The sequence below is a fragment of the Paroedura picta genome, chromosome 8 (assembly GCF_049243985.1).
Source record: "Paroedura picta isolate Pp20150507F chromosome 8, Ppicta_v3.0, whole genome shotgun sequence".
Taxonomy (NCBI): domain Eukaryota; kingdom Metazoa; phylum Chordata; class Lepidosauria; order Squamata; family Gekkonidae; genus Paroedura; species Paroedura picta.
The window spans coordinates 34,588,263-34,701,841 of NC_135376.1; the positions used below are offsets into that span (position 1 = coordinate 34,588,263).

At 42.7% G+C, this 113,579-nt stretch overlaps 3 protein-coding genes and 1 long non-coding RNA gene across 5 annotated transcripts; 2 read left to right on the plus strand and 2 right to left on the minus strand.

Moving 5' to 3' along the window:
- The first annotated feature begins 1,731 nt into the window (after window positions 1-1,731).
- On the plus strand, window positions 1,732-56,583 carry CAB39 (calcium binding protein 39). The gene is made up of 9 exons (XM_077348975.1): window positions 1,732-1,955; window positions 33,410-33,562; window positions 43,344-43,508; window positions 45,547-45,665; window positions 49,059-49,227; window positions 50,117-50,176; window positions 50,693-50,758; window positions 52,322-52,465; window positions 54,257-56,583. Exons 2-9 carry the CDS (start codon window positions 33,449-33,451, stop codon window positions 54,443-54,445), a joined length of 1,026 nt encoding a protein of 341 aa, XP_077205090.1. The 5' UTR covers window positions 1,732-1,955; window positions 33,410-33,448; the 3' UTR covers window positions 54,446-56,583.
- Window positions 56,584-66,153: 9,570 nt separating this feature from the next.
- On the minus strand, window positions 66,154-72,024 carry LOC143843230 (uncharacterized). Its single transcript, XR_013233502.1, has 3 exons — window positions 71,694-72,024; window positions 71,414-71,463; window positions 66,154-68,448 (listed from the first exon to the last, which is right to left on the minus strand). It is a non-coding gene; the product is annotated as an uncharacterized LOC143843230 (long non-coding RNA).
- ITM2C (integral membrane protein 2C) lies at window positions 69,127-94,463 on the plus strand. Its single transcript, XM_077348976.1, has 6 exons — window positions 69,127-69,452; window positions 83,491-83,634; window positions 84,908-85,096; window positions 86,236-86,346; window positions 89,393-89,543; window positions 91,322-94,463. Exons 1-6 carry the CDS (start codon window positions 69,348-69,350, stop codon window positions 91,411-91,413), a joined length of 792 nt encoding a protein of 263 aa, XP_077205091.1. The 5' UTR covers window positions 69,127-69,347; the 3' UTR covers window positions 91,414-94,463.
- Window positions 94,464-108,277: 13,814 nt separating this feature from the next.
- Window positions 108,278-113,269, minus strand: LOC143843231 (tubulin alpha-3 chain). 2 transcript variants are annotated; one of them, XM_077348977.1, is made up of 5 exons: window positions 113,129-113,269; window positions 111,929-112,151; window positions 111,169-111,317; window positions 109,628-110,308; window positions 108,278-109,016 (listed from the first exon to the last, which is right to left on the minus strand). In XM_077348977.1, exons 1-5 carry the CDS (start codon window positions 113,129-113,131, stop codon window positions 108,720-108,722), a joined length of 1,353 nt encoding a protein of 450 aa, XP_077205092.1. In that variant the 5' UTR covers window positions 113,132-113,269; the 3' UTR covers window positions 108,278-108,719. The 2 variants fall into 2 exon arrangements, with proteins under 2 accessions (XP_077205092.1, XP_077205093.1); XM_077348978.1 differs by lacking the exon at window positions 113,129-113,269 and adding an exon at window positions 112,755-112,903.
- Window positions 113,270-113,579: the final 310 nt, after the last annotated feature.

Here is a 113,579-nt window from a genome sequence, read left to right on the forward strand (position 1 = left end):
ACCACTGGAAAACATTCACCTAGTGATTCCTAACCATTTTGAGCTCTGTCAGCTTTTCATTTATGGACTACTGATGATTTTGAAACATCTTTCATAGCACTTTTTATAAGGAGCGACACAATGTCTTGCAAGGAATTTCTTCTAGACTGGAATGGGTTAAAAAAGGAACTGTTTACCTTCCATCTCCATGGAAATTGCTTTTGGACATGGATCAGGTTCAGCTGTTCAAGGGGAAAATAGAAGTCATATATCCCACCAGACTAGCAAAGGCCTTTGCTTGAGCTTTATATAATCCAGTACTCATTCCACAGTACTATCCTAGCCTTTTGTCTATGTACACAGAAACGTTTTTTCAGTATGATGAGAAACAGAGTTGCCCAGGAGAAACTTGGGCTGGATGTGATAATGGTTTGTAGGGTCTGTGGCGATTACTTGAGCATATATTAGAAAAAGTGGAATATAAACAGAAACACGTAAATTATTTATGCTGGGGGGTAAACGGTAATGACTGGGGAAGGCGCTGGCAAACCACCCCGTATTGAGTCTGCCATGAAAACGCTGGAAGGCGTCACCCCAAGGGTCAGACATGACTCGGTGCTTGCACAGGGGATACCTTTACCTTTACCTATTTGTATACTGCCCTTTCCTAAGGCTTAATGCGGCTCACATAGAACATAACAAGAACAATACATCAAACGTGGTGATTATAACAAATAAAGATAACAATAACAATAATAAACAGAGGTGATAACATTTTAACTCGGTAAACAATCTAACAGGCCCATGGTTGGTCAGATCCATTGCATGGGTTCGAAAGACAGACATCATAAGACTTGTAAAATTATATGAACATGGACTGTGACAGGTCACACTTACAAGTTTGAAGCCTACCAGCTGCTTCTATGGCCCTTTCCCTTTCTGGCTACTGGGAAGCTGACTGGGTCCAGGCAGTAATAACTGCCTCCTTGACAGAGGGGGGTGATTACCCAAGTCTTAAAACAGGCTGTGTCCTTAAGAAGAAACCTACCCTTCACCCGGGAGATCTCAGTAACCATTCACCAGCCTCAGATGTTCCATTCTTAAGTAAGGCGAGTAACTGTTTGCTAATAACCTGATCTATGCAGTAACTCCGAGCTTCTCCAGAGGAGAGATCCTTTCCAATCTGTCTATAGGCCTGGTTATGGGACCGAAACTGCATGTGTTCCGCTTAGTCTGTGTACTCTCCCTTGGCGATTATGCCCACTGCGCGCCCTACGTCTTCCGCAGAGGATCCAACTGCTTGGGACCCACAAATGTCTACCTCTCCGCTCCCTAGGGCCCTGCGCACAGCAGCACCCAAGCTATTCGTTGTATATTCTCCCCTTCTCCAGCACGTACGCTGCTCTGAGGCTCTCTGTCCGTGTTGCAGGACTGAGGAGGAGGAGGCTGGCCCTTTACGCCAGGCAGGCCCTGTGGCCACAGCCCATCCCCTCTCTTTCCCCAAGAGCCGTGCCAGGAGGGCGACTCTTGGGCCAGCTCCTCCATGTCTCTCGGGGCTCGCTGAGGGGACTGCCTGCTCAGAGGCACCGCTTCCTCGAGCGGCGTCCCCGCGAGGCCCAGGCGCAGCCGGCCGTGAAGGGCGGGGTCGCAGGCCAGCGACGCTGCGAGCGAGCAGATCCCGCCGTGCCGCAGGGGGCGCCAGAGGGCCCGCCGCCACGGCCCTCCTCTTCCTCCGCCGCCGCCCGCCGCCGCCGCTCGTCGGTCTCCAGCATCCGCCGCCGGGCTGGGCAGGGAAGGGAAGGAAGGGAAGCGAAGGGGCCGCTGCGCAGCCAGGACCGCGGGGCGGGGGAGGGGCCAGCCAGGCCGACAGCGAGCCGCAGGCAGCGCCGAACGGAGCCCGGGGAGAGCAGAGCCCGGCCAGGCCCGCCGGAGACGCCGCCCGCCCGGCCTCGCCGCCCGCCCTCAGCGGAGCCAAGGTAGCGACACCTGGGGCCGGGCCTGGCGGGCTGCGCTCGCCACCAGGCCCGGCGAGGGAGGCCTCTCGGCAGCCTTCCTCCGGCGCTGGCTTGGCCGAGGCCTGGCGTGAGGAGCGCCGTTTGGCTGAGGGGAGGGGAGGGGAAGGGAAGGGAAGGGCGCTCGACCCCTCTCCCCCCCACCACCACCACCACACTGGGGAGGTCGTCCCTCCTGAGGGCTGGGAACGGGCTGGTCACCCTCCGGCCGGGGCGATGGAGGTGCGGGATGGGGGAGTCGGGGTGCGCGGCGCCAACCGCTCCTTTTTGTCTCTGCTTCGGGCCGGCTGGCGTCAGGCATTGTCTTCCAGCCCGGGCTCCTCCGGCAAACTTTCTTGCTTAAAGACCGCATTGATCACGAAGCTGCCCATCAGCATTTAGGGAGATAAATAATCTGTCTAAATCAGGAAATGGCTTCTTGTTTTTAACGGTGACCTTTTAAACCGCTCACGAGCACCGCGGGGCTCGCCGAGTGAATGAAGCCGCTGCTGGAATAAAAGCGCATTGGCTTTTCTCTTGCAAAACTGCACTGCGCCCGAGGGAGGCCCCGTTTGGATGAACGTGACGGCATGGCCGAATCTTGGATTCGTAGTAGTAGACGTTGAAATCTGTGCTTTTATTATTGTTGTTGTTGGCTGACTATTGAGATAGTAAATAGTGAGGTTGGAAAGGATTTGCAGGGTCCCTGGTATAAAGGGCTTGCTCCTCTCCTGGGTCTGTAGATCTTGAACAAATTGAGACTTGTCACTGTCTAAAAACATTATGTTCTTAGGAATATGTATACATTGGGCTATTTTTGATTGCATGGAGACTGCACTTGTTATAATGAGGCCAACAAATTTTGTTTTATGCATTTCTGTTTATTTGTCTACAGCCCCTCTCAGACTCACCTTCTCAGGTGGTGAACAACAGTGTGTCAACAATAAACAATAGAATGTATAATAAACAAAATGTATACATTGTCACTAACATTAAAAACATTTTAACAACAGTATATTAGGTAGCTATCAGCAACTAGTAGTAGATACATTAGTTAAAAAGGTGGTACCTTTGTTAGCATAGAATGTCACTAGGAGGGGGGGAGAGGAGACAGGGGGAGTCCCAATGTATTGTTATGGATGACTTCCAATTATTCAGCTGTTCAACTGGCCTTATGCTTGTTCTCATGTAGAATTCCTGCACATGTATTATTACTGAACATTATTACATTATTACTGAACATTGAATAAATATGGCTTGCTGCTGGAGTGAAGCTTGACATACATCTCTAAAAAAGAAGATATATTTGTGATAACGGGGACAGGAATTAGGTTGATAGATTTGTAATCTGGGCTAAAGTACTTGGATTAAAGTGATTTAGTGCTATATGTGTGTTCTGGAATTGGTTATGTGTGTTGAATATAGTAAAGACAGAACTGTTCTAGATTAAAGTGCAAAGCAACATCTGTTGATTCTTTTTTGGCGTATGGGATCGACCACATGTGGATGTGGTTGGTCTCCTGCCCATCCCCCAAACAACAACAACAAAAAGCAAATACATGATGCTGCCTGTCTTGCATTCAGAGGTATACTCCATTTAATTCAGTGTGGCTTGCTTCTGATGTTTAGAGCTTAGAATGGTCTTGTTTAGAATGCTCTGACTCTATTCAGTACCACTTTAAAGACTAACAAAATTTGTGGTAGGATATGAGCTTTTGTGAGTCACTGCTGACTTCAGTGGGATATTACAGCATAGGCATTCAGACCACTTATGTGCTATATTAGCAATTCTTTCACCTGAAAAGGCTGACAAGATTACATTGTGCTACTTCTATTTGGAATCCTATTTTCGGTTAAATGAATTCTTGGTTCTGTTTATTGGAAAGCAAGCAGGAAGTGACTGAGCCACTTGTTACTCAGATGATATTTTTTGGAACATTTGCTCTCTAATTACAGAAGTAACTTTGTATTTGATCATGTTGGAAATCAGACTGTATCAAAAGGCTTTAATGCTTTTCAGATTTTACAGCCCTGTGTCCTGATAGTCTCAATAGTGTGGTCTACCTGGAATGTTCCTCATCAACCTGCAGTTTCCTCTTCACACATACACATTTTCCATGCATATAGAGATTTTTGTTTGTGCATACCAAAACTTTATGTGTATGGAAAATCTACATGCTGCCCTTGGCAATTGGGAACATTGCAAGTAGTGTGTACTCATGTTGATCAGCTCCTGGTACTTGTGTTTCTAATTTCTGAAAAGGGCTTGTATCATTGATAAGCATGAGAGTTTTGTAAAATGTAAAGTCTTATTATATTGTTGGCAAAAATATGCTTTGTTTAAGACTGTCTCCGTGTCAATATGCTGGATATTATTTTGTTTTTAAAAACATTGTTAACAACACTGGTTGGTATATGGAAGAGCGGGCATGCTCACCTTCTAGCACCTCGTAGAATGTTACTGCAATGGTCCCCTGACCTTTGGTGGTGGCTTTTCAGAAGGGGAATAAACAGCTAACTTTGGATTCTGGCCATTATTTTTGCTGTTTCTGTAAACATTCATTGTGCAGCTACAAAGTGTGTGTTGAAAATCAGTTTCAATGGAAGTCTGTTTTGGAGGTTAACCTGAGTCTCTTGACAATTTCAGTGCTGTGTGGTTTCTTTAGTAAATTTTGTTACTATCACTTAGAGATGCAGGGTTACGCCTGCTTCTGTGAAGTTATGTCAAGAATGCCTCACCTCCCTGAAATGTCTAAATTCCTAATATAACATGCTCGTTTGGATAGGGAAGGGCTTTTTATCATTTGAAATGGTTGACATTTTTATTGTAGCCTCATTAAGCTTGAGCTAATCAAACTATTGTTTACCCTTTCAATGCACTGTGTCATGCTGGTCATTATGAAAACTAGTCTTGTCCTCATAGTTTTTCAAACTCCTTGGCTCATGAATATGCTATGGTCTTCAGAAAAAAATTAGGTGACATTCAGTTATCATTGCTTATACATAAGATTCAATTCTGTGTAGTTTAGAGCTCTCTAAACTTGCCCAGGAGGCACAATCCATGACTAACCAGACTCTGATTTCAAGTCACAATGAAGCTAGAACTCATTGATTTCCCTGAGGCTATGTGGGTGTGCATGCTATAGTGAAAACCCTGTAAGATAATTACATTTTGATTTGTAGAATAGGGTGGCAAATGAATTTTTTCATAACAAAAAGTCGAGTGGTGACACACATGTATGACTAAAACTGTAAACCAGAATTTATCCAAAAAGAACCAGCAAACTTTTCTTGATGACAAATTTATTCTGGGGATTCAATGTAATCTACTGTTTTTCTTTATATACTAAAAAAATTAAAAGATAAGATTTAGAAATGCTTATTCTGGCATAAGCATTCATGGACAAGAGTGTTCTTTGTCAGTAAGTGATAGTCCACCAAGTTTATACTGCAACAAATCCATTGCAGTTCTTGGAGGTCTCAGGTAGGATTTGATTTTTCAGCAACAGCTATCATGGTTATCGTGGTGTATTTTTTTTTCCCTAGAAGATAGCTACGTGTTTTTAACATGTACTTGAGGGTGTTGTGCATTGCCTATGTATCCATTTGCAATGTGCCATAAGAATACTAGCAGCAAAATAGCAATAATCTATTGCTCTTCAGTAATTCTAAAAGAAAATTATAGTTGGTTGTTTTGAAAACAACATACTTTTTGTTTAGGTAAGCTACTGCAGAATAAATGAAAAGTTGCAATGAATTTGCCTATTATATTTCGCTGTAGTTGGAATAATAAGTTGTTTCCTAGAAATACGCATCATTTGCTACACCTATATATAAATGCTTTGAATGGAATGTGGCATTAGTTGCACTGTTTCAAGGCTACTAACTGACTATGCAGACAGATGTACCAGTTGAAATCCTTAGCTTCCTTATTTCCTAACCAAGCTTAAATTCTTATTTTAAAACAACCTTAATCAAGCTTTGTGTTTTTTTGGTTTTTGCAAAAGAGGGATTTAAGAATTATAATTTAGCTTTCAAACTTAAAGTTGATTGCATGAAGCTGGCTGATGCAAGTTGTGGCATACCATTATTTCTCTCTAGTTTATAACTGTAAAGCACAGATGTGCATGCAAAGTGTAAAATTACCTCTGAATTCCTTGGGGCATGTACTCCTTGAACCAAACTGTTTTGAACAGTTCCTCTCTAATTAGATTTATAACTTGGTGTATTTTCCTTTATATAATCTTGTTGTTGCACTAGAATTTTAATAGATGTAGGTAAATTCATGCAGCATATGAAACTGGATTAATAGAAATTCATTTTCTTAACATAGAAAAGAGATTGGCATCTCAACCACAGTAGAATGTAGGAAGTGAAACCATGAACTTCAGGGGTAATGGACAATTTCTTCCGTAGAATTTTAATCCTGAACATGTTTATTCAGAAACAAACTACCAATCTCGTAATCAAGTCTGATTATTACCAGAAGTGGTAGTCCAACTTCGACTTGTTTTATCTTGTTAGTTTAGTGGCCTTCTTCTGTTGTATTGGAATAAGAGTGACCCATTGCCAGTGCACCAGCAAAACACCCTGCGCAAATTAGTCATTTGCTGAGATTCAATCAGATTGAACCCATTGCTCTGATATACTTGTAACTTACTAAAATTAGATAGTAAAGGTAAGGGTATCCCCTGTGCAAGCACCGGGTCATGTCTGACCCTTGGGGTGACACCCTCTAGCGTTTTCATAGCAGACTCAATACGGGGTGGTTTGCCAATGCCTTTCCCAGTCATTACCGTTTACCCCCCAGCGGCAAGCTGGGCACTCATTTTACCAAACTTGGAAGGATGGAAGGCTGAGTCAACTTTAAGCCGGCTGCTGGGATTGAACTCCCAGCCTCATGAGCAGAGCTTTCAGACTGCATGTCTGCTACCTTACCACTCTGCATCACAAGATGCTTTTCAATTAGATAGTAAAGTGGTATAATAAAATAGGCTAGATTCTTGCTTGACTTATATAGGCTGCTGTTAGAGCTTTTACTGTAGCTGGATTGGATAAATATATGGAGCAAAGGTCTGTCAATGGCTGTTAGCCACAAGGTACAGATTGAATGTTGTCTGTAGCATTGATACTTTGTATTCTTGGTGCCTGGAGGGGCAACAGTGGGAAGACCTCTGGAGTTCTGACCCCACTGATAGAGCTCCTGATGACAACTGGATTTTGGCCTCTGTGTGATACAGCACATTGGACTGGATGGGGCTGATCCAATACGGCTTCTTTTTTCTGTAGCTGGGACCACTAACAGTTCTTCCAGACGTGAGGAGCAGGCAGCGGATCTTGATAGGCTCTTGGCCATAGCACTACCTACTGGGCAGCAGCTTGAGTGAGAGATTCCTGTGTCTGGGACTTCTTGGGAGTCAGTAGTGGCCGCTAGCATGCCCATTAACCAAATGTGCCAGAGGTTAGACTTGTTCATATTTTAGTAATCAGTAGTGTTTATAGGGGTTAATGAGTTATATGCGATGCTGTATCTTACAGTAGGATGCTGCATTGTGCTGGACCTCTGAACTACAGGTGTTGAGAATAGGTCCTGTTTTCTCCATGGTAAATTCCCCTTGCCTGTGGCTGATGTTAACTTTTGTTTGAAAGAGAGAGTTAAGCTATTCAGCAAACTTCGGTTAAGAGGGCATCTGACTATCATTAAAATATTCACAGTGTGGATATAGATAACTCATAACCATAGTCAAGGATAGGGGGATTCATTCAGAAGTGGACTAGGAGAAATGGCTTGTTTCGTGTCTCTTCACCAGAGAACCACATAGAAGAGCATACAGTACTCAGATACAATATTAGAGTCCTCATATTATAGTGTTTAGTATTTTTACTATGCTAAAATGTCTGTTTACTAAAATAGTGTTAAAATGTATGTGTATAGTGTGCAGTAAAGCTGGATCAAGGTTTGTATTTTTAAATTGAGGTTTATATATTTAAACTAAATCACCTACTTGGTGATTTAAATATTGATTTACGTTGCTGGTCTAAATCTATCCCCTAATGTTGTATAAATGAACAGGTTCAGAATTAAACCCAAAGGGAAACAGCCACAAAGTTCATGCAGAAATAATTATAGAAGTTCCTCAGAAACATGTGTAATCTATTTTGGACACCAAGATTTAGCTTTCTCTCATGTCCAGTTTTACCCACCATACTTCAGCTTTAAAAATTGAAACAGCTGAATGTACTTTCTGATATACTGTATGGTTTTAGCTATAAATATGTACAATTACAAGTAGGCTAAAATAAGGGAATATTTCTGTGGTATTTCTCAATTTTAAGATTTGGTTACAAGCTGTAGTAAATAGACTATATATTTTAGTAGGAAAAGAAGGTACGTAGCATCACTTTCCTATTTCCAAACAAGGGTGTTTTCATTGGAAATTAATCTTTAACACAAAAGTACATACTATGTAAATATACTCTGTAAAACTCAGAAATTGTTACATTTATATCTCTGTACACATTCTGTCCCCCTTCAAGGATCGCTGCCTTGTTGTGGCAAGGGGGCTTGCGTAGTTCAGTGAAGCTATGAGCTATACCGTGCAGGGCCACCCAAGACGGACAGGTCATAGCTGAGAGCTCTGACAAAAGGTGATCCACTGGAGAAGGAAATGGCAAACCACTCCAGTATCTTTGCCATGAAAACTCTATGGACAGTTCCAATAGGCATAACGATATGACGCTGGAAGATGAGCCCCTCAGGTCGGAAGGTGTCCAATATGCTACTGGGGATGAGCAGACGGCTAGTACGAGTAGCGCCAGAATGAATGAAGCGGCTGGGCTAAAGCCGAAAGGACGCTCAGTTGTGGAAGTAACTGGTGGCGAAAAGACAGTCCGATGCTGTAAAGATTTTTATTCCATAGGAACCTGGAACGTCAGATCCATGAATCAAGGCAAGCTGGACGTGGTTAAACAAGAAATGAGAAGACTGAACATCGACATTTTAGGAATCAGTGAACTAAAATGGACAGGAATGGGTGAATTTAATTCAGATGACCATCAGGTATACTACTGTGGACAAGAATCTCGCAGAAGAAATGGAGTAGCCTTCATAATCAATAAGAGAGTAGGAAAAGCAGTCTTGGGATACAATCCCCAAAATGACAGAATGATCTCAGTTCGAATCCAAGGCAAACCATTCAACATCACAGTGATCCAGGTCTACGCCCCAACCACTGCTGCTGAAGAGGATGAAGTTGATCAGTTCTATGAAGCCCTACAACACCTTCTAGAAGCAACGCCCAAAAATGATGTGCTTATCATCATGGGGGATTGGAATGCTAAAGTAGGAAGCCAAAAGATAACCGGGATAACTGGCAAGTTTGGCCTTGGAGTACAAAATGAAGCAGGGCACAGGCTGGTAGAATTTTGTCAAGAGAATACAATGGTCATAGCAAACACTCTTTTCCAGCAACCCAAGAGACGACTCTACACATGGACATCACCAGACGGTCAACACAGAAATCAGATTGACTATGTGCTCTGCAGCCAAAGATGGAAAAGTTCTATCCAGTCAATAAAAACAAGACCAGGAGCTGATTGTGGTTCAGATCATGAGCTTCTTGTTGCAAAATTTAGGCTTAAATTGAAGAAAGTAGGGAAAAGCACTAGGCCACTCAGGTATGAACTAAATCATATCCCCGACGAATACACAGTGGAGGTGACAAATAGATTTAAGGAATTAGATCTGATAGACAGAGTGCCTGAAGAACTATGGACGGAGGTTCGCAACATTGTACAAGAGGTAGCAACTAAAACCATCCCAAAGAAAAAGAAATGCAAGAAATCAAAATGGCTGTCTGAGGAAGCTTTACAAATAGCTAAGGAGAGAAGGGAAGTGAAAGGCAAGGGAGAAAGAGAAAGATACACCCAATTGAATGCAGAATTCCAGAGAAAAGCTAGAAGAGATAAGAATGCCTTCTTAAATGAACAGTGCAAACAAATAGAAGAAAACAATAGAATCGGGAGGACCAGAGATCTTTTCAAGAAAATTGGAGATATGAAGAGAACGTTTCATGCAAAGATGGGTATGATAAGGGACCAAAATGGTAGGGACCTCACAGAAGCAGAAGAGATTAAACAAAGGTGGCAAAATTATACAGAAGAACTATACAAGAGCGAGCTTAACATCCCTGATGACCACAATGGGGTAGTTACTGACCTGGAGCCAGACATCCTGGAATGTGAAGTCAAATGGGCCTTAGGAAGTCTGAGCAACAATAAAGCTAGTGGTAGTGACAGCATTCCAGTTGAACTATTCAAAATCTTAAAGGACGATGCAGTAAAAGTGCTACACTCAATATGCCAGCAAATTTGGAAAACTCAACAATGGCCACAGGATTGGAAAAGGTCAGTTTACATTCCAATCCCAAAGAAGGGCAATGCCAAAGAATGTTCAAACTACCGCACCATTGCACTAATTTCTCATGCTAGCAAAGTTATGCTCAAAATCCTACAAGCTAGGCTCCAGCAATATGTGGACCGAGAACTTCCAGAAGTACAGGCAGGATTTCGAAGAGGCAGAGGAACTAGAGATCAAATTGCCAACATACGCTGGATCATGGAGAAAGCTAGGGAGTACCAGAAGAACGTCTACTTCTGCTTCATTGACTATGCTAAAGCCTTTGATTGTGTGGAGCACAACAAATTGTGGCAAGTTCTTAAAGAGATGGGAATACCAGAGCATCTTATTTGTCTCTTGAGAAATTTATATGCAGGTCAAGAAGCAACAGTGAGAACTGAACATGGAATCACTGACTGGTTCAAAATTGAGAAAGGAGTTCGGCAAGGCTGTATACTGTCGCCTTGCCTATTTAACTTGTATGCAGAGCACATCATGAGAAATGCGGGATTAGAGGAGTCACAAATTGGGATCAAGATTGCAGGGAGAAATATCAACAACCTCAGATATGCAGATGATACCACTCTAATGGCAGAAAGTGAAGAGGAACTAAAGAGCCTGTTGATGCGGGTGAAGGAGGAGAGTGCGAAAGTTGGCTTGAAACTCAACATCAAGAAAACAAAGATCATGGCATCCGGCCCTCTCAATTCCTGGCAAATAGAAGGGGAAGAAATGGAGATAGTGACAGATTTTATTTTCCTGGGCTCCAAGATCACTGCAGATGGGGACTGCAGCAAAGAAATTAAAAGACGCTTGCTCCTGGGGAGGAAAGCTATGGCAAATCTAGACAGCATCCTAAAAAGCAGAGACATCACCCTGCCAACAAAAGTGCGTTTAGTCAAGGCTATGGTCTTCCCAGTTGCAATGTATGGCTGCGAAAGTTGGACCATAAGGAAGGCCGAGCGTCAAAGAATTGAGGCTTTTGAACTCTGGTGCTGGAGAAGACTCTTGCGAGTCCCTTGGACTGCAAGGCGAACAAACCGGTCAGTCCTAGAGGAGATCAGCCCTGACTGCTCTTTAGAAGGCCAGATCCTGAAGATGAAACTCAAATATTTTGGCCACCTCATGAGAAGGAAGGACTCCCTGGAGAAGAGCCTAATGCTGGGAGCGATCGAGGGCAAAAGAAGAAGGGGACGACAGAGAATGAGGTGGCTGGATGGAGTCACTGAAGCAGTAGGTGCAAACTTAAATGGACTCCGGGGAATGGTAGAGGACAGGAAGGCCTGGAGGATCATTGTCCATGGGGTCACGATGGGTCGGACACGACTTCGCACATAACAACATAACAACACATTCTGTGGGGGAAAGTGTTTTTACGTGAAGGATTTAAATTTTTTAGAATTGAAAGAAATGTAATGTAAAGAAAAACTTACCTGTTATACCTGTTCTTAGTCACAATTTACAGAATAGTGTCCTTGTTTATATTGTATCTTTCTAAGAAGAGGTAACAAGTGATGTTCTCATAGAGGAAGCTATCACATTCTTAACAGGGTAAAGAAAATGAGCAGAGGTTAGGTTGCAACGGTCCCTGACTTGGATAGTTGAGACTATCTTGAATTTGGCAGATCTTGGAAGCCAAGCAGGGTCAGGCTAGTATTTGGATGGGAAACTTCCAAAGGATGCCAGGGTTGTGATACAACAGCAGGCAATGGCAAAACGACCTTTGAAGTCTCTTGCTTTGAAAACCCTCCAGGGTTACAATAATTCAGCTGTGACATGAGGGCAAAAACAAGCCAAAGGCCTGTATCATCTCCTGCAGTTTGATGGATATGATACAATATGAATTGTTGTATATGAATGAAAAATGCATTTTCATTATTTTTGTACATGCTCGTGCTGCTTAATGTTTTATTGTGGACTTACATGAGTGGTGGTCAGTCTCCTTGGCATATACCATGTCAGAACGTATTGGACCAGCTCTAGTGTATTATGGTACATACTGAGTTCGAAGTGCTGGGAGTGGTTTTGTCTCTGAGCTGAGCTGTAGAACAGGCAGTAGTGCAGCACTAGAGAGAAAAGGTTGGAACGCTAGCCTGACTGTGACAAAGTCATCTTATTGGCCATGCAGCTATATTCCTTGAGTTTCACAACTATTGCTACCTCTTTATAGCACTCATTATGTAGGATGGGCATCTATATTTTATTCCAGCCTTTTCCAACCTTTTTACTGTTGAGAAACCCCTGAAACATTCTACAGGCTTCAAGAAACCCCAGAAGTGGCACGATAGTGCAGAATCACAAAACCCTGGTTGAGAAAGCCTGTTTTACACCGTGTGGTTTATGTTTGGTATTGTTGCTGTTTAGCTTATCATACCAGTAACAGTTAATAGAAATAGAAATAGAAAATGATTATTTTTAGCAACTGATGGCAGATGTATTCCAAGCAACTTCAGTTTGTCAGTAATGAGAAAGTATCTTTACTCTGACCACAGGTGTAAAAAAGATAAACCACTAAAGTTTTAATTAGGTGGGAGAGGATATGTTGAAATTTTACAAAATAAATTTAGAATTCATTCAATATTTTTCACGGTCCCTGAGGAGTGTGTGTCTAACATAATCCTTGATTTCATTTGCAGTGGTGTTCCTGGTATGGCTCAGATTCAGCCCTCTGACAGTGTAGTGACATCAGTAGGTTTATTCAAGTGGAAGAACTTATTTATTTGGAACAAGTCCTGAAGCGGATCACGGGGGGGGGGGTATTGCCTCTTATGTGAACTGGTTCTGAATTAACTAATGAATTCTTTGTACCATAGGGATCTCTTGAGAGCCAGATTGTTCAGTCAGACAGTGTGAAAAGGTCAGCTTTTATCTAGGTGTGTTCCACTTGTATTTAGTGAAATAGCATAACACAGCCTTCCCCCCCCCCCAATACTGAAAACAAGTGGCTTTGTCATTTCAGTAATGCTTTATAAATTGCTTGGTTGAAACTGCCTGTTGTCCATCTGCTTTGTATGTAACAGTACTTCCCTGCTCACTGCTGTCTACTTTTCACTCCAGTGAGGCTATTTGTGGGGCTTGTCCAGCATTGACAGGCAACAGTGCTATAGTGGTAATAGACCTACCTGTGCAGTGCTTAATTTACCACAGGTGATGATGCAGGCTCCGTCTAGTGCTAGCAGACCTATTGAGAAGACACCTGTTTTTGCCTAAATGCAGTTGTTTGTCAGCCATGAAAGTACTATGCTATAAGGCACTGTTATTAACGTGATGAATTGTTGCAAGGTAATGTGCACCTCTCTGCTTTGAAAGTAGCACTATTTTGGCATGTGGCTCCAGGACGTCTAGGGAAGCTGAGAAATTCTGTCCTCATGTCCTAAACTAGAAAGATGGTGTGTGTAATTCATCTCTAGAGTGCGTTTAAGCTCCCTGTATAATTTTGGCTCATATGTTTAAATATAACAAATATTGGCAACAATGTGGACTTTGTGGTATCCCTTCAGCACCCAAAAGGAATCTTTGTGCTGTGTAAACCCAGTGAGTTCCTCTTGCACATTCACAGCACAAAAGTTTTAAGGTTGTTTTTTTTCTGTGTGTGTTGTGGGGGGGGGGGAGTAGTGGTTACATAATAACCACTTAGGAGAATTCAAATTGTTGTGAAACTACATTTCCTTCTCACAATTTTTTTTGGCATTGGTCATGTCTGTGGGGAACTTGCCTCTCTTTCTCTGCTGTGAATAAGACTTAGAAGAATGTCAGCGTCCTGTACCAAGTTGGAAAAATATTTCTAGGTATCATTTGTTGTTTTTTCCCCCAGCCCCGAGTCATTATAGCTTTAGTTGTGTGGAGATTTTGTAGAATCTTCTAAAAGGCATTTTAGGAATTAGGAAACATACACTTTTGTCCTTTAATGTTTTGAAACTGCATATCCCTTACCTGCGGATGAGCCTCTTGTGGCGCAGAGTGGTAAGGCAGCCGTCTGAAAACTTTGCCCATAAGGCTGGGAGTTCAATCCCAGCAGCCGGCTCAAGGTTGACTCAGCCTTCCATCCTTCCGAGGTCGGTAAAATGAGTACCCAGCTTGCTGGGGGGTAAACGGTCATGACTGGGGAAGGCACTGGCAAACCACCCTGTATTGAGTCTGCCATGAAAACGCTAGAGGGCGTCACCCCAAGGGTCAGACATGACTCGGTGCTTGCACAGGGGATACCTTTACCTTTACCTTTATCCCTTACCTGCTGTGACTTCAGATTACTTCTTGAAAAGTGTACTTTGTTCTTTCACAAGTTTAAGGTGATTTTTTGCTTCAGTTAATTTGTGATATGAATGTTTTTCATAATGCTCATTAACATTATACATATGACTCACATATTCTGTTCTGTGATTTTTTTAACTAAATCAGATGTTGTTGACAACTGAGAACCAGCTTGGTGTAGTGGTTAGGAGCATGGACTTCTTATCTGGCAAGCCGGGTTTGATTCTGTGCTCCCCCACGTGCAGCTAACTGGGTGACCCTGGGTTCACCACAGCACTGATAAAGCTGTTCTGACCGAGCAATAATATCAGGGCTCTCTCAGCCTCACCTACCTCACTGGGTGTCTATTGTGGGGAGAGGAAAGGGAAGGTGAATGTAAGCCACTTTGAGACTCTTTCGGGTAGAGAAAAGCAGCATATAAGAACCAACTTCTTCCCACTTATTCCTCTTACCTTTTACAATAAGCATGATTACATGCTACTTCTTTTTTTGTGTTGTCTTAAATGTTAGAGTCAGTGCTGTAGAGACCTCCGATCTAATAACTCTGTAAAATGCCATTATGCATTGATGGTTGTATATAAATTATTAGCAACATTGCATGAAGACAATTGGAGCCTCACGGAAAACAGCTTAATCTTGCCTGTTCTGAGGTATGTGATGTAGTTAGCACTATACTATTACACATCAACATCTTCATGCACCCTCTCACACAACTGGTACGGAAGTTTAGGCTGGGTTGTCATCAATATGCAGATGACACCCAACTCTTCCTCCTGATGGATGGCCGCCCTGACTACCTCAGAAGCATTAGCCAGCTGCCTGGAAGCAGTGACAAGATGGCTCAAGCAGAGTTGTCTGAAGCTCAATCCTTCACAGACGGAGGTCCTGTGATTGGGTAGGAAGGTCCCATGTGAGGAAGTGTGTCTGCCTAATCTGGATGGTGTGCAGCTCTCTATAGCTCACTCTGCCAGGAATCTGGGCATGATTCTGGATGCTTCCCTCGCAATGGAAGCCCACTCGCAAAGGTAGCGCAGTTGGCATTTTACCACCTCTGCCAAGCCAAGCTACTAGCGCCCTATCTGGCCCCAGAACACCTAGCCACAGTGATACATGCGACAGTCACCTCTAGACTAGACTTCTGTAACTTGCTCTACGCAGGTTTGTCCTTATCATTGACACGGAAACAACACCTGGTCCAAAATGCAGTGGCCAGGATCTTCACAACATCGTGGAGGTCCCACATCTGGCCCATTCTCCAACTGCAGTGGTTGCCAGTTGAATTCCGGATCATACTAAAGGTTCTGGTAATTACCTTCAAGGCCATACGTGGTCAGGGCCCAGTGTACGCCTCTCTGCCTATGCCCCTCTACACTCTGCCACTACCAACTGGCTAATGGTCCCTGACCCTAAAGATGCCCGCCTGGCCTTGACCAAGGCCAGAGCATTCTCTGTCCTGGCCCCCACCTGGTGGAATGAGCTCCCAGAGCAGATCAGGGCCCTGACGGAGTTAAAACAGTTCAGCAGGGCCTGCAAAAAGGAGCTCTTCCACCAGGCATAACCAAGAGCGTCTGAAGGGTCCCTGCTCCCTCCCTCCCTGAACTCCATTTGTACGCAGAGAGCCAGTTTGGTGTAGTGGTTAGGAGTGCGGACTTCTAATCTGACATGCCGGGTTTGATTCTGCACTCCCCCACATGCAACCAGCTGGGTGACCTTGGGCTAGTTACAGCGCTGATAAAACTGTTCTGACCAAGCAGGAATATCAGGGCTCTCTCAGCCTCACCCACCCCACAGGGTGTCTGTTGTGGGGAGAGGAATGGGAAGGCGACTGTAAGCTGCTTTGAGCCTCCTTCGGGTAGGGAAAAGCGGCATATAAGAACCAACTCTTCTTCTCCTCTTCTTCTATGCTCTGAACCTGTTTGCACTGTTACACTTTTTGCATTGTTTGTACTGTTTGCACTGTTACAACTATCAGTTATTAGTATTATTGTTACAATTATTTATATGTTATGGATTGTTTCATGTATTAGAATCATAGAGTTCGAAGGGGCCATACAGGCCATCTAGTCCAACCCCCTGCTCAACGCAGGATCAGCCCAAAGCATCCTAAAGCAAACGTATTGTTTATACATTTTGTGTAAACTGCCCTGAGCCTCCGGGGAGGGCGGTATATAAATATAATAAAATAAATAAATAAATGTTTTGTTTATTTATTTATTTGGATTTCTATACCGCCCATTCCTTGCGGCTCTGAAGCACTTTGAAGTACTGCAATTAATTCTTTGGCGATGTTAAGTTTTATATCTGTTTGAGATCCAGACTTCTTATAGAGCCAGTTTTCTGGAAAGGAAGCAGTCTTGCTTTATGAAGAATGTGATAGTTTCAGAAAAGAGATTATTCCTCTGGTTTGTAGGTTTGCTTATTCAGAAGACTGTAGTAAACAGCTAGACCTGGGCAACAGGTGATGCGAGAAGCTGACCTGAACCCAGCGTTCTGTCTCCCTATTGAAGGGGATACACTCATCATTTGGACTATTGTTCAAACAGGACATCAAAAAGAGTTGATTTGTCTTGTCTTACCAGTTTCCCCCTCTGTAAAGAAACTGATGTCAGAAAGATACTGCCTTGTGAAGATGACAGCATGTAATTTGGCTGCTTGCTCTTTATCCCAGTGACTAGTTGTAGCTGTAAATGATTAAGGGCTCAGGCAGGTTGTTTGAGAAGATTCTGGCGTATAATTTTGTACACACAGGAAGATTGTCTGGAGATCTCTCCTACCAGATCCTGCTCTCCCCCTTACCTGAGTAGGTTGCCAAATTGGGAGGAGGTTGAGCAAGGAGTGGTGACAAGGAAAGAGTCAGTGGTCATATGGGCCCCACAGTCACAAGTGCTACTCCAGGACCCAAAGGAATGCTTGCCTCACCCACCCTGACTCGCTGTAAAAAACTAAAGCTGGGTGGCAAGGGAAGGCAGGAGAGAGTGGAAAATGAGTGGCTGGGAATGAGTCTGCTTCACCCCAAAGCAGGAAAGCAGCTGGGGCAATAGCTGTTGAAGCGGGAGGTCATAGAGCTAAACCAGATGTGGATGGGCATGCAAGGACACATCAGGGTCAAAAAATACGGGCCAAAGCCTCACCTGACCCATATTGATCTGCAAGAGGCCCTGCTGGAGGCAGAGAGCAAAGGGTCCTGGGCCAGAACTAGGAAGAGACCCTGTTGGGTCAAGCATGTTAGGTGTAGAGCTGTCATCCTTCCTCTTAATATTTCCGAAAGGGCCATCTGGGCGGCGCTGTCTGGATAGATTTCTGGGTTGTCTGGGTCGCTGTCCGGGTCTGTCCAGCCCCTGGAATCCATGGCCAGCATTTCCCCCACTGCAGTGAGCCAATACGGATGCACCCAGCGAAGTACCTTTTTCCAGCAAGCATTTAAAGGCCATTGTGGACATGGATTCAGATCATAGCTGATGGCCCTCACACTTCCAAGGATCCTGTCAGCATCCATAGGCTGGATCGATCTGGATCGAAACTATCCACAAGAAAAGGGCAAGCAGGTGCTTCTTAACGCCTCAGGTACCAGATTTAGCTGCCAAGTCAGAATGGTTGACATTTCATCATCAAAGATCACAAAAAGATCACATCTGGGGGCCAAATTTTCATTGTCCACAGGATCAGATTTAGGTGTTATGTCAAAAGCCACTTTGGACAATTGAGCTGGACAAGACTCTGCTGACGCAATGGTGGTAGTGAAGAAAGTCTTCGCTGCCACCCCTATCACCTTGCGGGCTAGCAGGATACATTGGTCCCTGAGGGTGGACCAACTAAATCCGTCCCCTGCAGCATACTTTACAGAAATGTATACAGAAATTGTATGATTGAATATTGGAGCTTCTTCCATATTGGTTGCTGGAATACACGCTGAAGAATTAAAAAGTAGCAAACTTTTTAAAACCTTTCTCATAAAAAGAACTCATTCTAAACAGAAGTTTGTTTTCAGTTTTCCACAATGTTCAGATCTTTTTTTCACTGAGGGGAAAAAATAATTCAGAGGGAAAAAAAACCTAACAAATTGGGTGGATGAGAAAAGTGTATTCCCCTATTCCCCCTCCCATTAAAAACATCATGCCGCTTCAAATATGCACACACTGAATTCTTGCCAGCACTTTTGAATTTAATTATAATTTGATATAAAATGTCTGGCCATAGTAAGGTAAAATCAATGTCATGGCCAATACTGGAGAGTTAAGTAATGAATTGACTCGACACAGTTATGTTGTTAGTCATCAGTTTCTGCATTACTTGCATTCCCAATTGACAGTGCTGCAGCTAACACCCGTTCATAAGTACTTCAGTCCCTTCTGGACAGCCACAGCCACATCTAGTTAGGTTAGGAACATCTTGTGTGCGGGCTGTTTCCATTGGTGCTGAGTGGCCATTGTGGATCATTCCCACCAGGTGGGTTGCAGGCGTATCCCACACCACTAGAAGATAAATCCTGAACAAGTGTTGTTAGTAGGAGTCTCACGTCGAATGTAGCTTTTGTTGTTTGATGCCTAATTGCCTTCTAATAGACATTCTCTAGAATCTCGGCACAGAGCTGTATGAAACATTAGTAACCATAAGGGATTCCTCTGCAGTTGTCATGGCATTTTGTTTGAAAAAAGCTGTTGGTTGCCTGAAAGACATTTAATGTTTTCTTCTTGCTGTGTTTAAAGTTTGCTAAAGTTGTATGATACATAATCGTGATCTAAACCAAAAGGATGTAGGAACACATTGATCCTATTCTGTTTTGCTGTGTTTGTGAGCAGTAGATGCAGCTTGTCATGATGTTTGTTTCAAACTTCAACAGGAAGGCCCGTTGTTTTAGATCTGATGTATTTCTAACAAAGCAAGTAAGTCTGTGTCCTTTTCCGACAATGGCCACATCATGACGACTGTACCCAGCTATCTTTCCAGGGCACTGAATGCTAACATTGTATGCATATCACCATCTGCCTGCTTAACATAAATGCTGGGTGAGTTTCTGAGGTTGCTGTGATATCGTCATGACACTTGCGAAGTTCGTTTCAATCCAAATTACATTCAGGTGGAACATTGATCTCTGAGCAGCTAAAGTGGGTAACAGAAAGCAGCAAAGATTGTCGATATTCAGTGAAGCCACATAACTGGGCAATAGCACCTTATCTATCAAGATCTTCCGGCTAGTCAGTAAGAAGAGTTGAGCCCAAGAGTGTTCTATCTGTGCAGATCAATGGTATTTTGCCTTGAAGTTACACTTCAAAAAATGCTAATAACTCAAATTTCATAGTCCACCTAAACATAACATTGACCTTTATTGAATCTCTCACCAGTATCGTTAGAACTTTGGATAATTTTCTTTCAGTGGTCAGCATTTATGTAGCCTTGTCTTCACTGAGCAATTATTAATTCTTAGTCAAACATTTCCTTCATAGAATCATAGAATCATAGAGTTGGAAGGGGCCATACAGGCCATCAAGTCCAACCCCCTGCTCAACGCAGGATCAGCCCTAAGCATCCTAAAGCATCCAAGAAAAGTGTGTATCCAACCTTTGCTTGAAGACTGCCAGTGAGGGGGAGCTCACCACCTCCTTAGGCAGCCTATTCCACTGCTGAACTACTCTGACTGTGAAAGTTTTTTTCCTGATATCTAGCCTATATCGTTGTACTTGTAGTTTAAACCCATTACTGCGTGTCCTTTCCTCTGCAGCCAACGGAAACAGCATCCTGCCCTCCTCCAAGTGACAACCTTTCAAATACCTAAAGAGGGCTATCATGTCCCCTCTCAACCTCCTTTTCTCCAGGCTGAACATTCCCAAGTCCCTCAACCTATCTTCATAGGGCTTGGTCCCTTGGCCCCAGATCATCTTCGTCGCTCTCCTCTGTACCCTTTCAATTTTATCTACGTCCTTCTTGAAGTGAGGCCTCCAGAACTGCACACAGTACTCTAGGTGTGGTCTGATCAGTGCCGTATACAATGGGACTATGACATCTTGTGATTTTGATGTGATGCCCCTGTTGATACAGCCCAAAATGGCATTCGCCTTTTTTTACTGCTGCATCACACTGCCTGCTCATGTTTAGTTTACAATCCACAAGTACCCCAAGGTCTCGTTCACACACAGTGTTACCTAGAAGCGTATCCCCCATCCAGTAGGCATGCTTTTCATTTTTCTGACCCAGATGCAGAACTTTACACTTACCTTTATTAAATTGCATCTTGTTCTCATTTGCCCATTTTTCCATTGTGTTCAGATCTCGTTGAACTCTGTCTCTGTCTTCCGGAGTATTTGCCAGTCCTCCCAATTTGGTGTAATCTGCAAACTTGATGAGTAGTCCCTCCACCCCCTCATCTAGATCATTAATAAACATGTTAAAAAGTACCGGGCCGAGCCCTGAGGCCCATTCACACCCATACCCTTGCACTTTTGCGTTCATATTTGCATGTGCAGTTATATGGTACCCCAGCAGCAGCTATATCACTCTTGGCATGCATTACTTTCTATATTTAGTGCGGAATATGAGGCTGTTGACACCTTCCAGTTGATGATATAACCTGTCATTCAAAGACTTACTGCAGAGTTTCAAACTGCTTATTAAACTCAAATTCAGTCTTCTAGTCATTTAGAAGTTGACTGCCCAACAAGCATAGTGGCCTATGATAGAGTATACGAGAAGAAATTGCTCATATTTGGCAGGCTTTACATGAATTCACATGCCTAGCAGTGTACTGCAAAACAAAAACAGAAAAAATCTGTTATTGAGGGACATTGCAAGAATACTGTAGAATATATAGACCTTTTTTAGTATAATGATGGTTCTTTATTTGGACTTTATTTTAATAGCATTTATTTTAATAGCATTTACTTGTAACTTCTCTTATGCTCATCCATTGGATTAAAAGAAACATCCTAGATTCATAGTTAAAATAATCAAGATTATGCTTTTAGATTAAATACAATATAAATTTATTTCCTCTAAATGACATTCTCTTAACTAAAAGTAAGGTAATCTGAGTGTTATATTTTAGCCCAGCAATTAAAGTAACTAAGTCCTAATTAGATGAATTGTGTGGGTGTATGACCAGTTTATCAGAAGGAATTATTTCTATTGTTTTAGTTTACTGTTCAGAATTAAAGGGGTTTTTAAAAATCAGAAATGTTAAAAGATGGTAAATCAGATTGAAAAATTGGCCAGCTCATACAGTATGCTTGTGCATGCAATAGGACCATGAGCCTATCAGCATCAGTTCCCAAGATTTGTGTTACCTTTTGTAGTTTTTTTATTAGCGTTCATAGATTTTTACTAAAGGCTCCTTGGTTTTTACTCCCTTGAGAATGAAAAGATACTTGTCAGATCAACGTTTAGCATAACGGTTTATGATGTACTACCATAAAGCCATAATCTGGTCAAAATGTAATCACATGCTCCCCTGTAATCGCACTAGTTTTTCTGGCTGCAATTTCTGGGTGAGTCATTTCGGGGGTGGGGCCGCTGTGAATGGCTGGCAAGTCTGCGTGTATTGCAGTGATATCATTTGATTTTTAAAAGCAAAAAAGGGTTGCTTAGGACTCCTCAGAAGCATTGCCTCAAAATGCAGCAAAGAATTTTGGCCCTGGGAGTTCTGGGCCTCTTCTCTCACGCACCATCCCTGACATAACATGGCAAAATGCCTTTGAGATTGATGGTGAGTTTGAAAGCTCGTTTATAATATAAACTTGGGGCCTGCTGTTGAAAGTAAAAAGACAAACACGCTATCGGGGCCACCTAAGGGAGACCATGGTTTTAAGAAGATATTGTGATTCCTTTGAGAAATGATGACTGCAAGAAGTTTCTTGATCTGCAGGGACTTTGGGGGAACATAAGTGCAACACTTTATGTGCATCTTTCATTGGCATCCGCGGGTCTCAGAATCACCACTGTTATTAGGATTTGGCTGTTGCAGATAATCTGCTACTGCTGTTCCTCATTCCTCGTTTCTGACATCCGAGAGTATTAGAAAGTGCACATTTTTTTCTGTTAAAATGAAACCAGTTTTGAGATTGATGTAGGAGAGAGCTGTCTGCTGTTAATGTGTAGATACTTTATTCTGGGCAAAGATAAGTCTTTCAATTTTGGAAAAATAAGCCTATTTAGCTGCTGCCTTTAAGAGCCTCTTGTGGCGCAGAGTGGTAAGGCAGCCGTCTGAAAGCTTTGCCCATGAGGCTGGGAGTTCGATCCCAGCAGCCGGCTCCAGGTTGACTCAGCCTTCCATCCTTCCGAGGTCGGTAAAATGAGTACCCAGCTTGCTGGGGGGTAAACGGTCATGACTGGGGAAGGCACTGGCAAACCACCCCGTATTGAGTCTGCCATGAAAACGCTAGAGGGCGTCACCCCAAGGGTCAGACATGACTCGGTGCTTGCACAGGGGTTACCTTTACCTTTTAGCTGCTGCCATTCTTTGGTAATGCCTCACCATTTCCCCAGTCACAAGGTACGTTTTGAATGCCTTCATACAAATGAGATGGCCATTAAGTTTGTAGAATTTGCCAATAGTGTGAAGCTTAAATATTATATTTAGTGCTCATCATGTATATGACTAGCAAGCCACATAGGCCATAATAGGAAAATATTGTCTGGTGGTTAAGGGATGCTGAAAATGGGTCAATAGATAAAAATACACTAGTGTGTAAAATTCCAGCGGAACAAGAGAAACAGCTGTGCAAGCCCTGACTAATCTGTGCTAAGCATTAAAGTTAGCAGTTGAACACTTTGAGTTTTCAGTGTCTCAGCACTTGTTTACCTTTGCATTTTTGTCTGCTGACATATGTAAAAGTCGCTATCTGAAAAGGGGATCAAGTCAAATGGAAGAGTGAATAAGAGAGAGACCCTTTAGTGACTAATTCTAAAAGGTGGTGCAGTCAGGGTTATATTGACTTCTTTAAAAAGATGTGTCATTTTGTTGCTGGTATGGCTTCTTTCATGTGTTAACTTGGTACTTGTTCAGTTGAAAGTTAGTTTAAAAAAACCCAAAAACCAACCTTGGGTTTACTGTTTAAAAATAAACATTAAGTGCATAAGCAAAGTGAATCTAAATAGATTCTTCACCAGATTTTGCTGGTGTAAAAATCCTAAACAGGAGTTCTTACATTGACAAATGTTATGCTTTCTTCTGAATGCTTGGTGGCATTAATGTTGATTGTAAAATAAATATATATAATTGGTCAGTTATACAAGAACCGAAATATTGTCAGCTGTTAGAAATATCAACATTATCCTGGTATATTAAGTTGAGTTAGTAAATGTGAAGGCTCTAATGAATTGGACATTTGCATCTACATATAGAAAAAGCACCTCATTTATGACTTAAAGACTGAACTTGTGTTTTTTCTGGAAAAGAAATCCATATTCACCTCCATTCACATCCCCCTCCCTACCTTTTTTCTTACAGAGACTGCATTGTATCACACAAATAAGGGGGAAAGCCTTGCAACATCTTGAACTCTTTCACTGCTATCTAGCAGCTCTGAAAAGGAAGGGAATTCCATCTAGTGTCGTAGTGTACTTGGGAATCTTCAGCCGTGCTTGGCACAACCTTTGCTTGGAGACTATGAGCTGATGAAATAGTTGGAAAAGTACTAATAAGTGGTTAAACTCAAGTGAAATTCTGTTTTTATACTGTTCTTGCAAGGCATCTTTGCAGCTGATAATGGCACAAAATGGCAATAGGGAATTAATCTAGGTTTAAGCCAGGATTCCACATTTATATGTTCACACAAAACCATAGTAAGTCTCAGCTGCATCTAGAACTGAGATCCTGGATTGGTGTGCCTTAACTAAACATTTCTAGTGTGGTGTCATGTGTTCAGATGATGAGCTAACTATAATTAAAGTGAATCATGTTTTTGTTTATGTCTGAACTGAGCCCTAAAATTGATGACCGTACCTAAAAATTTAATAACCCAGAAGGTTGTTGTGAACTTATTACGGTGGAGCTTTTGTTTGTTCGTTTTTATATTTTAAATCTCTTTGAATTGTGCACTCTTGTGCCCCTGCCTCAAAGCAGCTCTGCTATAGCAATCCAGAGTTTTGCAAAAGGTCTGTGATGAATTCATCTGAAGTACTTCATCTAAGATTTGTTCTTTATGTTAATACACCCTGAATCAACAAAGAGAGTGTTGTTTGCATTTGGCTTATTGTACAATTTTTAAAAGTGTACAAAGTACACTGATAACTAGGAATGTACTACCTTCTTTAATCTGCCATTGTATTTGAATTGGACACTTGCCCCAACCCTTGAAAAACCATTTCAGCAGGTAGGAAGAATATGAAAAATTTCCATTCAATGAACATTATATGTGCACTGTGCCCAAATAAAGTTTGAGGAATTTCTTCTGCAGTATGTTTATGCCAACCCCATTCCCAGAGGCATCAGTCTGGTGTGGATGGGGTTTGCTGTAATTTCATCTGCTGTGCCATTAAACTCAGACAATCCATAGGGGCTGGACTTGGTGTTGAAAATGGAAAAAGTGATATAAAACTTATCCAGTGAAAATTTCTTGTGTTGGGACAGTGAGTTTGGTAGGTGTTGCAATGGATACAGAATACAAAGATTAGATCACATGCGTAAGAGGACAATTTGTACAGATATGAGTTATTTATAGAAAAGTTAATTTCGATCAATCAGAATAATCCAGACTTTTCCTGATATTTTTTGTAGTGGCAGTGCTTTATCACAGTGTTTGATATTTGTTCTTTCAAGAGATAAAACATTTTCTGTCTTTCAGTTTCCTTCTACTTTATCTTCTAGAAGCAACTTGGTTGTTTCCCTCCTTTATTTATATTAGAATCATAGAGTTGGAAGGGGCCATACAGGCCATCTAGTCCAACCCCCTGCTCAACGCAGGATCAGCCCTAAGCATCCTAAAGCAAATTCTACTTGGTCTATTAAAATATTGTTAAACCCTTTGTCCGAATGTATGTTGAATCTGTTAGTTGTTGGTAATTTTAAACTAGCGTTTTTAAATTAATTGTAAAGTCAAACAAATCCAGAAAAATAAGCGTATTCGAGATTGACGTTATCATTAATCTGTTACACATATAATATTTCTGGTAAGGGGAGGAGGAGTGTGTCTCTTGGCAAGTGCCACTCAGCGCTTAACACCCACTCAGGGTGGTTGTCCCGCCCCTGAGTGCCTCCTCCAACTGGCTTGCCTGTCTGTCCAACAGTCAGCCTTCCGTCCCCCACCCCTGACCACCCCCTCCTCCTTCCACTTCCCTCTGAGGCTTGGAGGCTGCAGATACTTTCTGCATGAGAGGTGCTCCTGCTGGTGAGTTCCCTAACAGCTGCCTGCAGCCCTTCCAGGTCCTGGGAGGAGGGAGAGGCTGTCCACAGAGTTCTTGCCCCTCCCCCCAATCTAGCACTCATTGTATTCCTGAATGCAGTGGGCTTGGCGTCTAGTTTATTATATGCCAGTGCACAGAGATCAGTGTAAAAGACTCTTGCAGGACTGTAAATCTGCTTTATGGCACGGGAAAGGAAATGGAAGTTTGAAAAATAATTATACTCTTTCTGAGATAGAGTACTTCTAGTTTTGAGAAAGGACAGTCACTTTTCCTTTATCAATTCAAGCCTAAAACATAGTTCTGTGTAACCAGGATGCAGAACAACTGGAATGTATTTGAGGAGCAGGCCTGTTTCCCAACATGGCTCTATACAGGGATATTTAATCCATAGAATATCCATTTGATGATAATATCATGTATTTTTAATCCCCTTTCTTTAGTGGGTTTGTGACCTCTGTCAGTTTATGTTAAATTATTTTGAAAGTATGTGTTTCTGCAGGGCAACAGCCTTGGCTTTATGTGAACAAGCCCTGAGGCAGAGGTAAAATGTTTCAAGGAATGATGGCTTAAGAAAGAGACACAGGAAGTGGCAGAAAGTGTAGTCTTCTAAACCAGGGATTAAGAGGATAAACAAAGTTTTATTTCAGAGTGTGCTGCCTTCCCCGTCAGTATAGTTCAGGAATTCTTGTCTTGATATCATAGTGGATTTTAACAGATAAGTAATGTATGTTGCATTGCTGCAGTTTTTACTTGGCTCATGTTTGAACAATACTGACTACATAAACTGGATTCTCCATGGGCTCCGCATGCTGCTTCATCTGAACGCTCTATTGAAGCTTTCATCATGATTATTGGCAAGGACCTGACAGTCTTCCATCATGCCTTAACCCAGCTCCGGAGAGGACCCCTCCCTCTGGTTCTTACTGTTTTAATTGCTTTGCTTTTTAAAACATAAATAACTTTGAGAATATTTGAGCTGAATGTGAGCATGTAATTTAATCGTGTGTGACTGTGAGGCCCCAGAAAAGGGCCATACAGTCTCAAACTGTGGACATCTTCCATACTGAAGTGTTTGTTCATACAAATGGCACCACCGTGTGAAAATCTGGATGTGACCCAGGGGCAGACAAAGGCAGCAGTGTAAATCCACCTACCCAGTATTGCTCCTCTGCATGGACTCTGTCTTTCAGCTCATGGGAGACATTAAGTGGATGGATATTGAGCCAGATGTGGGGTAAGGATGACAAAGCTTGGAAAAGGACATTGATACACATGAGTAACAATTTCTCAATTGGAAAATGAATCCTATTTGGGTTTAAAAGGCCACTGCTTTGTTGAAGGAATTTTGCTTCAATGAAAGCATGGCCATGCATCACTTGGGAAGATTCAGAAGGCACTTTACTGCACCTCTCCTTGCATAAATGTGCTTAAGAACTGCAGCATGAGAGATTGTGTCTTGTTCCTTCTCCTCATTTCCCACTGTGAGTATGATTTATACCTCTCTTCCATCTCTTAGCCTTGACCCAGATATGGCCCAGGCTAGCAAAGTCGTGGAAGCTAAGCAGGGCAACCTTGGTTAGACCTTGGATAGAAGACAACCAAAGTAGCCCAGGGTCCTATACAAAGGCAGGCAATGGCAAAGCTGCTTCTGAATATCTGTTGCCTTGAAAACCCACAGGGTCATTATAGTTTGGCTGCAACTTGACAGCACTTTCCTCCTCATCATCTACCACTACCAGGCTAAGCCAGGGCCAGTGAGGCCCAGACTCTGGACCACCAGCTGGTTGGAACTAGTGGAGTGCAGTGCTCTTCAGAGGACATACTCAGAGAGATGGTTCCTTAGATGCACAGGACCTGGTCCATATAATGCCTTGAAGGTTAAAACCAATACCTTGAACCTGACTCAGAACTTAACTGACAGCCAGTGTAGCTGTTGGAGGGCAGATCAAATATGAGGCCTCCATGGCTTCCTCATGAGGACCAGGCAGTAGCATTCTGCACCAGCTGTAATTTCTAGATCAAAGTCAATTGAACAAATTACAGTAATTCAGTTTGGAGGTGACCATCACATGGATCACTGTGGCCAGATGCTCTGGGGCCAGGTAGTGCACTTATAGGCTTGCTTGCTGTAGGTGGAAAAACAGCTGCTGAGCTAGTCTAGTGATCTGTGCTTCCATTGTAAGAGAGGTGTCAAGGATCACTCCCAGATTCCTGACAGTGAGTGCAACTTTCAGCTGCATCCTGACCAGGTTTGGTAATTGCACTTCCTCTTCTAGATCCCTCCACAGGACCTCCATCTTTGTGGGATTCAGCTTCAGGTAGCTTTGCTGAAGCCATTCTGTCATGGTTCCCAAACATCTGGCCAAAGAGTTGGGTGGTGTGTTTGGCTGGCCGCTCAGTAACAGATAGAGCTATTTAGCTTTTACTGAGTGAGAGAGCTATTAGCTACTTTTGGTGAAATATTTGACATAGCTTGCTTGTTTTTATGTAAGTGTCACTTCCTGTCATCCAATTCTTCTTTTGCAGAACAGAAGATGACTGCATTATCCACAACTTCTTTTGTGTACTGTCATATCTTTTTACATCACGAATTAGCACTTTCTGCCTGCTAGTAAAAAAGGAACTGCTGATCTCTTAAATAGGAAACTCCCCTGCAGTCCCCATTCTTCCCTTCTCAGTTACATCATACAAAGAAGTAAATAGATCTCAGGAAATAAAACTGTATTCTGTAGCTTAATATACAATATTTTTAAAAACTTGCAAGCATCACTCCGAATATATAACATTAGGACGCTAACATACGATCTCTGAAAAAAGAAATATTTAAGTGCAGCCAATGTGAAACATAAGCATTTCTCTAACTGCAGGGACATGTCACTCTATGAAGTAAACTTAAGATACATAGAACAGTGCTTAACTTTACATGTAGCCCATACCTCCTTTGTAAGGAGACATGAATTTACATAACTGTCTTTAACCACCATGCATTTTATCAGTTTTGTCTGCTATAGGTAGTAATGCATTGTAGGCATGTATTCTGTAATAGAAGCGCAGTGGAGTAAATGAGTATACTGGATTATACTACTTGATGGTGTTCTGTACTTGAACAAGTAACTTTTTTGCTGGAAAACTAATGGGGTCTCAATATTATTTTATTTATTTTCTTTTGATTATTGAAATTATACAGTATGTCAGCATTGGATTCTTTTAAAATTTGTTTCTTACATGAGTGGATTTCTGGATGTGCATAGGTTTTTGTGCAATACATTTTTAAAATGTGATCAGTGATACTTCGAACCACCATATATAGAGCAGAAATAGAATTACAAGCAGGAACCTGCAAGGACTTGGCAGCAAGGCATCTCATTTCCCTCTCACCTTTTCCTGCTTCCTTTTCTTCTTCCCATTCAACAGCCTAGCTATCTTTGGTCCTTTGTCTTCAGCTTTATGTCCCTGCACTGGCAGTCTTCACCACCTCGGAAAACTGTGGCCCAGTTCTGTAGTGCTGGCTGCGGGAGCAGGCTCACTTGCCTGGCAGGGAATTCTCAAGGTCTTGTGGAGGACCACATTACTTTTCCCTGTATTCCTCTCTTCACATTATTAACCTTTTTGCTCTTCCTGACAACCCCCTTTCCCTGCCTTCTTTTCTTCTCAGCCATTCTCTATCCTCCCATCTTCAGGTATGTTTATTATTCACCTCACTTATATCCTACCCTTTTCAGCTGTGGAGACCAAAGCAGCTTGCATCATTGTCCTGTCCTTCTTTTTATCCTAACAACCCTGGAATATAAGTTAGAAAATAAATTTGTGACTGGCACATCACCACCTAGTGACCTTCCATGACAGTCGGGTGATTTGAAGCTTAGTCTCCCAGTCTCTACTCTGAAACACTTTTTACACCACACTAGCTTTCAAAGGGTGGCTACTTTTGAGCAGTAGCAAGCAGCCTGGCACAGGGGAGTCTTGCAAGTCGGTTGGTATCAAATCACCAGCCAGCCCTGGCCCCATTGAGTCCATCCCTCAAAGGCCAAAACAGCCCTGGAAAGGGCCCTGCCTACTCTGTCATCTTTTACTGACAGAAACCAAACGTAGTAGCAATGGCCACTGAAGGCTTCCATTTACTAAAACTACAGGTGCTCTTTTAATTATTTAGTTCTTTTTTAATTTTAAAAAACTTCATTTTTTTTTAATATTTCAGATTTTTTCCAGCAAACCTCAAGCATTCTTTAGATTTGTAGAAAGATCTGTCTTATCTGTTCATGGCTCCAATCGCTAGATTTACGTATCCTCAGATATGGCCAGTTTGACTATTAGAATATACAAATAAGGGCCTGCAAGGAATTTGTGGAAGTGGCCATCCCGTTTCCCCATTTTTGCTTATTCTTCTCTCTCACCACCTCTTTTTGTCTCTTCTATCTTCCACTCTATAAGTCCCTCTGTTTTTCTCTCTTGCTCTCTTCCCCATGTCTGTTGTTCCTTTCTTTTTATTTTACCTTCCCTTCCCTACCCCCCCCCAGTGGTGATGGGACTGCCTGGGAGTGGTCTGCTTTACCCCTATCTACAGCTGGGGAGGGGTGCAGCTTTCTGCTAGGCTGCCTCCAAACTGCCCTCAAACAGCCCCATTCATTCAGTTCCCTAACTGGTGCCTGCCAACCTGTTGCAACCCAATGGTAGGAAAAGGCTACGTGGCATTGGTGCCAAGTACAAAGGGTGCCTGATGGAGATACTGTTGCAGCTGGTATCCCATTGACAGGTAGAGCTGAATTCACCCCCATACAGTCTTGTCACCACTGGTTCCCTCAAAGGGAGAATGGTGCCTGACCATAGGGCTGCCCATTGATCCATTGCTTCTGCCCCTGGTGAGGAGAGGGAGCAGTAGTGATCCTCATGGCAGTGGCATTTCTTGCCCACCGTCAGTCTTGCTGCCTCACCACCTCAGAGGCGAGGAATTAAAACTCTCCCAATCCTTTTTTCATAAGGTTTTTTTTGTAAAACAATTCTGCAACCCTGGACATTCTGTTAGGTTTGTAGAAAAACCTCCATCCCTCATCTGACCCTGATCTGCATATTTAAGTATCTGCGGCTCAGAGTATAGTTGGCTGTAGTATATATAATGATGAAATAGTTGCTCTGCAAATGTCTGCTTGCATTTGGATCCTACACATTACTTTCTCTTGTACTGCACCCTTTTCTGTTGCAAGGGTGGCTCTCCTCTGTGGAGCTTGTTCCTCCAGAGCTAGGAACTTCCACAAAGGTAAGAACAGTGTCTTTCAAACAGCCAAAGAGATCATGTCACCAAAAGAAAATACTGCCATGCTTAAAACCGCCTGTGTTATGAATGTAGAGAGGTGCAAGGTTTGGCAGCCAAGCTTAAAATAGCCTTCGGGAACTCTTTGAAGCCTATCTAGTAAGGATATTAATTCAGGATACACACCTAAAAATAAATTTACTGTAAATTCTGGCTAGAATCCAGGGAATCATAAAGATAATTCCTTGCAGCAAGGAGTTCTGGGGACTTGTTTTACTTGAATAGCAAAACCATTTTTGAGCGCAGTAGGCTGCTTTTGAAATTTAGAATCAGTTCATTATAATGCTTGGTGGCCTATCAAAGTTTCTAAAGACTCTGCAGAGGTAGCACTAGCCCCTTGCATGTTTAATGTGTAGTCTTTATTTGTTGAACAAATATAAATTCCAGAGTTTTTTCCGTTTTGTTTTGCAATATAAACATTGGGACAAAGCTACTGCTTACATTAAGAGGTTCTGTGTTTCTGATGTAAAACTGAAAGTTGTTCCCTCTGAACTCACCTGCAGTAAGACATGCAAGTTTTACAGGGTGTGGAACATCTCTAGTGTCTCACTGACCGTTTATGCACTGGGAACTTCACTGCCCCAGCTCCCATGCAGGAGCACAAATAGGGGGTGGATGAGGTGCACCAGGCCAAATGCTCCCCCATGTGGGTGCAGGAAGAGGTGGGGCAACCTGCCATGACTAAAACTCCAGCTTGCAACCCAGCATGAAACCTCCTGTGCATAAACGGTCACTGAGAATGTGCTGTTGTGAGTGTCCTGCATAGTGCAGGAGGTTGGACTAGATGACCCAGGAGGTCCCTTCCAACTCTGATTCTATAATTCTAACTGCTTCGTAGATGTGGGTATTGGATCTGGGTTCTGGCCAATGTTTGAAAAGATTTTGTAGAAACATATAACTCATAGATTTATTTTACATAGAAATGTTGTCACTTCTAGTCCATTAGAGGAAAATCCCACTAACTGTTGTGTTGGTTCTAATTTGCAAAAAGTGACTTTAGAAATGTTAAAATCTGAACTGCTTTGATGAATGTTCAGACTTAGAATTGTGAACCCACAACATGACATAACGGGGACAGATTTCACTGTCCATCCTTTGTATGGTTTTCAATGAGGTTTTTATTTACATGTATTATAAACTGGGTAGTACCTGACTGGTTCCGAAGCCAGACTGTGGGCTGTTTACATTTTTGTCAGGTGGAAACTGCTCTTCGTTATAATGGCATTGTGACTTCTGCTCTGTCAGCTTCAGCGATCTTTTGTTTGCTGGAGAAGTAGCAGTCCGTCAGCATTTTTTAAATACAGGGGGTTTTATTCTCTTATTTATGATCGAGAGCTCTAGAAGTTCAGCAATGAGGTAATATAAGGAAATATTAATTGGTGCATACACTTTTCATATTTGGGTTGTTGAAGCATTCATCGTTCTCCATTGTTTGACTCCATAACAACAAATATTGCTGAGAAAAGTTTGCTTAGAATACTTCTCATGCTTGGAATACATTTTGATCTGCTTTTCAGGCACTTAATATGCAGGTGAATTTGATACACATACTGAGTTTTCTCCACAAAATACTTATAGTTGTATTCTCTTTTGAAAACTTTGAAGCATAACACTGCTAGGATACCTGCAGAATAAAAGAATCTGATCCAAATTTCTGTGCAGTGACAATAGTACTAAAAGGAACAATTGAACAGAGCCTTCATTGGTCACTTAAAAGTTAAGGTCTACATACGGTTTTCAGAGATCTTTTTCTAAAGTGAGGACCTATTGTGATCAGTACTTATTTGTAAAAAATTCAGCCACTTATCAATTTTGTTCATCAAATAACTCATTGTTTCTGCTACTAGCTGTTATCCTAAAACAAAATGCAGCATTTTGTGTAATCAGGAGCTTAATGCTTCATTTATCTTGCCAAATAGTAATATATGTTTAATCAGTAAAACCTTTTTTAAAGGTTTGATGTTAAGTAGAGGTAGCAAGAGTTACTAGGTGAAAAATGAGAGGTTCTTGGTATAAAGTGGGGTGGACACTTTTGTAGTTCAGAAGACTTCAGGTTCAGCTCTGAAAAATGGTTGTTTTGTTATTCTCATGTTCTTGTTCACTGTCATAAAAATTGGTTTACTGCATCTATTGTATTTTTACTCGCAGGTGAAGAAGGAATTTTAGAAGAAAGACACATTTGCCATCATGCCGTTTCCCTTCGGCAAATCGCACAAGTCTCCAGCAGACATAGTGAAGAATCTGAAAGAAAGTATGGCAGTTCTAGAAAAACAAGATATTTCCGACAAGAAGGTAGAAAAGGTACATATCACATTTGTTTTTGGAGGGTGTGTGTAAAAGCTAGACACTGCAGAGGTGACCAGTAAAAGCATTGTGCAGGAATTCTGAATTTTGTGCATAAATTACTAGAACCACATGTTCTCTCCTAGAATTTAGATTTCTAGTCATATCGTGACAACTTCTAGTCTGTATCTTGACAACTGATTTATTAATTCCCCCCAAAGAAAATCTGTTTAGAGATGGACTCATACCTTACTGCTCCAACTACAGTAATTTAGGGATAAGTCATAATTCTGAAGTGATTGAGGTTGACGTGTGATACAGTTCATGTCTGACTGTAAAAAGCCGTCACATCACCCAGATATAGATTTGGCCAGTGGAACTGCAGGAGGGGGTCTCTTTCCCCCCCTCCCGATACTATTTTCCTGATTGGGGGAAAGGATGTGTACTTCCCCTCACCTTCAAGTTGTTCTCCAGAACCTACTTTCACGCACTCCAGTATTTCTTCTTTGCACATCTGTTACCACCTGATTCCTCTTTATCCTGGAAAAGCAACTTGTTTGTCACTAAGTCTTTTAACAGTTTTTTGTGATTTACATCTGATGTAAATCATAACCTTTGTGCTTTTTGTTCTAAGTAAGATGTTGATTTATAGTCATTTAGACCAGTGGTCCCCAGGATTTTTCAGGCCGGGGAGAGGGAGGACCGGGGACCAGGGGGGAGAGGGAGGAGCGGATGCCGGCGGAAGGCGCGTGTGCAAACGCAAAAGCGCAGGCACAAATGCGCAGGAGCAGCAGCTCTGCAGCTGTGCATTTGCGTGCACTAGTGAGTGTTGCGCTGCGGGGCGAGCGGCGCTCACTGGCAGGCGTGGAGCTTTTGCACCTGCGCGTTTGCGCCCGCACCTCTCCCCCCCCACGGCGCTGGCCACACTGCGGGGGGAGGGAGGCGCCCCCATGCCTCCCTTCTCCCCTCCCCCGCTGGGGCCCGATACTGGTCCATGGCCCGGGGGTTGGGGAACAGACCAAACAGCACTTAAAATACTAAATAGACAATACAGTATAAACTGGTTGGTAAAAATCTAACATTCATCATAATTATAAACTATAGATAATATAAAATTTAATTTTTAATTACCCTATAGTAGAACTACACAGCTTAATCGCAGCAGCACAGAATTTGGAAATAAATTATTTGTCTGTTTTCATCACTGTGATGATAGCGTAATAGCAGTCCCAGCAGAGATCCTGTAGTATACAATGACATACTTTTCAGGATCCTGTTAACACTCTGATGATTTGTACCTGAGTCTAGATTTTTTTTACATGGGTGTAGAATGACAGCCGCTCTCTAGCATTTAAATGAGTCTAGTAGCACCTTTAAAAGCAACAAAGATTTATTCAAGGCGTGAGCTTTCGAGTGCAAGCACTTTGTCAGACAAAGAGTGCTTGCATTCGAAAGCTCACTCCTTGAATAAATCTTTGTTAGTCTTAAAGGTGCTACTGGACTCTGATTTTATTGTGCTACTTCAGACCAACACAGCTACTCATTTGAATCTCTAGCATTTAGTTAAACTTACTAATCAGATGGAATATAGGCACCTGGCTGCAGCTTCTCCCATAATTTTATGCAGCTAATTCTTTCATTTGTCATTTAATGCCATTGTTATGATACAAAATTACCCCTTTGAATTTAAATGGCATATTTTATAACCTACTTATTTAAAGTACTGCTCAGAACAGCTACACAAATTACTCTGAAGAGTAGCTTGCCTGTGTGTATACTCTGCTACTGAAGATTCCCCACTGTCTTTCTACATCATAATTGGGGGAGCTAATATTTTCACTGATAACTTGTTCTCTCTTCTCAGCCACTGAAGTTCATATTAAGAAGGGTGGGAAGAGCAATCTTACCCCGCTTCTTCAACGGGCTTCTTCTTATCTCCCACCACCCTATAACCCCTATATTGCTGTTTCCCAGAAAGTAAAGCATTCTTCCAGTGCTTTTAATGCTCAGTCATACCAAAGTTTCTAGTGTGTGTGTGTGTGTGTGTGTGTGTGTGTGTGTGTTTTTAAAAGATTAATTCATTTTGTAAAAAATAAAATAAGTTATTCTTCCTTGGTTTCTTGAGCCCTTAGTACTTTGAAATATTTTTAGTTCCCATAGTGGCTTAAGAATGGAAGATCTTACTTATTACAACTTCAGCACTCTGTTTTGAGAAAGCTATTTTTAAGCAGGCTAGAAATAACCAGTATTTTCACATTCTGTAAAATGAATATATATATATATATATATATATATATATATATATATATATGTATATATATAGTACATCAAGATGTCCAAATTGTTGGTCAACTTCAAATGCAGATAGCATCTTAATTCTGGACCTTTCTCCCCCCTCCCTGGCCCCTGCCATTATGTACCCTTGAGGGAGATTACAAATATTTTTGAGGCAGGTGCACATTCCTGAAATACTCCATGTTGGGAAGTTGAATTGCTTTGAAGTAACTTGCAAAACTCAAAATATACTAGTTTATTCTCTGACTGTAGAAGAGTTGGATACCAGCAAGAGGCATGGTAGGGTGCCCACAGTGTTGTGAAAAGCTAGAGCTCTTTTTAAATGGTGCTTGTCTCCTGGATTGCTTTAGTCCCATTATGGTAGAAGAGTGGAAGAACCTGGAAGTCAATGATTTTGTTAGTACTTCCTAAGGGTGTGAAAACTTGCTTAGAGAGGAGTAATTTACTATATTGGTTCTTCATTCTTGACCATCTTAGGTTTCAACATATACTGAAGAGGTACAGTAGATAATGAATGTTTCTGTGAAGGCAAGGGCATTGCCAACTGCGTTGAAGGGTACAATAAAATCAGTCCAGTAGCACCTTTAAGACCAACAAAGATTTATTCAAGGTGTGAGCTTTCGAGTGCAAGCACTTTTCTTCAGACTATGAACTGACCATCATGAAGGGTGATTGTGAGAAGCCCCTCTGAGGAAGGCTTCCCTGGACCTAAATAATTACAGCTAATGCTGGGCACAGTAGCTAATGTCCTTCTTGGGCAAGGTGCTTGGCTGTGTAACTGTGTTTTCCACACTTAACGTGGCTTCCCCACTGCAGCTGCTAATAAAATACCGTTAGCTGGAAAAATCCTGTGTCATCTAATTATAAGAAACATGATGAAAAACATATTAGTACTCTTGGTGTGTTCAGTAGCGCTAACTTCAAAGTAATAGTCTTTGAAGATATTAGCATGGTCATTCAGTCCATTTATAGCAATCATCTTGTGTCTTGCACATGCAATCAGCAAACATCAACTTACAATCAGCAACAGGAGACAAGCCTGTTTTGATTTCAAACCTTCCATGTGAATTACAGTAGGCCTGCCAGAGTCAAAGTGTTTTTATGGCAGCTCCCAGCCTTCATTGAACTTCTCATGGCTTTCAGCTCAGAGTACCACGTTAATCATTGCTTAGCCTACATGGGATTTTTCCTGCTTATTGCAACTACCATGGATCCCATTTGTGACTGCCTAATAAAGTACAGTTGGCAAAAGTAGCATCTTAAATTGTCAGCAAAAGTAGGTTGGTAGTAACCAAGAAGTATTTCAAGTAATTATCTGGCTTTTTGTTTCCAAGCAAGAATCATTGTGAATGGCCTCGCCTACTGCAATGTGGCACTATCTAGTGCTCTGTTTTCTTGCAGTGCCAAACCTTGAACTACCTCTTGTGAAAGAAGAGAGGAAGAGTTGTAGTGAAGCAGTGGCCTGAAAGTATCACCCTAGTGGTTTGTAATTATTTAGTTCTTGGAGATGAAGGGGAGCAAATTAAATTACCTTGAAGCTGAACTCACCTGCTTCTGGAACCAGAGTTAGAGTCGCTTTGGGAATAATTAACTTTTATTTAGTCAAGGGACTCATGTTTTGGTTGTTTGTGCCATTCACAATAGGATAATGTTACCATTCCACCTGGACCTCTAACTAACCATAGAGGAGGAAGTTTGTTTTTTACCTGTTAGATGCTAGTCTTAGTATTCTTAAGAATATTTAACTGGTTTTACTTACCTGATAGAATGCTAAAAACCCTTATTTAGCATTATACGGAAATATCAGAATAGAATATATCGTTTGGCTAATCAATTGGGTTGGACTAGATGGCCTGTATGGCCCCTTCCAACTCTATGTTTCTATGATTCTATGAATTGCCACCCTTGCTATATGTCACTAAGGTGCTTGATGTGACTTACTCATCACACTTATTTTGAAACCCTAGTGATTGAGTACTGCTGTAATATCTGCAGTGGTCATTCTTTTCCATCAAGCACACGACTTTGGGAGGAACATGCATGCAGGAACATGTAGTCTGCAGCACAAATTGTCATTGGAAGATAAAAGCCAGTCAGCTTGTATGGGAGTTTTCTGATGTTGCGGTCGAGGTGTGTCCGTCTTAGAATGGTCTGATTTTGGACCTCTGAGTGTACATGACTGCTTTTCCTGATTTAAACTTCTACTAAGCATAGCTTAACCTTATGCGACAATTCTTCATGTTATGTCAAAGAATGTGTTGAAACAATAGGAAATATCAGGACATAAATCCTTCATTCTTTTAAGTATGCTGTCACCATTAGCTAGATTAATTGAGCAGTAAGGTAAAGGTAAAGGTATCCCCTGTGCAAGCACCGAGTCATGTCTGACCCTTGGGGTGACGCCCTCTAGCGTTTTCATGGCAGACTCAATACGGGGTGGTTTGCCAGTGCCTTCCCCAGTCATTACCGTTTACCCCCCAGCAGCAAGCTGGGTACTCATTTTACCGACCTCGGAAGGATGGAAGGCTGAGTCAACCTTGAGCCGGCTGCTGGGATCGAACTCCCAACCTCATGAACAAAGCTTTCAGGCGGCTGCCTTACCACTCTGCGCCACAAGAGGCTCATAATTGAGCAGTAAACCTGTCTAAAAGGCAGCTGCTTTACCATCTTTCCTCTGCTGTGATCACAGAATTCCTGTTGGCTCTGTCAGCTGCTTCTGAGCAGGGAAACAACATGATGTTTGCAAAAGCACAGTCATGGTCTAAAAGCCAAGTTAAAGAACCTTCCATCAATGGGAAGGTTCAGGGTAGGTCTGCCTGAAATTGTCATGGGGGAAGAGTGTCTCAGTAGAAAAACATGTGAACAAATAAACAAGAACCTTACCTTTCATGGTAAGAACTAGTGAACTTGTGGACAAGATTGTGACAAGGTGACAACTTGTGGGAGGTATAGAGAGCTGTTGTTCATTCTTTACTGGAACTTGGAAAATAAGTTATACACTTGAGTGCTGGTATTTTATGTTTAGGTGTTTCAGTTTTCTAGGTTCCAGATACATGCCCTTGAAATGTCCACCCCAGTTTTTGTGTGGTGGCCTATACACTCAAAGCTGCTTGTTTAAAAGTGCTGTAAGTGCTGTAGAAGTTATGAACTATTCTTAATGTGATAGAATATGTTAAGGTTAGATTAGGTCTGGGCTGGATTGTCATTTGTGTTGATCTATTCTCATCTTTTGGTTTACCTCAGCATTTATTTTTATTCAACCAATGTTTTTGGTTTGTGGCATATGTAATAACCCTTGGTGCTGTAAATATTTACTTAGTCACAGAACAGGCTTTGCTAACATTCTATTCCTTCCTCCTCTGACCTTGTAGCAATGTGAAGTGTCCTTTTGACATTTCAGCTGAGGTCTGGAATTTTGGTCCTGGTCCTTCTGCTGGAAAATGCTTAGATGGCAACTGATTTAATTTGGTATGCAGCAAAATACATAATTTATTACAAACCTACATTCTTGTTGCAAAATAGAATTTAAAATAAACAAAACCCTTTGGCAAAACCCAGAAAAACGTAGAACCAATCCTCAGCCTGTCATTCCCAAGCAACCCAACTAACACAGCCTTACTTAAAGGATAGATGGCATGACATCTGGATAACCTCATATATAAAGGGGCTCTGTAGTCTCAGTGCTGCCATCTAGAAGTCACTGTTGCATACAACTAGCCAAGGCATGCAGATCAGAGCCTCTTCAAATGATCTAAAATGCAGATAGGCTCATATAGGAGCAGTCAGCCTTTAGGAATCCTAATTCTACACTATTTAAAGGGCTTGTTTGGATCAAGCTTCAGTTTTGTTGTCTGGATCCAACCCATTATTATCTTATTTGTTGCTTTAGTGGGCCCACAGCATCCTGAAACATTGAACTTACTGAAAGATAGAAATGGCTGCCATCTGTGTATTGACACTGCTTTATCTTAAATCCCTCAATGGTTTCATATAGAAAAACGACAGTATTCTGCCACCATAATTCTAGACCAGCGTTTTTTTAACCTTTTGACTATGGAGGAACCTCGAAACATTTTTCAGACTTCAAAGAACCTCAGAAGTAACGCTGGCTGCCATAACTCCCTGTCATGCCACACACATACCACCCCCTCCCCCGGCCAAAGTAACATGGCTTAGACCAGCCTTTTTCAGCGTTACCATTGAGAAACTCCTGAAACGTTCTTTAGGCTTTGGATGATCATTGGCTGAACCAGGTAGTGATCTGGCCCTGGGAGTTATTGCCCATTCCACCATTTTCAGTTAATGAGTTTCTTGTCCAGAAGAGACACAAAACTGAATGTGTCTTGCTATATTTGTTGGGGCAAATAGCATCAGGCACACTTCATGATTGTCCCCCTCTGTTACCCTGCCTGTTTTACCTTAGTTGCTGTTGAACTGAAATTTCAGGTGGAGAGCACTGGAATATTTATTTCCCACCTTCCTCCTAGGCAGGTTATTTATAAAAATATCCCTATAAAACCAAACTCTGAAAACCCAACTCTAAAAACAGCATTAGTCCAAAATTACTGAGATAGCAAAATCCCTTTTACCTCCCGAAGTTCTCTAACAAGGGTTCGTTAGGTATTACAGCAGAGACTGAGGGGGGCCCATTGATTTTGCTAACACAGCCTCAACTATAGACCTGGCAAAGAGCTCTGTTTTATAGGCCCTGCAGAACATAGCCAGCTCCATGAGGGTCCTCAGCTCTCCTAGAGCTCATTCCACCAGGTTGGGGCCAGGACCAAAAAGGCCCTGACCTGGGTCAAGGCCAGACATATCTCTCTGGGACCAGGGACCACTAACAGATTAGTACCTGCAGAGCAGAGTGCCCTGCAGATGGCATAAGCAGACAAGCAGTCTCTCAGGCTAGGCCCAAGCCGCGGATGGCTTTAAAGTCAAAAACAGAACCTTGAACTTGATCTGGGACAGAACTGGTAACCAATGCAGCTGCCTCAGCACTGGCTGAATATGGGTCCTCCAAGATGAACCAGTGAGAACTCCGGCAGCTGCATTCTGCACCAGCTGGAGTTTCCAGGTCAAGGACAGGGGCAGGCCAGCATAGAGAAAGTTACCGAAGTCCAATCTAGAGGTGACTGTTGCATGGATCACTGTGGCCAAACAGTCTGGGGGCAGGTAGGGCACTAGTAGCCTTGCTTTGTGAAGATGGTAAAATGCTGTGCGTACTTTTCCTGTAACCTGCGCCTGCATTGTAGGGGAGGCAGGATCACTCCCAAGTTTCTTGCGGTGGGCAAGATGGTAAGTTGCACCCACCGCAAAGGTAGGAAAATGCGTTTCCTGTCCCTTTCCTGCTCAGCCACAGGCCCTCCATTGACTTTCATGTGGCTCTGCTCTAACTATTCAGCAGTGGCTTCCAAACATTTGACAGATGTATCTGGGGGGGGGGGAGTCCAGGTGGCCATCCATGAGGAGTTAGAGCTGGGTGTCATCTGCATATTGATGGTAGCCCAGCCCATAATTCCAGACCAGCTTTCCTTGAGGCAAACTCTAAATGATGGAAGATTTCTCTTCTTCTGCTCTGGTGTTGGTCAGTAATTTTCAGACAATGTAGGTTAGTGGTGTGACAAGAAACAATAGACTCCAAAAGTTTGGTTCTCTTCCCCTTACTGACTTGTTTCTCCCCTTCCATTTTTTCTTGCTTCATAGTCCCCTTATGGTGGCACCTGCCACTTTCCTGACCCCTCTCTAAGGGCATCTCACAAACATCTGGATGTACAGACCTGAAGCACTGCCTCTTCAGTGGCTTTTCAATTGACTGTTCCCTAGCAAGTAATCCATTCTGTCTAAACTACCCAACAGGCAGAAATAGTTTATAAGTATCCATTACCTAATTAAAGTGCCTTGAAGCTTGTTGATGAAGCTTGTAGTACTGCAGCCTTTCTCAACTTTTTTTACCATTGAGATAACCCTGACACATTCTTCAGGCTTCAAGAAACCCCAGAAGTGTCAAGATTGTGCAGAATATGGTTGGGAAGCATAGCTGTGTACACACCCATCTGGGTCCCCTTCCCTGGGTCCCCTTCCACCCCCACCAAAGTCCAGACCCATCATTGACCATTTTTGGAGTGGGATGTGTGTGGCAGATCGACATGACCGTAGATGGTCATATCATCCAATAAATGTTTAAGAATTTTTTACAAATATAAAAAATTAATTAACTCCCACCCATTCAGGAAACCCTTCCAGGACCATCAACAAACCCCACGGTTTCATGAAACCCTGGTTGAGAAAGCGTGCCCTACTGTGTTTCATAAGTTTGGATCCAGGATATGGTTTCCACTAACCACAGACACTTCTGTCAGAACAGAAAAACTTCCTTATCTCTCCCCTTTTGCAACAGCCAGTTGATCCTTTCCAAATGTTTACCTTTGGAACAGGACCCTCAAGACTGGTATTGGGGGAAACTGGTCTGCAGAAGAAAGGGGAATTGGTATAAATTATACTTTCCCTTCTGTTAGTGGAAACCTTACTCAGTTGCCCACCCATACCACTGTTAGGGTAAAGTTAGAGACCCACGTATACCTCCCTAATCACAAAAGAAGAGCGGAGTGCAAAGGTTCTAGATTAACTCCCCCTCTCTCGTATTTTTATCTATGCAATCCGGTGAGATAAATTAGGCTGAAGGATGACTTACTGATCCAAGGTCATCCAGTGAGCTTCATGGTTAAGCAGAGATTGGACTTGGGGTCCTCTGGACAGGTTTGAAGTGACCTGGATAGCCCATGGAAGCCAGATCCCGTCAGAGCTTGTAAGCTAAGCAGGGTTGACTCTAGCAAGTATTTGCATGGGAGACCTCCAAGGAACACTAGCTGTCATGATGCAGAGTCAGGTAATGCCAAACCTGAACATCCCTTGCCTGGTTGCCAGACAATCCTAACATCTCCTGGTCACGCTGCAAACAGCATGCATCAAATATATAATAAATAATGAGGTGAGCAAAGCTCTGTTTTCTAGTGAGGCCGGCTGTCTCTGAATTATCACAGGTTGGGGAAGGCAGGGGGCTTTGGTTCTACTCTTCCCTTTGCTGGTTTAATAATTAGCCAAAGCTATTAGCTAAATTTTTTAAACCCAGTGTTTTTCCATAGGTTTCTAACATAGGGGCACAAGCTACTTAGTAAGCTATTTGTTACAGTTTGGTACACTGAAATCTTGTTCATAATTCTAAAGACTGGTTCAGACATGCCACTGAAAACAATGCATGCATTTAAAATATTTATGTTCTACTTGCACAATCAAAATACATCATTGAATAAAGCCAGCTGAAGATAGGTAATGAAGCAGGTCTGCCATTTGTATCCCCCCACTGTTATTGTATTAATTCAGAGATGGTTTAGGCAGATATCTGGAATGTGTTTTGGTTAAAAATAAAATAGAAAGTATATGCTGGCAATTACAGTGATTTGAGTTGTTGGAAATAATTATGGATACTTTGTCTTTCCCTATTCAGGCTACCGAAGAAGTTTCAAAAAATCTAGTTGCCATGAAAGAAATCTTATATGGCACAAATGAAAAGGAGCCCCAGACAGAAGCTGTGGCCCAGCTTGCTCAAGAACTGTACAACAGTGGTCTTCTTAGTACCCTAGTAGCTGACTTGCAGCTAATTGACTTTGAGGTAAGAATATTATGCAAATTAAGTATGTGAAATATCCTCTAGTTCACTATAAAGATAATCTTTCTCAATCTTGGGTTTTGTAGCCCATTTTCTCATTGTATATATCTGTGGACTGCTTTATTCTTGATAATTATATCCATTCCTCAAAGTATAGACAGGTAAGGGTGATCTGGCTGCGACATCTGTCATCTCATTGATCTCCAGGGTTGATTCAGCTGATCTGGCTGGCTAGGCAGGTGTCCCCTACCCTGCTCACCCTGCTCCATGTACATCCCTCCTGAAGCTGCACGCTCGGTGGAAGAGAACAACCATCCTAGATAGGATGGTACCATCCCTCCGTCAAGGGTATAAAATAGCTACACACTCTTGCTAGAATGTCTATTTATACACACCAAAACAGTGACACTGTTGCCTTGGAGCACAGAATGCTTTTATTTCTATCAAGGGCAGGCATTACTTCAATTCCTAGAGTAATGGTTTAGGTTTTCCCTCTTTAAAAGTGTGTCCCTGTCCCCCTTATATATCTTCTGCATAGGTCAGGGCTGTTAGATTTTGTTTTCTACTCCTGCCAGATCATCATCAGTGACACAGTTACATCACTTGGAAGTGGAAAATGCTTTAAACAGTAACGTAATCGTTTATTGTTGTGTACCACTACCTAGCTTATTTAAAAACTAATGAGGAAATGCTGTGACTAGCAGCAAATACAGAGAGAAATGTGGAACAGTGGACATGGCTGGCTGAGCTGCTGAATGGCACTTGACCGTTGTGCCATGTGGGAGAGGCAGTTTACAAAAAACACAACTCTACAAAGAGCTCTGCTGCACCTTTGGGCTAGCTTACAATAGTTAAAGCCTTTTAGAAAACTTTGTATTTACAAGATGTTTTATGTTCTGACCACAGCTCAACATCAGTTGTACAGGCCAGCAGGTCCAGTTTTCTGTGACAGCTTCCCATGAAGCTGAAATGACATTTAAACAATACAGTGTTGGTGGGGTAGTAGGGACTGGTGGTATTAGTCACAGAATTGGCAATCTCTTTCCAGATCTCGTAAGAACTCAGAAGCTAAAGCAGTATTAGCCCTGGTTCATACTTGGATGGAAGGACGTCACCTTTGCAGATGCAGGCAATGGCAAACCACCTCCTCTAGCCTTGCAAACCTTATGGAGGTCACATAAGCTAGCTGTTACTTGATGGCACTTTACACACACACACTTTCTTCTGGATGGGTGCTGCTCTTGTAGCTGGGGCACATCTAATCAATCCGTTATTCTGTGACTGGGTCATTAGCATGTTATTAAAGCCACAGGAGGTTGCTAACAGAAAAATGGAACGTGTTTAACCACATGTAAAGGGCTTATGGATTATCAAAGAGGTCTTAAACTGTTAATAGGAGATTCTTACACTATTTTTCCTTTAAGCATTTTTTCCAGCTTAAATTAGCCCATTATGCTGTGAGGACAGATTTCAAGCAAATAAATGTACTGACCTTTAAAAAAAATCTACATAAAGAAGGCTTGCTCAAAAGCTTTCCAATCCCTGAATATCAGAATTTATATTGAAATAATTGCTTCAGTTGGTTCAATAAAGAGCTTTGAGAAAATCTAATAGAGTTCTTTGCTAGTGAGTCAGTTGATAGGTCTGCAAGGTCAGTTCTCAGAGGATAACGATTCTATAGGACCAAAAAAGACTGATCTAAATCCTATCAATCTCACCTTTGGATTGGAAGGGACATTGCGTTGGAGGCCACAAAGAAACTTCCTTATTAATTAACTTCCAGCCATAGGTGAGAAGAGGCCTTGGAAAACTTTCAGAGCTGCTTGCAGAAATAGAAAAGGCTAGATATTTTGTAAAAACAGAACTTACAATATCCATTTGAAAATTTCCATTGGCTGCTGTTCTCCGGATGCAGAGTGGTGTGTTTCTATGTCTGTGATGAAATTCAAATAACTCTAAATTGGCTGGTTCAGTTTGCTAATTTAATGTTGTGTCTTGTCATTTATACTGCTAACACATTCTATGGCTTGCTTTTTGGCAGGGTAAAAAGGATGTGGCTCAGATATTCAACAACATTCTGAGAAGACAGATTGGTACAAGAACTCCCACAGTTGAATATATCTGCACTCAGCAAAATATACTGTTCATGCTGCTAAAAGGGTATGTTTAATATGTTGGATAAATAAACTTAAACTGCGCGCGCACATACACATTTTAGGTCTGTTTCACTTAGTAACAGCCATGGTCCTTCTTCAATCCCTACATGTTGCCTTTAATTGGATATGTTTGTCTCAGTCTGAAAACATTCAGCCATAGTTGTGGAAATGACCAGTGGACTGGCTGTGGTGAGATTAAGGCTATATATCCAGTTTGCCAACAGAATCGTGGTGCTGTGTTGTCTTGCATATTGGGGATGAACTGGTGCAAACTGGTCCTTTTGTTATTTACCAAGTATTAGTCCCATTGCTGTTTGTTCCAAAAGCCTGCTGGGTCATGCTGAAGTCCTGTTCCCCAATTTGCCAGCTTTTGCTATGTGATCCTTGTAGCCACAGTATGCTATTGGCTGAGGTTTGCTGAAACAAAGAATTAATTCATTGGGTGCACGCCCTGCCAGATTGCTGTTTCCTCTCCTTACATTGTCTGCATTGTTACATCAGACACCATGCTCAAATTTTTTCGACACCCCGTTCCTGTGAAACAAATGTGAAGCCTTACATCAGATTAACAAGTAGTGTTGTGTTGGTGCTGCTTGGAACAAAAGGATATTTGAGGCTGTTTTGCTCAATAGTTAAGAGGACACGAGGTTCCTTTTATTTAAAAAAAATCTGCAATGGCACTTAACTATCATGAAAAAGTCACAAAATTCAATAGCTGAGGCCATCCTAATAACACATTTGAGAACTCCTTGCATAATAAAATTATCCATAGCTATTTTAGAGTATAATTCTGAAGTATGTTTCCAGTTAGATTTGTCGACATTTTTCTTTCACCATCTATGTAACACAACCTTGGATCATGCAAACACTTTTGTTTCCCCTGTTCTCTAGAAAAGTAGTGAAAAGTACTTCTCTCTGCTTTCTCCTTAATCTACATTGCATCTCATGTTTGAGAATGTCAGTATTTCTTGAAGTGAAGGAGAGACTGACTTATAATATTAAGCAGGACATAGTTGATGTCTCATTTCTTAACCAGTCTAGTCTTTATACACTAGGATCTGGTAATGAGAGCAATGTGGGTGATACATACTGAACTCTAGCCATTACACTTGCTTATTCAAAATTATTGTCTGACCCCCTAACAATTTAGTGAGAGCATAATATGCTAGAATTGCCTGATCTGTAAGATGTGTGATACTTGAGTTCAAGTTATTTAAAACATCAGTCAAAACCAGCACACTATACTGTGCTCCCAAGATGGTAGAAAGCTTTTGCAGATACTGAATTCCTAATGTAAAATGATCTAGTGTTGCATCCTAGTAAGAACATATTTTATTTTATTAAAGTTGGAGTTTCTGTTTAGAAATATATTCTGAAAGCATAAATGAAACACTTGTTGGCAGACTCTAGGCAGGAATTACTAAAATCAAGAGAATTTAAGTCATGAAGGGAAAAAAGGAGCCAAATCAAAATAATTTATTTAAATAAAAATGTATTATTTATTTACGTAATTTGTAATCCAGCAAGGATCACCAAACCAAATAACAGATTAAAAACAGTCATAATAAAAACATGTCTTAAAAACCATTAAAATGAAACAAAAGCACATCATTAAAACAAAACTAAAATACACATACAACTAAAAACACATAACTAAAATACACGTACAAAAACTGAAACTAATATAGGTATCAGAACGGAGGCATCACTGAGGGAACACCAGCCAAACTAAAAAGTTTTCACCCACTAGCAGAAGATGGCAACAGTTTTAGTGTCATGATCAATAAGGTCCTCTACCAAGGTGACCCCCACCTAATTTCAAAAGATAGTGGCAACCAAAGTAGTTTTCATACAACTTTATAGTGAGCACACCAGGTTTCTTCATAGTTTGTAGTTACATATCTAATAGCCTCTGTGCAGCTCAAAATATCTACCCAAAAGGGCTACAAAGCATGGGTGAGGGAGAATTTGGAAGGCGATTTGGATTTCCAGAAGATTCCAAAATGGCTCCTGACAGTTGGTGCCACAGTGGAGACAGCTAACACAGGAAGAGTAGAAGGCAGGGAATGGGGTTTGTATTGCAAGTCCTCTTTTAGTTACTCTTTTAGAAAATAATTTTAAAATAACTCTCTGCTCATGATTTCCTATAATATCAACCTGTAGCTATGACAGGCTTTTTAATTACTCATTTCAGTTGTAATCAGTCCTAAAAGTTTCCGGTATTCTTCTCTGCTTGGGCTGCCTTTTCTACTGTGTAGTATAACTGATCTGCCTTACCCCATTATTATGTTCTGCCCACAACAGTACATAATCTCTACCACTGCAAGCTGGTAGTGCTTAGTGGACTGGTAAATATTTTCTGTAGAAGGTAGACATCCATGTTGTTTGGAAAATAGTGTCAGAATGACATACAATTAGGATACAGAGATCAGGCATAAAATGAGATCAGTGAAGGATACCCGTGATGACTGTCTCTGGTCCCCAGGATCAAGCCATAATAAGCTACCTGAACTTTTCTGCTACACGCTAAATGGTAATGCTGTTTTTCCTTCCATTTTTTAACAAAGAAAAGCACACTTCTTATGAACTGGCTTAGGCTAGTTTTTTATGTTAAATTTCAAGCAGTATTTCCATTAAGCTCAGATTTCATTTTAAAACAAGTTATTAAACCCAGATGTATAGACAGAACAGCGGCATAGAACAGTGGCTTAAAGTAACAACTCCAAACTGAATGATTGCTTTTGTCTGCCAAGGTGTAGTGAATTTGCAGCTTTTGGGTGGAGAAATCCTAGATTCTCCAAACTATTTGCCATTCCAGGTGTGCTGAATGAACCTGTCATTGGTGAGAGCAGATATTTTCTCTGAGATATTTGAATTTGTGCTCCGTTTTGTAGGACATGATTAATGTCCCTTTATCCCCTCCGTATACAAGCAGAAAGGACTTCCATGCCCACATGGGATGAAGATGCTCCAGAGGGTCTTTACATCTTCAGGAGCATCATTCTGGGTGTCGGAGGGGAAGCAGGGACTGGAAAACATGGTATTGCATTACTGTTGCCAAGTTGGAGTTGCAGATACACAAACTGTAACTATGCTTCCCAAGCATACTCATTCCTACAGCATTTTTTTCAGATTGTAACCCATTCTCTCAGTTTCTATGTAATACATCCCTACATGAAATATGGGAATTTAAACTTGATGAACAGGGGTTGGTAAATATAGCTGGATTGAGGGTTTAATATTAAAAGTCCTTCATATAAGCAACTTCACTGCCACTGTAGAGTTTATTGTACTAATAATTGCTGAAACCCTTTTTAGGAGATTATTTACCAGTCTCTGCTAAAACAGCTTGCAATAACTGTTTCTATACCTGAGGTGTTGATTTCTCACTCTGCAGGTATGAATCTCCAGAAATCGCTCTGAATTGTGGAATTATGTTAAGAGAGTGCATCAGACACGAACCACTGGCAAAAATAATCTTGTGGTCAGAGCAGTTTTATGACTTTTTCAGATATGTGGAAATGTCAACATTTGATATAGCTTCAGATGCATTTGCCACTTTTAAGGTAACATTTTCTGTATTGCATAACTTTTAAAAATGCCTTCATGTGGTTTAGAAAACGATTGAAGAACATGTACAAACAACGTAGCATTAGCAAATTAGCAGCATTATAGAGTAACTTGTGAAGCAAAAATTACCAGTATTTTTAAGTCCCTCAAAAGCATGCTGAAGCAGGTGAGCCTGACGTAACTTCACTTTTCCTGAAGGCAAATAAACATAAATTTCACTTGGCTTCAGGAATATCTGCGGAGAAGCCTCTGTCTCCCACAGAGCAGTGTTTAGATCAGAGGTAGTCAAACTGCGGCCCTCCAGATGTCCATGGACTACAATTCCCATGAGCTGGCAGGGGCTCATGGGAATTGTAGTCCGTGGACATCTGGAGGGCCACAGTTTGACTACCCCTGGTTTAGATGGTCACTGACTGGAGTTTCAAGCTACTTGGTTCAGAAATGTGTAGTTTGAAGTTTGTCTGGTTTGATTTATGGTTATGCCAAATGTCTCATTTTGATTTTCATGTCAAAAGTATGACTTTCCAGTCTGGGTGGAAATGTTTTACTCCCAAAACACACCAGATAGTAACAGTGTTGTTAAAAATCTGTTTCCTGTAACTCTTTTCTGTATGTATTTACCCACCCCATATTTTTCTTAGTTTTCTTAGTTAGGCATTGTGTAATAAAAACGGTAACTCCTCAGGGTCTGTTACATTTGGCTTTAAATCATTAAGGGGAAATGAAGCCATTTGGCAAACATGTTCAATGCCTTTTGAAACAGTGTTCAGTGCTTATGCCACAATAAGCCCTGCTTGGCTGCAGCCAGCTAACCCATGCTGTCTTTCTTCTAAAGGGGTTTAGCAGGGAAATGCCTCTTAATTTATCAAATATATCTCTTTTCAGGATTTGCTTACGAGGCACAAGTTGCTGAGTGCAGAGTTCTTGGAACAGCATTACGATAGGGTATGTAGTTTCAGTTCCTCATGATGACTGCCCTGAGAGTTGCTGGGGTTTGCTTTTCTAGTGTGAGGGCTAATGAAAATATTTTCTTCTCCAATTGCTTATTTTTCCAATAAATGTGTAGAGTTTGTTTTTATTACAGTACTAAATGTGCGCATAGTTTATTTTTATTATGGTACATTTTTAAAAATTATTGTGTTAAAATTCTGAGTTGACCGTGCATTGTTTTCAGTGTTTGTTGTGCAATTTAATTGTACTACAGAAGTTTTTTCCGTCTAGAGGGCGTACTTCCTCAGTTGTTTTACCCTTCTTGATGCATCTGGGTTCTTCTCCTATAAGGGTATATGTGATAATTATGCTCCATCTACTGGCCACTTAAAGCACTTTAGAGAGTAATGCATCAGAAATGTTTGAAGTTGTAACTTGGTCAGTTTCTGTATTCTTATATTTGTGTAGTCACTTAGAATCAGAATTGTTGTGACAGTTAAAGTCCTGATTTTTGTTCCCTTCTCCATTTAGTTCTTTAGTGAATATGAGAAGTTACTGCATTCAGAAAACTATGTGACAAAACGACAGTCGCTTAAGGTAAAAGATACTGTGCACTTAGGCATAACAGCACTATTTTAGTGGTAGGATTAAACTGTTTACTTTTGATTATTTCCAGACTCCTAAAAAGTGTGAAGAGTATCAGCCAGGATTTTATACTCTAGGATACCGGATATTTACCAGTAGTGCAAACTCCATAATAGCAGTCTTCTATGGGGTTTTCTACCAATAAATAGTTGGAGCCCATGAATTGTGAACAGAATTAATTCATGGGATGTGTGAGGAAGCAGAATCAGCAGAGATCCCACTAATGCAAGTACTTACTGTTTTGTAGTGGGTGGGGGCTGATTTCTGCTGACTGTCTCCTACCACACACATACCACAACCCTTTATGTTCCCAAGAGTTCACTCAGTTGTCAGGTACTGTTTTTCAGATGATGAAGGAGGCAGGAAGAGAGAGATACTTTGGATAAGCTCATTCCATTCACAGTTGATTCATAGAATCATAGAGTTGGAAGGACCTCATGGGTCATCTAGTCCAGGGGTAGTCGACCTTTGGTCCTCCAGATGTTCATGGATTACAATTCCAGCGTTTGCTGGCAGGGGCTCATAGGAATTGTAGTCGATGGACATCTGGAGGACCACAGGTTGACTACCCCTGATCTAGTCCAACCTCCTGCACTATGCAGGACACTAACAACCCTATCACTCATCCACTGTAACCTGCCACCTGCCCTAAGCCTTCACAGAATCAGCCTCTCTGTCAGATGGCTATCCAGCCTCTGTTTAAAATTTTCCAAAGATGGAGAACCCACCACCTCCCGAGGAAGCCTGTTCCACTGAGAAACCACTCTGTCAGAAACTTCTTCCTGATGTTCAGATGGAATTTCTTTTGCATTAATTTTGTCCCGTCGGTTCTGGTCCGTCTCTCCAGGGCAAGAGAGAACAAGCTATCCCACTGCCTATTGTAAACATCCATGTGAAATGTTAGTTAAATTCTTTATTAATATTCAGATCCTCCAAATAAATTTGCATGCACATACATCACATCAAAACTTGCCAAAGTTACCAAAACTTGACTATAAATTAAGTTTGCTGCGATTGCATAATTATAAGCACACATGGCAGTGTATGTACATGCAAACTGATTTGATAGGCAATATTCTCCCAGTCTCTACCCCAACCCCCAAGTCCATGCGCTGCACATTATCCCATGCCACGCAAGAGCGGTGTGCTGATGGCTTTCAAATCCTGAAATAGGTGGCTCAAGAACAGCCCAGGCATATGAGTCAAACTAAATTTTCCATCATAGCACAGAAAGCTAATTTTTAAGGGTAGTGGTATAGCTAATGAACTTGTGCTAGCTGTCTTGGAAGGGTTGGAGCAAGCTCAGATTTTTCCTGCCCATTGTACAAATAAAGGTATGGTAGAATAGGGTTTGAATGGATACACTGAGACGACAATGTAAAAAGTTACGTGAAACTTTTAGATACCATTATGCATTAAGAATCTTTTGATATGCTACCCTTACCTTTCAAGTGGTACTAATGATGCATTATTTGCGGAAAAAAATCTCCAATTCACTTCTTTATCATTTCGCAGCTCCTTGGTGAATTGCTATTGGATAGGCACAATTTCACAATTATGACAAAGTACATCAGTAAACCTGAAAATCTCAAACTAATGATGAACCTACTACGAGACAAGAGTCGCAACATTCAATTTGAAGCCTTTCATGTCTTTAAGGTAAAAATAGCTTTTTTAAAAAAAATGAGCAGATGCTAAGGAATCTTATATTTACGTGGGATGGTGCAAAAGTTTTGATACCTGGGAAAGTATTTCTAGCTTCACGGTACAAGGGAGTTTCCATTTTAAAATCAAAATAGGTTTTTAATAAATGGACCAATCCTTAATAGGTCTGCATTTTCTTTTCTTTTGCCTCAAATCATTACAACAAGCAAGTTAAAGAAACTCTTTTTTTCCTCAAAATAATCTAATCCACTAAATTTTACTGAAAAGAGTGCACAATCCGTATCTAAGCCAAAGTATGCATCAAAAAATAGGATCAAAAAACCTGTAAGAGGGGCTGCAGAAGGGAGGAACTAGAATGCACAAGCAAAATGATTTCTGTATGCACAGACATCTCTGTGCAGTTCTTTCCTGCATGAAATCTTGCAAAAATCATGTGGCTTCTGTTGCCAGTTTGGCTTGCTGCATGAACTTAGAACACAAAACATAAGGAGGAGCAGAAAATAAGGTGTGGAGTAGGAAAACAGAGGCAGAGACATCAGGATAAGAGAAAGGGGAAATGTATGTCAGCATGAGAAAGAGGGGAGTAGAGAAGTAGAGGCAGAAATAGCAGGGAGATGGACAAACATCATTAGAGAGATGGGGGGGATTATCATTTCCCCGATGAGTCCTTGCACATCCTGAACTAGATCAACATATGATAGTTCTAATTTTTGTGTAGATTGAGTGCAGTAAACCATTGTTTGGATGCACCAATGAACTTGCCTTTGGTTGCACTGATTGTGAACATAAGCAAAAATGAAGGCAAGCTAATCCAAAATAGCTGAAGAACAAAGAAATAACCATCAGATTTTTTTTCAACTTTTAATATCCATTGGCCTTTGACTCGAACATAAATTGTAGGATCCCCTCAAAAATTCTCAACGGGTCCTCTGTTTTTTTTTTTTTTAAAGGTGTTTGAGAAAAACTTGGATTACACAATTCACAGAGGCCTCAGTGGAACAAGGCACTGAGGAAGGATTGTGGATTTGAAAGTGGGAGATTTAAAATCCAGACCCCGTTCTGGCTTGACCTTGGAAATAAGACTCTGTTGAACTATTATTAAAAGATTACTGATTGTAAACATGGCTATTCTGATGAGCTAAATCTCACGGACACTACCTGTTTTTTTGGCACATGTTTGTTTTAATATATTCACTTCTGAAATGCCAGTTCCTATATACATTTTAGTAATTTTGGGGCCCACTCATTATAATAGTTTAGACCAGTGGTCCCCAACCCCCAGTCCGGGGACCGGGACCGGTCCATGGATCAGTCAGCACCGGGCCGCAGCTCCTCCTTGTCCTCCTCCCTGGCTGCTGCCTTGGGGGCTGACCTGCCACTCTGCCACCGGCTCACCTTTGGTGCTCTCCAGCAGCCGCCATGGCTGGGGCTCCTCCTCGGCGTGGCACAGCGCAGTTGCTGCTAGCAACGCCCTCCAGTGGGTGGTGGGAAGTCAGGGGTGCTGGTGGGAAAGCAAGTGGATCAGGGGCTCAGGCGGTGATGTCCCTCGGCAAAAGACTACCCCCCCCCCCGCGGGCCTCAGTAAAATTGTCAAGCGTTGACCGGTCCCCGGTGATAAAAAGGTTGGAGAGCACTGGTTTAGACAAATTAGTGCATATACTCCTAATGTGCTTTTAGCCTCCATGTAAGCTGGGTTCCTTGGAACTCTACATTGAGTGGAAAATCTATATTACAATGTCAGGAATGTTCTGTGATTAATTGAGTCTTTTCTTCTTTTCATTGCAGGTGTTTGTAGCCAATCCTAACAAGACACAGCCTATATTAGATATTCTTTTAAAGAACCAGACCAAACTTATTGAGTTCCTCAGCAAGTTTCAGAATGACAGGACCGAGGACGAACAATTTAATGATGAGAAGACCTATTTAGTTAAACAGATCAGGGATTTGAAAAGACCAGCGCAGCAAGAAGCTTAATATCCAATAAACCCCTAAAATATTAAATTCAAATTCAGCATTTGCTGTTAGATATTCAGCATCAGGCACTCTTATCAATTCATGAGGAACTGTACTGCTAATCTGCTGTTCAGTGAACAGTGTTTGTTTTTCTTTTCTTTTCTTTTTTTAGTCCAAGTTGACAAACCTAGCTGCTGCTTTCTTGCACAATGTGGACTTTTTGGTATTTGTGTCTGAATTCAAGCACACTGCTTGTTTTTAGAAATCTTGGAGGGAAAGATTATTGGTTCATGAAAGCAAATATATAGAAGATAGTTTGGGATAGAAGAAGGTGTTAGATTAGACTTAAGCGACGGGGTGCATGCTTGCAAATCTGGTTCAATCCGTATGTTTGCACTTAACCTTGTATGAGATGCGAGCACAATGTGATCTGTGCATATTTGGCACCATAGTATAAGATTGTATGCCTTGATTTAAAAAACAAAACGTGCAGTGCTTTATTTGTAATCAAAGGGGAAATGTATCTGTGAGCTTTCTGGGATAAAGAGTTGTCTTGCAAATAATACTGATAGTGAAACATAGCAACTTTTAAAGAATGAAATCTCAGAGTTCATAAGGAAAAATGTATATATGCCTTTCACTGCTTTATAGATTTTTGTTGTTTTTGACATTTTGGGTTTTTTTTCCTGACTGAGTTGTAGACTTGGAAATACGTTCTAAAGGGTCTTTTTTTGTTAATTTTACTTTGAAGGCGTTTCATGGTAGAGCTTAGCAGTGACACTTTGCATTTCATTTCAACAATGCTTGCTGGTTTCTTTTGTATATAACTCCTTAGGCTGCTCATTTCTTTTAAAAATGATTTAATTTGTACAGCAGAGGAATGTTAATGTATTAGTCTGTAACTTTTACCTGATACGAAGTTTTGCAAATGAAAGCTCATATGTAATGAATACTTTGGATCACATGGAAATGCTGATTTCACATTTCTTAAATACTGCAGCATTAAAAGGAAGAAATCCCATTTTTTTTCTGTATTCACTGATCTAATGGGTGCCATCAATTAGGGTAGATTAAAACTTAGTCCTGGAACCCACTAAACTGTATTCTTGAATATTGGCCTTACTCACTTATCTTTAGTGCTATGTTCAGCCAATTGCAAATTATGCAGGTTACGCTAAATTGATACTAATTTGTTTTTATTGTGGGTATCTACTGAAAATCTCTATTCCTTTTCATGTAGTTAAATACTCAATATGCTAGTTGTGAGAGTAAATAACTTATAATTCCCCTTCAACGAACCATAACTTCATAACTGTCCTGGTGTCAGTGTCCTGTTCCTTGATGCTGCAAACTATCAGTATTTATTTTTTTAAAAAGACTGATTTTGCACCATGTTTTTGTTACTGTGATCATAAAAAAACCTGCTTAAATATATCTAAACTATGTTATCGAAATGTTATCTATTCATCTTAATATTAGTGCTAAGATCAGAACCAGCCAACTTTATGGATTAGGAGTATGAAAGTTCAAATCCTGCATGATTGAATCTGACTGAGAGTGCTATAAAATTATTTATTGCTTTCTAGCCTCTTTCTAATTAAATTATTTCCCAGTTGATTAATCTCCTGATTGACATTTTAGCACGTTCTAAAGCCTTCACGAAGGAAGTAGGAAAATAGTTCCAGCAAATAGGATTCTGGTGATTCTGAATGTCTCACCATGTCAGACCCCCTTTAGAGACTGTAACCTGTCCTTTGCAAGGTCCGCTGAAAGAGGAAGGAAATTAATATGCCTCTATTAAAACATTTAGATAGGCAGGCAAAACTTGGCCATGAGATGGTATTATAGTTCAATACTAACTGTCCTTTTTATATTTTGGTTATCGTAGTTTAAGAGGAAGAAAATATTACTTGGCAAGTTATTCTCCATTATGCATAAAGCTTCCACATTAGGGGGGAAATGTAGAAATGCTAAAAGTTATGTATGTGTATATATAAAGTTAAAAGATGATTGGATATTGGTTTTGCTTCTTTACTATTCGGCATGGGAAACAGTGGCTAACTTTTTTAAACCATTAAACCTTGGAGTGTTGGCATTCAAAAGAGTTGTATTTAAGACCATTTGATGTGCTATTCATATTAAAATCTATTGTACTGGAAGTGGTTTCTTATCTGCGTGAAGGCTTAAAATAATAACTACAAGTTATTTAACATGAGGGGTTTTCTAAAGATGTAAACAGTTGTAATTCTACTTCCATGACAGCATTTCATTTCTTATTAGAAGATCTGGCTGGCCCCATAATTGAAATAAAATTTTGAAGAAACACGATTGTGTATTCTATACTATGTATTGAAAACAAGGTTCACCTTGAGTATTTCTCTCGTAAGAGGCATACATCTTGCATTTCTTGTGAACCATAAAACATCAGCCCTGTATATTAAAATCTTGGAGCTAAAATGTGCTACTTTGTGCCTCCTAAGGGGCAAACTTCTCTCATATGGTCTTTGTTTTACTGTAGGCTTAAGTTTGAATATTGATTCTGCTAAGATAAACTCTGAGGTATGTTTGGAAGCTGAAAAGGTGAAAATATCTATGTAGCCTTCCATCAGTTTTATACCAGTTGTCATCATTGTTTCCTCCAAAGAACTGTACTTTGGTGAGAGTCTTAAGAATCTTATTGATCATCCCAAGACCCTTTCCCAAAACAACACTCCCCACCCAAAGACTTCTTAGGCAGCTTCAAGACTTCTTAGGCAGCTCCCTATTTAGCACAATCATCAGAGCTGCGGAATTCTTGACCTGATCTTTTGCCACTGGTAATTTTTCTCGCAGATTTGAAGGAAATTGCATGGTGATTTCAGGCCGTCAGAATTATTTAGTGTTCTTTGATGTCAATTACAAATCTACAGAGATCTACTGAAGAAATTGAGCTCCACGCAAACTTTCAGTTTACAATTAAATCCTCTTAGTAAGAAGAAGAGTTGGTTATGGCCCGGAAGGGGGTGGGAAGGGGAGGGGTCCTGGGTAGGTTGTGCACACGACTATGCTTCCCAGTCATAATCTACATGATTGCATCACTTCTGGGGTTTCTCAAATCCTGAAGAATGTTTCGGGGGTTTCTCAACAGTAAAAAAAAGTTGAGAAAGGCTGGTGTAGAAGCTGGTCCACCTACATATAATTGTCATCTACAAACTTCCTGAGATCACTAGTCATTCAACCCCCACCAACTGGGCTTGTGTGGTCTATGCTTGAGGGCTTTTGGCTAGCTATCATTAAGAAATGAGACTTCCCTGGCTGGTAGAAGCTGTGCTTGATTGGAATAGGAAAGAAACCCTATAAAATTCCTTTTATATCAACATAAAAAACACCCTATCTTCTGTCTAGGTCAGGGGTAGTCAAATTGCAGCCCTCCAGATGTCCATGGACTACAATTCCCAGGAGCCCCCTGCCAGCGAATGCTGGCAGGGGGCTCCTGGGAATGGTAGTCCATGGACATCTGGAAGGCCGCAGTTTGACTACCCCTGGTCTAGGTAATCGAGGCAATGAAAAGGTATGTGGATTCTTTTTTGTTTCCCAATCCAACCAACGAAGCAGAAGTCAGTTTTGAAAAGAAAAAAGATGGTTGCAGTTATGGGTTTGTGCTGTACAGGCTCTCTGCTTGGCGTCTTGCAGGGAGGTTGTATTCAGGCATGTCTCTTAGTTGACATTCAGTTGCGAAGTGCACAGTCTGTGCTTGCTGCAGTCACATGCCTCACTCCTCTCTGTGTGAAACGTCCTTGGAAAAAATTAATCAAGGTACCTGTTACAGGTAATCAGTTAATTTTCTACTTCCTCTCCCCCCCCCAAAAAAAATTAGTGTTCTATACCACAGTTTAATCCAAGCTTAAAATTATGCTATTTATGTATTTATTACATGGCAGAAAGACACACAAGAAGCGTCATCATTATCATACTTCATAAAATGAACTGGGTCCTTCCAACGATGTGCTGAATGTTTGGAAGGAGGCATTCGAACAATAAGCACGCTGCTGTGTCAGGGTGCGGGGACCAGGAGCCAGCAAGCAGCCTTCCTGTTGGGGAGAGATGCTGGCTGTTTAACTCTCTGTACCCTGAAGGGGCAGCATGGGGGCCAAGGAACTGGCAAGTGCCTTTCGTGATGGGGATAGATGCTTGCTGAAACTCCATTCCCCCAGCAGGATGCAGAGAGCTGGCAACTGTTCTCCCCCCCCCCCCCCCCGTAGGGTGCAGAGAGAAGCTTCTCTGAACCTTGGAGGAGTGATGTGGGGGCTTCTTTGAACTCCTCTCCTTCTACATGGGCAAAGTGCAGAGAGAAGCCTCTCTACACCCTGGAGGGGCAGCTGAGGGGGAGGGCTGGGCCAGTGAGAGCTTCTGATGGGGAGAGATCCTTGTTGACTCTAACTCCACTCTCCCCCCCCCCCCAGGCAGGGTACAGAGAGAAGCCTTTCTGCAACATAGAGGGGTGGCATGAGGACCAAGGAGCCTATAAGTGCCTTCCAATAGGGAGAGATGCTTGCTAGCTCTTTAATTCCCCCCAGGAAGGGTGCAGAGAGACAACTCCCTGCACCCTGACAGAGCAGCATGGGTGAAAGGAGCATCCATTGCCTCTCCATGTGGGAAAAGACACTTGCTGAATCTTTATGCTCCCCCCCCCCTCACACGCACACATACACAAAACCACCTTTTCAGGCCACAGGGAGAAGACTACCTAGCACCCATTGCCTTCCAGCACACAACAGGCTTCAGTGTATGTAACCAAGGTGATAAAATGAGTTTACAGGATTGTGCTGAAGTTGAATGCACATTTTTAACCGGTATTCTGCAAAGGAGAAGAGGAGGCAGAAGGACTTGTATACCTGCAAGCAAGCAGGTTTGTGTGCATCTTTATGTCAGCAATGCTGAAAAGTTATGCATTTGTTCCCAAGTGTATAATCCCAATCTTCAAATGTTTCTTCTTTTGCACTTTTATGGCAAGAAAATAGCTTTAAAATAAGACAATTTTATACAGTGTGGAGGTTAAAATAACTAACATCTAAATAATTATTTTGCTTTAAGAAATTTGCTCCCTGTCATTTTAAAAATTATTATTGGCAGGAATTCATCTTCATCTTCCATTTTATATATAACTTTTGCATTTTAAAAACACCAAGCCTGAGAAAGGATAGAAGAACACAGAAATGTGTATGCAATATAGTGCAGTAAGGTTTGTACAGGAGAAATTCCCAGAACCTAGTCTTTAGTTAGCTGCAGCTTTAGGTATAGTAAATCGGAGTATTAATGTGTGAAATAATGCAGCAGCACCTGTCACCTGTTCATTGGGGCATGGTGGAGGGGAGTATTGGAGTACCTAGACTAAAAGATGGTTATCATAGGTATGAGAGGGCCAAAGATTTCCTCAGTGCCATTGTTAAGAATTCTCTTCCTTTTCCCTTCACACTTTTTGGATTGTTTAATTACCCTTCAGGTTCAGATGCAGCTATTTTCAGTTCACTGTGGTATCCAGAATTGTGCTCTGAAGTAGAGCTGGCCTGGCATGTCGCACATGTTTGTATGTAGGGAAGTCACATTCCAAGTGACAACGCACTTTGCTAAATGTGTTGGACCATGTACTGGGAGTGTGGACAGAGTCTATGGTGGTTCTTGCGTTTTCATGCAGATGTATCGCCTCCACTGGCAGTGGTGACAGGACTATGTTAAATCCTCCTATACTTTTTCTGTCACCCAGCTGGCTGCATGTAGGGGAGCGCAGAATCGAAACGGGGTCACCAGATTAGAAGTCCGCACTGCTAACCACTACACCAAACTGGCTACACACAAATGACTTTGCTTCCTTCTATGACACCACTTTGTGTGTGTGTGGGGAGGGGTCCCAACAGTCAAATGATTATATTTTGTTGTGGGGAAAATGTGATAACACTACTGTTTCAAGGGCAACATGAAATGTGATGTTTAGAATTCAAGGCCAGCTAATTGTGGACTCACTAGTTTCTGGGGACTCATATATCCCCTCTCCTAGGACAGTGCCATTTTACCCGGCTTAAGGGCCTTTGTGGAGGGACTGGTCAACACAAGTAAGGGTACCCTCATCTTCTGGAGGTCTAACCCATTACCTGAAACGTTTTTACTTTACAGATAGATAATGCATCTGCCTTCTTTAGCACTGCAGTCGCTTTAAAGAAAGGGAGATTGTGAACAGCAACTCCCCCCTGCCTGTATATACAACATGCATATTGCAAGGCCTGGAATACTGATCAATCTCTAGTGTTAACTGGATGTTAATAGTAAATGGGAGGCTGGTATGGGCGTGTTTAATGCGAACAAGCTGTATCCAGTTGAATCACTCTCACCGTAGTCCATGAAAAAACAATGCAGATTGACTGGACCAGTCACCAGACTGGCTCTCTGTTTTTGAGAACAACTGCTCGGATACCAGGCACAGTTCTTTCAAGGGCAGCTTGCAGGGATCACAGTGTGGGTTTCTGAATAAATATTTAAAATTATGGCAGTGAAATGATAACGGTGTGAACGTTCCTGATTTGACTTCAGATATCAGCTAAGGGTAACCAGAGGCCAAAACAATAATGTGTCTGCTTGTTCCATGAAGGAGCTGCACACGAATCTGTTATGTTGTTTCACCAAGCAAATGGTTCCTGGCTTGCCTCTGTTAATGGACATTTTACCTTCCAAAGTGACACATTTTAATTGCATTTTGCTATTTAAAATTCAGTTATATTCATTAAAGCCAGACAAGCAGAGGAGAACATGGTGACCTTGGAGATGAAACATCCTCCTGTTTAAGAATCCTGATGAAATTATGAATCAGAATGACGCTGTGGCACTAAGAATGCCATGGGCGCCTGATCTGCTCAGCACTGACATGTGGGATGCAATCAAAGACATCCGATAAATCCAAAATGATGGTTGGCTTTCAAAAAAGAAATTGGGGGCAGTGATGACAAACCAAGGCCTGACCCTCAGTGCAAATGGTTACATTTACCAAGGCATTTTTTTTTAGTAAATGTTTTTCCTATCATTCTTTCCAAGAGGTTAGGGCAGCATACATTATTGTCTCCTCCTTGTGTCTTCACTTACCACACTTTGTGTGGTAAGTTAGGCTGAGAGTTGGTGCCTAGTCCAAGGTCAGCCAGCAAGCTTCATGGCAGTGGAGGGATTGGAAGCATATTCTCCAAGATGCTCTCACCACTAGGTTGCACCAACATATTGTTGCATATACTTTATGGGTGAAGCCATTGGCAAATGGAGAGAGTTTTCAGGAGGGTTCTTTGCTCCTTCCTTTGTTGCCAGCTGCCTCAGCCCAAAGCCATTCCTAGGGGTCAGAGGACCCTTGAGAATGGCACCAGATGAGGAGTGACAGGCTCAGACAGAGAGGGAAACAGGCACCCACCCAACACACCCCATCCCCACCCCACCCTCGCACAAGCTCAGGGATAGGGGAAAACAACCTCTGCCAGTTCCCTCCTGTCAGTGCAAACCTCGAATCTATGCCATAACTGTGCCATAGATGTCCCAATCAGCTTTTCGAAGAAGACACCTGAAAATTCCAAGTATCTACACATCGACAAACCTACTTCATTTATATTGGGTTGATAGGAAATAACATGCTTTACAATAACAAATACAGAAAAATGGCTAAGCACTTGTGGAGAGCCAGGTAATTATTGCAAGCTCTTTTATAGCAGAATGAAGATCCCTTTCTTAGCAGATTTCAGATAATTTGTCAGACTGAGTTGCCTATTTCTCAAAACTTTGGGGGTATGTGTTCTATGACCAGCCTCGTGGAGCACCATCATCCACAAATCCTTGAGCACTGTGGAAATTCTGGGCTGTGTACTGGAATGCTGTTTCACATCATAGAACTACGACCATTAGCAGGTACATCTCCACAGCACACATTATGCCATTCCAAGGACTCTGAGCGGTTGGATTTTCAGAGTAAGCAAAATAATTACAGTATCAAATATAAATTCAAATGACATCAGCCATTTTTCTAGAGACCTTCTTGTGCAGGAAAGTATAAATCCTTTTTGGCTTGCTTCTATTTGCATTCACACAAACAATACACTCACAAGGTCTTTGGAGAAAACCCTCCCTGTGTACCAATCAGCAGCGATTCAGCTTCTAGCGAGATCTTGGGGTGCTGGCAGAGGCTCAGCCATCTGTGCGGGGCTGGGCTCCTGCTGTCACTGCAGTTGCTCAGATTACAGCTTTGTATCTATCTGGCTGTCTACAGTCAGGTTTTGGGTAACCCAAGGAGAGGCGACAGCGAACCAAATGGGCATCTCACTCACTGCCAGGCTCCAGATTAAGTGTCATAAAGTTGCAAGTCCCAAAAGCAAATAACATGGCATTTATTTGACATTCAATGTTTTGCTGTGTTAAGAAGTGTGGGTTTTACATTATGGTTATTTTATCCCATATCTCTTTTGCAGTCCCTGACAGAACAATGGGCAGGGTGCAAAGGAGATACTGCTTCTGCACTAAGAAGTCGAAAAGTAATAACACAAGATCCACAAGATCCCAAACTTTGGCACAGTCCTAAGAGTAGTCCTAAGCATTGCCTTTAATAGGCTGCAAGTGCTCTGCCTGCTGGTTTGAGAATGCAACACTTTGCACCTGGGAGTGAGCCCCCTCCCTCCTTCCAAGGAAGCATGTGTAGGATGCTCTGCATGAGTGCTAATATTCTGTCTATGAAGTCTTCTTCTGTGTTCAGTTTTGGGCACCCCAGTTGAAGAGGGATGTAGACACCTGGAGCGTGTCCAGAGGAGGGCAACAAAGATGGTGAGGGGTTTGGAGACCCAGACATATGAAGAAAGGTTGGGGGAGCTTGGCCTGTTTAGCCTAGAGAGGAGACGACTGAGAGGAGATTTGATAACCATCTTCAAGTACTTAAAAGGGTGCCATATAGAAGATGGAGCACAGTTGTTCTCTCTTGCCCCAGAGGGATGGACCAGAACCAATGGGATGAAATTAATTCAAAAGAAATTCCATCTAAACATCCAGAAGACGTTCCTGACAGAGCGGTTTCTCAGTGGAACAGGCTTCCTTGGGAGGTGGTGGGTTCTCCATCTTTGGAAATTTTTAAACAGAGGCTGGATAGCCATCTGACGGAGAGGCTGATTCTGTGAAGGCTCAAGGGGTGGCAGGTTACAGTAAATGAGTGATAGGGTTGTGAGTGTCCCGCATAGTGCAGGCGGTTGGACTAGATAACCCATGAGGTCCCTTCCAACTCTATGATTCTAAAACAACTACTACAAAATGCCAAGTGGCAATATTGTATGTGTCGTCTATTGGGCTGGTGACGCAAGGGCTCCATTGCCTAGGCAATAACAATGGCTGCCATAGTAACCTGAAGGCGGCATTATTCAGCACCTGGATTTTTAGCAAGCAGACAGCTGCAATTTCCCAGAAGGTAGTTAAAGCCTTCTAAGGGGACTAGAAAACCACCACCTTCTGCACTGCTGAAACGCTTCTAAGGAAAGCAGCGAGAGCTCATAACCGTGAACATTTGCATCCTCAGTCCTTTGGTTTTTATTTAACTTTGAGCCCCATTCCAACTCTCACCCTGATTTACTCCAGTTAACAATACTACAAGATCTCTATGTCAAAATCTCTTTGAATTGAAAGCTTAATATTTTATTCCATTTATTAATTACTCACCTAGTTGAACAATTGCTGAGATTAAAGGCTATGGCCAGTGAGGCCATAAAGATGTAATCATTTCTGTGTGCCAATGAAAAGAAACTGGTTTAGAACCAAAGGCAGCTGATATTATTATTATTATTATTATTATTATTATTATTATTATTATTATTATTATTAAATTTATTGCCCACCACTCCCAAAATGGCTTGTGGTGGGTAACAAGTATGTCCAATAACCCCCCCCAATAAAACCCATTAAAAACGGACAATAAAACACAACAAAAGCAGCAACAACAACATGGCAAAATCGCCTCCTCAACCTCCCCCCACCCTCCCCTCCCTAGCTCCAGGGGGGAAGAAAGAGGGTCAAGATCACACTGACCACTGCAGGGAGGCCACGCTGATCTGCCTCGCTGCCCCCGGCTTCAACAGTAGACCTGACAGAAGAGCTCCGTTTTGCAGGTCCTGCAGAACGCCGAAAGCTTCCACAGGGCCCGCAGCTCACCCAGGAGCTCATTCCACCAGGTCAGCGCCAGGACCGAAAAGGCCCTGGCCCTGGTTGAGGCCAGGCGTGCTTCCCTGGGAACGACCAATAGATTATCACCCACAGATCGTAAGGCTCTGTGTGTGTGTGTGGGGGGGGGGGAGTGACAGGTAACAAAAGGTAAGACCTCTATAGCAGGGATTTCCAACCAGGGGTACATGGGAGTGGTATGGTATTGGGGGGGGGGGTTCTCCAGGCTGTCTTTTCAGCTCCTACTCTTCTTCCCAGCCTACGTGAGGCAGAATCATAATAGTAGTAGTAAAGGCAGGGGGAGGGAGCAAAATGAGGGCTAAAGGTGCAAGTAGTGATGTCATTTCTGGTGGTGTAGAAGGCGGGGGCTGGGCAGATGACATAACTTCTAGGGCTCCTAAAGGTAAAGGTAAAGGAATCCCCTGTGCAAGCACCGAGTCATGTCTGACCCTTGGGGTGACGCCCTCTAGCGTTTTCATGGCAGACTCAATACGGGGTGGTTTGCCAGTGCCTTCCCCAGTCATGACCGTTTACCCCCCAGCAAGCTGGGTACTCATTTCACCGACCTCGGAAGGATGGAAGGCTGAGTCAACCTTGAGCCGGCTGCTGGGATTGAACTCCCAGCCTTATAGGCAAAGCTTTCAGACGGCTGCCTTACCACTCTGCGCCACAAGAGGCTCTACTCTAGGGCTCCTAGAAGTTTGTAAAATTCTTTCAAGGGTTCCATCACAGTCAAAGGTTGGAAAAGGCTGCTCTATAGTTTCCATACCAGCAGTAAGAGCCCTGGGCAAATGGTTGCATCAAAATCAGTGGTGACAATGTTTACTGGTGGTGTTTTATTATTTATTTTCAAATTTATATGCCACCCTTGCCCAAGGGCTCATGCCACCCTAAATCATTGCTGTCAGTCTGGGGATTGGCATTAATTCCAGGAGAAGTCCACCACTCTAACTCCTAGTATGTAGGTTTTGGTTTTGACCTTTTAGGCCACCTGTGGCTTGGGCCCTCCCTGTCTGAGGGAATGCTTGTCTCCTTATGCCCCCTGCAGGGCACTTCGCTCTGCGGGTGCTAATCTGTTAAATGTCCCTGACCCTAAGGACGTACGCCTGGCCTCAAACCGGGCCTGGGCCTTTTCGGTCCTGGCCCCAACCTGGTGGAATGAGATCCCAGGAGAGCTTGAGCAGGGCCTGCAAAACGGAACTCTTCCAGCAGGTCTTTGAGGCCAGGACTCCGATCCATGGGGCCCCTCCTCAGGCTATGCATTAACAAGTGAAACACACTCACACACGCACATGCACACCGAGGTAGATAGCTGTGGGGAGGGGGGGGTTATGTTGCTAATCTTGGTTTATGTTCTATGTTTGGTTTTATAGAGGTAAGGGTTTTAATGGGTTTTTCTATTAGCTGTAACCCATCTCGAATCAACAGAGAGTGACGAGCTAAAAATGCAACAAACAAATAAATAAAAATATGTAATTGTGCAAAAACCTGTCTAACAAGTATTGAACAAAAAGGGAAACAAAATGACCCATAAACAGAATCCTAGCCCTCCAGGTCTAAAACAAGTCCCCTTTGATTATACATTTTTAAATCATGTAACAATAGGGAAGAAAGGAAAAGGACAGAAAATTAGCACATAGTCCACTTTGTTAAGATTCAACATGGTTTACATGCTTCCTTTGGCAACACATATACTGAGATTCAATATGTTTTAGAAGGAAGTTCCAGTGTCCATAAAACTCTTCAGGTGATATCCTATTCATCAAATTGGTGAGCCAGGCCACCACCGCATAACTCTCTTAGTTTCTCTAGCCATAAGTCCATATCGGGTAATTCTTGCTGCTTCCATCTTGTGGCAACCAGAGATCTTGCTGTATAAATCCCATTTGATAGTGAATGAGGAGGGTGAAAAAAATAACTAGAAAACTCCCTGATTTCTGTCACAGTCCATTCCTGGGCTCCTTCATCCAAAACCAAGCACCAGTGGCACCTTAAAGATGGGACAGTATCTATCCCTGTCTCTTGTTCCATAAGCATTCCCCTCCTAAAGCCAAGCTTCCTTTCCATGTTCTCTTCTCTACTTCTCTCAAATGGAAACTTTTCCAGCAGAGGGCTCCCTTTAAACCCTATCAGATGCCTCCCTTCCTGCTTGATGAAATAGATTGTTTTTAGGGATAAAATGATGCTTGCTGCATGCCCTCTTCCCTTCAGACACTAACCCTAACCTTACCTGTCTAGTTTCAGCCCCCAGTGCCATCCTAGGAACACGAATGAATCCCACTGGGCATGAATCCCACTGAATAGATTTCAGGAGGAATTGTGAGTGTCTGAATCAGGCTATGGGGCCGATGTCCCTCTGCAGCACAGCGTACTCAAATGGCATTCCTTGGTGCCTTTGTTCACCCACTGATGCTAATAATAATTAGTATTTTTTAATATATCCCGCCCTTCCCCAGTTATGTATGTATGTATGTATTTATTTATTTAGATTTTTATACTGCCCTTCCCTATGGCTCTGGGCGGTTTACAGAAAACATTTCGGAACATTTACATGGAACAGTATCAGTATCAATATAACAATATAACAACAATAACATACCAACTAGAACTAGAACAGTATTTCGACAATAACTTTGACACTCCATTGGTAGGTTCAATCTCTCAGTCTGGGGGGGGGGGTGCGTAACATCAGGATTTAAAACATCCATTTTCATTAAATTACTAATACACAATAAAGAGTCCTTAAAATTATGTAAAAACTGCCTTCTCGTAATTAAAATCATACTTGGGAAGGGCTTAGTTGGTGTTTGTGCAGATTTTCTTTTGGAAGATAGTTTTCAGGTAGGGAGGCCAGCCTCTTGTTGGGGTTAATTTTCCCGGCCTCAACTCTGAAACAGCTCTGTCATACAGACCCTGCAGAACAGGTTGAAATCCCAGAGGGCCTTGATCTCACCAGGGGGAGTGTTCTACCAGGCCAGGATCAGGGCCAGTTTTACTTCTTTGGGGGCCAAGGATCCTGAGCAAATTTTGACTGCTCAGTCTTCATGTTCTAGGGGGGCAGAACAGAAGAGGCACTCTATCGGGCACACCGCTCTAAAGGTCCAACCTCCAGACACCCTGAGGTGGCTGAATTCTACCCTTTCATCTTACACAACTGTAGCATCTTACATGAACGTATTCCTTAAACCAGTGGTCCCCAACCTTTTTATCACCGGGGACCGGTCAATGCTTGACAATTTTACTGAGGCCCGGGGGGGGGGGGGGGTAGTCTTTTGCTGAGGAATGTCGCCGCCGCCTGAGCCCCTGCTCCACTTGCTTTCCCACCGGCACCCCTGACTTCCTGCCACCCACTGGGGGCGCTGCCAGCAGCAGCTGCGCAGTGCCACACCAAGGGGGAGCCCCAGCCATGGCGGCCGCCGGAGAGCACCAAAGGTGAGCCAGCAGCAGAGTGGCAGGGCAGCCCCCGAGGCAGCAGCCGGGGAGGAGGATGAGGAGGAGCCGCAGCCCGGTACCGAATGACCCACAGACCAGTCCTGGTCCCCTGACTGGGGGTTGTGGACCGCTGCCTTAAACAGTATTCCTTCCACCCGAAAAAGAGAGAGGCAAAACAGGAGCAGAGAATTGCCTAAGGAAAAGGGATTCCGACTGAATAACAGGGACCATTGGAGCATCCCATACCCAAGGTTGTAATCGAGAGTACTTTCCTCAGTAGTCCAGCTGAAGCTGAAGGACTCACAGGCTGCACACATATTAAGATGCAGAGTTCTCAGATTCTGGCTCATCTGGACAAGAATTGTGGGGCCCTTGACTCTTCTGTGCAGAACAGCAGCCTTGGGAGTAGATAAGTGAGAGGGGGAGTTACTGTCAAGGAAGGCGAGTCAGTACCTTGTATGATCCCAGGCTGATGTCTTCGTTTTTTACCAGGCATTGTACACACAGCGTATCTCAGGCCCACCAGTTCTGAGCAATGTTAATATTTATAAAGAAGGGTTGGTTCTTATATGCCGCTTTTCTCTACCCGGAGAAGTCTCAAAGCGGCTTACATTCACCCTGATATTCCTGCTCAGTCAGAACAGCTTTATCAGCGCTGTGGGGAGCCCAAGGTCACCCAGCTGGCTGCATGTGGGGGGACGGGGAATCAAACCCGACTCACCAAATTAGAAAGCAACCACTCTTAACCACTATGGCAAGCTGGCTCTCTCGTTATGTTCTGCCATTCCTGATGGTTCAAGGCGGTGTACAGAGACATTATGCAAATACACGCCTGCACGCAATGACTTGTTTTGCACAGTATATTCCCAATTGTAAGGCTGCTCCGATTGTGACCCTGCTCAGTTTGGTCCATGCTCTCTGAGCACGTGCAAAACGCTCTACTCTCCCTCCTGACAAGGCAAACGTCCACAACCAGCGACTGGGCGTGCGGAGATTTGGCAGATACAAGGAGCCCCGGGACCTTTTCCAGGCTGGACCCGAGGCTTGGAGCGCGGCCCATGCAGGCTCACGAGCGCCCTTTGCAAAGCAGGGCAGGCGAGGGAGCGGCTGGCAGAGCGCGTCCCCGCTTTGCATCCACGTCGGGGGAGTGGAGGGGGGAAGAGAGAAACCGAAAAAGGCTGAGCTTCCGGCGCTTCCTCCGCGCCTGTAGGATTGGGAGAGAGGCCACAGGAGCCTCGAGCGCAGAGAGAGGCGGCGGCGGCGGCATTGGGCTGCCGTTGGAAGCTGCTGCTGAGCCATGGTGAAAATCAGCTTCCAGCCCCCGGCGGCGGGGCTCAAGGACGAGAAGGATGGCGGCGCAGGCGCTGGGCCCAAGGCGGAGATCCCCCTGCCTGCGGACGTGGTGAGTGGCGGTCGTGGTGGGACGCGCCGGATGCCTCCCCCAGGTGCAGACCCCGGAAGCGCCGGCGCCCCCTCGGCGTTCTGCCTGTGCAGAGCTGGCCGCGCCTCGGGCCCGGGAAGGGACGGCACGCGGCTGGCAGGACCGACCGACGGGCGGGCGAAGGCGCCTGCATCGAGCCGCACAAGCATCGGCATGAAGGCGGCCAGGCGCTCCCCCCTGCCAGCCACGGTTCGCCGCTCTTTCCGGCGCCTGCTCGCCAAGGAGGGTGTCTTGGCGGCGTCACGCCGAGCGCCGATTCCCGTGGGCCGCCTCTGTGGCCGGGCGCCGGAGCTTGGGAGCTGCAGTCTCCGCGTGGGGGGAGGGAAGCCCAAAGCGGACTGTGGACGACCCTTGGCTGCCGGTGGGACTCCACAGTTCGAGGGCAGCCCAGCCCTGCGGGCTCCGGCCTGTTAAGTGCCGGAGGTCGACGGGCAAATTAGGTGGTTTGACGCTGCTGCTCCCCTCCCCCCAGTTATTGTTGGGACCAAGGCTTGCAACAAGTGTGCTTTTAAGACTTGGTGAGGAATGCAAGAGAGTACTTCTGAGCATACACAGAGTGCAGTTCTCGATGTGGCTGCTGGCAATGCGAAACTTCCATCACTTTTCAGATTCCAAGCTAAATACAGATAAGAAGAAGAAGAAGAAGAGTTGGTTCTTATATGCCGCTTTTCCCTATCCGAAGGAGGCTCAAAGCGGCTTACAGTCGCCTTCCCATTCCTCTCCCCACAACAGACACCCTGTGGGGTGGGTGAGGCTGAGAGAGCCCTGATATCACTGCTCGGTCAGAGCAGCTTTCTCAGTGCCGTGGCGAGCCCAAGGTCACCCAGCTGGTTGCATGTAGGGAGCGCAGAATCGAACCCAGCATGCCAGATTAGAAGTCCACACTCCTAACCACTACACCAAACTGGCTCTCAGATTTGTTAGGTCCCGTTGCAGTTTTATTTTGGAGGTACTGTGTCTGCCCTCTTTATGCACAGGGTCCCACTAGTCAAGCCAGTGTCATTACACTGGGCAGTGCCATGCACCTTTGTCTGAATTTCCTTCAGCCTGATCTTTGCCAGGAGAGCTGTAGATCCACCATGCTTAGTGTGCATGGCTGTTTCCCACCCCTAAACGGAGTCAATGGCTGGCATTCTTCTTAGAGAATCTCTCTAGTTACAGAACTGAGGGAAACAGGCCAAAGATTTCTGGGCACTCAGCGCCCTTACTTACTGTGGGGATTTTGGTAACATTACTTTATGAATAATCAGCTCATACCAAGAGGGTGTTGTTCTGCCTCGGTTTCTCCTAAAATAATGGGAACTTCATTCTTTGTATCCACAACATAATATTCTGTTTTCAGCTTTGCAGGAGTCCCTGCTTGACTCTAGTAAATTGCATTACTCCCCTTCTTTGTGCAGTTTTCATTTTGCCTCCTCCATTCCCTAGAATGGCTTGTGGAAATCCCCAAAAGATAAGAATTTCAGTCAGCCAGATGTCTGATTTGCACAGGCACCAGGAAACCCTGGCAATTGAAATGACAATGAGAGGTTATATAATGGAGTCTAGGATCACCAGGATTCTACTGCACTGACTTTGAATCAAAGCTTGTCCTCAGGTGTGCATGGGTGCCCAAGTCCTGGGTGAGGAACTGGGGATGCATCAGATGGCATTTGCTCTTAAGGTGCTGCAAGATTTCCCATTGGGTCAGTTTAGCTCCTGAGCAGAGCTAAGTGGATAAATCGCATGCACAAGACCCTCAGCCAAAGTACTTGAGACTTGAGCATAATATCTACAGTAGGCAGATCTGGCATATAATTATTATTTTGCTAATTCCTAATGGAGAGGTGAACTGGAATATTTGCAGGATGCAAGCAGCAGAATGCACGTCTGCCTGTCTTTACCTTCACATAGTCTTTATGGGCTTTTACAGCCTTGCTTACCTTGTAGGCATTGCTGCCTGGGATTTGAATAAGTGTAGAACAGTTAACGTCTGTGTGCCCAAAAGGAAAAAGAAGAAAAAGCATTATGAACCGCAGAAACAACTGTTTGTGACATATATTCTAATATGTAGCTTTTATATAATATACTAGGGGCCAAGCCCGTTGCATTCAAGAATACAACAGGTGCTAGATTAGGGGGGTGGAGTGGAAGAACTCTGCGGACGGCCTCCCCCTCTCCCCATGACCTGGAAAGGTTGCAGGCAGCTGTTATGGAACTCACCAGCAGGGGCAGCTCTCATGCAGCAGGGATCTGCAGCCTCCAAGCCTCAGAGGGAAGTAGAAGGAAGAGGGGATGGTCAGGAGTGTGGGACAGAAAGTGATTGGCTGGCCGCTGGACAGACAAGCTAGTCGGTTGGAGGAGGAGCCATTCAGGGGCGGGCCAGCTTCCCTGAGTGGGTGTTAAGCTCTGAGTGGCACTTAAGCCATGAGACACGCTCCTCCTCCAAGGCCCTACCAGAAATATATAGTGGAACAGATATATGTAAGAATATGTAGGCTGCTTGGTTTACTTATTTCACTGGTCATGGGGAGGAGCCTTAAGGGTTAGGAACATGAAGCCAGAGATCTTGTGCTGTGTTTCTTCCCTCCCTGCTGCACGAAAAACAAAAATCACAGCAGACATGAACTTCAGAGAACACGGAGCTGTCTTTTGTTGGCTTGTGAATTCACAGTGCTGAATGCTTTTGCCATGGCAACAGAGTGCGGATGACTGAGGCAGATTATAACATCGCTGGGCGCACTGGGGAGGTGCTGGGAGGGATTCCTGACATATTTCCAATGTTAATGAGGGAAGAGATAAAACGGTCTGTAACTCCACTGGCACCAGAAATTCCTTTCATCTGGCATCTCCCCCCTATCCTTACTCAGGATGAGCAATGCTTTTTTTTTAATATATAGGCATCCTCACAACAAATCTTTGTGTGTGTGTTTAATTAATTTAGAAAAATGAATATATCACACAAACATTGAATCAGAGCAAGTAAGAACTTCCCCAAATGAGTCTGCTTGTGGTTCAGGAGGAACTTTAGAATGTTCATAGCATGCCTCTCAGGGACACACTTTCAAGTTGGTTGACTTCAGTGGAGTTAAAAGGGATGTTACAGTTCTAGCACTCCTGTGTTATTAGCGCAGGACTTCAGGTTCCAGGGAGGTTGCCTAACAGCTTGTTGGTTGACCAACAGCTTGCCTGAAGTCATGAGCGGTGCAATCCCAAGCCCTGGGTGCCTATGCATCAGAAGTGCTCAGGTGCTCTTCTGTTTTCAGTGCTTCACTGGCAGATCAATGGGGTTGCCTTGCCTACTCTCTGTGTGCAGCAAGGCTCCTGTACCTTTCAAAGCCGCACAGACAGAGAGTACAGAATCACAGGTATAGTTGACCCCATCACTGCATGCCCATGAGAGAGAACTATACTGTTCAAACAGCCATCTGTTAAGAAGTTTGCAGAGGTACAGGAACTAGAGTTGGCATCTTCACAGCAGAGCAGTTACAGGTCCACCGATCCATGCAGCTGTTGGTCATGTTGTGGCCTGTGACACTGTAACATAAATGAGGTCCTTCCTGATCAGCTGGAAGGCTACCTGCAGAGAGTCAAAAGTGAGCAAGGATAGTGATAAGCAATGGTCATCATGTGAAAGCCATTGGAAGTGAACACCTTGCATGTGGTGCCCTTCTAGTTCTCATCCCCTCTCCCCATGGGATTGTGTGTGATTCTCTTCTGGTGGGGGTGACAGGGTCATCATTGAACCTGCCCCTTAGAGGGACTTGAGTTGGAACTCTGCTGTGGTTGTTGAGGCTCCTCCAGAAGAACTGGTGCTGGTTTACACTGGCACAGCATTGGTTTGCTGCTTTGTAGCCTACCTGCAGGAGTAGTTAGTACTTCAAGCAGTTCTTCGGCTGGTTTGAGGGCTATGCCGTTGGGGAGCAAAGAGTTTAACTAGAGTCTTTGCAGCTGACACTCCTGTATCGCGATCAAATGCATAAGTACTCAGAAGTAAGCCTGCTGAATTCAGTGACACTTGCTATCCAGTAAATGTGTATACAATCACAAATCCTTAAGTTAGTCTCCATGGAATTTATTTATTTATTGAATTGTTATCCCACCCTTCTTTCAAAAAAGTTTCACTAGCAGATATGTTCCCCAGCTCTCCATTTTATAGATTCAATGATGCTTTAAGGATGACAAATATTTTGTGACTCTGAAATGGCATGACTTCCAGGCATATGCCTCCAGCTAACTGGGGGTCCTGTGTTGTTACCTGGGGTTTAATGTGGGTCTCAAAACTTTTGTCCCAAAAGTTTGAGAACGATTGGTGTAGGCAGCCCTTGGCTTGGATGGCCTGCTTTGGGATACTGTGGCTTCATCCCTTTGCATTTTCAGCAGGTTGCAAGAGTGCAAGTGTGGTACAGGGCTAAGAAATGGAGCGTAGATGCAGGCAATGTCTAACCCCCACCCCAGGTGGCTTTTTGGTAAGCCACTCTTACTTGGTCCTCTGCAGGATAAAGATAAGACTTACCTACCTTACAAGGATGTTGCAGAGATTTCTAAATACTGTGTGTTATGGAATTTGAATATGACCCACTTAATTTGGCATCCTATTAATATGGACTATTTATGTACCCCTTGCTTCTAAGCAGTAAAAAAAAACCTTCAAGTTTAGAGAGCACGAGAAACTTGTGACTATCTTTATAACATTTGCTTTAGTTACATGTATGCAAGCAAAGCATTTCAGAGGCCTTCGCTTCCTTCTTAGCTACTTCCAACTAGACTTTTTGGGCTCTCTTAGTTCAAACTGCTTTTTTGATGTCTTGCTTCCCCTTGCTTCCCTCTGGAGGGCTGTCCCCCTCTCCAGAATCTGTAGGAGATTCTGGAAAGCTGGAGAGAGATTCCAAGCTAGTGGGAGTGGGGGCCACCTCCTGCCTGGTTTTTACCTGTGGAACATCAGCTATTTGTCAGCAGTCAGTTCAACAAAGGAATGGTCAGCTCACAGTTGTGTTGGGAGGACCAGCTTCCAAGTGGTTTATGTTTTATCAGCAACAGTGAGCAGTCAATCACCAGTCAAAAACAGAGTGCAGGGCAGAAACATTGTAGAAAATGCTAGAAGGGCAACTGTGTGAGTCTGCTGCAGCCACAATAACAACAGAATATTCAAGGGAAATGAATTTATTATGGCATAAACCTTTGTGAGCCGGAACCCACTTCATCAGATACATGTTGTGTCTAGTTAGCAGATATATGTAAGGCTGTAAGCAGAAGAGGAAGGGGGAGTCATTACAATGAGAGGTCAGAAGGCCCAGTATCTATCACATGCGTGTGATCCATAGTTAGATCAGAGTACTGATGAAAAGAAAATCCAGGCAAAAGTGTAAATGATGGCATCAAAATATGTGTGGATTATTCACAGCTGTTTGTTTATTATTTTGATTTATATCCCGCCACTCTCTGAAGACCCATGGCGGGTCACACGAAAACAATTTAGAACCCCGTTAAAATCAGTCATAAATCCCCAGGGTCCCTACCCTAACCCTTTTTACTTCACTTTTTTGTCTTCTCCTCCAGTACCAATAATGATCCGGTAAGCTGGGTCAGGCTGAGTGAGTGTGACCGGCTTAAGGTCCCCCAGTGAGTGTCATGGCTGGACAGGAATTTTAACCCAGGTTCCTCAGTCCTAGATTGTAACCCTACTGGCTCTCAGTTGTTCAGAAGCACACTCAACCAGGATTTATTGTTAGCGTTACGATAATCTGTGGTAACGTCATCAAGAGGGAAAAATAATGTTGAGTCAGTTGTACCTGCCCACATAATTTCTTCCCTGTGCTCTCCTGGTTTGCCTTGCTGAAAATAGCTTGCTTTCTGGTTTTGCTGTGTGATGGAGTGGGAAATGCTGTTGCTGAGGATTCGGCCATGCCATCCTCCCTGCCTGCTTTCCCTTCGTCTTCCACCTTGAAGTAATGAAGAAAAAAATGCAAATCTCAAGAGAGGAGGGGAGAATTAAGTCGCTGATGTTTATTGAAGCATCTTGTCCTGGAGCCAGCCACACTCTGAGCATCCTGCCACCTCTGTGGTGCAGCAGCAGAGTTGCAGCTGAGTAAGAAAAAGAGTTCTGCGAGATGTCTTTTCAGGCTTTGCTGCCATGTGCCCCTTAGATGGTTGAGCTTTCTTTTGAAGGCACGTGGCTTGTATCATTTCCAGAGGCGATCAGATGCATCATGTGACAGTTCCCAAGTCTCTTAATTGGAGCTGTGTGCCTAGTCCCAGATGTCTTAACTCCAAGCAAAACAAAACAAAGGGAGACATTGCCTTTGTGTTTCCCCTGGAATGTTGCTCTCATAGCATTGCACCAGCACCCCGGTTTATGTCCTGGCACTGAAAGATTGGTTGCAATCAAGACTGTATGTGGAATTTTTTCCATTCTGTATCAGAAGTTTAAAAAACTGTATGCAGCCATTTTCTGTTGTGTGCTGGATGCAGGCTAAATTTTCTGTTCAGTCAGGGTATTTTGGTCAGGGGCACAGAATGCTCCTGTCTCTCTGCTTACATGACCTTGCTCTCCCTGAAATGTTGCTGCTGATTATAGGACCCTCAAGAAACAAATAGGATATCTCCTGGAGAAAGAGGCAATGGTTAGTGGAAAATGTAGCAGAAACCTGTTTTTCTCCTGGTCAGAGTGCCTGACCAACACGGGGAGAGGATCCTATGTTCAAGGGGTCCAGCTCACAGTGCTGTTCCCATGTGCCAGCAAAACTTCTTGGGTTCCAGAGAGGGATGCACGGGACTTAGCAAGAAATGGATACAGATGCTTTGCTTGGAAGGGAAGAGATGGACATTCTCTTCCTGTGTGTGTGTGTTTTAATAACACCCCTCCCCATTAAGTGCCTTAGTAGGGCATCTTCTTTGCATGCAGATGGCCCCACGATCAGTCGCTGGCATCTCCATTTTTAAAGTTGCATGTTGAAGGTGATGGAAAAGCCATCTGCCTGAGACCCTGGAGAGCTGCTGCCAGTCAGAGTAGAGGCCTCTCAAAAACTGAGTATATGATCTTTTTATTGTCTGATATTGATGCCTACGTTACCAATAGAGTTGCACTGTTTGCTCTCACAGCCAGGAAAATCAGGTCCAAATTGTGCAATTAGGATTAAAACCCTAATCATTATGGTTCCTTTTATCTGTGTAACTTTTTATTACTTTTATTACTCCCTGTGATTTTATCAGTTTGATGTCTTAATTTTAACTGACTTTTGTACTGTACAGTCAATTTGTTGGAAATGGCCAATGGCTGACTAATAAACTAAATCTGAATCAGTCAGAGTAGACAATGCTGACATTGGAAGACTGAGAGGTCTGACAGTATAAGGCAGGGGTGGGCAAACTGTGGCCCTCCAGACGTCCATGGAGTACAATTCCCATGAATCCCTGGGGCTCATGGGAATTGTAGTCCATGGATGTCTGGAGGGCCACAGTTTGCCCATCCCTGGTATAAGGAGTGTTCACTTGGTGTTAGAAATCTGCCTAATGCATATTCTTAAAAATATATATATTAAGGCACTCAGTTAATTGGTCAAATGTTATAGAAATAAATTTTATTAGGAAAGATTTTTTGTTTGGGCTAAGACTAACTAGTATAACTAGAAGAAAGGGACCTGTAGGGTGAATCTTGAAGATCTGCTCTGTGAATGTCAGCACTTGGCCATGGGGTAAGGAGCCCCCTCTCTGATGCACAAGGCAGAAGGATCTTTTGCAGGACAAAAACACAACATTAGTGAAACTGGTCTGTGGGATCCATCCCCTTGTATTCCAGCAACAGTTAAACCCTCATCCATTTTCATTTTAAACACCTCCAAGGATAGATAACCCATATCATTCCTGGGCATCTTGCTTTGGGTTGCCATTGGGGAGAAATGATTTAATTGATATAATGGGTTTAATGAATTAACTTTCTATAACTGAACTGCTGTTATTGTTAAAATGGTTTTCATAATATCCTGCTTTTTCTAACAAAAGGGTGTCCTAGTATCCTGCTGATATTGCCTCACCTGTTATGTAAACTGAAATAGAGCCCTTTCCTCTGCCAAAAGGCAGCCTTTCAAAGAATAATCCTATCCTTCCTCAACCTCTTTTTCTGCAGGCTGAAATTCTCAATTCCACAATAAAATCAGAGTCCAGTAGCACCTTTAAGACCAACAAATCTTTGTTGGCCTTAAAGGTGCTACTGGACTCTGATTTTATTGTGCTACTTCAGACCAACATGGCTACCCATTTGAATCTATTCCCAATTCCCACAGCCTTTTAAAAATAAGGCTTTAATCTCCAGGCCCCCAGTCATTTCCCTTGCTCTCCTTTGTACCCACTGTGAAGTTTCTGTGTCCTTCCTGAAGTTCCTGTGCACCACACATGCAAAATTCAGTCTCCAAAGGGAGAGGGAGAATAGAAATAACCTGCCCTTCCAAGGCCTGCATGTAAGCACATTTTCCTTAAGAAGGGTTATTTTTAATATTGCAGACTCAGTACAATGCATGCATGCCTTGGGAATCATCTCTTGTGGTAGAAGAAAGAAACAAAGCGAATTCTGAGGTCCCAGCAGATTAGCAATTGGGAAGGCTTCAAGGGAAAGTCCTAAATTATGATGCTTCTCTCTGTAATGGAATGTCCTCTGGTGAAAAAGGGCAAAAATGTGATAGGCTTTGAAAGGCAGGATGGCAGCATCTGACAGATGAAACACTTATGGGAAGCTAAGCGTGTGAGTATGTGTGGGGGGGTGGGGAGGGGGGTGGGGGGGAGGATTCTCTGACCAAAGTGGAAGCATCCTGGTGTTATAAAATGGTTTGCATTTTCTTCCTCTTGTTTACCATTCAGTGAAACATTCTATATCATGGCCTGTCCAAATCCAAGAAGCAAATTAAGTGGAGATTAAGTTTATTTCCTGATGGATTATTCTTAGGAATTAGAGTTGTTGTTCTTTCCAAGTCGTCCTGCATACAGGCCTTCATTTCGGTCAGTCTAATACATAGATAATAGGAAAGTAGAATCATGGGTGCACCTGTGAATTTGTTGGAAAGGTAGGATAAAAATATACCCAGATTCATGCACTTCTGTATATGTAGACGAAGCACTTTCCCCCCTGTCTGGCCATGATGATCTTGAGTTCCTTTAACATGTTTTTCTGTTTCTTTCCTGTGTTCCCTGCATCACAATCAAATATTGGTATTGCAAGAAGGCTAGGCTAAATGGGGGGGGGCAGGAACAATGTAGAAAAATTTATTATGATGACCAGGGAAGCCAATTCAATCTGCATTTTTCTCAAACTTTAAAGTCAGGCATCGTTCCTAAAGGTAGGGAAAGCCCTACAAAAATGCTGGTTGATTGATTTAAACTTCCCCTAATACGGGCCAGATGTTCCTTTCTGTCCTTTTCCTTTGAAACTAGCTCAGAAAGGCCTTGCTTCTTGGGTGGCTTTCTGCTACACACACCCATTCCTTCCTCTCCTCCATCTTCTGGCACAGGCTGGTCACCCAAGCTGACCCTGGCTCCTCTTTTATGGACTGTTGTGTATTCCAATATCCTGCCTGCCAACGGGGGTGGAATGGAAGTGCCCTCTGCCCATGGTGATCTCAGGATCGGTGGGCCTTTTCTCCTTTCTCTGCTTTTCTCCTCTTCCCCACCCTCAGACTCTTATCCCTGTTTCCACTCAACTGTGAAGTATTAGTCATAAAACACCTGGCTAGAAGCCAAGCCACGCAGTCTGCCATCTTTGGTGAATTGTTATTTCTCTTTCCTGCTTAGCAGATGCTTGATTATTCTTCTTTTATGTGATATGCCAATAAAGGCTATGCTACATTATTTCTGATACAGTGGGGGGATTTTTCTCCCGTAAGTGGATTTTGGTTGTCTTTTAGCTGATTATCTGTGTTTGGTTTCATTGCCATTTGTATCTTTTAAAACATTTATTATATAGCTCATTAAAACCTCACTTTTGTCCACAACAGGGACCCAAAGCAGTTTATGTCATTCTTCTGTCCTACATTTTACCATTATATTGAGAGGCAGGTTATTAACATTATCATCAATGCAATGTATATATCAGCTTTATTGTGCTTTTTGATCAACCTTTGAGCAAGACTTTATAAAGACAGGTGTAATTCACCCTAGCTCAGCACTGACTTTCATCCAATTGCTAGGATATATGTCCTGTGTTGGATTATTATTATGTTGGCTACGCCTGCAGGCTCTGGGAGAAATCAGTTTGCACATTAAATATTAGTTGTTTTTTGAAATATGGCCTTTCTTCCCTACAAGCCAGGACAATGTACAAACAAAAACAAATACAAAACCACAATCATTCATAATTAAGTCATCTTTTAAAAATCACTGAACAATCTAAGAATAAGTAATGACATGCTTTAGAAGCAAAACAAACAATGAGAGGCTATGGTTCATTGATAGAGCATCGGGTTGGCATTCAGAAGGTCTCAGGTTCAATCCCCATAATCTCCTGTTACACAGATGAGGTAGTAGGTAATACAAAAAACACCAGTCAGAGACTCTGGAGAGCCACTGCTAGTCACATTGATTACCTTGGTGGTAGGCTTACTATAAGACAGCAGTCAGAGCCCGGTGTACCTGAGGGACTGCCTCTCTGCCTACATCCCTCAAAGAGCTTTACACTCCACCACCTCCATCTGACTGTGGATCCCTGGCCCCAAGGAAGCTCATCTGACCTCAACCAGGACCAGAGCTTTCTCTGTCTTGGCCCCCACTTGGTAGAATGAGCTCCAAGAGGAGACCAGGGCCATGCCAGAGCTAGATCAATTCCACAGGGCCTGCAAAAGGGAGCTCTTCCACCAGGCATTTGGTTGAGATCAACCAAAACTAACAACATCTACTGGGCCCCCTGAACCTCTCCCCATGAATCAAACACCCTGAACTGTTAAAATGTTGATGGTGTTAAACTGTTATAATGTTTGCGTTGTTAAACACTATTCTCTGTTATCACTGTTAGTACTGTTTTCTCATTTGACATAGTTGTTGATTTATATTGCATTGTTCCTTGTTCCCCACATTCTATGTAAACGCCCTGAGCCACAGGGGAGGGTGCTATATAAATAAATAAATAACATAACATACCTTTGAACAACAGGAATATTTTTGTTTCCAGCAAAAATGGCAGGACAGTGAGCTTCACTGGGAGGGTCGTTTGTAGCAGTGATACAACTACTGAAAAAGGTATACATAGCCCCCCCTCCTCCCAGAAACATGCTAAATTGGCCAGGCTTTTCTGTTCATAGTAGGGTAGTATGTCATGTGAAGCTGATAGAAGGGCACTTCTGGTCTGCCCATCTTGAAGAAAGCAGAGTTCAGGAACAGCAAATGGCATTCTTGAGGGAGAGGTCAGCTAGCACAGCTGATCCCAGCTCCACCAACTCATGTGAGCTACTCATCTATCTTGATGAGACTTCTATCTTGTGCTGGTTCTGGGCTAACTGTAGCAAAGGAAACAAGAGGAGATCTATAAGAAAGCATGCTGTTTTGAATGGTGATGGGGATAAAGGAGGCCTGGATGCATCTAATTTGAATTTATATTGCCATGCCAGCTGTTTAGAATATGCTTCATTGTGGCCTTGGGACAAATGTGCTATTTGGACAAGATGACATGAGTGGTGACTATTCCATGCTAGGAATATGGAGAAGGAGCCATCCAAGTGGAGTAAAGAGCAGCTCCTTGTTTCCCGGAACCTTGAGGCTGTGGGGCTCTTACAGCTTGGAAAGGCCAAGCAAGTCATTGCATTTTCCTCAGCACTTGACCACCCAAAGTGGTCATGTATTGAGGAAGGCAGGTTGAGTCATTTTGAACAATTGAAAAGACAGTAGCTTGAATCCAGGCAGCACCTCGCCTGAACAGAAAGCACAACAATTTCCCCAAGGGTATGGTCTCTGGTTTCTTTGGAACCACCCCCCACGGCTGCAGCCCACCCTCTTGTGCTGCATTAGATGCCATTGTAGAAGATCTCTAATCCTCAACAGTGGCTTTGGCGGGGTGCAGAAGGCTGGAGAGGTCTAAGGATTCCTCTTCCATGTCGAGCCATAAATTCCAGGTGTTTTTCACATAGGCTCATGTCGTTTCCAACTGGCATCACAGCAATGGGGCCTTCCACATTGTGGCTCCCTTCTTATTTTTTCTGGTGGGTGAAGAAATGCTGAGGACTGCAAAAGCTGAGGTAGTGGAAGTGTGGAGACTCTGTTGCCACTGCGAATACAGAGACATTTGCAGTGGCAGTAGAAGGATCGTGGAAAACCTTGAGCTACAGTGAAAGGGTTAAACAGCAGTCTGTTGTGGCTTGACTGTTTGCAAGAAAGACATTGTTTAACAGGTGGGTAAATAAGTATTCAGAACTAAAGCAGAATGTGTTAATCAGTAAAATAGGCTACAAGATTGGATCCAAAGTTGCCCTTCGACTCATGCATGCTCCGCTCTAGTAACTTTTGAGAGAGAGAGAGAGAGAGAGAGAGAATATGTCACTGGATAGAAATATATATTATTATTAAAACTGAAATGTAAACAAGTTGCCATCAAATGGGTACAAGCTCTAAATGCCCCAATATGTTTTCAAAGATGGGAATATTTCTGGATAGATTGGTCATTGGGTGTTGTTTTTTTGCTTAAAAATATGCATTTTGCATAAGAGAATTGTTGTGGATTAATGATGTAATGGCAATTCCTAACAAATTGAATAGGAACATTAGGAATGATGTTACAGTTGTGTGGGTCGATGGTGTTCAGTCTCATTTTGGCATTGTCACCTGGTTTAGTGAGCACAGCCAGAATAAAAATGGTAATGGAAAGATTTTTTGGTTCTTAGAATAATTTGTGAATATATACTGTATTATTTCTTGTTTTTAGGCTATTAATACAAAAATCATCTGCATTATAGATGATGGTAGCATCTAGGGGTGTACAATATTTTTCCCCAGTATGTTTTGGTTTGGGCCTACTGAACCTGAAATTTGGGGGGGGGGTCTGAAAAAAAAAACAGATCCTAATAACAGTAAAATATTTGGATCCAGGATTTTTCAAAAATCATGAATTTTTTTAGGTCCAGTAGACCAAGCCAAAAAATACAAAGAGAAAAAACACAATGGCAAAGCTGCAAAAAAACAGTTGAAAAAGGGCTCAGCTGGGGCTCTTTTGAGGGGTCCCTTTAAATTGGGCTGCCTAAAAGACCTCACAAAGCAGCTAATCCTGCGGGGAGAACTATCTGATTAATTGTTGGCACAACATTCATAGAAAGATTGTGCATATGAAGTATGTTGAACACTTGAAAGAACTGTATACATGCTGCGTTAATAATATATTGGAGACAAAATGATGGAAGCTTTTGGAAAGGCTTGCAGCCATTTCTAACCACTTTGTTATAGTGTGATACGTGTCACTGCTTCTGGTTTTACAATAAAAAATCTACATTGTAAGTTCCTTGGAGCATTTCTCTTTGTTTTTCCTTATGTTCGTCTGTCAAGCACATTTATGATGAGTCACAATTAGTAAACACGGGGAAAATAATGGAAAATAATAACATGGAAAATAATCAGGAGCAGTGCAGTGAGCAGTGCAGAGAAGGACAGTCCCACCGTTGTGAAATTTTACCAGACACAGCTCATTTTGCTGGGCTCAAAAAGTTATATCTGCCAAGTTTCCCCCCTACGGCAAACTATTACAGGGACAGCAGCTTTATACTTCTTCCACCTGCCTTGGTGATATTTGCTTCCAACTACTTAGACCTATACTATGGCTTGGTGTGTGTTTGGTTCAGGTGATCATGTGTTTTCAGGCTATCCTTTGTTTGCTCCGCACAAAAAAACAACCCTGAAACTGTGGCCTGTTCTGCATGGCAGACAAAGGTTTGAAAAGATTTCACTTCATTTAATCCCCTTGACTACTGTGTCTCACACTGACAAATCGTCACTTGTGTTGTAAATTTGTATTGCTCATTAAACATTTTGGATTGATGTTCTTGTCTACTGTAACCAGGAGGAGCAGCCTTTGCCCGTGCAGAACAGAAGGTCTCTCAGCCGCATGTGCTACTTGACAATGAGCCTGATGCTGTTGCTCCTTGGCTTGATTTTGACCTCCATGTATGTCTACAGATTCTTCTCCATTACTGGGTCATCTCCGGTATGTATAGTTCAGCACAGGCATTTTTCTTTTATTCTCTAGCTTCACATATCACTTCGTACCATCTAGCATTTTACTTCTTCCACCATATCTTGTTGGTCTGGTATAAAGTTATAAAGGTAGCTTTTTAGTATCTTAGAGCTGGGAAAGGTGCCCAAAGAGAAAGGCAAAAAGTTCTAGGGATTGGAGCATGTTTCCTATGAAGACAGACAACAGAGCTTCATGCTTTTTACTGTAGGAAAAAAGAAGATAGATGGTATAGATTTATAAAAATGGTGCACAATGTGACAAATGGACAGAGAGAACTTTTCCCCTGTCCTATAGTGCTGGGGTCACAAATGCACATTTTGGGAGACCATGGGGCTTTCCGCACCGGGATCTTTGTAGCAAATTGGTTGCTGAATGAAAAATCGCCATTTAAAATAGTGGAATTCATCGTTATGCATACCTGCCTTTGTAGTAGAATCCAGTTGCGTTTTGTAGCGTTTCCCACAGGCTTCCAGTCTCGGCAAAAATCGCTAGAAAGGAAGCGCTATTGCCAAGCTCGTCCCGCCCCTGGCCGTCAAGCAGCCAATGTTAGCATGCTCCCAAATAGCCCCTTTCCCTTTAACAAAGTTAAAAAAACACACACACACACACCCATTGCAACGAATCTGTGTTGATTCGTTGCAACGGAGAGACCCATCCAGCTGCCCGGTGTGTTTGAGCTGTCGTTTGATCGTTGCCACGCTCCCTCCGAGTGAAAAAAAAAAATCCCCCCCCCCTCTCACGGGCCCGATTTTCGTGTAAAAAATAAAGGGAAAATACATCAGCAAACGGCCTTCTCTGTTGTTTGTGTCCAAAGTGTTGTTTGTGCTTAGTGACTCTGGGGAGGGACTGAAGCCGGGGAAGCCTCTAAACAGAAAGAGGCTCGCTGGTGCGTTTATCCCTGCTCGCTCGGAGAAAAAAAAAATGGCGATCGCTTCGCCGGAAGATCAGAGGAGAGAGCCAGGGGGAGGGACTTTGTAGAAACCGCAACAATGTTAACGCACAGGTCTTTTTCGCTAGTGTTGCAGATTGGTTGCAGGAGTGTATCGCTTTCCGGAGGGTGAATCCACTTTTGGGGATTTCCCTGAAAGCGCTACAAGGAAGCGCTTTTTGCGGATCGGTTTCAGGTGTGTAGCAGATTGTCAACGACGTTGTGCATAACGGCAAATCAATAGCGTTTTCAATTGGCAACCATTGTGCGATTTTGAAGGCGTGCGAAAAGCCCCCATGTGTTTCTTTTTTGCAGACCAACATGGAAAATCTCTTCCACTGTGGAGTTATCTATCAAGACCAATACTATTCAGAGCTAAAGGAACAGCTGGAGCTGCATGAGGATGTGAGGATTTACCTGGAGGAGGACTACGAACAGATCAACATCCCAATGCCCCACTTTGGTGAAAGCGATCCTGCAGATATTATCCATGATTTTCAGCGGGTAAGAAATTTGAGACGGCAAACAGATTCTATGGCTGCTGCAGGCCAGGGGTTGGAATGTGAAGAGTATAAGACCATTTATGCACTGGGAACTTCACTGCCCCAGCTCCCAAGCAGGAGCACAAATTGGGGGCAGATGAGACTCACTGGTCCAAATGCTCCCCCGTGTGGGCGCAAGAGGTGGGGCAACCTGCCACAACTGAAACTCCAGCCTGCAGCCCAGCATGAAACCTCCAGTGCATAAATGGTCTAAGAGAAGCAGACAGGCTTGGAAAAGGGACTGAGGTGAGGGGGTGGGCGGGACAAGTGTTCTTCTTCTTTCTATGTTGCCAAGCAATGTTCTAAGCAAAACTTGCATGCTGGGCTTGTGCAAGTTCCTTTTCTAATATTACACCCAAGGCACAGGGGAGGGGTCATTCAGAATGTTTAGTTTCCGTCCTAAGAACGTCCAAAGCCTTCTTTGGAATCTTGGTTGGGGGTCACCGTGAGCAGTAATTGCTGTGCTTGCAAGCATAAGTTGGGTTTCACAGTTAGAGAACCAGGATCCAATACACTGGGTTTTACAATTACAGGAGACTGACTACATTGTGGTCAAAGTTCGGAGCCATCCTCCAGGCTGAGTGCAGATGGAAGAAAGCATTTTTTTGCAGCAGGACTAACCTGCTTCTCCAAAACAAAGTTTGAGTCCAGTGACACCTTTAAGACCAACAAAGTTTTATTCAAGATATATATGGGCAAGCACACTTCAGCTATTTTGAAGTTGCCACTGGACTCAGACTTTGTTCTGCTGCTTCAGACAAACACAGCTATCTTGCTTCCCCAACAATAGTGCTCTTCCTGAGCACTAGAGCATTAGAGATGCAGAAGGACAAATCTCCTGGGCGGCCCATTTCCTCCCTATGGAAGGATACCTGGGTCTGTGCCATGGAGGATGTTACTGGATGCCTTCCGGATTAATCAAATGCTTAATACCCAGTTTTAGATGAAGGGTGTTATTTTTTTAATAATGTCTATGTTTGAAAGTTCCAGGTGTGATAAAAAAAATCTTTTTTCTTTCCAAAACTGAATACACCCTTACTGCATTTTCCTGCTTGCGTCCTTGACTTTGTTTTGAGTACATCTTATGTGTTTTGGTTTCAGGGGCTGACCGCATATCATGACATAGCCCTTGATAAATGCTACGTCATTGAATTGAATACCACCATCGTCATGCCACCACAGAGCTTCTGGGAGCTTCTTGTTAACGTGAAGGTAGATGGGAAAGTGCTTCTTACGTCTGTTCAAATATGTTTATACCACATGTAAACTCTTGTGTTCTTTCCTGGAGCAGAAACGGCATTCCCAGTGACACACAGTTTGCTTTACAAATGGTGGTCTTGTTTTCTTGCTTACAAACCAGGATTCAACCATGCTTTGGAATCCTATTTCATAATCAAGACAGCAAACAACAGTTAGTCTTAGTGCCCAAACTGGATGTCACAATAAATTGTGGCTAGTTGTTCTTAAAAAAATCCAAGCCATGCACAAAAGGAGTTAGTTGAGAAGGTGCAAGCCCAAAGACTTCACAGGAGTATTCCCTTAACAAGAACATGTGGGTTGGATCCAGCCAGCTTTTTTACACAGGTACAGCCAGTTTCCCTCTGCACTATATCCCCTGTTTCACATGGCATATTTGCATTCAGGCCCCTAATTCTTAGCTTAGCCCTTTTTTTTGAAGAGGATTCCTTCTTCCCATTTCTCTAGTAGAAAAGATATTTGGTTGGAAGGTACACAACCTTACTGAAGCTATGCAGGCCTGGATGTAGAATGTACCAGGGTTCTTTTGATACTGTCCTGTAGACTAGGAGCCTGTCAATTCTGTACCTAAGCTTTGGAATTCAAAGTCAGCCTTTAAAATGCATTGGGCAAGATCCAGGGCCATTCCGCACTCGTTCAAAATTGCACAATGGTTGCAAATTGAAATCGCTACTGTTTTGCTGTTATGCATAACGTCGTTGACAATCTGCAACACTCCTGAAACCGATCTGCAAAAAGCGCTTCGTTGTAGCGCTTTCAGGGAAATCCCAAAAAGTGGATTCACCCTCCGGAAAGTGCTACACTCTTGCAACCAATCTGCAACCCTAGCAGGAAAGTTCTGTGCGTTACCATTGTTGCAGTTTCTGCAAAGTCCCTCCCCCTAGTTCTCTCCTCTGATCTTCCGGCGAAGTGATCGCCATTTTTTTTCTCGGAGCGAGCAGAGATCAACGCACCGGCGAGCTTTCGTTTACCCAGCAAGGCTTCCCTGGCTGTAGTCCCTCCCCAGAGCTCTTTTAAGTCACCAAGCACGAAGCAACACACAGCCCCGTTTGCTGGTTTATTTTCCCTTTATTTTTCACTGTATTTTCGGCCAAAAATCATGCCCGTGCGGGGGGGAGGGTTTTTTTTTTTTCACTCAGGGGGAGCGCGGCAACGATGAAACAGCAGCTCAAACACCACCTGCTAGCTAGATGGGTCTCTCCGTTGCAACGAATCAACGCAGATTCATTGCAACGTGTGTGTTTGTGTTTTTTTTTAAACCTTCCTTAAAGGGAAAGGGGCTTTTGGGGAGCATGATAACGGCTGCCCATTGGCTGCTTGACGGCCAGGGGCGGGACAAAGCTCGGCAATATCGCTTCCTGGCTAGCGATTTTTGCCGAGACCGGAAACCTGTGGGAAACGATAGAAACGCAACTGGATTCCACTACAAAGGCAGGTATGCATAACGACAATTTCCACTGTTTAAAATGGCGTTTTTTCGTTCCGCAACCAATTTGCTACATAGATCCTGGTGCGGAATGGCCCCCAGTCTACCACAGTCATACCGCCCCTTTATGGGTTAACCATTAGAGGACAGATCTCTTACCCTGTAGAGGTATGAGTGTACATGCATGTCAGAGATCGGGAGTGGGAACCTGCTGCAGGTCTGTTGCCCAGGTCATTTAGTTTATTCTGTGCTTCTGGAGTTATGTAGCAAATTATGGCTGTATCTCTTCACTAACTTTGTACACTGCTTATTTCCTAACCACTCCAAAACTGTCCCATCTCTCTGACACCCCTTAAACACTGCAATATCCCATTATGATAAATTCCATGAATTCATTTTGCTGCTTTCTGCTTGATGCCAGCCACTCACTTCAAGCTCGGATCCAGCAGTACGGAGTTATTTTGATGTTTGTTGCACACATTGCATTGCATTCTTTGATCATGTTTTCATCAGTTTATTTCTTTTTCCCAAAGAAGTGAACCAGAAGTGCATGCTAAAGTATTATGGCTCCATGAAACAGACACTGCTGACGATTAAAGCACTCCCAACGTCATTCCAAGCTGTTAGGGCTGAATGTTGGTAAAATAATTTGTAGAAGATAATTGGCCTTAATTCTGTGTCAATATTGAGCTGAGCACTGGAGTCATATTGAATTCATGTGTAAATTTTTAGCAAACGAATGCTGTTTGCCCCAAATAACACAGAGCACCATTATGATTCCTGTTAAGAGAATGTCTCTTTCAGGTCTGGTATAAAGATGATTGCTGCCATGCCACTGTTGCAATATTCTCATATGCAGCAGACAGTTGCAACGGGGTCTGCCTTCCTCAGCATCTCTGCTGAACCATCATTTTGTGAACTGCTCCAGCCTGTGGCCCTTTAGGATCGGCCCTAAACATAATTTTTAAAAATGGTTCTTGAACTTGATGCCACACAGGCTACTGCATATCAAGCCTTAGGGGAGGGCGGTATACAAATGTAATACATAAATAAATGAATTGACTTACAACTGAATAAATGTTTCTGTGATACGTAAACTACTTTTACTTGATAATTGTAATTTACTTGATAAAATATGGCCCATACCTCAAAAAACTTGCAAGCCAAATTTGGGCTGGGTTGAGAGAATGACACCTGCACTGGTTAACAAGCCAGGGAAGAATGGCAGAAGGGGAGGGCGACTCTGGGTTTAACCTTTTTTGTTCTTTCAAGTTAGCAGGGTCAGGTATGTCGGTTTGAGAGGAGTTTCCCAATGCTACCGTGCACTGAAAAAATTGCCCAAGGATGATTTGTACCTGCTACACTCCACTGGTTTTGCAACATTGTTCTTGAGTCACAAAGATGAATTGGTGTTCTTTGGTTCACATCTTGAGACTCTAGTAAATGATTTCAGAAGAGTGAAATTCCTGGCACTGTGTCATTCTAAGAATGTTTTTCTGACATTGAAATGCCATTGATTTATCTCACTGAACTGGAAATTCTCAGGATTTTGTGCATTTAATTTTGTGATTTCAGAAAGGAGTGTATCTGCCACAAACCTACATAATCCAGGAGGAGATGATAGTCACAGAGCACGTCACTGACATGGACCAGCTTGGCTCCTTTATTTATCATCTGTGCCGTGGCAAAGATACGTATAGGCTGAAGCGTAGAACTTCAAGGAGACGTGAGGACACATTTTGCTTTGTTTTATTTGTGTGCTTTGCTCCTGAACGATGCTATGGATTTAGAGAAGCTTCTCCCTTATTTCAATCCCACAGTTAGCTTGTGCGCTTTTGCAGAAGATGACTGTCTTGAAAGAAATGGCAGATTTGGAAGGATGACAGTTTGGAAGAAATGGTGCCCAGGGGTGCCATTTTTTATAATGGCCTCTACTCAAGTGTCCGTTCAGGACAAGGAACCCTAGCCGTGTTAACTTTGTAGCTGCTTTTGGAATCTTGGTGACAGGTAGGGGGAACCACAACAAAATGTACCCTGAGGGGTAGCTGGCTGCTACAGAAGCCGTGTCTAACTCTAATCCAATCATGAGGAAGTTCAAGGAGTTCCAAGCCAAGAGTCCTCCTGTGATGGAGGTGACATTCCAAACGAGTCCTCCCTTCAAATGCAGGTGACTTTCTTTAAGGTAGATACCGAAAAATTGCTTTATATAGCCAGATCATTGGACCAACTGGGCCAGTGTTGCCTGCTCTAACCACTAGAGGACTCCTAGTTTCATGTAGAGATTTTTTTTTCTAGCCTTGCTCATGGGAAACTGGTGAGACTGTACATGGGACCCACTGAACACATTTTAAGCCCAGTGGCACCTTTAAGTGGCATGATGTTTGTCACTGACTATGGCCCTGCCAACTGAGCGTAGTCCTCTGGAAGTTCTAAAAAATCCCTGTACTTTGTTGCACAGTTACCATTCAGTGTGGTAGGCTTGGTTTATGAGGACTTCCCGTTGGATTCCACTTTACTGCAAATGGAATAACTAGTATGTATTGCCCGAATACTGCAACTGTTTATTACACAGACAGCAGTGGCTGAGCAAAGCAATTGACACTGAATCGGCAAAAAAAAAAAAAGTCTTCAGAAGATCAAGTAAGGAAGAATAAAAATCTGACAACAATTTGATATAGTCTTTATCTAATCACAGTTGAACTTCAGTGCACTGCATTTTTCGATTCCAGCTAATTTGTAGACAGCAATTGTTTCTTTTTCTCTGCAGCTCCCATTTGCTGCCCATTATTTCCCACTGGATGACTCAAAAGGATCCTTGTTCACCAAAAACGAAGGCTGGAAATAGTTGACAAACAGCCATTAGTGCTGACTGAAGGCAGCAATTTGCAAGATTTTCATCTGCACTTTTAAATGAATAAGGAACCTTCTAAGGCCGTGGTAGGAAATGGTGGGTGGTGGATGAGACCTCCCACCGTAGGAGAAAGAGGAATGATTGTCCACTGCAAATCTGTACCAATGCTTGTCTGACTTTGTCTTCAACAGCAACTTCCCCACTCAGTGTGAAAAGTCATTTAACGTTTTATTATTCATTTGCCCGATCTTTTAAAGGCTTTTTTGGATGGCTCAGGGTTGACATTACATATTGTTATTACAATGGCGGGGGTATTTCAAAATTTATAATTTGAGGAAACAACATATATCTTATTTGTACAATTCTTTAAAAACATAAATAAAAAGTTATATAAAAAACATTGTTATTACGATAGGACTTGCACGTGTTGTTCGCCTTTTGCTGATGTAGATTGTTTGGGCTGGTTTTGAGATTTGTGTTTTTATAAAATGAAACAGACAGTAAGCTGTTTGTATTGCATTGCCTGGTGCATCTGGCACATTTCCATATTTTCTTTCTGTCCAGATGTTTGAATTGGCCATATATCTTCTTCCTAAAACATTTCATGTGGCAACAAAGTTAACCAGGCTTTTCTTTCTGGTTCCATTTTCCAGATATCCATCGACGTGCAGCAGAGAGCTGTCATCACATTCGCCATTTTGAAAACACCTTTGTGGTTGACACTGCAATTTGTCAGAAGTTGTGAGAACCACTCTCCCGACGTAACCTTTCTGGGCTTTGCTTGTACACATCCATGCAGGCTTACTTTTCTGAAGAGAGAATTTGGCTTATTTTTCTTCTTGCTCCCATTTCTCGTGCACTACTTACTTCTCAGGTCACGCGTGATCAAACACTGGCCTTTGGTGTCTCTTTATTGCATTGCTTCTTAGATTTTGCTTACATTTCACAGTTACCCCAAAATGTGACTGGGGAGGGGGAGGGGAAGGTTCCTTGTGAAAATTGGTCCAATAGTCTCTTCTTGGGAGTCTGCGGCATACTCTGAGAAATCCAAGTATGAAACGATAGAAGACTCTTAATGCGAATGGCTGGCCATTTGTTAACTTGGGGGGAAAAGAAGTTAAGTGGCAGTGGAAACATTTAGCTTTCCAGGGCCATTATCTTGTTGAGTGATATTTCAGGGTAGAAGACCCTTTCCTCTGTCTCAGCCTGTTGTGAACAGAAAAATTCACCATAAAATTGTTTCCCTGAAAGGGATAGAAAGATACAGCTAGAAAGACTTTTTGCAGCCCAGTGTAGAAGTGCATAGACATGTGGGCATGGTTTATTCTAAGTCTGTTGCTCTGCAAAGCAGAATATGTGGCTTTCGTTGTACTAGCTTGCATGTAAGGGTGCCATTTCTTTTCAGTAGCCACAGCCCCAAGAGGCAAAATGTGCATGCTTAAGTGATCATCCAGGTTTGTTCTGGAAGCTGTTGCTAGCAAAGAGATCTTAAAGCTGGCCCCCTTCCTCCCAGCAGTCTTGATCTTGAACCTCAATATCACCCCTCTTGGCTCTATGCATTAAGTTTACTGGGGTGCATAATGGCTTGAGTAAGGGTCCTGGATCCTAATATGAAAGAAGGAAGGGTGGCAAACCAGCAGAGTGCACTTAATTAGCCAACGTCATATAATGTCACTGTGCTGAACGAGGCATCATTTCTTGCACTTACTGCACTTCTAGTACAGGTTAATGGGCCAAAATGGTTGTTGATATTCTGACTCTCCTACGTTTGCTCCTAACCACTGTGCTTTTGTTAGCACTGGCTAGCTAAATAGTCTCCCTTGCAGTAGTTTTTAAGCGGGTTAAGCCCGTCCTCTCTCACTGTAGTGAACATATATTCAGTTCTGTGTCCCTTTATCTGCAGGGGAAACATGGACTCCTTCTCATTCTACTTTTTGAGAGATGAGCACTAAGCACTTGTTTTATCAGCTGAAAGCTTAGACCCAACTGTTTTTGTTTGGGGGCAGCAGTTCAGAAAGTTGTTTAGCATTCAATGACTGGAGATGATGGGAGGCTGCAGTGACAATAGTCGGCCTGACATGTGTCCCTCACATTCTCCCTCACCGAGGGCAGGTTGGGATAGTCAGAGAAATGAGGAGGATGTCCCCCTGTGAAATCTGACAAACATGAGTGATAGCCATCGCTACTTGTCTAGGTTCCTCATCCTATGTCATCAAACATAAGTATTTGGCCTGGATCATATTCCCTACACATAAAAATAAGCTGTGCATGCAAGAAGAAAAAATAATTTCTCTTCCCACTTTACCCCAAGGTAAAGCTTGAGAATTTGAGCAACATACCATGATCAAAACAAAAATTGAGTCCAATAGCACCTTTAAGGCCAACAAAGATTTATTCAAGGCATGAGCTGTTGAGTACATACACTCTTCCTCAGAAAAAATGGAACAAGGATCATAATAGGTCATACAGATATAAGGCAAAAGTAAATTAATGGCAAATTAGTAAACTGTGTCACAATATCTGTGATCAAGATGTCTAGAATCCTGTGCTTTTAACAAGAATTCAGCAGTAGTGACCAAGTAGTAATGCACTGACACAGTTACCTTATCAGAACCTAGGCAGCTTGGCTTCCACATTAACTTTGGCGGGAGTCAAGGAATGGCAGTAACATGAAGGCCACAGGCTGAGCAGAGTGCAGGGGATGTGAGTTGCCCCGAATAGAGCACTCCTGGGTATTCCTTACTAATGTTTGCAGACGAATGAGTCCTTTGAAAACAGGCGATGTGTATTCTTGGGGGGAGGGGCGGTTTACCTTTGGCAGTTGAGAATACAAACTCCAGATTGGTCCCACTGAGTTGTGAGGGAGATCTGTTAAGTGACCTTGGGCCAGTCACAAACTCTCAGCTTAACCTACAGCACAGGGTCATTGTGAGGATAAAACGGAAGGGAAGGAGAATGTTGTAAGCCGCTTTGGATACCCTTTGAGGAGAAGGGTGGAGCAAAAAATGAGGTTAAAAAATTAAAAATACATTTTCTTTGTTTGACAGCATAGCTAGTTGATCACTACTCATTCAGAAAAGAGTGGCACTTTAGAAAGGAGGAGAAAAAGGAAACGCCTGCATGTACAACCATTAACGCAATAGAACCAAACTTTTAACATGATTGAGCCAACCTTGTACAAGAATCAGGGTTTTCTGGGTGTTGGGTTGAGACATGGAGGAGAAGCAGAATACATACTGGTCTGCTATGTGACTGAAACATGAAGTGGGCTTCCCCAACTCAGAGACACTTCAACTCAAGTGAATCCTTAAATTAAGTGCCAGATTGCCTTTGAATTAGTATAATGTGGGAGTGGAAAGGAACTCGTTCTGAACACTCTTCCTTAGGCAGAGTTTCATTGCTCTGTTGCTGTTGGACCCTCCTCCAGAGTATGGTTTAGATGGCAGGGACGGATTACTGTAGTGAAAGTAATAGCACATCATCTGCTTGGCAATAATAGCTTCAAACTGATAGGTTTGCTTTTTGCATTTGCTTTTGTAACCAATCCAGGCCTTCAGCTTGGAATTCCGACTGTTTGTGGTTTGGTTCTGCATGTTTTTTAATTGGCCATGAATCTTAAGTGCTGCAAAACCTGGATCACGACGATGACTAAAGTGGATTCCTTGTGAGTCAGAACATCAATACTTTAGAGAGTGGGGGGAAGACCCTTAACTGCTTTATATATTTTGTCTGTTTAAAAAAAACCTTACCTTTTAGGGGGGAAATTAAAATTAAATATTTTACTTCTGGTTTAAAGTGTCTCTTCTTTTTTGTATAGATAATCTGCTATAAAGATATTGTTTCTCATTCAGTAGCTGGAGCAACAATGGCGAAAAGGCCATTGATCAAGCCAAAGATATTTCCATGAAATGAAACAAAAGAGGGGGCAAAGTAACACAACCTGTGTATACAAGCTAGGAACCTAAAAGGTTGAGCAGCAGCAGAATATGTATCAAATATTAAAATGCAAATATTTATTTCAATACATGTGCACATATAAAACTTAAAAACATCAACATATATTAAGCACTGTAGCACAAATCCAAAACATTTTGACACATAGATAAATTGCAAGAAACAGATAAGCAAACGTGTTTCAACCCTCCTTGGGGTCATCTTCAGTGGTCTAATATTTAAATGCACTTGTGATGTAATAATGGGGACTATAAGTTGGTAAACAATATGAATAGAGAGGCTCGTACACTAATGAAAAGTATTGAAATATATCTTTTAGAGCCCCACAATTAGAATATTTATTCTTCAAAATGCCACTCTTGTCTCATGGAATGTAGAGGACTGAACTCTGCATATCTCCTCAATCCTCACAGGCCCAGCTTTCTGTGCCCCCAAGCGCACAGCTGGGGCAGACAATAACCAGAGATTGGGGGTGGGGGTTTCAGTGGTGGTACCTCAGCTTTGGAAGGCCCTTCCTCTTGAGACTTGCCTGGCACCTGCTCTACTCTTTTAGATGCTACACATCAGTGCGCCTTTTAACCCCAGCCTTTTGAAGAGGGTGATGTTTTTACATTGTCTTTTACAGTCTGCATCTAGCTTAGAGGCTCTTTGCAAACCTGTTTTAAACTCTGAAATGCTGTGCAATGGTTTTGCTTTTTGCCTTGTTTTGTCATGCTGTTTGCTAATATTCTGTTATTTTATGCGGCTTTATGTTTGTATCATGTTATATACTTTGTGGGCATCTTTTGCGACTGGTGTCTATTTTTGTACTGTTGGGTTGGATTGGGCGCTTTAAAAAGCTGCTCGTGAAAGCAAGAAAATTAGTTGCTTTGGGCTCTCATTGGATTCAGTTGCCTGGCAACCTCTGGTGGGGTTGCTGACAATGGATGTTTATGCAAGGAGGAAAAGAAGCAAAGCCCAGGTGCTTAATTTGATATAATTTCATCATTGTCAGACACGACTTAGTATTCAGAACAAAGTGTCATCTGTGAGCAGCTTAGCACAAAGTTGCCCCATTAAAAGTAGATGCCTATTAGTGATGATTCACCACAGTGCAAGGGAGGGGATCATTTTGAACCAATCCTGCTCCCTTGTCCAATATAGTGCTCTAAAGGAAAAATTGGATTCAGCTGTTGATAGCATGTCTCTGAAACCAGTGCTGGCAACTCTCGCTTGGTAGGTTCCTCGAGATTTGGGGGTGGTGCCTGGGGAGGGTGGAGTTTGGGGAGGGAATTCTGGGAATATGATGCCATAGAGCACAAGTCCCCAACATTGTATCTGTAGCTGCCATGGGTGCCAATGTATTAAAAACTTTGCTTCAGCAACTCCATCATACCACAAGGATTGTCACTGCATGACTAGAGGTAAGCTGTGTGTATGCATTTCTGAAGGCACCCCCCTGTACAGGGCTTCTGCATTAAAGGTTGAAGAATTACTGTTAGGTTTGTGCATAACATCACTCCGTGACATTTGGTCACTGGCTCTGCCTCTTGTGGCAGCCATTTTGTAGTTGCACCTATCACTCTGCATCAGAATTCGAAAGGTGCCTGCAGACTCAGAAAGGTCTGTCCTACAAAACTGCCATGTTCTCCAGATTAAATGGTTTTGGTTCCAGGAAAATTCTAAACCCTACCTTGAGACTATTTACTTCATGTGTAACCTCACAGGTCAGCCACCGTAGACTGTTATGCATAGGCTTACTCTTGAAGCCGGTCTGAACTATGGACTCTTCATCAAGCATACAATGTTGGCCCATCTGCTAGCTTTACAGGGTACGTTACTGTTCAACTTATTACAGCAATAAATGCACTGAAGTGGAACTGGGTAGTCAATGGCTACTTTCTCTATAACAACATTCATTCTACAATAGCATTTGTTAGCACAATGCACATAGCCCTTTATGAATATTAACAAAATATCAGGTTCCCTGTCCCTGTCCTGATGAACTTACAGTCTAATATTTGAAATGGAGAAGGCACTGCAGACAGGAAAGGAAGATGGACATGAGCCTAAATGGGGAAAATATCCATTCGGCTTAGGTGTAGTTTCATTAGAGTAAAAAGTTCATATTCTTATAGTCACCAGTGGCATAATTTATATTGGAATTAGGATTTATGTTGCTAATTTAGATCTTCTGGTAATTGTTATGCTATATAAATGCATGTATTCAAAAATGATACATTGGCATTATACAAAGAAATTCAAAGATCAAAGGAAAACAAGCGCAAGTCTTTTTATTTATTTAATTTATATTTACATACTGCCTTTGGAGGATCAGGGTGGTTTACATAAAATGTAGAAACGATACCAGGAACAATCCATAACATATAAATAACCTTAACATTAATACCAATAACTGATAATTGTAACAGTAGTAACAGTACAAACAGGTCCAGGAGCAGAACACATTGATGGATTTCTGGGAGGGAGGGAGCAGGGGCCCTGCATATGTTGTTAGTTATGCCTGGTCTCAACCAGATGCCTGGTGGAAGAGCTCCCTTTTGCAGGCCCTGTGAAACTGTTTTAGCTCCGTCAGGGCCCTGATCTCGTCTGGGAGCTCATTCCACCAGGTGGGGCCCAGGACAGAGAATGCCCTAGCCCTGGTCGAGGCCAGGCGGGTTTCTTTAGGGTCAGGGATCATTAATTGGTGTTGGCGGAGTGTAGAGCTCTTTGGGGAGCATTGGCAGGGAGGTGGTCCCTCAGGTACACTGGGCCCTGACTGTGTACGGCCTTAAAGATAATTACCAGAACCTGATTGGGCCGGCCCTGTTTGCACCCACCCCCCAACAAACCGGGCGAGGAGCACTCTGGCCTGGGACTGCAGAGGGCCTGGAACCACAGCCAAGACTGAGGCATGGGAGGGAAGGGAAGCAAGACCAGGTCTCACTGGCGCATGGGGGTTTGAGGGAGACTGCGACTCCTGCCAGCATTCCCCCCAAGCCCTAAAGGTCCACTGCAGCCTCTCCAGGCCTTGGCGAGCCTGCAGGGGGAAGGGGGGAGGCGAGTCTCTGCCAGCGCTCCCCCCCCACCATGAGAAGGCCCGCCGTGGCCCCTTGGCAGGCCTGCCTAGGGTGGGGGGAAAGAAAGCTAACGCCCATTGTATTTTAGATTACAATGAGCTATTTTGCTAGTAATATGATAATTACAATAGTGAATTAGTTAATTACTATCATTACATAATGAAATCACCTTTTTAAAATAAAAATTAACTTACAAAAAGCCTAATAAAATCCTGAGCCTTTTGTCTGACTGCCCTGTAAAACTTGTAAAGAAATCTATGCTTTATTGAATCCTATGAAAATTAAGCACTCATCAATGGGAGAGAGCTATGTGCTTAGTTCTTCCCTTGAAATCAGTGGAACTTGCTGGCCTTATGTCTTATGCTGTAGCTTTTGATTTTAGATAGGTGATTTATTCTGATATGAAGTTATAGGGGGACACAACAGAGATTATATAAAATTATGTATTGTGGAGAAAGTGGATCGGGAGGAATTTTTGCTGTCATAGCACTAATATTTAGAGTTGATCAATGACAATGATAAAAGAGCACTTCATTAGACAATGCAGAGATAACTTAATTATCTGCCACAAGACGTTGTAATGGCCACCGATATTTAGATGGGTTTAAAAGGGTAGTAGACAAATTTGTGCAGGGTATCATTGCTGATGAGTGTTTACCATGATAGCTAAATTTACCCTTTGAGTCCTAAGTCAGTGTACCTCTGATTACCTGTTGCTGTCGAGACTATAATAGGCATTTTGCCACCATGCCCTGATTGTAGGCTTCCCAAAGATATCCCACTAGTCACAGACTTTGGAGGGGGAGGGTGTGTATGTTTAATCAAAGACTCCCTAATATGCAAAAGAATATTACTTTGTAAATTAAACAAAAGAGGGAAAGATTCTGCCTCCCTTAAATGAGGGTAAGGACTCTGCACAGTCTGGGAAACACAAAATATTGCAAGCAGCTGAGAGCCAATGAAGAGGAGGTAGAGAAGGCAGCAGAAATTAGCCTGTTCAGACCTGTAAACAAGAGTGTGGCCAGGGTCACAATGCAAGGGCAGGCAATGGCAAGCCACCTCTGAACATCTCTTGCCTTGAAAACCTTACAGGGGCAGCAACAACTACAACAAAAAAGATAGAAGCTCACTCTGTTTACAACATGAAAGTTGGAGCTTGAATAGTGGAAAATGCACTTCTTTGAAATTATTCTAGGCAGAGACACCAAGCAATTCACCTAGCAGTTCACATTTTTACAATGCACTGTACTAAAACAATTTCATTGCTTATTAACTTGTAACTAATTAGCTGATAAATTATGGAAAAGAAAGCAGGCACATAATAGAAAGTGATTATACTCTTGCAGGATATTTATTATTGTTTATTCATATCTAACATACCACATTAGATAGATCAGGCCACTTATATGCCAGCAAAACAAGTTTTCCCTAGATTTTGACTTGCTAAATTTTTAATGGATTCTAGGCCAGCAAATATTCTTTTTCAGCAAAATTCTTTGTTCAAGCAAGGAATGCTATAGTGTCTTCTCGGATTTCCTCTCTCTTTGATTGATGCTATTCAATACCTGTAGGTCAGAGGAGTAGGGCAATAACAAGTTGTTATCTTCCTCTTAAAAAAATGTTATGTAGTAAAATGACTAATTGTTGTTGTTGTTATGTGCGAAGTCGTGTCCGACCCATCGCGACCCCATGGACAATGATCCTCCAGGCCTTCCTGTCCTCTACCATTCCCCGGAGTCCATTTAAGTTTGCACCTACTGCTTCAGTGACTCCATCCAGCCATCTCATTCTCTGTCGTCCCCTTCTTCTTTTGCCCTCGATCGCTCCCAGCATTAGGCTCTTCTCCAGGGAGTCCTTCCTTCTCATGAGGTGGCCAAAGTATTTGAGTTTCATCTTCAGGATCTGGCCTTCTAAAGAGCAGTCAGGGTTGATCTCCTCTAGGACTGACCGGTTTGTTCGCCTTGCAGTCCAAGGGACTCGCAAGAGTCTTCTCCAGCACCAGAGTTCAAAAGCCTCAATTCTTCGACGCTCGGCCTTCCTTATGGTCCAACTTTCGCAGCCATACATTGCAACTGGGAAGACCATAGCCTTGACTAAACGCACTTTTGTTGGCAGGGTGATGTCTCTGCTTTTTAGGATGCTGTCTAGATTTGCCATAGCTTTCCTCCCCAGGAGCAAGCGTCTTTTAATTTCTTTGCTGCAGTCCCCATCTGCAGTGATCTTAGAGCCCAGGAAAATAAAATCTGTCACTATCTCCATTTCTTCCCCATCTATATGCCAGGAATTGAGAGGGCCAGATGCCATGATCTTTGTTTTCTTGATGTTGAGTTTCAAGCCAACCTTTGCACTCTCCTCCTTCACCCGCATCAACAGGCTCTTTAGTTCCTCTTCACTTTCTGCCATTAGAGTGGTATCATCTGCATATCTGAGGTTGTTGATATTTCTCCCTGCAATCTTGATCCCAATTTGTGACTCCTCTAATCCCGCATTTCTCATGATGTGCTCTGCATACAAGTTAAATAGGCAAGGCGACAGTATACAGCCTTGCCGAACTCCTTTCTCAATTTTGAACCAGTCAGTGATTCCATGTTCAGTTCTCACTGTTGCTTCTTGACCTGCATATAAATTTCTCAAGAGACAAATAAGATGCTCTGGTATTCCCATCTCTTTAAGAACTTGCCACAATTTGTTGTGCTCCACACAATCAAAGGCTTTAGCATAGTCAATGAAGCAGAAGTAGACGTTCTTCTGGTACTCCCTAGCTTTCTCCATGATCCAGCGTATGTTGGCAATTTGATCTCTAGTTCCTCTGCCTCTTCGAAATCCTGCCTGTTCTTCTGGAAGTTCTCGGTCCACATATTGCTGGAGCCTAGCTTGTAGGATTTTGAGCATAACTTTGCTAGCATGAGAAATTAGTGCAATGGTGCGGTAGTTTGAACATTCTTTGGCATTGCCCTTCTTTGGGATTGGAATGTAAACTGACCTTTTCCAATCCTGTGGCCATTGTTGAGTTTTCCAAATTTGCTGGCATATTGAGTGTAGCACTTTTACTGCATCGTCCTTTAAGATTTTGAATAGTTCAACTGGAATGCTGTCACCACCACTAACTTTATTGCTGCTCAGACTTCCTAAGGCCCACTTGACTTCACATTCCAGGATGTCTGGCTCCAGGTCAGTAACTACCCCACTGTGGTCATCAGTGATGTTAAGTTCGCTCTTGTATAGTTGTTCTGTATAATTTTGCCACCTTTGTTTAATCTCTTCTGCTTCTGTGAGGTCCCTACCATTTTGGTCCCTTATCATACCCAACTTTGCATGAAACGTTCTCTTCATATCTCCAATTTTCTTGAAAAGATCTCTGGTCCTCCCCATTCTATTGTTTTCTTCTATTTGTTTGCACTGTTCATTTAAGAAGGCATTCTTATCTCTTCTAGCTTTTCTCTGGAATTCTGCATTCAATTGGGTGTATCTTTCTCTTTCTCCCTTGCCTTTCACTTCCCTTCTCTCCTTAGCTATTTGTAAAGCTTCCTCAGACAGCCATTTTGATTTCTTGCATTTCTTTTTCTTTGGGATGGTCTTAGTTGCTACCTCTTGTACAATGTTGCGAACCTCCGTCCACAGTTCTTCAGGCACTATGTCTATCAGATCTAATTCCTTAAATCTATTTGTCACCTCTACTGTGTATTCGTCGGGGATATGATTTAGTTCATACCTGAGTGGCCTAGTGCTTTTTCCTATTTTCTTCAATTTAAGCCTAAATTTTGCAACAAGAAGCTCATGATCTGAACCACAATCAGCTCCTGGTCTTGTTTTTATTGACTGGATAGAACTTTTCCATCTTTGGCTGCAGAGCACATAGTCAATCTGATTTCTGTGTTGACCGTTTGGTGATGTCCATGTGTAGAGTCGTCTCTTGGGTTGTTGGAAAAGAGTGTTTGCTATGACCATTGTATTCTCTTGACAAAATTCTACCAGCCTGTGCCCTGCTTCATTTTGTACTCCAAGGCCAAACTTGCCTGTTATCCCGGTTATCTTTTGGCTTCCTACTTTAGCATTCCAATCTCCCATGATGATAAGCACATCATTTTTTGGCGTTGCTTCTAGAAGGTGTTGTAGGGCTTCATAGAACTGATCAACTTCATCCTCTTCAGCAGCAGTGGTTGGGGCATAGACCTGGATCACTGTGATGTTGAATGGTTTGCCTTGGATTCGAACTGAGATCATTCTGTCATTTTGGGGATTGTATCCCAAGACTGCGTTTCCTGCTCTCTTATTGATTATGAAGGCTACTCCATTTCTTCTGCGAGATTCTTGTCCACAGTAGTATACTTGATGGTCATCTGAATTAAATTCACCCATTCCTGTCCATTTTAGTTCACTGATTCCTAAAATGTCGATGTTCAGTCTTGTCATTTCTTGTTTGACCACGTCCAGCTTGCCTTGATTCATGGATCTGACGTTCCAGGTTCCTATGGAATAAAAATCTTTACAGCATCGGACTGTCTTTTCGCCACCAGTTACTTCCACAACTGAGCGTCCTTTCGGCTTTGGCCCAGCCGCTTCATTCATTCTGGCGCTACTCGTACTAGCCATCTGCTCATCCCCAGTAGCATATTGGACACCTTCCGACCTGAGGGGCTCATCTTCCAGCGTCATATCGTTATGCCTATTGGAACTGTCCATAGAGTTTTCATGGCAAAGATACTGGAGTGGTTTGCCATTGCCTTCTCCAGTGGATCACCTTTTGTCAGAGCTCTCAGCTATGACCTGTCCGTCTTGGGCGGCCCTGCACGGCATAGCTCATAGCTTCACTGAACTACGCAAGCCCCCTTGCCACAACAAGGCAGCGATCCTTGAAGGGGGAAATGACTAATACACAAAACATATACTGGGTCTGGCCCAAGTCTATCAAGATTAGTATAGACTACACGGATAAGACAGTGGCTCTCCAAGGTTGCAGAGGTATTTCAAAGCGCCAGCTAGTACACCTTTTTAATTGGACATGCTAGGAAGTTGCTAATTTACCATGAGATATTTTCAAAGTCATTATGGAAATGTATTTCTGTTTCAGGAAGCTGGTACATGAGTCATGTGCTGTTTTTCCCCAGAACAGCACAGGAGGCCAGACTATGATGCAATCAACCAGTACATAGATACATGCAGAGAATGTTAATAAAGGCAGTATGAGACCCCAAAGTATTTGGAAATACACAGTGCAGTGAATTTTACTTTATGAATGCCTGTCCCAAGGGTTCATGATCAACAGATACAGGTAGTAACCAAACAGCACTAAGGATATTCATTATTTAGCTACAATGATCAAAACATCATCTGGTTTCCTTCTTTGACTGTATGATGGGCTTATTAGATCTTGGAAACTCAGTGGATGTATTTTACCTGGATTTCAGTAAGGTGTTTGACAAGGTTCCCCATGATGTTCTGATGGGTAAACTGGAGTTCTCTAGACGGGATTTTTGGATGGTTAGGTGGATAGGGAACTGGCTAGAAAACCACACCCAAAGAGTTGTTATCAGTAGTACTTCATCAGAGTGGAGGAAGGTGAGCAGCAGAGTGCCACAGGGCTCAGTACTTTTCAACAATTTTATAAATGATCTAGCCAAGGGGGTAGAGGAACATCATTAAATCTGCAGATGACACCACATTGGGAGGAGTAGCAAACACCCCAGAAGAGAGAGTTCAACAAGGTCTGAACATGCTGGGGAAATGGGCAAATTAGAACAAGATGCAATTCAATAAGGAGAAGGGCAGAGTTATGCACACTAGAGGTACATTTCTGGGTAGCAGTGTGTGTGAACAAGATCTTGGGGTACTTGTAGGCTGCAAGCTAAATATAAGCAGACAGTGTGATGTAGCAACAAAGAAGGTGAATACAGTCTGGGGCTGAATCAACAGAGACATCACATTAAAATCACAAGATGTCATAGTCCCGCTGTATCCTGCATTAGTCAGACCCCCACCTGGAACACTGTGTGCATTTCTGGAAGCCTCATATCAAAAAGGATGTGGACAAAATTGAGAGGGTGCAGAGGAGAGCTATGAGAATGATCTGGGGTCCGGGGGCCAAACCTTGAGGAAAGGCTGAAGCACTTGGGAATGTTCCACCTGGAGAAGAGGAGATTGGAAGGGGACATGATTATTGTCTTTAAGTATTTGAAAAGTTGTCACTAGGACCCATTATGCACGGGGGTTTTAGCGCACATTCGGGGTGGAATGGCGGCGACTAAAATCACGGATAACGCACGGAACCGGCTGCAGCTTCCGTGCATGCCGCCGAAAAAGCCGCGTCAGTGAAACGCGGAAGAAAGCGCAGCTTCCGGGTGAGCGGGGCGCAACCAGAAGCGGCGCCCGGATCGGCGCGTGCATAATCGGTTACTCTGGGTTTTGCCGCCGTCGCCCCCCGCCCCGTGTATAACCGGTATGCGTCGCGTCTTCCCCCTCCACGTTTTCCATGTGACCCGAAATCGCCGTTTCGGCGGCCGTGCATAATGGGCCTTAGAGGAGGGCAGGAAAAGGTTTCTGTTGGCAGCAGAGGATAGAACCCGCAGTAATGGGGGACCTCTGTTGAGCAGGGGGTTGGATAACATGGTCTGTATGGCCCCTTCCAACTACATGATTCTATAATGGATTGAAAGACAGCAGTGTACTAATGCCACTTGACTTGGCTATGCAAGCTGCTAGCCTACCCAAGTAATTGAAAAGATTTTCTACTCACTGCTGTAATTTTAATTATGGATACCATAATTGAGGACCAGAGATCGACATTCACAGATCTGTCTCCAGGCAAGAGAGTAGTAGGATGTAGATAGGTTATCTAAAAAGAATCCCAGAAGACTTTACAGAAAACAATGAACCTCAAAGACTTTACACACTAGAAGAGATGTTGGAATATGCAAGTTCTGAAGTGTGCATGATTCAAGAGCATATGAGAAATATTCTACGGGGGGCATTAGAAATATGTTATTGGAATAGGAACTTTTATTTTTCAAATAATCTTCTCCAGCATCCTGATTGACTCAATTGGAGTAATCCTTTTCCTTTGAGAACACCTTCTCCCTGCTTGCCTCCAGAACAGACAGAATGAATGAAAAACAAAATAGATTGCTAGAACTCTCTTTACTCTCCTATCCACAAAGTTGTTTCTCTTCATAATAATACAATTTGGATCCATGGAACGGGTATGCTGCAACTGTAGATTTTGTCTTCGTATCTGTCTGCCACGCTTGCAGTCACAAGGCTGCTGCTGATGTGGCCATGGATCTGGCATTGAAGATGGAAGCAAATAAATCCCCAAAACACAAATTGTAGATGCCCCTATTGTAAGCTTACAAATATATGGGCTTCTCTCATAAAATGGGGAGAACAATGAAGTTCATTGTTGGTATGTGTAAGATTATGCAAACTGGAACAAAAAAAAAATCACAAATACAGGCTAACAGGATCTGAGCTTGCTGAGACTGAAAAGGGAAAAGATCTAAAGATTCTAATGAATAACTCAGTGGAAGTGTCAGCTTAGTGTGCTACAGCAGTAAAAATTACTATATTTTAGGGATTATTAGCAAAGGGACTGAACATAAAATGGCCAATATTATGTATGGATCTATGGTGTGACCTCATTTGGAATACTGTGTACAGTTCAGATGACCGGATCTCAAAAGGACATCAGAGTGGGAAAACATACAGAAGAGCAGCCCCATGAGGGGATGGAATACCTTCCCTGAGAAAAGGTTGAAGAATCTGGAATTTTTTTTTTCTCCCAATGTGCATCACCTTATACATACCAACATTCCATTTAACACTTTGTCACCCACTCACGCAGTTCATGGAGGTCCTCTTGGAATTCTTCAGTCTTGGTTTTCACCATCCTGAATATTTTTGTGTCATCTGCAAAACTGGCCACTATACTACTCAGTATACTACTCATTATACAACACAGGTAATGTATACATTAAATAGTACCAGCCCCAATACCAAACTATGTGGAACCCCTTCCATTGTGAGAACTGTCCATTGATTCCTACTCCTTGCTTCCTATAGTCAGTTTTTAATCCATAAGAAAACCCAGCCACTTATCCCACGACTGCTAAATTTACTCAAGAGTCTTTGTCAAAAGCCTTTTGAGAGTCCAGGTATATAATGTCTACTTGGTCACTGTTGTCTACATGCTTGTTCATTTTCTCAAAGATCCCCCAAAGTTGATGAGGTGGTGACTTCCCTTTGCAGAAACCCTCGTGATTTGCCCTCAGCAGGCTGTGTTCCTCAGTGTGCCTAATAATTCTCTTTGGTTACATTTTCTACTAATTTGCCTGGGATAGATGTTAGGCTGACTGGTTGTAATTTCCTGGTTCTCTGAACCCTTAAAAAAATTGGCATACATTTGGTGCTCTCCAGTGTTCTGGTACAGTAACTAAACTTAGTGAAGGTTAAATATTTGAGTTAGTCCATCCACTTTCTCACACTTGAGTACCCTAAAAACTGGGTGTATGTCACTGATGGGGGGGGAAATTATTTTTGGATTTTTTATCAATTTTTTTCTGGGGTAAAAATTATGTGAAATAAGGCAATAATCTTTTAACACTATACCTCATTTGTCAAAACTAGCAATTTTGTGGGCATATTTATAATTTACTGACATTTCAACTTTGTATTTAGCAATCTTTGTTTTTTCAAAATAGATCAAGAATGGAAAAGCTCTACAACAGCTATCATTTATTCATAGCTTGCCTTTTCCCCACACTGGGGACCCAAAGCAGCTGACATCATTCTCCTCCCCTGCATTTTATCCTCACAACTCTGTCAGGTACGTTAGGCCAAGTGATTGGCCAAAGGTCAACTAGCAAGCTGTGGGAATTCAACCCTGAGTCGTCCAAGTACTTGTTGGAAACCTTTAACCATATTGGTTCTCTCAACAGTCATGTCTTGATGGTATCTGGGAGACTGGGACATCTCAGGATCCAGGAGTGAAAATAAATCTGTGGTTGCTACTTGACATTGACACAGGGCCATGGTCAGCATATCAAGTCAGGGCAGCAGCCAGTACTCAGGATTTCTGGTTGGCCCACTTCTGCCAGCACCTGTGATCATAAGCAGTGGACTGCTTGTGAGCAGACACGGACAAATCAAACTGGTGAGACATATGCAGGTGGATAAGCAGAGTAGGTCAGCCTGGGATATCTTTACTCAGGGCCCACCAAAACCTAAAACCAGCCCTGTGCTTATATTTAGTAGGAATGAAACTTTAGGCAGGGACTTTCCCATTCTTGAGATGACTATAAACAACTTCTTATATCAATTTTAATTCATTTACAAGTATAAAGACTTGTTCTCTCTTTTGTTCTCCAACTCCTTCACATACTTGCAAGCCTCCTAAGGAAATAAATATGTATGAATTGCTGTATCTTCCTTAAATCCCAAGGGAACGAGCAATTACAAATACATGAATTTTATTAATTGGTTCCTTTTTTTCAAATCAACCATTCTAAAATTTTACTTTAATCTGGCTTGAAAAACATGTCATAGAAGCATAGAATTGGAAGGGATATCCTGGGTCATCTAGTCCAACCCCCTGCACTATGCAGGACACTCACATCCCAATCGCTCATCATGTCATGCTGCTCATCATTGAAACTCTTTGCTTACCACATGAAACAAGCCTTTGCTCAGACAGAAGTTTGCAGGTAGCCATACTACTCCATCTTGTGGTCAACTGCTCTTCCTTTAGCTAAAATGTGTGTAATAAAGTACAAGACTAAAATAGTGGCCTTCATGGCTATTGATCCACTGAGCGGTTACATGCTTGTTTTCTCATATGCAAATGAACAGAAAGGATCTCAACATTCACATGTAAATTTGGTTTTACATTGAAATATTCTTCCTTCACTTGGTGCCATAAAAAGAATGGTAAAGCTTAGAACATCTTGTTATCTGTATACAGCTTTGGTAAGTTCTAAGAAGTGTTCATTGGTAGTAACTACCAATACTAATATCATTTCAAATTATCCAAGTTCAGTCATTAACCTATACTCTGTTCTGTTCTACTGACTGAGCATTCACACTACTTTAATACCATAATCCTGAACTGTTGCACTTCTAAGCAGTTTCCAGCATACTTAGACGTGTACAGCTACTTAAGGTTGCAGTGTGAAGCACATCCTGCAGAGACAATTGAACAGGAGCACGATTGTATTTCTTACATTGTAAGGCAGGGGTAGTCAAACTGCGGCCCTCCAGATGTCCATGGACTACAATTCCCAGGAGCCCCCTGCCAGCGAATGCTGGCAGGGGGCTCCTGGGAATTGTAGTCCATGGACATCTGGAGGGCCGCAGTTTGACTACCCCTGTTGTAAGGAATATAATCTTGACATACATAAATTGATGGTATTTCTTTTTCTAACTTTTAAGGGTATTTTTCTTTGGTTATTTATTCACTTTAGTATTACAAATAACCTATTATGGCAATTAAATCCATAAACCATCTTTCAAACTAATTCTGAAAACCTCATATAAAAAACTTACCAAATCCTATTTTGCCAATGAGAGATGGAAACAAACAAATCAAGAGTCATATTTTCACTCACATTTTAGTTAACAGGCACATTTTTAATTGAAACTGTGACATGACAGCCTCCATGCACCAAAGCTCCATATGCATGATAGAGCAATGATGTTACAGGATCATTTTCACCATGAAGATAAACATGCTAAAAGTAGTAGATACATTTTGAATATGATTATTTTCAGTATAAATGTGTGAATGGATTTTCAAAGAGATGGGAAAGGGGAAGGAGGAAAGGGAGAAGAGTTGGTCAGACATGTCCTTTCTCTTCTGGAAACTCGATGAGGGCATACAGCATTTTTGACAAACGTTATTCCTCACTTCTTCTCAAAATAGTAATAAACTATAAAATTTTAAAATTGTAAACAATTATTAAACAAAACTATTGCTAGAACTTTACTTGAAACAGAACAAATGAACTGTATCATGTTATTAAAGTTTATATCATCTGATATTACTATTTTTTTAATATTCTTCTCCTTCTTCAGCCTCAGCTTCTACCGAATCAACACCCACTTCTTCATAATCTTTCTCAAGGGCAGCCAGATCCTCCCGAGCTTCAGAGAATTCTCCTTCCTCCATACCTTCTCCAACGTACCAGTGTACAAATGCTCGCTTAGCATACATCAGATCAAATTTATGGTCAAGACGAGCCCAAGCTTCAGCGATGGCAGTTGTATTACTCAGCATACATACAGCACGTTGCACCTTGGCCAAATCCCCACCTGGTACTACTGTAGGTGGTTGGTAATTTATGCCTACCTAGAAGAAGGAAAAAACACTGAAATTAAACAAAAATCAAACTCTTGTTTCCTAGGGCATCCACTTAGATGCACTCCCATCCATATGTAGGAATATCACTACCACAAACTCAGTGAAATAATTTATTTCATATTATTTTAATTCTAGTCAAATTCCACATTCTATGAAATTCACTGGGGGCCCTGCAACTCATGGCAGTGAGATCCCATCCTCTCCACCAGCCTGCAACACCACATTGGGAGGAGTGAAGCACAACTGAATTTGTATCAAAAAGCAAGCAGCTGAATAATACAGGCTTTGTTTATAAGTGCCATTTTTAAATTATCTGAGATACAAATCAAAGTTGTATAATTATTAGGTCTACATGTTTAATGTGCTATTTTACCAGTCAATTTTAAATGTGCTCCACTGAACACCTCCAGATGTTTATGATAATGAAAACAGCAATGGGTGGATTTAGAAAACATACAGCTGTAATGTGGTTACATTCAGCTTTTAGCATTAACAGGAACTGAAGTTTTAGAACACAATTTTTCTTCACAAGTACATGGAGGGAAGTAATACATGTATTGCTGACACCTATAAAAACAATATAGCATATTTTAAAGTACCTTAAATCCAGTAGGACACCAATCCACAAACTGAATGGTACGCTTTGTCTTGATGGTTGCAATGGCTGCATTGACATCTTTTGGGACAACATCCCCTCTATATAGCATACAACAAGCCATATATTTTCCATGGCGAGGATCGCATTTTACCATCTGATTTGCTGGTTCAAAACAGGCATTAGTGATTTCAGCCACAGACAACTGCTCATGGTATGCCTTTTCAGCTGAGATTACTGGTGCATATGTCGCCAGTGGGAAATGGATGCGTGGGTATGGGACAAGATTTGTCTGAAATTCTGTCAGATCTACATTCAGAGCACCGTCAAAACGAAGTGATGCTGTGATGGATGAAACTATTTGACCGATAAGACGATTTAGGTTAGTGTAAGTTGGTCGCTCAATATCAAGATTGCGGCGACAGATGTCATATATTGCTTCATTATCTACCATGAAGGCACAGTCAGAATGCTCCAATGTGGTATGTGTAGTCAAGATGGAATTGTAAGGTTCCACTACAGCAGTAGATACTTGTGGAGCTGGGTAAATTGCAAACTCCAATTTGGACTTTTTGCCATAGTCAACTGAGAGCCTTTCCATGAGCAGAGATGCAAACCCTGAACCAGTACCTCCTCCAAAGCTATGAAAAATGAGGAAACCTTGAAGACCAGTGCACAGATCAGCCTGAAAGTGAAAACAAAAATCAATCTACCAACTTGGAAGCAATATTTCATAGTTCTGTACCTGTACATATATATTTAAAGATAAGCCTTATGATGTGTTCATCCAAAGTCCCCCCCTCCAAAGTACTTCTAACTTTATTTATTAATAGGAAAGATAACTTGACTGTTTTAGTGCACTGCCAGTGGAGGAAGTGATGGCCACAAGCAGACTTTAAAAGGGGCGGCTTGGAATAACTCTACATAGTACAATAAAATCAGAGTCCAGTAGCACCTTTAAGACCAACAAAGATTTATTCAAGGCGTGAGTTTTCGAGTGCAAGCACTCTTCGTGAATCTACATAGCACTGTATTGCTACATTTAACATTAAAAAATAAACACTGAACAGGATCTCAAGCTTCCTTCTATGTGAATAAGCAGCCACACATGCAAGTTTGTTCCTGAAGGTCTTCTGATACCTCACCTTAAAGATGTATTTGAGGGAGCATAACAGGCAGATGTAAGAAGGGGTATATAGGGAAGTTCCATTTTACAAGGCCTAGCCTTAGTCTTGACTAATTACATAATTACAACCGTACACGCTGAACATGCCTGATCTTGCAAACTAAGCAATGTCAGGATTGATTAGTATTTGGAACACTTACAGTCCTATCAGTTCCTTATTAACAGCTCTCTGCTCAATAGAGGCAGCAGCAAAGATACACATGATACTTAATGGTATTGTTAATACAATTTAACGCTGGAGCCCCAGGATAGGAGTGTGTGCCATTTTTCCTTTCCAGCAGCTGCCTCCTGTGTCTTACAAAAAAGCTCAGTTGACAGTAGACTGCATGGGCTTCTAAGATTGTACTATTTAAACTTACCAACTTGCGAATACGATCAAGCACTAGATCAACAATCTCTTTTCCAATGGTATAATGGCCTCTGGCATAATTGTTAGCAGCATCTTCTTTTCCAGTAATGAGTTGCTCAGGATGAAATAACTGTCTATAAGTGCCTGTACGCACTTCATCTACCAAGAAAGTTTTAAATTAATTATTATTTCCTCACCATCCGATAATGTTTACTTCAGAACTAAATTTTGTCTTAAAATCACAAACATACAAAATAGATGAAATTATAACCATCATTAAACAAATATTTTGTGTGCTCTTTTAAAACATATGTTGCAGTTTTGGAGAAAACATATCTGCAAAATTTTGGAATATGATCAGATTAAAATAATTTTATACTCTTTGCAGTTACTAATTGTCCAATGTTATCGCATTGAAATATTTCCTTTATATTCATAATGGCTTTAAGAATCATTACAATTGAAGAGCTGGCTTTTATGCCCCACTTTTTATTCCCTGAAGGAGTCTCAAAAATGGCTTCTCTTCCTCTCCTCACAAGTCACCCAATGAGACAGGTGGGGGTGAGAAAGCTGTGACAGAACTGATTTGTGAGAACAGCTTGAACAAGACTGTGACTAGCCTAAGGTTACCCAGCTGGCTGCATGTGCAGGAGTGGAGAATCAAACCCAGTTGTCCAGATTAGAGACCTCTGCTTTTAACCACTACAGCAAGCTGGCTCACTAACAATTCTGGATTTGATAAAGCAGGTGTTCTAAACATATATACATACCAACCACAGTGGGCTCAAGGTCCACAAAGACAGCTCTGGGTACATGTTTGCCAGCTCCTGTTTCACTAAAAAAAGTGTTGAATGAATCATCTCCCCCTCCAATGGTTTTATCACTGGGCATCTGACCATCAGGCTGGATTCCATGTTCAAGACAGTATAGTTCCCAACAAGCATTACCAATCTGAACACCAGCCTGTCCAACATGGATAGAGATACACTCACGCTGGAAAAAGAAACAACATGTATTTGTTTTTTGGGGGGATTGTAATTCTGGGGAGGGAGAGAATAGAACATAAATACGACACTGAGTACATTTTAACTTCTAAAAGCATCTCTCTGTTCAATTCTACTTATATGATTAATAACAATTAACCGTTGATAATTACAGTCATGTAGGGCAATGCTTTAATCCATAGTTCATTCCAGAAGCTGAACAATACGTGCTAAAGGTTTTTAAAAGAACCGCTAACAGCAGGCGCAGTGGGAATTCGGGCTGCGGCATTTCGCCATCTCCCGCCCCCATCTGGGCGGAAGGAAAAACATGTTCGTCCCCCCCCCCCCCCATACCTTGGCCACGCATCTTGTCTGCAGCCTGTTGTAACCTAATTTTGACTGCACCATCCATTCCAATATGTTACCTCACTTCGAATAATTACTTCATTCCCTCACAACATACCCGACCTACTGCTCTTCACTACCCAAAGCCTACTAGGCTTAAATCTTCAGGCTCAGCGCCCACCCACGCCCCTTTCCAGGGTGCCCAAGATCTCAGATACCGACTGCCCCCGCCCTCGGGTCTCCCGCCAGCAAGTCCTTCCCCCCGCACCATTGCGAGTCCGAGGTAGACCGAGGCTCAGCCTAAGCGCTCTAGGGCCGCACCCCCACGGCCGCCAACGACGAGAAGCCAACCGACGACGGCAGCTTCGCGCCTTTCGGAGATCACGCGGCCGCGCGCCACTGGCTGCCGACATCAGTTGGCGCGCTTTCATTGGCTGCGCGTGCGAGGCGGCCTCTGCAACTCGCCAGGGCAAGGAGCCCTCGTCCGCGCCTCCCCTCCCGCCACCCTTCTACCATATCCGGAAACGGGCTCCTCGGAGCCAAGGGGGCTTCAAGACCCTTCCCCGTTGTCTCTCAGCCAAGCCTGGCCCCAAGAGGGCTAAAATACAGCCAAGCCTGGCCCCAAGAGGGCCAGCTCCCTACCATGGTGCTTCGCGCACACAATCAACTTCACAGGCAAGCGTTCCACGCCGAGCGATGTCTCGAGGTGGTGTCAACTGTCGACCGTTAAAGCAACTGCCTGCCTCGCGCCCGTCCTAGCAGCCTGCTTTCTTCCCATTGGCAGACCCAGCACCATTTCTGCACGTTGATTGGTTGGACGGGCTCTTGTCTGTGGGGGGCGGGGTCAGCTCTGGGCGGGAAATGTGATCCCGAGGGCGAGGTTGATGAGAGACCTGCTCCAAACAAACACTCCAATGTCAGCAGGGTTTTTTGTTTCAATAATTACCCCAAGAATGTTCTAGATTTGTTTGAGGACTAGAGCTCTTCTGCAAATGATGATGACGATGTTAGATATTCATTTGAGTCCGACTCCTGGCGATCCTATGGCTCTGCTGTAGCCACGATGTTCGATCTTGCACCGCTTCTCTTAATT

Bases quoted from the DNA above. Each gene is read 5' to 3' on its own strand.
- ITM2C (XM_077348976.1), top strand. From the start codon at position 69,348: ATGGTGAAAATCAGCTTCCAGCCCCCGGCGGCGGGGCTCAAGGACGAG. The intron at 69,453-83,490 runs GTGAGTGGCGGT...TACTGTAACCAG, and splicing joins TCCCCCTGCCTGCGGACGTG to GAGGAGCAGCCTTTGCCCGT. The intron at 89,544-91,321 runs GTGAGGACACAT...TCCATTTTCCAG, and splicing joins GCGTAGAACTTCAAGGAGAC to ATATCCATCGACGTGCAGCA.
- LOC143843231 (XM_077348977.1), bottom strand. The intron at 111,318-111,928 runs GTATGTATATAT...CTTTCTTGGTAG, and splicing joins CCTTGAGCCCACTGTGGTTG to ATGAAGTGCGTACAGGCACT. The intron at 109,017-109,627 runs GTACTTTAAAAT...TCCTTCTTCTAG, and splicing joins GGTGTCCTACTGGATTTAAG to GTAGGCATAAATTACCAACC.
- CAB39 (XM_077348975.1), top strand. From the start codon at position 33,449: ATGCCGTTTCCCTTCGGCAAATCGCACAAGTCTCCAGCAGACATAGTG. The intron at 50,177-50,692 runs GTATGTAGTTTC...TTCTCCATTTAG, and splicing joins TGGAACAGCATTACGATAGG to TTCTTTAGTGAATATGAGAA. The intron at 50,759-52,321 runs GTAAAAGATACT...ATCATTTCGCAG, and splicing joins CAAAACGACAGTCGCTTAAG to CTCCTTGGTGAATTGCTATT.